The following is a 121,896-nucleotide window of genomic DNA, read 5'->3' as shown; positions in this document are numbered from 1 at the left end:
GGCAGCTGGAGGGTCGCCAGGCAGCAGCTGGAGGGTCGCCACCCTCTGGGCCGGAGGCAGTTCGAAAGGCTCGGTGGCAGGCGGCCACGGGCAGCCTGGCTGGCCAGGACGAGGGCCTGCCTGCCCCACCCGAGGGGGCCTGCCGGCTGCGGGGCACCTGGCGCACCGGTTCAGCTCTTCATCACCCCAGCACTCCAGCAGAGCTGTGCCAGGCGTGGCCTCCGCCGGCTGCACCGCGAGTGACAGGCAGGGAGGGCTGCCCCAGTTTCACGCAGCCTTATGCCGGGGCGCCGCGGAGTCAGCACGGCGCTGGTGCTTAGTTAGGGCTGGAGCTCCTCGGGCACGCAAACGGCGTTCAGAAAAAGCCCTGCGGCGGCTGGGCGGCGGCTGGGCGGCGGCTGGGCGGCGGCTGGGGGGCAGGCTGGGGGGAGCCCGGGCACGGGCACAGGCACGGGCACCGCACCCCCGCCGGGCGAGCGCCTGAGCGCCTCAGCCCCGCGCTGCACGATGCCCCCGCGCCCGCGCGCGGCTGCCTGCCTGCCTGCCCGCCCGCCCACGCCCTGTTGTCAGGCAGTTTGCGCCCGCGCCGCGCCCCTCGGGGCGTGGCTCCGCGCGCCGGCCAATGGCGCGGCGCAGGGGTGAAGCCTCGGGCAGACGGCGGCCACCGGCGCGGCGCGGCGAACCGCGCCGCGGCGCACCGCGCCCCTCCCCTTCCCGCCCCGCCCCTCCTCCTCACGCCGCGGCCTCCCGCCGGGCCCGAGCGCGGGCTCCGGATTGGGCGGAAAGGATTTATTTTTAAAAGAAACCTGGCCTTCCCATTGGGCGAGGGAAACGCCTGTCAAGGGGACGTTCCCTTGTTGCTAAGTCGGGAAGGTGGGAAGCAAGATGTGCCCGCCCCATGCGCTGACTAGCCAGCAGAAAGCCGAGAGCCCGCCCCCATCCCCATGCCACCCTGTTGCAGTCGCTTTGTCGAGTGACTGACACTCGCCAGACTGCCAATGAGAGGCCGAGCTCCGCACAGCACCCAATAGAAAGGCGCGAGCCAAGGAGGAGGGCGGTGCCGGGATGGTATGATTGGCAGGCGGGGCGGGGGGAGAGGAGGGCTCGCAGGATCTGATATGTCCGCCATCTTGAAGCGTCGGTGATGGTGGCGAGCGGTGCCTTTCCTGCCTGAGCCGAGGCAGCCCAGGGCCTGTGGCGGGGCTGCGCGCTTCCCGAGGTACGGGCGAATAGAAGTGAGCCCTCCCTGCCGCCGCTTCGAGCGGGCCAGCGCTTTGGTGGCGGCTCCCGTCGGCGGAGCAGGCCTGGCGCCCACTTCCCTTCGCGCGGGGGGCTCTAGACGCTTCTTGGGTGCCGCGGGGCTGGGGTCCGGGGAGCGCTGCCGGGGACTGTCGTGTGCGGTGCCGCTCGCACGTGCGGCACGGAGCGCGGGCCGCCCGGGCCAGGCGCGGTAGGCCACGGCGCGGCCCCGGGGTGCCGCGGGCCTGGGCGCGGCGAGACAGGCCCGGGCCGTGCTGGAGGGAGCCTTTGCCCGCCTGTTGCCTCTTTCTTTCCGCCGCCGTGATGCTGGGTCCTCGCAGCTGCCTCCAGATTTGTTCTTGATGTTTGGGGCGCTTCGTGCCGGGCCGGGAGCCGGCCGGGAGCCGTGGAGGGGCGGAGGCGCCGTGGCCGTTCCGCGGCAGCTTTCGGGCGCGGAGTGCTGGCGGCCTGGTGGGGCGCGGAGCAGGTCGTGGCGCGGCGGGGGGCGGTGCGGGGCTCCTCGGTGCGCCGCAGGAGCTCTAAAGCGGGTGAAATGTTTTGTCGGAAGGGGGGCAGCAGTTTTCGCTGCTCCCTTCCCTAGCAGTCTCTGGTGTTGTTGCTGTAACTCGCAGAACTTTCCTCTGGCTTCGCTGCTCTCTCTCGGTCACACAAGTCTTGCTCTGCTCTCGGCAGAGGAGCCTTGCTGGATCGATGCTGCGTTCGCTTGGCTCTTCCAAAGTCTGCTCCTCAGTGTTCCTGTAGGGACAGTGCCTTTCTGCCGCCGTTGTTTGTGGGCTTTTCGGTCGGTTGGTTTTGTTTTCAATGAGGCAGGTTCTTTCACGAGCAATCCTTTTAGGAGCAGAGCGGCGTTTGGGTAAGCTTTAGCTGCTCTGAAATGCATGTGGCAGGTAGTTTGGCTTTAGTTGCTAGGAACTTCTGGAAGGGAGAATTAGTTTTCAAGCCTTGTATGACATAAAGGCTAAAGTTCATCTCTCTCAGGATGCTGTTTAATTTAGTGCAGTAAAACACTTTGAATAGGTGTGCGAGTGGGAGGCTACCCAAAACTTGTGGGGGGACAGCTTTAGGCAGTGTGCCTTGTGAGATGTTGACCAGGGGAGAGGTCTGTTACTGCTAGTGATATTACTTATGTCTGAAATCTCCAGTGGAAGGAGTCAAAGCGTGTTCTAACGGTGGAATGTGTGTTTGGCGTTGGTGGGCTGTGGTTTGGGGGGGGTGGGGGGGTTTGTTTGGGGTGTTTTGTTTGGAATTGACGAATATTAAGCTGGTCTAAAATTCCCAGGTGGTGCATACAAAGTAGTTTGTGAGCTGCACAAGCTCAAGTGTGGGGCTTTTTCTTTCTGGAATGATGAAGGATGGGAATCTGCCTGTGTGAGCGCTCCGGATGAGTGCAGCTCCTGGAGCTGCGATGTCTGCTCTCAGTGCACTCTCTGATTCTGTGTTAGTTATCTTTGTCAGTAGTGAGGCAGGGACTGACTGGAGCTTGAAAGAGTCCTTATTGTACACAAACACATAGAGAATTAGCTTTCAATATGTGACTTGCTAGCGAGAGTTCTCACAAATGTAGTTTCTTGACAGTTTGTAGTCCTCAGTACTTGTTTGAAGAACTTAGGGGTTTGTTCCCTCCGTCCCGGGAACCTGCTTGAAGGTAGCTGATCCCTAGTTCCTTTCTGTGTGAGAAGCAGAATGTGTTACACAGTATGGAGTCCTGCACTTAGAGTTGATACAGGAATTTATCTCCAGTACAATGCTTTGATTTGGCTGGAGGACCTGCTGGGGCCTCTCTGACAGTAGTGCCTTACAGCTTCTTTGCAAACAAGTTAGTTTTAGATGGAAACCCATGTGACTGATATCTTTGGGTTCTTCTGTAACCCATTAGCCATTACTGTTCCCTTATGGAAGTAAAGATACTAAGTATTTTATCTCATCCACTGCTTTCCTGCAAACTGTTCAGCCCACTTCTGTTCCTGGCTGAAGTGTGACAGTGCAAAGTTTGCTTGCGAGCCCCTCTCCCTCGCAGCGGACAGAGGGGATGTTTGGCCTGTACGCCAGGCAGAGAGTCAGATGATGTTCTGAGGGTGAAAGTCAAGTGAATTAATAGAGCAGGATCTGAATTAGCAGTGTTAAAGCAGAAAATTATAGATGTGGGTTTAGTATTAACAGATGGTTACAGAGTGAGCTGCTACTGTTACGGCTCAACAGCTTTGCCTCTCTCCTCAGCTTAAGCTCTAAATGCACTTACTGTGAAACCCTGGAGAACTGGCTAACCCCCAACCCCTGGGACTCAAACAGAAGAGAAATGCTTTGAAGGACTCATGGGTCCACTCTTCCTCTCTGTTGCCATCCTCCTTCATCCGAGTGCTTAAAGCACTTTGAATTCTTTACTTTGTATCAGTCTACTGCAATAAGATATTTTCTGCCTTCAGCCTTGCAGCCTACTGCACGGTGCCTGCGTAGGTGGCCGTCTGATGTATCCACTGCTCGTATGACTGGGTTGATTTATGACCTTTGAAGGTTAAGGTGGAAGCCATGGCTTGTCTGCTTGTGTGCAAGAGGCATTGAGTGTGGGCATAGTGATGGGCTTCTGTAGGGAGGTAGGATGCCTTAAGCCTGTTGTCTGCTGCCTAGATTTAGCTCCCTCCGTTTAGGAGCAGTGTGTTAGTTCAAAGCAGACACCACATCCAGACTCTAGAGCACCAGGTGTCTAGCTGGGTTGTCCTAAAAGCCAGGTATGGAGCCCTTGGTTTTGGCAAAGCTTTCTGCAATAGACCAAGTAGGGATGAATGAGAAGTATCTTGTCTCCTTCTGTCAGGCTGAAGGAAGGGAGCAAAGAACTTGAAAAACTCTTTAGTGATCACATTTGATCCGGGTGGTTTTGAAGTGGGAGACAAGCCTGAAAGATATCCAAAAATTCATAGGGAATGCGAGCATAACATCAGACTCTGCATAGCATGCTGAATTGTTGGTGTATCAGGGTGCCAGCATCTGTTTTAGAAACCATATGCAGCTAAGCAACTGAAGGAGAATGTTTTTCTGCCTTTGGACAGTACATGCAGTTGTATTGGTAGCTTGGGACCCTTCTCAGGAAATAGGATAGACTGATTGATAAGATTGGGAAGGCATTTGGTACAAGCTGTTAACAGTTTACTTGTTTATGGCATAGTTTCTCGCACAGTATTGGGGTGGGGGGAAATCTGTTGCTGTAAAGTAGAGGACTCCTCATGACCTCTACTGAATAACTTCCATAAAGTGCCAGGGAGCTCTTTCAGAGCGTGTGGTTTGGATTGGCTGGAAAAGCTCCCAGCTAACTCTGACTCTGCTTTCTTATTGCTGCTACTCTTGTGTGGTCATCCCATCATCCTGTTGAATGGATGTATCTGCTCTTCTTCCTTGGGACGTATAAACCTGGAGTGCTCAGTGACAGAATCTGTGCAGTGAATAAACCTTTATTAGAATAAACCTTTATTAAAATAAACCAAACCAGGTTGGAAGAGACCTGCAAGATCATCATGTCCAACCCATCAACCAATCCAACCCACCCAAACAGCTAACCAATGGCACCAAGCACCCCATCAAGTCTCCTTCTGAACACCTTCAATGACGGCGACTCCACCACCTCCCCGGGCAACCCATTCCAATGGGCAATCACTCTTTCTGTATAGAACTTCTTCCTAACATCCAACCTGAACCTCCCCTGGCGCAGCCTGAGACTGTGTCCTCTTGTTCTGGTACTGGGTGCCTGGGAGAAGAGACCATCATCAGCCTGTCTACAACCTCCCTTCAGGCAGTTGTAGAGAGTGATAAGGTCACCCCTGAGTCTCCTCTTCTCCAGGCTGAGCAACCCCAGCTCCCTCAGCCTCTCCTCATAGGGCTTGTGTTCCAAACCCCTCACCACTGTTGTGGGCCAGCAGTAGAAAAGGACCTCAGTGCCACTGTGCTGCAAAGCTGATACGTGTCACCGCTCCGGAGTCTTAGGCATGTTGGCAACATGGGTAAGAGCAGCATCTGAGAAGCTGGGAGTGAGGATTTGGTTGATGATGTGAAGGGAGGCAGAACTGCTTAAGAAATGTATGCACACACAAGCAGGAACTGCCCCACAGTGAGATTTGACGGCTGGTTAGTTTACTTGGAGGATGTTTTGGGTAGGTTCCTGCTTCCCTTCAAATGAAGTGATTCCAAGCGCTTATACAGCGTTGGGTTGTACGTGGCCTAGTGGTCTCCTTCCTGTGCTCTCTGGGTCTTCTGAGACATGAGCACTGTCAGACCATAGGCCAGCTCCTGTCAGTTGTGCCAAACAAGCCTTTTAAATGTGAGGAAAACTCCAAAGCCATTTTTTTTCTGATCAGGCAGGTCCTGAGTGAGCCTTGTGAAAGGCCACATGATTTCCAGTTTGGTAACAGCACCTGGTTGGATTGACAGTGGAAACTCCCTTACTTATTTAGTTTAAGAAAAGCTAGTGACTAGTTTCTGAGTTTATCCAGTACCTCCTAGAAAGTAGCAAGCAGTTCCAGTACTGAAAGCATTCTTCTTGTCACTGGGAATCAAGTGAACTGTTGGCCTACTTTCTTCCTCCGAAGCAGTGGCACAGTCCCCACCTTCAGTGTCCCTAGGCAGAATTTCTAACTGGATCTGGATATATGAAGTAAGATTCTATTGTCTTTGAATTTAACCCCTGCTAGAGGTTTTTGGAGTGGAACTCATTATTTCCTAAGCTACTAGTAGAAAGGAAGAGGCTCTCTGTAAATGTATGTTGTGAGCATAAGACTCCAGCCCTCAGCTGGGTGATGCTCAGCTCTCACTTGCAGTGGTGTCTGAATTGATAAATCAAAAGCAAGTGCAGTGTTTTGGCGTTTGCCTGCCTGTGAATGGCCAGAAGTTTGACTGGACTGTTAATGAAGCCGTGGGTATTGCTTTGGGCTGTGACAGCCAAGCATCGATCAAAGGATTCGGTTTTAACAAGTGGTGCTTCAGAGAAGGGAAGTGGAAGATTTCAAAGCAGTGCAGGTAAAAATCCAGTAGTTGGTGAATGGTGGTGGGAGACCTGCTGCACTACTTGTCAAGCTCTGCAGGTTGTAAGAAGAGAGCTCCTGTCATGCTGTGAGTTGATGATGGCCTTCAGTGCTTAGTTTGAACTGTTAGGTACTTGTAAAACTTTACAGTTCCTTTTGGCCTTACTGAGGCCTTCCTGCTGCTCCTCTGGAGTCGTGGGATGTCTTCTTCATTTAAAAAGGATTTACTTTGCTGCCAGGTGATGGAAGCTTTGTCCAGCGCTCTACCTTTACTGTGCTGTGGGGTTTTGGTTTGGTTTATGAGTGTTTGATTGCTTCTGTTTAGGAGAATTTAGTAGTTGTGCCAACTGCAGTTGTTGATATGATCTCAGTCATAGATGGGCACATGCTTTATTTTTGCTATGGCTCTCTGTCCCAGTCTGCTCTTCTGCTGGACTTAAGTAGTATTTGTTTATTGTGAAAGGTTGAAGGGAAAAAGGACCAGCCCCACCCAGCTTGCCTTACTTCAGAAGTGCAGTTTATAAATCCAATTCAATCCTTAACTTGCCTGTTGCTGAATAGGAGTTTAGTTGCCAGACTGGAATTGTAGCCATGGGATATCAAAGGTAGTCCAAAGAACAAAATACAAATGTGAATCTCTTCCATGTATGGCTGTCTGTGGAAAAGGCTTGGGAGTTGGAAAACCTCATAGGTTTTTGTAATGTGGGAAAGGCCTGGGGTGTCTGCTCTCTCTATCTAGGAAACTGGCTTCCTTTTAGGATGTAGCAGAAAGCCATGACTTCTGTGATGGATGTACAGGCAGATTTGTCCTGATATATACTGGTCCAATCTCCCCCTTCTCCAGACTGGGGAGGTCTGAAGATTTGCTTGCTCTCCTTGGAACAATGCTAGCTGTAAGGCTGAGGTCTGCAGTGCACAAGGACTGCTCTTTTCCACACCTGTGTGGAAGTTATGGCCCCCTGTGCAGCCAATAATGGAATTATTAATAGATAGAATAGAAAACTTGTAACTACAGGACTGATCTCATCCTCATGACAGGGAGGGGTTAGACATGTCAATGCCTATAGCTTTTAATTCATAGAAAGTGAAGATGAGTGTGAAGGTTTAAGGCCTTCTCTGGGGAGGTGAGGGTATGTAGTAGAACTACTGAGCAGCAGAATGCAAATGAAAATGGTAAATGTGTTTTGCTATTGAATTGCCAGAAGGGGGGAAAAAAATCTCAATTTTTTTGTTCCTGTAGGGAAAGCTCTAAGCACCACTCAATGAATCTGTCCCTCTCAAAGCTAAAAGCAAACTGGTAGTTGAAAATAACAGAAAGTTGGAAAGGGAAAGGTGGGAAGTTGTTTGGCTTTTGGGTTCCTTTAATTGCAGCTAGGCCAGCTGTAAAGTTTTGCTTCTAGACTTTCAAGTGCTTCAGACCAAGTTAGTTTCTGTGCCACTTTCTGCACTGCTGACTTGACTTAGTTGAACTTAGTAATAAGACTGTGAAAAAAGGTTTTTGGAAGCCCCAGTGTTACTGAATAGGATGGAATACTGAAATTTGGGTTTTAAAGTAACTTGACTTCTAACTCTCTGTTCAACAGGGTATTGCTTTGTAGGGCTGTGTCTTGTAATGCTGTTGCTAATAGGGGACCATTTGAACTTCTGAGCTGGCTTGCTTTGGTTAACAAATCTCTGAGTAGGTATAAGGCAGTGTCAGTGGATGTTTGGGTAGCTATTTGTGTTGCATTTGGTTTAATTCTAACATTATTTCATTGCTTCCTAGCTAGTAACACTTCTTGGTGAGAGTTGAGACCTCTTGCAGTGAGGGAAGACTGTTGACAAGACAGCAGATCCAGTGTTGAGCCTGGAAAAGAGGAGACTCTGGGGAGACCTAATAGTACCTGAAGGGAGCATACAAGGAGGATGGAGAGAGACTGTTAGCAAAGGCCTGCAGTCACAGACCTGGGGCAATGGCTTCAAACTAGAGCAGAGCAGATTGAGTTTGGATGTGAGGAGCAAGTTCTGCACCATGAGGCTAGTGTAACACTGGAACAGGTTGCCCAGGGAGGTGGTTGAGGCCCCATTCCTGGGAATATTCCAGGTGAGGCTGGACAGTGCTCTGGGCAGCCTGCTCTAGTTGGGGATGTTTGTGCTGGCTGCAGAGGGGGTTGGACTGGATGAGCTTTGGAGGTCCCTTGCAAGCCAAACCATTCTACAATGTATTGGTAGCTAGAGAAAGGGCTTGTAGGAAAGAGTGGATGCTAGACATACTTTGTTGAATTACTGTGTAGCTGTCTTGAAGGGCATTAAGGAATGAGAGAAGAAAGAGGCAGTTGAAATAATGGTCATTCCAGACTACCATTTTATCCCTAAACCATGGCATCTTGCTTGGATGGTGCTCTTAAACTCTGTCTGCATCTAAGTATTAGTGCACTTATGGTGTTGCACTGCTGATGATCACTTTGCTGTGAAGATTTAGAATACAAAAGTAATCTCCCTTTGAAAACAGTTTTGGTTCTAGAAGTGTTACTGAATCTTTGAGGTAGACTTGCTTTGTAGTGTGCCACTTCTGCCTATGATAAGGACACCATAACAAATATACTCTCTCACTCCAGAGAAGCATTGAAATAGAGCTTGAAAAACATGAGTTTGAAGACTGCAGAGAAAAGAGAGGAGGTTTGGTGTGTCCCTATGAAACTAAGGCTTTTTCTGAAGTAGGCTGTGTTGCAGCTGAAGGTGGCTTGCTCTGCTAGGCACTCTGGATTTGACTTTAGTTAATGTATTTCCTATCCAAAGAAGAGTTCCATGGGGAAGGCATGCTCCAGTTTAGTGGAGGGGCCAGCAATGTCTGTGCCTGAAAAATGTGGTATAACTGCAATCTGCATGGTGTGCAAGAAGCACAGCATGGCAGAACTTGGATGGCTGGAGTGATTTGCTGCAACTTCCTGCTTTGGCTGGGCACTTGTGCTGGATGATCTCTCGAGGTCCCTTCCCAGCCCCTAACATTCTGTGATGCTGTACTATTGCTTGGGGCATGGAGGGAAGAGGAAGAAAGATGACATTGCCTCAGTAGCCACTTCAAAAACTCCTAGATGCAGAATACCTTCTCAGTGAGCTTCTGTTATTTTGCAGGGCTTCTAATTTCTCTTTATAACTTATTTTTGCCTATGCCAAGTAACAATCATAGTTCTTGTTTGGAGTTGTGTAGCTGAGACTTGGTGGAATCTTCTCCTTCAAAGCAATGTTTTCTTTTAGTTTTGTAAGCTGAATCTCTTGGAAGTGTAAAGCTCATGCCTGAGTCTGCAGTTTCTCTCTGTGGTGCTGAGTGCTCCTTGTTTAAGGTGGGACAAGGGGCTTTCCAGCACTTCACATTAGAATATTGTGGCAAAATGCTCATGGAGTACATGTAATCTGATAATGAAGATTAGCACGTAATCTTTGACTGAAAAGGTAGCCCAACTCTTTGGTTAGCATCCAGTCCTTAATTGACACTCCAAGTGTACCAAGGTATTTGTCTTTTCCAGCTCTTTTCCTGAATGTGTGCAGTATGCTCTGTGCAGGTGGGGACAGCGGTGTTCCTTGGTTAAAGACTCAGCTAAGGCCCCAGCTTAGGCACTAAACTGGGTGAGATTCCAGGTGGCAGTAAAGCATTTGTCTAAATGCAGATACGCAAGTGTGGTCCCTTCCCTTCTCCTTAGGTGCTGCAGCTGTATTTTGTCTCTCTTGCTTGACACAGAAGTAGCTTTTCCACTTTTGTCTACCTGAAGGGTGGTTGTAGCCAGGAGGGCGTTGGTCTCTTCTCTCAAGCAACCAGCACCAGAGCAAGAGGACACAGTCTCAAGCTGTGCCAGGGGAAGTTTAGGCTGGAGGTGAGGAGAAAGTTCTTCACTGAGAGAGTTGTTAGCCATTGGAACGTGCTGCCCAGGGAGGTGGTGGAGTCCCCATCCCTGGAGGTGTTCCAGAGGGGATTGGATGTGACACTTGGTGCCATGGTTCAGTCATGAGGTCTGTGGTGACAGCTTGGACTTGATGAGCTTTGAGGTCTCTTCCAACCCTGCTGATTCTGTCCTAGGGGTTGTATTGCTAAGCATGAAAATCCATTGATTTGGCTTCAGCTTTTTGGTGAGTGAAGCCAAATCAGTGATATTTCCCCAAGAGTAAGCCAGACCAAAAGATTTGTTGTAACCTGCTTACATTACAGAGGAAAATAAAAATGTAAGGTATTGACCCTGCACAGTCTGTGGGGAGTGTTAGGGATTGCAACTTTCTGTTTGAAAATGTTTGTGAGCCTGCCTGGTGTGGGGAGCACCAGCCAATGTATGAGTGCAGGCTGGCTTGGCTGGTCCTGACAGGCTTTGTAGGGAATCCTGCCACAGAGGTCATGGGGTTTATATTTAGTGGCTGAGTTCTGGATGTCCTAATTCAAAGGACAGTCCTGCCTGGCATTGTAAAAGTGTGTGGCTCTCTGATTTCAGTGTTTCTGTAAATGTCAATATCAAGAGGAGCAGGAAGATGATCTTACCCACAGGCTTTAACTAATAGAATGCTGGTAACCTGCAGTGGAAGTGCTGGTTAGCTGCAAACAGGCCCAAGGAACCTTTAAGAGAAAGGGAAAGGTCAAGCAAGAAGTGACAGACAGTTTTGGGTTTCATTTTCAGGTTGCTGTCTTAATGCAAAAGTCCACTCTGACTCTTGCAGCAGCTGTAGCTGATGAGCTATACATGAGGCACAGCACTGGCAGGCTCCTTGAGATTTCTGGCCTCTACTTCTGAACTGGGAACAACCCTGAGATCTCTTGTTTGCAAGACTAAGATTTTGCCTTAAAAAAACCAAAGGCAAGCTGCTACCAGATTTGAATGCACTGCCTGAAAGCTGCTGAGGTAAGCTTGCTTGCACCTTCTGTCTCTATACCTCAAAACTTGATTTGTGTTCAACTTTCAAGGTGTAATCACCAAGATGAGCTTGAAGCAGTTACCATTGCTGACTTCTACATTTCCAGAGTAGTAGAATGGGATTGCAGGACTGCTTTGCACTTGCAGGTAGTCAGATGGGTGAGGCAGTTGTAGGACTGGTGGCTAAGAGGTCCGTGAGGTATGCTGCTGGAACTTGTACTAATGAACAGAGAAGGTCTGGTTGGGGGTAGCCTTGGGTGTAGCCATCAGGATGTGGTGGAGTTCAGTCTACCGTGAGGAAGAAGCAGGACAGTAAGTATGATTGCAGCCCTGGACTTCAGGAGGACTGACTTTGTCCTCTTCAAAGACCTACTTGGAGGAATTCTGTGTGCTAGGACTCTAGAAAGTAGGAGGCCTAGGAGAGCTGGTGAGTATTCAAGCACCATGCCCTCTGAACTCAGGATAGGGTCATTCCTTCAATTAAAAAAGTCAGGTAGAGAAGGCAGGAGACCTGCATGGATAAGCAGGGAGCTGCTGGGTAAACTTGTATGGAAGACAGACATTCACAGTACGTGGGAAAAGGGGACAGGGCACTTGGGAGGACAGTAGGGAGGTCATCAGGGAATGTAGGGGTGCAGCAAGGTAGGCCAAAGCCCTCTGGCAATTAAATCTTCCCATCCATCAGTAGTGAAAGGAAGAGCAGGGAAAAGGTGGGTCCACTGCTGAATGAGGTAGGAGCCCTGGTGACAAAGGATGCAGAGGAGGTGAAGTTACTGAATGCCTTTCTGTGCTTTAGTCCCCAGGAATTGCAGACCCTGGAAGTAAGGGAGAAGGCCTGGAGGAAGGAAGGCTCTTACTGCTCAGTGATGACTGTGTCAGAGGTACTTGGGCAGACTGAGTGCACACAAATCTGTGGGCCCTGGTGGTCTGTGTTACAGGTGCTGAGGACCTGGCTGGTGGTGTTGCTGTACCACTGCCCATCATTTTTGAAAGATCATGGAGAACAAGGGAGGTGTCTGAGGACTGGAGGAAAGCCAATGTCACTGCAGTCTTCATAAAGGGCAAGAAGAAGGACCCAGGAAACTACAGGCCAGTGAGCCTCTCCTCCATCCCTGGAAAGGTGATGGAGCAGCTCTTTATGGAGGTTATCCCTAATATGTGGAGGAAAAGAAGGTTGTCAGGAGTAGCCACCATGGATTCACATGGATCATGTTTGGCTAATGTGATGGCCTTCTGTGATGGGGTGACTGAATGGGGAGATGCAGGGGGAGCAGTGGATGGTGTCTGCCTTGACTTCAACAGGACTTTGGACATGGTCTCCCATAACATCCTCCCAGGTGAGCTCAGGAAGTGCAGGTCAGGAGAGTGGCCAGTGAGGTGCCTTGAGAAGTGGCTGATCAAGAGAGCTCAGAGGGTTGTGATCAGTGGTGCAGAGTCCAGTTGGAGGCCTGTGGCTACTGGTGTTGCCCAGGGGTCAGGACTGGCTCCAGGCTTGTTCAACATCATCTTACTGACTGGATGAGGGGACAGAGTGGTCCCTCAGCCAGGTTGCTGATGATAGCAGACTGGGAGGAGTTGCAGACATCCCCTCAGGCTGTGATGCCATCCAGTGGGACCTGGCCATGGTGGAGAGTTGGGAAAGAGAGCATCATGAAGTTCACCAAGGGCAAGTGTAGACTCCTGCACCTGAGGAGGAACAAGTCCTGCAGCAGGACAGGGGAGGGATTGGCCTGCTGGAAAGCAGCTCTGAGGAGAAGGACCTCAGTATCCTTGTGGACCATAGGTTCTCCATGGGACAGCAATGTGCCCTTGTGGCCAAGAAGCCAGTGGTGCCTTGGGGTGCATCTAGAGGAGTGTGGTCAGCAGGTTCATGGAATTTCTCCTCCCCCTTTACCTCTGTGTAGTGAGGCCACATCTGGAGTACTGTGTCCAGTTCTGGGCTCATCTTTCAAGAGGTGCAGGGATATACTGGAGAGACTCCAGCAGAGAGTAATGAGGGTGATGAAGGCCCTGGAACATCTGTCTGATGAGGAAATACCTGGGGCTGTTTAGGCTGGAGAAGAGAAGGCTGAGAGGGGATCTGCTCAGTGTTTACAAACACATTATGGGTGGGTGTCAAGAAGGGGCCAGGCTCTTTACACTGGTGCCCTGTGATAGGTTGAGGGGCAGTGGATACAGACTGGAACTCGGGAAGTTCCACCTCAACATGAGGGAATAATTTTGTGTTGTGAGGCTGCTGGAGGCCTGGAGCAGGCTGCTCAGAGAGGCTGTGGATTCTCCTTCTCTGGAGACTTTCCAGCCCCACCTGGATGTGTCCCTGCATGACCTGCCCTAGGTGACTGCTCTGGCAGAGGGGTTGGACTCCATCTCCACAGATCTCTCCCAACCTCTACTAGTCAGTGAGGTGACACTGCATTTTCCAAATGAAGCCTTGCATGTCTTGTTCTTATTTCTCACCAGATTCAGGAGAGCTGTGCTGTGCAGCAGGCCTAAGGTGCTATAATTTGGGGCAAAGCTGAAAGCAACAACAATCCTGGTTGCCCTGTCACTAATGCTGTGTTCCCTCACCATGAAGGCATTGGTGACTGACAGACCCTTTTAGCTGTTTCAGCCTGTCAGCTTGCAAGAAAAGCTCCTTCCCTTCACCCACTGCCTTTGTCTCCTCTGAAAGCATGCTTTTCAGTCAGACAGGGCTTGGCCGAAGCATGCCCAGCGCTGGGCAGCCAGCAGGGAGGCTGCACGGCGAGGGGCAGTGCAGGGCTTCTCTGCATGGCTGGGTTAGAGTCCTGTAGCGCTTCTGTCAGACTGGATGGGTTGCAGTCCTGGGCCTCACTGTGAGTGCCCTTGAAGCTAGGCACTGGGAGCTGATAGTGAAGGATTCAAAGTTGTCAAGTTGGTGTTGCCCAAAGCACAGGCAGTGGGAGTCACTCTGAAGCCCACTGTCCATATCTGGTTAAACTTTTTCAAGGTAAAGCAAAGTCACTCTCAAGAGTTAAACTATCAAAACCAGAGGTTATCTTCATGACCAGCTTCAGGTGACTGACTTAAAACAGCTGATTGCTGTTTACCTCTCTGTGTGGACTGTTAAACAGGTCTCAGATTGGAAGTGTCTGCTGTGTTTATACAGACTCAGGCTGCAACAGCAGCTGTTCTTAGTGCTTCTGCCTTTATTTCTGGGGAAGGCTTTTCATAAATGAGGTGCTAATATGACAAGAATAGTTAGGAGCACAGACAAGGCTGCACTGAGAGCTCTGAGGGGTGTTTTGGATCTGAAGCTGTTGGGGCACATGAAATTGCTGACAGTTTATAGAACAAGCAAAGCCACTTTGGAGCCAAACATGACCCCAGCCAAGTGCAGGCAGGTTTACCTCAACGAGGCAATGAGGTTTCTCCCTTTGTCTGCCAAAAGTAAAGGGGAATGTGTAAGTTAAAATTGGTTTAAAAATGAAGTCTTTCAGGTGGTGCTTTGGAGCTTATTCTTGGAGGATGCTGTGTGGGACACACACTCTTTCCTCCCGAGCAAGTTGTTCCTTCTTGAGTTCTCATGTCTTACTCCCTGCAAAGCAATGCCTGGTGCTGCTGCAGGTGTTGAGCTATTGCAGTGAGCCTGTTAACCATAGGAAATGACAAAGTATGGGGTTTTGTCATTGTAGGAAGAAATCTTCATCTAATTCAGCCCTGTTTATCTGCTAATACTGTAGATTGAAAGATCTTGTTGTTGTTGTTGCCAGGACACCCTGTAATGGGCAAGGAGCCTGAGAGAATGCAAAGTGTTCTCTTTTGTTAACTTTTGGTTTTAGCAGGTAAGAAACTCTTCAACTTCACCCACAGCAGTACATTCAGCTTCTGCAGCTGTAAAACCTTACCTTGAATTTGAAGTGTTTCTTGGATTCCTCTAAGCATTCTGTGTCCCTCATGGCCACTAAAGGCTTATTCTCTGATTTCTGTAGTTCTAAGGTCCACCTTGTAAGCTGCTCTTCCTCCTGCAGTCCAGACTTTGTGGCCACCCTTTCCCTTTCCTTGCAGCTTTTCCTGGCTACTTTCTGGCTGGCTGTTACTAGCTCTGTGGGGTTTTGGTTTTTTCCAGCCTGTGCTGGTGCTGTTGCACTGTCTCCTCTTTCTGCCCTGGTGTATCCTTATGGTGGGAATCAAGGGTCATCCAGACACACTGTTGTAGTTACTCTATTTGTTTTACCTGGAACATGTTTTAAAGTGCTTTGGTTTTGTCAGGAGGTCTATCTGCTGCCCAGCCTCCAAGTCTTTGCAAGGCTTTCCAAGCAAATGTGTTGAACTGGCACATTAGGTATGAATGATCAGCACGATGGGTTAGCATCCTCAAGCACGGTCATACTGATGCCTGCAGTGAAGTTGTGGTGTCAGATTGTCTTCTGGGGGGCTCTGCATGGTTCAGCTTGCTTTTCAGGTCTGCTTTTCTCACTATGCAGACCTTTAATTTCCATTTCCATTCAGAACATGAAGAATGTAACTGAATTCTGTGACCAGTGAGCATTTTAAATGTGTAAATCTTGGCTGTTGAGGTGGAGTTACTAGAAAACAATCTTTTCTACTGGGGCAGTGCCTTGTTTGTAGCTATTACAGGCAGTTAAGATCTATATTTATTAACACTTATTAACTTGTGGTTTGAGATAGTGCAGGAGTTGACAAGCATGCACTTGCTGGTATAAAACTGCTCTCATAACTTCATTGCAAGCTGTAGATTTCATCTGACTTTTGTACTGCTGGAGGGATTGGTTGTCTCTGAGTAAACATTAACTACTTTGGCCTCGTTTGTGTACTTCAGCATGTCAAAGTAATTGATTATTAGGGCATTCAGCCACGATGGGGACTGTGTGTCTGTGCATATGGTGGATATATGTGATACAAAGATTACATATTTATAGGCCTGACCTAGATGGAGGTGCAGCTGGTGTGCATAAATAAGGAGAGTCAACAAAATACTCGTGCTGCAAGATGCAGGGGGTGAGCCTGCAGGATAGCCAGGGTTGGAGGCAGGGCCTCTCAGCTGATGCTGGATGTGGAGGCTGGGCTGATGGTAAGGTGCTGGCCAGATGCTCCTGTGATGCTTCATTGATGGTGCCATGAAGTGGAGCACTGGCACAGTGCAGTGCAGCTGGACCCACATCTATTGTTTTCTCTTGATCTTTGGATGGAGCCACCTGCAAGGGCTCCATACCATCCACCCCAGGAAGCCATGGCCATTGCAGCCATGTGGCTGATGGTGTTCCCCTGCCTCCCTGCACCCCGGCTTCTGTAACTTGAAGCTCAGTGAATTGTGGGCCAGCTGCCTGGGTCCCTGTACTTATAAGGTCCAGAACAAAAGGCACTGCCACCTCATGACATCAGAAGGCCCCCAGGATATCAACGCATGTGGCCAGGTGTGGTTATGGGAGTTGAAGGAGGCTGTAGACTGCAAGAGGCCCTGTGGGAAAAGGATGGTTGGGGAAGCTGAGAGACCTTTCTTGGGGATTGCTCCCCTGTGCCCTTTGGCAGTGGCTGAGAGGGACAGCATCCAGACATCCTGAGGGTGGGAAGGGGAGGTGCAGCTGGTCTGTGTGAGGTCTCCCAGCACTCACACAGGAACTGTGTGTTGGTTTGTTTCCCTTTCAGCACCTTCCCCAGCTTGCTGTGTCCTTTGGAAACGTGAGGAGTGACCCTGGAAGTAGGGGTGCAGTATGTATTGAACTGCTGGGGCAAAAGCATTGGTATCTTCAGTTCTGTTGAATTCCTTTCCATTTCAAACCCTCTATTGCTGCTCTCCTCCACAAAGCTGCTTTGAAACTTCACTAGCTTCTAATAAAGTCTGATTGTTAGTGTCAGTAATGGAATGTTTCTCAAGCTCATTTCCACGAGGGCAGAAGACTCTTCAGGCACTGAAGAGACTGCTGCAGTTTACTCTGTTCACATCAGATTTTGTTCTGTGTGAAAGTGATAGTTTTGTTAAAGAGATGTAGAAACTGCCCTGAAAACTCTGCTGACTGGCTACTTTCATTGTTTCTTTAAGTCTAAGTTGTGATTGCTGGATGTAATGTCAAGTAATGCAGTGAAGTCTAGGGGCTTGGGACCGTAACCCTTCCTGGCTATTGACACAGCAAACCTCACTGCTTTCATTTAAACCCAAATTAATCTCAAACAGGCTTGTGGGGTAAGTGTGGTCTGTGGAAGTGTTCAGAAACCAAGCCAAAGCACAGCTGACAGCAGAGTGTTATACTACTTAAAAACTGCCACTTTAATGGGACAGAAGACAATTTGTTGTTTCCCCCCCTGCACTCTCAATGCAGAAGCAGCAATGTGTGTTTGTGGTATGAGATTTGTGCTTGCATTCATCCAGTGGAAGAAGCAGGGAGTTCAGTTAAAGCATAGCTGGGTATCGCAGTTGCCAAGATTCAGGGCTGAGCCAGCCACAACAAATGTTGACAAGTGCTCTTCATGAGCCCCTCTCCTTTAAAAGGGGGAAAGGGAGTGAGCCTGACAGGCTGGGATGGAAATAAGAAGCAGTCCAATGAAATGGAGACAGAGGCACAAATCATCATGGAACCCAGCCTCTGGTGGCAGTCACAGCACCATTGGCACTGCTGCTGGGGACAGGCACTGGGCAAGTCCAGGACTTGACTTGGCAGACAGAAACTGGATTCAGAATCATAAGGGACAGAGTCCTGCTGGGACACTGCCCTGGGAAGAAGAGGCTTGGCCCTAGGGATCCTTTAGCTTGCTGCTGAAGATGCCCTCCATGGGCTGCAATCCCATGGGGGGCAGTTGAGGGTCCCCTGTCCTGTCTGCTCCTCTCCACACACAGCTGCTGCCACTGCTTTCCTGCACCCCAAGGTGAGGCATAAGCTGTGGCAGTGCCCTTGGTGTGCCCAGGAGCAAGTCTCAGGCAGAGGCTTTCTGCAGCCCAGCCCTTGGCAGGAACTGTCCCCAGCACCTTCTGCCTGCTAGGAGCAGCCCCTGGCTGTGCCAAGCTGCCCTGAGCTGCAGAAAGTCTTAGTGAGCTGGGCAGGGCCAGCACTGGGCAGAGCTGGTTACAGAACAGCTATAAATTACTATAACTGTATGGAAATGAACTGTTTTGGTTCAGATCTTCATGCCAGAATGCAGATGTCTTCCTCTTCTTGCAATTTCCAGCCTGCCTTTGATTGAAGACTGAATGTATAAGTGCTTGATTCCCCTGTTGATGGCCCTTGGAATCTTTAATACTCTGAGGAGTTGTGCCCCAGCTTGCAAAAGACAGGCAGCTTGAGCCCTGGCTGAGTGAAACAGGCAGTTGAAAGAGCAGCCACTGGAGTGCCTTCCCTTCCAGTTTGGGTGACTGGTGATTCTGCTTTTTTCAGCTGTGCCTCTGGGGTTTCCTTTCCATGGTGGTCTGGGTAGCTGTCAGTACTCAGGTGTATCGGGTACCTAGCTGGGAGTGTGTGGTGAGTTGAAATTTCCTCCCCAGCACTGCCAGACCAGCTCAGGTGGAAGCAAAACTGCAATCTGCAGTGGAATCCAATGCACTGCATCATTGTTCACATGACCAGCTTAAGTCAATTAGCTCTCCAGTGGGATTGTTTAGAACTACCATCACTTTCCTCCTTACACCCAGTAGTGATTTATTTACATTCTACTACTTCAAGATGTGTGTAAAACTTTTAAAGGCATAGCCTAAACCCAGCAGAGTGGCTCCTTGCCAGGCCTGCCTCTGCTGAGAGGAGCAGCTGGCTGTGGGGTGTGGCAGGGACTCCGGCGTGCTCGCAGCTAACAGCTTGCTGTGGGAAAGCTTCACTGTAGGAGATACTGCCCCAAATTAAACTCCATGCTTGTCTGGCTGGGACTGCCTGTATTCAGGAAGGGATTTTGACAGGTAGGATGACTCCAAGCTGCAGAGACCCTTACTGAGTGACTGGCAGTAGCATTTTCTGGTGGAGATGCCAGTTGGGCACTTGACCTCTGTAGAGAACCACAGACTGGTTACTGCTGAACAAAATGCACCTCATGTAGCTTAGCTGGAGCAGGCAGAAGGCTTTGGTTTTTGACTGGTCTGAAAGGATCGCTTCTGATGCTTTATTTCTTCCTTTCAGCAGAAAACCCAAGTCAGAATTCCCAGTTGCCCTGCCTCGGAGCAGCTGGCAGGCGTTCTGCCTTTTGGTGGCCTGCTTGCTCTCCTGGCAAGTTCAACTCAGCTCTTCACTGTGTGCAGTGTTATTTGAGCATTTGTTCAGAGGAGGAACTGCTGCTACTGACCAAGACAACAAAGCAATGTTTCTGCATGCTAGGTGTTCCTTAGGATCTTGAGTCATCCTGAGTTTCACATCAGCAAGCTGGTGCAAGGTTGGAGCGGTGCCTTTGGTGTGAGTCTGTCACTATTGCTTGCTGGGAGCTGTCAAAGGCTACAGAAAGCAAACTCAAGTTACAAGGCAGTCATGTATCTGCAGAAGCCCCACCATCTTTAAAGCCATTTTTCTTTCCCCAGCTGGGAGTTTCCAGTATCATCCTGGGTGATTTTGCTTCTTGCAACAAGTGATCCTGGGCATGTCTTGAATTTGCACTCTTTGGCATCTCGCATTGAGTCCAAGTGTTGCAACTCTTCTGCTCCTATGGGCGGTGAAGTTGAACGTTGGGAGCATGACTGACTCACACCATCCAGGCAGGAACATTTCAGGAGCAGCATTGCTGATTTGTGGATGTAAGGCCCAACTCTGAGTGGGTTGATTGGGATTGAAACTGGAAAAAAATCATAAAGCTAATTCAACATTTGAGAACTGCTGGGGTCTAGGAGTGGGGCAGAGCAGAACAATGGCTCTTGGGTTTAAAGCTTCCATTCAGGGCTGTGGAAGGCTGAATCTAGGTTATCACCAGTGATCACAGCTCAGAAAATTCTCGTTGGTGTTCCTGGACTTCCTGTTTGGCACCTTTATGTTGTTTATTTTTCCTTATTTCGAAGGACCTGGGCTCCTGTTGCACAGTGATGGAATAATCTCTGCCGGCCCCTGGGATGCTGAAGGGAGCAGCCCCTGAGAGAGCTTTCTCGGGAGAGCCCTTGTGAAATAACCCAGTGCCATGTTTGCAGTAGTATGCCTCTTTTTGTTGTTGCTCTTTCCTTCTCGAGTTTCTCTTGAATTAAGTAACTGAGAAATGCATCAAAGCTGCTGAAATGAGCTGCAATCACTTCTGCCCTGAGCGTTGATAGTGGCTGCTTGCACAGATGCCACTGCCACTAACTGGGGCAAGGGGAGGGATTTGATCTACTTTCTAGGGGCTTAAAACAACCCTCAAACAAAAACCATCCTGTGCCTTTGATAATGCACTGGTTTCACTTGCTTACAATAGGGCTGTGTGTAGCCTGAATGCACACAAGCTGGTGTTTCTAATTACTTGCTATGATTGATTTAAGCTCATTGGTGAGATCAGGTGTTCAGAACCCTGCTTGCAAATTCACTAATACTTTGGGGGGAAAAAGTCTTTTTTAACCACTTACAATCCTTGATGGGATCTCAAGTGATTAAGTACTAATACTGCAACTGAAATTACCTGCACCTTCTTCTGATTGGTTTTGACTCCCATACCCCTAAGCAGAGGCTCTGTAATCTAGAAGCAGTTATGGATGTTACAGCTTCTGAGAGAAGTGAGGTGGTGTGCAGTGGTCAGTGTGTGATAGCAAGTGAAAGCTCTTCTCCACAGTGGGCATCCCAGGCTTTCTGATCTCTGGGCCAAACCCTGGAAGTCTTGCTAATGAAGGCAGTCCAAAGGGTTGAGCTGGATCCTTGGGCTTGACATCTGTTTCCTAAACTGCTCAAGTACTGGATGTGTTTTTGTAAGTGTTTGACAAAAGCATAGTCAGATTCTTCTAAGATTGTTTCTGGTTACAACTTGCAGCTCAGGGAGAGTTCTCTCTAAATAGCACTCTTTACCTACAGGCTCTGCAGTAAGGATGTGTCCTCACAGCAGGAATTCAGTGAATGAATCCTTCACACTTGGCAGTTAAAGGAGCAGGAGGAGTGTTTCCTTTTGAATGAGAGCTGCTCAAAAGCATGCTGGTCCCATTTGTAAGGAAAGCAAAGTTTCTCTTACTGTTACCCAGTATCTCTTCAATCCACTGCAGTTCAGCATTCACATAAGAGCAGCTGATGCCGTGCCAGAGGTGATGTCTGTCCTGGAAAAGCCCTGTGTTAGAGAAGGAGGGAGGAGCAAATGCTTGTATTGATCTTAGTGACAGCTGAGAGCCCGAACTGATTTGCTGTGTTGTAGGCCAACACATTCCAGGTGTCTTAGATCAGCAGACTTAGCATGGATGTGCCAAAGCATTTTATAAAGGCAGGTGAAGTTGCTCATCCTTACACACTACTGCTGTGGCCTGTCGCAGTGTAGCAGTGGTTGAGGCCCCTGCACTGCCACATGTGTGCACCATACTGTCCCTTGCTCTTTCTCCTGTGTCAGGTTTGTGGAGGAAGGGCCAGTGAGAGAATAGGTCCTGAGTGGAAATGAGCTCCAGGACTTAGTTCACTACCTGCAAGTTGTTAATTTTATTCCTGGAGAAATAATGATTTGTTTTAATTACCAATGGTCATCTTCCAGAGTAGGGCTGGTACTCCAGTGCACCTCCAGTGCCCATTTTATCCTCTCCCAATTCTTCTAATCGCTGAGCAGCTTTTTTCTGAATCTCAGACTTGGTGTGTAGATGAAAAACAGAAGTTGGGAAGAGCAACTTCAGTAAGTTGCCATTTTATTTCTAATGCAGGTTAGCATGTTCCTTTCATGTGCACCCCCCAGAGCCTACCCTTTCCTTTGGGTGTTAGAATATTGCCTGTTGCTAAAGGTGCACAAAGGCCTATGGAGTCCTCTTTAATCAAACCTGATTGTGGAGCTTTTGATCATCAGCATCTACTATTGCTGCCTTTCAGTTCTAGAAGGTTTCTGTGCATGCAGGTCCCTGTGGGGTTGGAAGCTGTGAAGTGCTGCTCTGAGGTGTTGCTGCAGTGGATGTGTAACCCTGGTGTTCTGTGCTTGTTCTCCTTCTGCAGACCAGCATGTTTTGGAAATTTGATCTCCATTCGTCATCCCACATAGATACACTTCTGGAGAGGGAAGATGTGACCCTGAAGGAGCTGATGGATGAGGAGGATGTGCTGCAGGAGTGCAAGGCTCAGAATCGCAAGCTGATCGAGTTCCTGCTGAAGTCAGAATGCTTGGAGGATTTGGTTTCCTTTATCATCGAAGAGCCACCGCAAGACATGGATGAAAAGATCAGATATAAGTAGGAAAAGCTCCTGGGGGTGAGGGAGACTTGGGAAGGTAGAAGGAGGGGTAACTTACCACAGTTTATAGCGTGTTTTGAATCTCTGCTTGTGGTGTGTCATAGAGTGCATCATAAACTGAACCATTCTAATCCTTCTGAATCACAGACTCACAGCATGGGTTGGGTTGGAAAGGACCTTAAAGCTCATCCAGTTCCACCCCCTGCCATGGACAGGGACTCCTCCCACCAGCACGGGCTGCTCAAGGCTTCATCCAGCCTGGCTTTTGACACCTCCAGGCAGGAGGCAGCCACAGCCTTCCTGGGCAGCCTGTGCCAGAGTCTCCCCAGCCTCACTGCCTAGAATTTCTTCCTCATCTCCCCTCTCCCAGCTGAAAGCCATTGTTCTGCATCCTGGCTCTGCCAGCCCTTGTCCAAAGTCCCTCCACAGCCCTCCTGCAGCGTACTGGAGGTACTGCAAGGCTGCTCTGAGGTCTCCCTGGAGCCTTCTCTTCTCCAGGCTGAGCAGCTTCAACTCTCACAGCCTGTGCCCGTAGAAGAGATGGAAGAGGCAGTGGAAGCCTTATTGACAAATGCCTCTAGAAGCAGTTGCTGTCCAGAGGGGGCTTACAAGGAATAAAAATGTCAGAACTCTCATCTGACCTTTGCAGTTATTTTAAAACACCTGCAAAGTTCATGTCAGCTCTGCATACTTTTTGTTCTTTAAAGGGAATAGTTGGCTGAATCCCTGCTTGGGTAGTGTGGATAAATGCTGAGCTTGGCTTTACTGACCTCTGGGAAGATGTTTTGAAAGTGCTGATTGGAATGCCTGTGCCACTCCTGGGAAGAGCACAGACTTAACACCTAGTGCCTGGTGTTTGCCTTTGCAGATTAGGAACTGTAGGAGTTGAGTATGGCCATGACTTCAGCTGGCTTGCTGAAGAGGTTCAGACTCCATGGTCAGCCTAGCAAATGGTTGCAGAGCCCTTCTGCTTTGGCCTGTTTTAGAGTTGGCTGTGCAGAAAGCAGGACGTAAATGTATGATGTGAAATAAGCTGCATTTCACCATTTGTGGTAAGTCAAACCTCCTGTGGAGGATAGTGGAGTTTGAAATTGAGGCATCTTCCACTTAAACCTCAAGCTGCTGATGCTGTCAGAGTGCCTCAGTGTGAGTGGGTGACAGTACTGTCACTGGCAGCCAGTTACTGCTCTTGATGGCCTCTTAGTTCAATGACTGTTCTGAACTGTGCTTCTGGCTGTGCCATGAAGCAGTACTAGCTAGTTTGGGAGGTCTTTGGCAGGCTTAGACTAGTTTCTGCCTAATTTATGTGCCTATCCTGAGGCTATTCCTTTTGACCTCTCCAAACCAATCCCTGGTGGGGTTAGAAAGGGGCAAAGCCACTGTTCCCTGCCCACTATCAGGCCAGTGCTGTCAGTCTGCTGAACTTCTGTCTCTTTTCACCTTCAAAGGAGGTGGCTTCTGGAATGAGAGATCATTCCTTGATCAGATGGCTTTCACAAGAGCTGTTAAATCAGAAGCTTGCCCTTTCCTCTCCATGTTGGCCCAGTGCCTGCCCTGCTGCTGCTGAAGAGCAGAGCAGTGCATTTCTCGCATGGATGAGCAGAGCTCGCAGCCGGACTGTGCAGCTCTGTTCCTTTGCAGGAGTTTGATGCTTTAACCTACTTGAAAAGCTGATCAGAAGGCTTAGCAGGTTGTGAAGTCAGAGCTGGGAGTGTGACAGCTTTGAAGTGTGAGGGAGGGATGTTTTTTCAATGGCTGTGTTTTTCTTTCTCCCCAGATACCCAAACATCTCCTGTGAGCTGCTGACATCAGATGTCTCTCAGATCAATGACAGGCTGGGAGAAGAAGAATCCTTACTCATGAAACTGTACAGCTTCCTTTTGAATGAATCTCCTCTCAACCCTTTATTGGCCAGTTTCTTCAGCAAGGTGCTAAGTATTCTTATAAGCAGAAAACCGGAACAGGTAAATAGTTGCATGCTCCCTCACTTGAGTGCTCTCATAAGGCTGTAGTACTCAGCAGTACTGCTCACACTTGAGGAGCAGCAGCAGAGTCACAAAAGGCACCCAGCTTCCATACAACAAGACACTAAGGTGGCTGCGTTTTCCATGCTGTGTATGGGAGTAAAAGCTGCCGGGGGGAGCGAGGGAGGCGCGCCGGAGCTGGCATTGCTGGGGGGAGCGAGGGAGGCGCGCCGGAGCTGGCATTGCTGGGGGGGAGCGAGGGAGGCGCGCCGGAGCTGGCATTGCTGGGGGGGAGCGAGGGAGGCGCGCCGGAGCTGGCATTGCTGGGGGGGAGCGAGGGAGGCGCGCCGGAGCTGGCATTGCTGGGGGGAGCGAGGGAGGCGCGCCGGAGCTGGCATTGCTGGGGGGAGCGAGGGAGGCGCACCGGAGCTGGCTGTGCCCGGGGGAGCGAGGGAGGCGCGCCGGAGCTGGCTGTGCCCGGGGGGGAGCGAGGGAGGCGCGCCGGAGCTGTCGGTGCCCGGGGGGGAGCGAGGGAGGCGCGCCGGAGCTGGCTCTGGCGGGGGAAGCGAGGGAGGCGCGCTGGAGCTGGCTGTGCCCGGGGGGAGCGAGGGAGGCGCGCCGGAGCTGGCTGTGCCCGGGGGGAGCGAGGGAGGCGCGCCGGAGCTGTCGGTGCCCGGGGGGGGAGCGAGGGAGGCGCGCCGGAGCTGGCTGTACCCGGGGGAGCGAGGGAGGCGCGCCGGAGCTGTCGGTGCCCGGGGGAGCGAGGGAGGCGCGCCGGAGCTGTCGGTGCCCGGGGGGAGCGAGGGAGGCGCGCCGGAGCTGTCGGTGCCCGGGGGGGGAGCGAGGGAGGCGCGCCGGAGCTGGCTCTGGCGGGGGAAGCGAGGGAGGCGCGCCGGAGCTGGCTGTGCCCGGGGGAGCGAGGGAGGCGCGCCGGAGCTGGCTGTGCCCGGGGGGGAGCGAGGGAGGCGCGCCGGAGCTGTCGGTGCCCGGGGGGAGCGAGGGAGGCGCGCCGGAGCTGTCGGTGCCCGGGAGGGAGCGAGGGAGGCGCGCCGGAGCTGGCTGTACCCGGGGGGAGCGAGGGAGGCGCGCCGGAGCTGGCTGTGCCCGGGGGGGGAGCGAGGGAGGCGCGCCGGAGCTGGCGGTGCCGGGGGGAGCGGGGCAGGCGCGCCGGAGCTGGCTGTGCTGGGGGGGGAGCGAGGGAGGCGCGCCGGAGCTGGCTGTGTGGGGGGGGGGAGCGAGGGAGGCGCGCCGGAGCTGGCTGTGCGGGGGGGGGGAGCGAGGGAGGCGCGCCGGAGCTGGCTGTGCCCTGGGGGAGCGGGGCAGGCCCGCCAGAGCTGGCGTTGCCGGGGTCTTTTTGCTCAGTGTGTGCGTTAATATGGGTTGGAAGGGACCTTCCAATGCCCCTGCCATGGGCAGGGACCCCTTCCACTACACCAGGGTGCTTCAGTCCCTACACCTCAAGCCCTCATCCAGCCTGGCCCTGAACCCCTCCAGGCAGGAGGCAGCCACCGCCTCCCTGGGCAGCCTGTGCCAGAGTCTCCCCAGCCTCACTCTCAACAATTTCTTCCTCATCTCCTGTCTCAGTTTTCCCCTCTCCTAGCTCAAAGCCATTGTCTCTCATCCTGGCACTCCCAGCCCTTGTCAAAAGCTCCAGCTCTCCTCTAGCCCTCTTCAGGTACTGGAGGGCTGCTCTGAGGACTACTTGAAGTTTTCTCTAGGCTGCACAGCCCCCAACTCTCCCAGCCTGGCCCCACAGGGGAGGTTCTGCAGCCTCTGATCATCTTGGTGGCCTCCTCTGGAGCCTCTCCAGCAGCTCCAGGTCCTCCTTGTGCTGGGGACCCTGAGCTGGAGGCAGTGCTGCAGGTGGGGGCTGAGCAGAGCAGAGGGGCAGAATCCCCTCCCTGTGCTGCTGCTCTCCCTGCTCTGGCTGCAGCTCAGCACTCAGCTGGCTCTGGGCTGCCAGGGACCACTGCTGGCTCCTGGGGAGTTTGTCACCAACTGACAGCCCCAAGGCCTCCTGCAGGCTGCTCTTGAGCTGCTCCTCACCTAGCCTGGATTTGTGCTTGTTGTACTCTGCTGGTATGGCCCAGTACTGCAGACAGCTGCAGTGAGTGGTACTCCTACCTGAACAGATGTAGTCTGTGACTGTAGTGTCTAACTGTCCAAGCTCTCTGTGTGTTGGTATTATGCCAAGGCTTTGCTGTGTGGAGCTTTGCTTACTGAGCAGGGGTGAGAGCAGTTCATAGCAACAAGGAAAGTTTGGCTGTGCATTGAGTTAGGAGTAGTTTAGGGTCAGCAAGTTGGGTTTGAGAGGAAGCCCATGACAGTGCATGTGATCTGGGCCTGTCCTGTGGCTCTCTTGCTGTGCACTGTGTGTTATGTTATCCTGCCTTCGCTAAGTCTTTCAGAAGGTCTCCTTTATTCTCTGTGTTTGGTAGAGAGACATTGAAGCTGTCTGGTGTGCTTTGCAGAGTGCAGTGCAGCTCAGCACACTAATCTTGTCTTTTCCTTCTAGATTGTGGAGTTTTTAAAGAGGAAACATGACTTTGTAGACCTCATCATCAAGCACATAGGGACCTCTGCTATCATGGACTTGTTGCTCAGGCTACTGACTTGCATAGAACCTCCCCAGCCCCGGCAAGAAGTGTTAAATGTAAGTGTCTGGAGGGGGTTGGCTAAGCATGTGAGCAGGCTGCTGCTTCCCCAGGGCCAGCCTGGGGGGGGGCGGGTTGCAGATTTCCCTCCTGGAGCCTGCCCATGGCACTGCTGAGGACAGCTTAGAGCCTGAGTGGCAGCTCTCCTCACCTGCTCTTCAGCACTGACCTTACAATTGCCAGATGCAGTTTCCAAAAAGTTTTGGACCTTGCTGACCCTTTCTGGCATCAGGATGTTGTGGTGGGTTGAGGGTTCCCCAGCGCTAGCTCAGCCAGAGCAGCTCAGTTAGAAGCAAATGAAGCTGTGTTTGCAAGCAAGGGCTGCCCTGTCCCACGGGATGCACTGAATGTGTGCAGAACACACAGCAGTTACAGCATTATTCAGGGATTTACAATCAGCAAACAACACAGAAGCCCCCTAGGTCCAGAAGCCCAGGGAAGCCTCTCCACTGCCCCCCTCAAAAGCTCCCCCTCCCCCTTGTACCAGAGGAAGAAGGGGAGTTGAGAGACAGGAGTGTCAGTTCTTATCTGAAGGTCAGCCAGCAGCATTGTGCTCTCCGGGTGAAGCGGAGAAAAGAGAAGGAATGGAAGTGACATGTGAAGAGTTATGATACAGCTGCTCTTATCCCAGACTTTTTGTCCAAGGAATTGTGTAGAATAATCTTTTGTTTTCCTTTTCACACCCAATAGTGATTAATTTGCATTTTTCTACTTTTCTGCTCAAAACCTGCCGCTAAGTTTTAGAGGCAGAGCCTAAGGCTGCCACAGGCCTCTACTGGAAGGCTGTACCTGAGGCTCTCTTCTACAGCTGCTCAGAAACAATCACTTCACTTTTTTGCTGAAGTTAGTCCTGGTTAGCAGTCCCCACAGTGTGGCTCCTGGCAGTTGTCACAGAACTGCTTTGGATGTTGAGTTCCCTGAGTTGCTTCCCCTGGATGAGGTCTCTCAACTCTCTTGCAGTGGTTGAACGAGGAGAGGATTATCCAGCGGCTGGTGGAGATTGTCCATCCCTCCCAAGATGAGGATGTAAGTACTGCTCTGGCTCTTCAGCAAGCTGCTGAAGTTCTGTGTGCTGCTGTGGTCACTGGGAGGAGGCTGTGTGCTCCTCTCCAGCTGAAGGGCTGCAGCCCAGCATGTCCCTGCTCTCCATTGAAGAGCTGTTTGTGTTCCAGAGGCATTCAAACGCGTCCCAGTCGCTCTGCGAGATCATTCGCCTGAGTAGAGACCAGATGCTACAAGTCCAGAACAGTTCAGAGCCAGACCCTCTGCTGGCAAGTCTGGAGAAGTAAGTGTGAGACATTCAGTTCAGAGGAAGCATTTTTCTTTTGAGATTGAGACCCTTTTGAAATGCCAAGCTCTGCATTTCAGGTGAATTCTCTTGGCTGCCTCTCTGTCATCTTCCATAAGTGCAAGAGAGCAGAGCTACCTGGAGGGCTTCTGTGGGGCAGGGTTGTCTCAGGAAGGTGCTTCCTCTACTGCCACAGGTAGTGGGATCAGGCATGTGGAGGTCACAGCACATATGAGAGGCTCTGGCTCATACCTTTTCTTTAGGCAGATCTAAGCCTGTGTTGCTGCCAGAGAATATTCTTCTGCCCTTCCTCCTTGCTTTTACTGCTGTAGGTTTGGGTTTGCTTAGCTGTTAGGGCAGCTGAGTCACCCTTACCTGCCTGAGAGCTCTGAAGTGTGCAGTACAAATCCTTGCTTAAATGCAGACTGTGGTTGCCAGAAAGCTGCTCTTGAGGCCATGGTCTTAAAAGAAGAATACAGTTCTTTTTTGTAGTGGGTGAAGGATGTTGGAAAGGGTCAGGATGAGGAGTACCTGGAAAGAAAGAGAGCCTGCAGTTACATTTGTTTTGTTTGTTTCTGTGATGGGTTGGGTGGGTTGGGGCAGACCCCCTCCCCACCACAGGGCAGAAACAATGACTCAAGACAAAGGGATTGCAAAAGTGATGGAAAGTTTAAGTAGAAAAACAATTTAGAAACAAACCCCAATGAAAGCTTTACAGAGAACCACAAGCACCGTGACAGAGAGAGAAATCCCAGAACATGCCCAAGAACATCCCATCCCCACCTGGGAGTACACCCAAACCCCCCCAGGGCTCTTCCCTCCCCCCCAACCCAGCCTTGGGCCTGGGCAGGCCCAAGGGAGGCGGCTCAGCCATTTTACCTAGGCTGCAGCTGGGGACGAAAGAGAGAGTGAAGACCCTGCATGGGCATTTTATAGGGGAGCAGGGCATTATGGGAATGGAATATGTGCCTGTGACCACCCCCTGGGCTGGGCCCACCCCTTGGGACCTCCCAGGTATGTTCTGTGCAGTGGCATCTGGGCCAGCACCCAGCCTAAACCACCACAGTTTCCTTTCCCTGAGAGAAGAATGAGGACTTCAAATTTGGCTCCCCTGTGGATGTCAGGCACTCAAACAGCAAGCTTTTAGTTTTAACCACGTGGTCAAAATGCTACAATGAGACAGCAAAAATGAAGAGCATTTTGCTCCTGCACTTAAAATGAAGTCTACAGAAAACTTACCCTGGCTGTGACAGGAGCCTGCAGTTGTGGTCTCTGAAGTCCATGTTGGTTGTCACCTCAAAAAGCTGGCTCAGTGGAAGGGACAGGAAAATGGGGCAGTGAGGGCGGGAGTGGCTGTCCCGGGGTACCTGCTGGCTTGCAGAGGTTACCAGAGCTGTTCATCTTATCCCCTCGCTAATTCTACCCAGGCAGGTGAGAGCTGCTTCTGCCAGCAGCTGGATCCTGGAGCGTTGCATTTGGTGCCACTGCTTTTCTTTCAGGCAGGAAATCATCGAGCAGCTGCTGTCCAACATCTTCCATAAAGAGAAGAATGAATCTGCGATAGTCAGTGCGATCCAGATCCTGCTGACCCTGCTGGAGACGCGGCGGCAGACGTAAGCGCTCTCTGCACGCAGATCCTGCCTGCAGGACCTGCCTGAACTGCTCAGCAAGGGCAGGCATCCCCTGTGTGCTCAGACTGAACCACTTCCATGGCCTGTGTAGCTGGGAGAGTGAAGGAACCAGTGACTGTGGTTGGGCTCTCTGCAGTGCTTGCTGGAAGCAGTTTGAATGCAGGGTGACAGCTCAGACTCCTCACATTTCATCACTTGCTTTGTGATACAAGGAGGGGAGGGAATCTGTGTGGTGTAGTGTTGTGGGGATTGCCTTGAAAAAGTCACTTGGGACTGTACTGCTACTTCACTTTGAGAAACTGCTGAGCTCTGCTACATTCAACTTGTTTGTGTTGCTCAGGATAGCTGAGTAAAGGGCTCATGGAACCATGTTTGTTGGCAGAGCCCTTTAAGGTCACTGAGTCCGACCATTCTCTAACTCCAGCTGGGGTTGAACCACGTTTCTCAGAACCACATCTCTGTGTCTTTTAACCATCTCCCTGGGCAGCCTGCTCCAGTGCTTGAGAACCCTTCCAGTGAAAAAAATTCCTTCTAATATTCAACCTAAACTTGCCCTGGGACAGCATGAGGCCATTTCCTCTCATCCTGCTCATTACTTGGAGAAGAGACCAACCCTCATCTGGTTCCAGCCTCTGTTCAGGGAGCTGTAGAAAGTGAGGTTTCCCTTCAGCTTCCTCTTCTCCAGACTAACTTACCCCAGGTCCCTCAGTTGCTCCTCCCCAACCCTGTTCTCCAGACCCTTCCCCAGCTTTGTTGCCCATCTCTGGACACAATCCAGCTACTCAGTGCCCTTGTTGGAGTGAGGGGCCAAAACTGAACCCAGTATTGAGATCTGGCCTCACCAGCACTGAGTACAGGGGGACAATTGCTTTCCTGGCCCTGCTGGTGACACTGCCCAGGATGCTGTTGGTCATCTTGGCCACCTGGGCGAGAGTCTGCTCTTGTATCAAATGGTGAGGCTGAAGTTTTCCTCTGGGCTAAGTGGCACATTTGTTTAGCACACATGTAATGGTAGCTGGGCAGGGTGAGGGATGGCAGGAAGGAATGTGAGCATGTTAGGGAAGCAAACCAGGAGGAAGTCAATCATCATAAACACTTGCTGAAGAACACCTATTACATTCTGGCATGGCAAAAGACATACTGGAGATTCCAAGCACCATAAACCTGAAAGTACTAGGAGTAGTGACTGAAAAAGTCATGTTCAGCCATTAGTTCACAATTAGTCTTTGCAGCCTTGGTTTTCCTTGCCCTTTTCTTTTCACAAGCCTTCAGAACCATGCCACTCAGAACCATACCTTAAAGACGTTTTGGAATTAGTTTGGCTACTTACTTTGGCTGTTGCTTGTGTGTTGTAGGTTTGAAGGCCACATAGAGGTCTGTCCTCCAGGCATGAGCAATTCAACCTACTCAGTCAACAAAAGTGTTTTAGAAGCCATAAAGTCAAGACTCTCATCCTTCCATGAGCTCCTGCTTGAGCCTCCAAAAGTGAGTGAAACCTTCTGTTACCAACTCCTTGAAACGAGCCTGTTGCAGTGTGACTGTTGAGGCAGGTTACAATAGCAGAACCCAGGCTGACACCTTCTGGGCAAACTCCCAGCCTGTTGGGAGCTTTGCTGCTCATTGTTGCTGTCCCTGAGCCAGAGAGATGTGCTGAACTGTGTTTAATTGGCCTTGAAGGGATTCTTTCTTTCCCAAAGCAATGCAAGGAGAGTTACTGTGTTCTCAAAGTGGGTCCTGATGGCTGCTTGGAAATCTTGCCTCGACTGGCAGTGTGGACTGTGGATGCCTCAGTTGTTCAGAGCTTCAGCATGGCCCACATGAGGCCTGCTCAGTGCCTCTACACATGCCCAGGACCCAAGCAGACCAACTGCATGGCATGTACCCTCTACCCTTGGCATGTTAAATTCTTAGGGCTTTTGAACTGATTGAAGCAGCTTCCCTCTGTCCTGCTGTTGCAGCAGGTAAATAGCAGCTGAATGAGCAGGGGGTTGCCTGTGACCCATTGCCAAGACCTGCCACTGAAATTTTCCCTGACAGAATGTCAGCCAGAGCACTGCACCCCAAACTGGGTGCCATGGCCTGCTGGAGAGGAGGACCCATGGGCCAAGATGAAAGACCAGAGGTGTAGAAAACATCAGCCTGGGGGAGGGCCAGGGCGGAGTTAATGCTCAGAAACATGAGGGCTCAAGACTTCCAAATGCAGGCTGTGCATGTACTCATCAGCTGGTCTTTTAAGGATGTTTTAATGGTTTATCTGCCTGCCTTTCTCTCTTCCAGAAGAGTGTCATGAAGACCACCTGGGGTGTGCTGGACCCCCCTGTGGGGAACACCCGTTTGAACGTGATCAGGTTGATCTCCAGCCTCCTGCAGACCAACACAGGCAGTGTCAATCAGGAGCTCATAGAGCTGAACAGCATAGGAGTCATATTGGTGAGAACTTCATGCTTTACTCCTCTGGATGGCTGGCTGTTGCTGCAGGTCATGTCTAGTATATTCTCCAGCCTGGCTTCTGAGTTTAAGAACTCTTTATACCAGATGTTGCTGTCAGGACTCCAACTCAAGTCAGCCTTTTCCTCTGATCACTGGAGTGCTTCCTACTCTCTGCACCTGATTTTCCTGGGTTTTTCAGCTCTGTGCTGTCAGCCCTAGCCAAGGCTTCCCTGCTCTTCTCATTCTTGTTCCTTCAACTGCCTTTTTCCTCTCTTACACCAGAGGCTGCTCAGCACTGTCCTCCAAATAGACAGTTATTCTTGGCAGCTCAGAAGCCTTCAACCTCTGAAAGCAGGCCCTTGCACAACAAATTGGCAGTGGGCTCACTTGCTGCTCTGCTGATGTGGAACCTGTACTTCGAGGGCTTCCTACCTCATCCTTCAACCACAGCAGTGTTGAGGTTGACCAGAAAATGCAAGTGTTGGCATCAGTTCAGAACAGCTAGCAAAGCATGCTAGAGCTTACAATGCAATGTGTGAGCTTCTGCTTCAGAGGAGGCAGCTGTCAACTTTGAAGTGTGTAGATGTTCTCTGCCTCATTGTCTTAGTCTAAACCACCTTTATCTCTCAACTCATTGATACAGTTCTGGCCATGATGTCTTCATCTCCCTTTCTCTGCACAGCTTGGGCCTGCAGACAGGGGCTGGCCTGTGCACAAATAGCTAACCTCACTGTCACTGCAGCTGTGCTCTGAGGGAGCATGCATACCATGAGCACAGGCATCCTCTGAGCAGCTTTGTATATGAAATTCAGTGAGGACTGAACATGCTTGGCATGTTTTGTGTAAGGAAGGAAAGGGGTTGCAGCCAGAGAAGCTTTTCAGTGTTTCCTGCTGAACCAGCCTGTGCCTTACTGTGAGACTTGCCTGGTAGGGAAAGGACCTCTCTAGTTTCACTGCTGTGTCTTTGTGGGAGGCTGTCATGAGTTTGGGAGGACTGAAGGGAAATGTTGAGCTGTATTTTGAATGAGACCTCTATGGTCTGATGCACGTATTTCCAAAGCTCCTTTGCTGTTGCCAGTGATAGCTGGAGGCTTTGCAGGAAGAAGTAGTCAGGGTTGGAAGGGAACTCAAGAATCATCTAGTTCTAAGCCCCCTGCCATGGGCAGGGACACTTTCCACTAGATCAGGTTGCCCAGAGCCACATCCAGCCTGGCCTTAGAAATACTAACCCTAAACTGCATCTAGGTTATCTGAGGTAGCCTTCTGTGAGAGAAGAACAAAACTGTTAGGTGATGGAACCCCTGCAGGTGGTTGTGACTTAGGAGGACTCTCACTGAGGTAAGGACCATATTGCAAACAGTGGTTTGGATGCTAGAGGTTAAGTGAACTCAAGATACCTGTCAAGGGCTACTGAAAGTCATAAATAACCCTTCTGGCACTGGGCCTCTGGGCTGCAGCTAGCAGAGAGAGCACAAGTGGAGAGTGTCCTCTGGAAGGGCATTATTGGTTATGCCTGGGAGAATTCAGTTACAGCTGAGTTTGTGTTTGACCTGGTATTAGAGGTCTCATGTTCAGACAGTAACAGACCTGGTTAGTAGGTCACAGATTTCCTCTTGCACCACAGTACTGTAAAAGTTAAACTGTTGCAGTTGTAGTCACTGAGGTCATAGAATCACCTGGGTTAGAAGGCACCTCCAAAGCAGTCCAGTCCTCTCTGCACTCAGCAGGGACATCCTCCACTGGAGCAGGCTGCCCAGAGCCCTCTCCAGCCTCCCCTGGAACAGCTCCAGGGATGGAGCCTCAGCCACCTCCCTGGGCAGCCTGCTGCAGGGTTCCAGCAGCCTCCTGGGGCACAACTTGTTCCTCACATCCAATCTCCATCTGCTCTGCTCTGCTCTGAAGCCATTGCCCCTGGGCCTGTCCCTGCAGGCCTTTGGGCACAGTCTCTCTGCAGCCTTCTTGTAGCCCCTTCAGGAAGGCAGCTCTGAGGTCTGCCTGGAGCCTTCTCTAGGCTGAACACCCCCAGCTCCCTTAGCCTCTCCCCCCAACAGATGTTCTCCAGTCCTCTGGTCATCTTTGTGGCCTCCTCTGGACCCTCTCCATCAGGTCAATGCCCTTTGTGTGCTGAGTGCCCTGCAGCTGGACACAGTACTGCGGGTGAGGTCAGAGCAGAGGGGCAGGATCCTCTCTCCAGCTCTGGCCACACTGCTTTGGCTGCAGCCCAGGCTGCCCTTGGCCTTCTGTGCTGCCAGTGCCCATTGCTGGCTCCTGGCCAGCTTCTCCCCCCCAGCACCCCCAAGGCCTTTTCCTCAGGGCTGCTTTCTATCATGTCCTCCCCCAGCCTGCACTGATAGTGAGGATTGCTCTGGCCCAGGGGCAGGACCCTGCCCTTGCTCTTGTTGAGCCCCATGAGGTTCACCTGGACCAGCTCTGCAGCCTGTCCAGGTCCCTCTGGATGCCATCCTGTCCCTCTGGCATATCACCAGCACCACTCAGCTTGGTGCCATGTCTTGCTGGGGTGGGTTCATTGTTTATGTTGTGTGTGTAAACCTTGTGGGCTTTGTGTTTCAGGACATGTTCTTCAAGTACACATGGAACAACTTTTTGCATACCCAAGTGGAAATCTGTATTGCATTGATTCTTGCCAGTCCTCTTGAGAGCACTGAGAACAGCACAATCACGGACCAGGAGCCCGCTGGGGACAATCTCCTGCTGAAACATGTAAGCTGTGGTGTTCTGGCACTGACTTCAGCCTTCCTGGCTCTGCTCTCATGGCAGTGCATGTAGCACACAGCCCAGCTGCACTGTGTGGTGAATGGACAGGAGCCTTCTTCTCTCCTGTGGTGCTTTTGTTTGAGGTTTTGTTGGTTTGGTTTGAGTTCTCTTTCTTAAGATGCCAGTTCAGGATGTTAAACCTCTGTGTGCCACAGAGTGAAGCTTTCTTGCCCCAGTGTGTGCAGTGCTGCAGATACTTTCATTCCCTTAAGGAAGATCTTGTCTTCAAGCATTCAGATTGCTCTTTGTGTCTTTATGCTCCTGCAGCTCTAAAGAGAAGTAGAAGGGAAGCTTCTTTTTTAGCTTGCTCTGGGCTCTGATTGCTGCTTCTGAATTTTAAAGCCCTTCATGAAAGTATTTATCCTGAGCCTGTCTTGTAAGGCTTTGGTATTTGGTAAAACCAACTGCAGTGTGCCCTGGGGTTCCACTTCCCTGTGACTCAGCCTCTGCTCTTCCTTCCTAGCTCTTCCTTAAGTGCCAGTTAATAGAACGGATACTTGAAGCGTGGGAGATGAACGAGAAGAAGCAGTGAGTACCTCCCTCCTGCAGGCTGTGTGGCTAGGATTTGTCTTGTGCAGTGAATGTGTGACCAGCTCTGAGAGCACCACCTGGGATCAAAGTTTTCTCCTCTCCTTCTGGCAGCAGCTTTTCCCTGTGACCATCGGGGAGCACGAGCCCCTCTCGCTCCTGCTGTGGCCTCGAAAGTCCAGAGCAGGGAACTGTGCTCTGAGAGGCTGGGCACTGCTGCTCTCCAGTAGGCAATGTAGTGGTTGGTGTAACACACTGGGCAGCCACAGACTCTGAAGCAGTGAAGGCTAAGTCCTCAGCAGTGGGACACCTTCTAAAAGGATGTTTGTGAAAGGACAGCAGTTCCAAGTAGCTGACAGTGTCTGCAACTGTTCATAGCAGGAGAAAAATCCTTTAGAGCCATCAAGAATGGAAAAGACCTTTAAGACCATTGAGTCCAACCATAACCCAACTATCATGGCCACTAAACTTTATCCTGATGTGCTGCAGCTTCTTGAACACCTCCAGGGATGGGGACTCCATCACCTCCTCGGGCAGACTGTTCCAAACCCTGACTAATCTGGCAGCAAAGAAATCTTTCTCCTCTCCAACCTAACCCTCCCCTGACACAGTGTTAGGTCATTTCCTCTCCTCCTGTCACCTGAAACTAGGGAGAAGAGCCCAACCCCCCCCTCACTGCAGCCTCCTCCTCTCATAGAGCTGTAGAGCAATGAGGTCTCCCCTCAGCTTCCTCTGCTCCACACTGAACACTCCCAGGTCCCTCAGCTGCTCCTTGCCAGCCCTGTTCACCAAACCCCTCACCAGCATTGTTGCTCTTCTTTGGACCTGTGGTGGTGAAACAGCTCTGGGAAGGTTCTGGAGTTTGGAGATGCTGAACAGTAAAGTTTGCTGTAACTTATGAAAACACTGAGGTGGCTGGCTGGGATGCTGCTGCTCACTTGCTGTTGTGTTACTTGAGGCAGTTCTGCTCCCCAGAATGGTCCTGGTTCGTTCCTGTCCTGCTGCCCTTCTTGGCAGCTCTCATGCTTGCCAGGCCTCCTAAACCAGCTCACCATAGCCAAACCAGCTGCTAGCTTAAGTCCCTGAGTGCTTCTGTGAACCTCTGTGATCAGGCTGCAGCACTTCTGCCTAAGACCCCTTGTCCTTTGTCTTGTGTAACCTCCTGACCCGGGCAGAGTGCTGTGCAGGAAGGCAGAGCAGCAGCGCTGCCGCGGGCCTGGCCGCTGAGCTCCCTTCTCTTGCAGGGCCGAGGGAGGCAGGCGGCACGGCTACATGGGGCACCTGACCAGGATAGCCAACTGCATTGTGCACAGCACAGACAAGGGGCCCAACAGCTCACTGGTCCAGCAGCTCATCAAAGGTAGTGTGGGAGGGGCTTCAGTTTGGCTGGGTGGCTTTTATTGGCATGTTCTGAAGAAATGAGTCCAAAAGCAGCTTTTGGGTCAAAGCAAATGTTCAGTTCTGCCCCATTCCCTTCAAACCCAACCATCCTCAACACATGCTCAGATCTGGTTTCAAGCAGTGTCAGAGCTCCCTGCAATAGAAGTGGAGAAATGCTGACCTGCTGAATGTGGGCTAGGTGGAGTCATCCTGAGGGATTGAAAAGCATCTGTCTGGGTTTGGGAAGAGCTGGGAGAGCACAAGAGAGCAATTAATGGAAGTGATGCTTCAGTGTCAGTAGCAGCACCTCTGAGGTTCTTCTCTTGTTTCCTACACTAGAGCTTCCAGAGGAGGTCAGGGAGCGTTGGGAGACATTCTGCACAAGCTCCTTAGGAGAAACTAACAAGAGGAACACGGTGGACCTGGTAAGTAGGGATGGGTAAAGTATCAAAACTGCTGCTCTTCACTAGGCCCCAGGTAGAGAGTGCCCACCACACACCTGCATCAACTCAGCAGGTCCCTTGGTCATAGCAGATGTCCAGGTTTGCCCTTGGTGCATCAGTGCTGGTTTTGCCCAGCCCTGTGCTTCCCAGGAGCATTCCTTCCTTACCTTCCCAGGGACTGATGGGCCTGTAATTTCCTGGGGCCTCCTTTAAGCACTTCCTGTAAATGGAGGGTACTATGAGCTTTCTTCTGGGACATCTCCTGATCTCCATGACTTCTCAAAGACTGGAAGGTGGTTTGGCAGCAGCTTCAGCCAGCTCTCAATAGCCTCAAGTGGTTAACCTCTGGGCCCATCAGTGTACAGGGGTTAGGCTCCTCTGATAATTTCCATACCACCTCTTCCTTCCCCAGGTGGGTCTGTGTTTGCATCCACCTGCATTTTTCTTCCCAGGGCTTGGGGCCCAGAGTGCTGCTAAGGGTGGAGGTGGAAAAAGTGGTGAGAACCTCTGCCTTTCAGCCCAGTTGGTGACAAACTGACCTCTGCTGTTCAACAGCAGCCCAGTTTTCCTTCTGGTTCTGCCTGTTGTGAAAGCATGGAATCCGAGATAGAACTTTTGTCTTTTCACCTGGGGAAACCCTGTCTATTTGAGCTGAGCTTTTGCTGCATCTCTGCACATCCTGGCAGTGCTCTTGGAGTTCTTAACTTTTCCATCTCTTTGGTTCTGAGCAGATTCAGCAGCTCACCGTGAAGCCAGGGAGTTTCCTGCTTCACCTCCCTCCTTTACTTTGTAAAGGCAGTGAACTGATTTTGTGCTTCCAGGAGATGTTCTTGAAGAGCTCCCAGTGCTTACTAGCTCCTTTGTCCTGCCTGGAAGCTTTCCTAAGTGTCTCTCCCAACTGAGCTCAAAGGGAGCTGAAGTCTGAGGTCTAATCCCTTTGTCTTAGTACTGGCAGTCAGTACTAACCTTCTGCCTGCTCAGCAGCATTGCAGGCTCCACGTGGTGGTAGCTGCAGCCAGAGCAGTCACTGAGGTTACCAAGCAGCTTCTCTTGCTCTGAGGAGCAGGTCCAGCAGTGCCTCATTCCTGGTTGGAATGCAGCCCTCTGTGCATTCCAGGAACTCGATGGCATGGCATGGGTTGCTGGATAGCTCTTTCAACAAAGGTCTGAGGAGTCAAAGTCACCCAAAAGAACTAGGTTCTGTTGACCCCAAGCTTGCTTAACTGGCCCAAACCTTGCATCTTGGCCCTTAGGGGGCATTGGAGGTCATTAGCAGATCTCTGCTGGAAGGTCACCTTTGTAGATGACTCCTCTGATCCTGACCCATAGACATTCAGTAGGATGTCCACAGTCATGCAGTTGACCTGCATTCAGATTCCTCCTCCTTCTTCAGTGGAGGATGTTGCTTTGGCACAAGACTTTGCATAGCTTCAGCTGTGTCACTTCATGGCATCTTTGCAGTGTCACTCATGTTGAATGCTCCTGAGATACACTTATAGACTAGGTGAGGGGAATCACAGAATGGGTTGGGTTGGAAGGGACCTTAAAGATCATCTAGTTCCAACCCCCCAGCCTTGGGCAGGGATCCCTCCCACTAGCCCTGGTTGCTCAAGGCCTCATCCAGCCTGGCTTTGAACACCTCCAGGCAGGTAAAAGTTTGTCTGTAACAAATGGTGTGAAAGCCTGCAGAGTTCCTCTTCCAGTGCTCTCTCCAGTCTTAATGAACTCTGAAAATATGAAGGGTTCTTGGAACAGGACACCTGAGCCTGTGCTGTGGAGTTGTGCAGAAACTGAGTTGCCACATCTGGCCTGCTGGAGAATCCTCTGGAACTGTCTTCATCAGCCCAGCAGCTCCTTGTTCAGCCAGAGCAGACTGCAGAGGGAGGCCAAGCTCTGACCTGTCAAAAGCAGCAGCAGTAATGACTCTGGTCATGGAGGAGAGCTCCACACATTTTGTTACCCTGGAGATGAGAAACTGCAAAGCTGGTGTGCAGGGCTGGCTCAGGGCACCTTGGCAGATTGGGCTGCCCTTTGTCTTGGCAATTTAGAATGAGGACATAACAATTTAAGAGAGTCACAAAATTGCCTGGATTAGAGAAGGCCTCTGAGATTACTGAGTCCAGTCAGCAGCCTTACACTGACAGCTCCTCAGCTAAACCATGTCCTGCAGCGCTGCATCTACACAGCTCTGCCTGGGCAGCCTGTGCTAAAGCCTGGGAACCCTTGAGTAAAGAATCCTTCTTGCTCATGGAATCACAGAATGGCTTTGGTTGGAATATACCTACTAAAACCAGACTTCAGGACCAGTTGTTCCTGGTCACCTTAAAGAGGCATCATGGAGTTACCTCCCCTCCAGGAGAGTCCTATTTTGGTGACCAATTCCCTTGCTGTTAAAGGTTTTTCCTGCAGTACAAAGTTTTGTCTCATTTTGGTTTAATAGGCAGCCCTAGGACTGAGGTTTCCAGGTTCAGTAGCTCATTTTGAAGCTCAGCAAGAGCCCAAGCTTTTGAGTGCTGCCTAATGCTCCTGTGTGTGTCTGGTGGTATTGAAATGCTGCAGGGGCTGGGTTTGGTGGTCTGGCAGTTAGCAGAACTTAAAATAGTAGTTTCTTGCTTTGCTCTGAAACTGCAGATGCTGTGAGCTTGCTGTGGCTGTCACACTCTGCAATGACTGTATTCCTCTGTCTAGGTTACTACCTGCCACATTCATTCTTCCAGTGATGATGAAATTGACTTCAAAGAAACTGGCTTCTCCCAGGATTCCTCTTTGCAGCAGGTGAGCTGAGCTCTTGCACCAGCTGCAGTTGCTCTGTGTGAAAGGAGCCATGCTGTACAAAGCAGTGCAACTTGAGTTTCTCTCAGGAGCACATCCAGGCCTGGAGCTGGCAGTGTCTTAGCCACATGCACACAACTGCCCTAGCAGACCCAGGGCTGTAGCCTGTAACACAGGGCAAGTATCTTGTGTGCCTTCCGGTCCTCAGTCTTTGGTCCTGCTGTATCTGCAGCTCTCTACTCTGCCAGAGCCGTTTCACATGACCCTGGCTGAGCTGAACAGTTCCTGTGTTAACATTAGCTCTTGCTGGATGGAGGAGCTTGAAATGGTGCATTCTGCTGGTGTGCTCTGACAGGGGCTGGCTGCTGTGGAGCAAACCCAAATCTCTCTTTAGTTTTACTAATGATATTTTGTTTTCATGTTGCACCTTCTTGTGCTGAGGAACCAAGGAGGGTTGGCTCTTTGCTGTTACCTGCTCTTACCTTTTGGCAAGCTGTCCCCCTCCCAGCTGTCACAGCCAGGACAATGAAGAGCTAAGGATGCCCCTGTGACAAGTCTGGTCTGGCACCTTCCTGACCCCTTGATGCCTGGCAAGTTTCTGTAGCCAGATCTTCTGAACTAAAATTTCTATCAACTTGATGACTTTGAAACTCCCTGTGTGCCTTTGCCAGCTCATTTGTAAGTGCTTCAGAGAGTTCTTTAGCATTTGGTTTAATGCAAACAAACAAAGGGATTTCTGAGAGCACCTGAGGGATTTTCAGCTCAGCCAGGCTGAAAGGCAAAGTCAAAGCTGTGTCCAGCCATGACAGCTTAATGCATCCCTAGCTGCCTCAGGGGTTAACATGATTATGGCATTGGAGTGATTGAGGAGGAATGCAGCACTCACCTCCTTCAGCCCTGTTCTGGGGGTGAAAGAGTGCTGCTTAGATCTGTTCTGTGGAGGATGTTTATCTTTCAGCTCATGCTAACACCTGTGCTGTAACTGCCTGGTCTGAGACTGACCTCGGTGCTTTGTGCATCCTCTCCAGTTATGTCAGTAATTGCCTGGCAGAGGCTGGGTTGTGGGTGGGGGAGCAGGTCTGAACAATCTGTTGCCTTTCTGTCTGGTTCAGTGGCTTGGTGCCCCTGAACACCAGCATGCCACTTGGGTGCCAGCTGCAGCAGCTCTAGTGAGAGAGTGACATCTTCCAAGCTCTGTGCTTTCCATGAAGCCCCTTGGTGCCCTGCTGTGCTCAGGCAATCCCAGCACTTTTCAGCTGGTTAATCTGGAGCAGGGCACCTGGCCCAGAGCTCCTTCTTCCTTTGTAACCATTTTCTTAGATCTTCACTCATTTTTATTCCCTAAGCAGAGTTAGGGAAATGCACTTCCTGAAGTGGTCTTGTGAGGAAAGCCTTATACCAAGCCAAATCTCTGATGGGGAATGCATTGACATTGCTTAAAGCACTCTCCAGCTCTGCACATTCATTTGTGACTGCAGGTGGAGTACTGTTATAGAGCAGTAGCTAAAGGGGGCAGCAGGAGGGAGATGTGTAAAATGGCCCTTTGGGGATTGGATAAGGGAGGCAAACAAGGAACCAGCTAACCTTTGGCTTGCTTCTGTCAAATGGAACTGCCTGCACAGATCACATCTGCAAGAACTTCTTTCTTTTGGCCTTCAAATCTCATTCAGGGCTGTTCCAGAAGGGAAAGCTTGCTCCCCACCTTGTTCTCAGAAACACTTTGAGTTTCTGAATGACACTTCAAAACTGCCACCTGATGAAGTGTTCTGTCCCCTCTTGCTGGGTTGGAAGGGTTCTTGTGCCAGCACTGGCTGCTGGGGCTCTGTGGACTTTTGCTCCAGGCAGGCATTGTTCTGTTCTCCACCAGCTTAGCACCACCTTTTGTCTCTTGAAAGGTACTGAAGCTGTAGGGAGGGAGGAGGGCAGAGCTGTCCATGGTTTGAGTTGTGCTTCAGCTTGTAAGTGCAGTTTATATCCTCAGTGCAGCCAATGGTGAGGCAGTGATATTGTTCAGCATGAGTTTCAGAGCTTGCTGATGTCCCAAACCCCATGTCTTCACTTTCACTATGCCTTGGTGAGTGCTGGTCTGGATGGCTGCACTGTCTAGTTCCCATGGGGCTAGTTCACTAATGTCTCAGACACATGAGCTTTTTAGTACCCCTAATAGTGCAAATGCTTCCCAGGAGCAGAGAGCTCAGTGAGCAGAGCCAAACAGGGCAGTTCTTTCACAGGGGGACAGTCAGTAATGGATTGTCTACCTGTGTGACCCCAGTGCATGAGCTGTGCTGGTATCATGTCCTACAGCTGCCAGAACTGATTGCCAGGTGCTACAATTCAGGATGGAAATGGAGACTTTCCAGTACCTGAAGGGTGGAGAGAGGCTGTTCACTAAAGCCTGCAATGATAGGATGAGGTGCAGTAGTCTCAAACTAGAGCAGAGCAGGTTTAGATTGGATGTTAGCCTCATGGTGCAGAACTTGTTCCTGTTGGAACACTGCAACAGGTTGCCCAGGCAGGTAGTTGGGGCCCCATCCCTGGAGGCATTCAAGGTGAGTCTGCACAGGGCTCTGGGCAGCCTGATCCAGTGGAGGATGTCCCTGCTGAGTGCAGGGTGGGTTGGACTGGATGAGCTTTGGAGGTCCCTTCCAACCCAAACCAATCTGTGATTCTAAGAGTTCCTTTGGCCTGGCTCAGCAGGCCTTAGGGACCCAGCCAGTCAGGAGTGTTGTTTTCAGACCCACTTCTAGCCTCAGTAGTTCTTGCTCCCTATCTTATCCTTCTGTCTTTCATTTCTTTTGCCTTCAGCTTTCATAATGCCTTCATTCATACTTGCTTTGGTGACCCTTCTCTTTTCCTTCCATATTGACTTTTTCAGCTTTACCACCCTCAAATATGTTTGTGTGTGTGGCTGGCTTTGCACTTGGGAACAACACAACTGAAGTCCCTAGACAGTGCCTCATAATGTACTGTTAGTCTGGGGAAAGAGGGGACAAAACCTGTTGTGATGCTTGGGAGGAGATCCCCAGGTGTACCTTTAGTCTCTGTGTGGCCATCTGCCAGCAGCTCAGAGTGGGTGCTGAGCAGACACTGCTGCTGCACCTGCCTGAGGCTGAGCTGCAGACACAACCCCCCTTAGCTGAGTCAGCAGCATGGAGATGTGAAGCCTCTGGCAGGCTCTGGGTGTTGAGCAGACACTGCTGCTGCACCTGCCTGAGGCTGAGCTGCAGACACGACCCCCCTTAGCTGAGTCAGCAGCATGGAGATGTGAAGCCTCTGGCAGGCTCTGGGTGTTGAGTAGACACTGCTGCTGCACCTGCCTGAGGCTGAGCTGCAGTGAGCAGCAGCAGCTAAGTGCCCTGCTCTGCTGCAGTGTGCCTGTGTGGGGCTCCCCCTTCACAGCTTTGTGCTTGCCTGAGCAAAGGCAGCTCTTGGTGTTGTCTGGGGGCTGGAGGGGGTGATGAGCATGGCTCAGCCAGAGGTGGAACTTCCTCACTGAGAGCTGCTGTAGGCTGCCTGTCAGCTCGTGGCCTGTCAGCAGTGCTGTAGCCCGTGCTGGCAGGCTATCAATCCTTTTCCTGTCTTTCTGTGCTTAGACTAGAGAGAGTTGTGGTTTGGAGCAGAAGGGGCAATTAGGGTTTAGAGTATTGCTAGAATCATTATATCACTGTCGTTGGTCCTGGGGTTGCCAGGCCTTTTCTGATTATCAGATGCAACAAATGACGTCCAATTTTATTGACCAGTTTGGCTTCAACGATGAGAAGTTTGCTGACCAAGATGACATTGGCAAGTGAGTATGACCTTCAACTGCCTTTGGCTACGGTCTGGGGTGCTCTCTCTTTGGTTTGCTGTTTGGCTGTGGGTTTGCTGATGAATAAAAGTCTTCACTGACGTGAGGCGGTTGCTGTCCTTGGTATCGTCTGTGTGCATTGGTAGAAGGCTCCCTGCAGAGTCTACAGAGGAAAGGGAGAGCTTCTCTTCTGTTGGGTGATGGACATCATCTAACTGCTGATGTCCTCAGGAGTTCAGTTAAGCTGTAGATAAAAATGAATGCAGTGCTGTGCCTTTTGTGCAAAAATTGGAGCTCCAATCCCCTGCTTACTGTTGTCAGTAATGGGGATGTGGCTTGCCCAGGAGTGTAGTCACTTAAACCCCCCCTTCCTTTAGACCCCTCTCCTGCTTTGCAATGCAGTGAGGGGAAGAGGAGCAGCAGTACCTGTTCTGTTAAACATGGCTAGAGAAGGAATCTCCTGACTCCTCTCAAAGTCTGAGAGCATTCCCACTCTTCCTCTTGGTTCCAGTTTTGCTTCCCTTTGTGATTTAGTTTGCCCAATGCTATTTTTAATCCAAGACATGTTTGTGCTTACACTTATGAAACTACTTGGTGTGTGAAGCTGTGTAAAGTCCCAGCAGAGTGTTCTGTTTGCAAAAACCCTAGTGACTGCCTTAAAAAAGAGATTCCAGATACTTTCCTTTAGGAAGCAGGAGCTGGTACTGCATTTCCCCTTGCTCTCTTGCTGTTGGGAAGCTCTCTGTAGAGCAGTGAAATCAGTGAGGTGTCAGAACTGCTAACAGAGACCTTTGCAGGAGTTGAAGCAGACTGTAGTCAGATGAGACATTCTTTGGCCTCTTTTTTTCCCCAGTACAGGATTTGAGATTTGCTCATACAATTTCAGTCATGCTTGCTGAGGTTTGCTGTGTCCTCACAGCTAAGCACAGGGGAGACCATGCTGGCTTGTGTTCTCGTTCCAGGCATTGGGGTTAGCAAGCTCACCTGAGTGCCAGGCCTCCTCAGCCTGTGTTCTGTGTGGGAACCTGCTTTGTCTTTAATCTTAATTTCTTAGATGACTGGAGAATGAGAAAGCTAAGAGCAATGAAGTGCAACACTTTGTTTTACTGCATGCATCTACTTCTTTTGTAGTGTTTCTTTTGATCGGGTCTCAGACATCAACTTTACTCTCAATACCAATGAAAGTGTAAGTATGTCTCTTAAACTTGGGTGGCCTCAGTTTTGGGGGTGGTTCTTCTCCTTACTTTTTGGGGTAGTCTTTGGGAGATAGCTCCCCTCTCTTGTAGCCTGATGCTTTCTCACTGGAAGCCACTGTTGGTGTGATCAGAGTTCAACAGAACTGCTCTGGTTTAAAATGCTGGGTCCGAGAGGCAGCCTGTGTTGGTTTCTGCGTGCTGCACCCTGTGTTCGTGAGCAGAAGCTGTTTCAGTCTTCCACTGAGGTTGTGGTGACAGGAAAGCAAGGACTGACACTTCAACCCTGGATGTCAGCTGCCACTTGAGCTGAAATGAGCCCCCTACAGACAATAAGGCTGCAGTACTTGGACTCTTTGGCTGAAAAGCTCTTCCAAGCCCTTCGTACGTGATGGGCACTGCTGGCTGTGCTGGGGTGCTGCGCTCACCTTGGCGGTAGCTGAGTAAAACAGATACTGCTGAGTATTTTCCTGCCAAGCTGGCTGTTGTGCAGGCACTCTGGTGTTCTGCTGCTTTTAGAGAAGAGGGCTTTCCCCACTGATCAGAGCTTGGCCTCCAGAAGAGGCTGGTGCTTGCGAGATGCCTGCTGCTGGGAGCAGTCAGCCCTAAGCCCGGCTGTGCCCTTCGTCCGCAGGGCAACATCGCCTTGTTCGAGGCCTGCTGCAAGGAGCGGATCCAGCAGTTCGATGACGGGGGCTCTGATGAAGAGGACATCTGGGAGGAGAAACACATTGCATTCACACCAGAGTCCCAGAGGCGCTCCAGGTGAGGCTTGCTAGCTGCACCCTGAGCCCTCGGCGCTGAGCCTGCCTCTTAGCTCAGGCTGGCTGTCAGTGCGGGCTGTGCAGGGTGGTCAGAGATGGCTGCAGGCTGCCAGCCGTTGTGTGCAGAGCACAGCAGCAGCCCTGCATGCTCAGCTCTTCCTGCACTTAAGCTCTTGTAGCTTGTTCTTCCCCTCTGCTTTTAAACCTGCTCAGCCATTCTTGCCTTGGAGGAGGCAATCTGGCTGCATCCCTCTGCAGGCCTGGCTGTCCTCCCTGCACCACTAGTGTGCTTGTGGACAGAGCTGCCTGGGAAACTGCACTGTGCTCAGGGTCACCAGAATTCTCAGGGCTTTGCAGCTTTCCCTGATACTTACTGGAGTTCTTCCCCCAGAGTAGCTTTGGCTTCTTTTTACCTTCTTGTGCTTGAGCCACATGCCTGATGTCTTTCTCCCTTGCAGCCTTCAAAATGCATCCTGCTAACACATGCTGGCAAAATCAGCTCTTTTGTCTTAAAGCACTCTTGCTTGCTTAACATGAGGTGTTTCAGGGACACCCTTACCTCCTCATTGCTTTTTGTCAGTTGTGCTCACCAGGAAGGGAGAGATGCCCATAGGGCTGAAAGTTTGCATGCAGTTAAAGAAGATGGACTGGAAGAGTTGAGGTCTTAAAACCTGGTCTAGTTGAGAGGTGTCCCTGCCCATGGCAGGGAGGTTGCATTAGATGATCTCTAAGGCCTCCTCCAGCCTAGGCTGTTCTGTGATTTTATGATGAAAACACATTTGCTAGGTTTAGTGTTGGATTTTAAAGTAAACCAAATTGTCTTGCTGGATTGGTGCTGAAGAGAGCTCTGTTCTAGCAGGAAGAGCCCAAACAGACCAATATCAGTACCCAGATCTGATTCCTGGCCTTTTTCTGTGCCCTTTCCCATGGTAGGAACAGAATCAGTCTTTTGCAGATTGGGGGGGGGAAGGTAGCCTCTTTACATGATCAGGTGAAAGACCTTGAACCTTGGGGTTTGGTTTTTGGCTGCTTTTGCGGAAGAAAGGAGTGGGATAGGAACTGCTAACAAATGATACCTTGAGCTGTCAGCAGTTCTGGCTCTTCAGCCTCCTGAGCATTTGGCTGTGCCCAGGTTCTGCTGCTAACCCCAGGAGGTAAACTGTCTCTTTGTGTTCAAGCTCGGGCAGTACGGACAGTGAAGAAAGCACAGATTCTGAAGAGGAGGATGGAGCCAAGCAAGACCTCTTTGAGTCACACACCAGCACAGAGGACAAGATGGAAGTAGACTTAAGTGAACGTATGTAGCTCTCCTGCCAGCTGCTTGGGTTGCAGAAAAGTCTTTGTGGGAGCTTTCCTCCTTCACACTTCTCCTTCCAACTACCTCCAAGTAACCTTTCCCACTCTAAAGACTTGCTTGCAGCAGAGCATGTGAATGGTGGGAAGCTTGAGTTCCTCACAGCTCTTGAGTCAAGTTACTTAGTCTCTAACATTAATGTTTCTACTCTTCAAGAGAAAAAAAGGAGGAGGAATCAGAAAAGGAAGGATGAAATGTAATCATTAAACATCCTGAATGCCTGCAGGACCTGTAGGTGGTTAATGTCCAAACCTAAAGTCTTACTTTTACTGGGAGCCCTTCAGGCCAAGTATTTAGTCTAACAGTGCTCCCTTACCTACAGGAGCCAGGTGAGTCTGCACTGGTCTGGTTTCATGTGTGAATGAAAGACACCCGGAAACCTGGCTGATGCCACGGGCTTAGAAATGTTCAGGTGCAAGTCAAAGCAGAGTAAAGTGGCTTCAGTTAAGCTGGCAGTAGCTGTGGGCAAAAGCCCTGTGTTTGCCTAGGCTGTAAGGAGCTGCACTGAAAGAGAAGGGGAAGGTGAAGGGGGGTTGCTTTCCTTTTGTCAGATGGGTGTCACTGGCATCTCTGTGTTGAGCAGGTGTTGATCCCTGTGGGTCTCCTCCCACGTCTACCTGGGTTGGAATTTCTAACTGCTAGTCAGAGCTTCCTTTTCACCCTGTCCTTTGTATGTAAGTGTTAATGAATTGCATTTCCCCTGGGGAGGTGAAGTCTCCAGCGTTGCCCTGTCCTAACCTAGGTGCTGCTAAGTCACAGATGCTCCCAGAGTGAGAATTCCAATGAGTATTTGAAGCTGTAAAAAGCCTTAAGCTTTCTGAAAACTAGACATGGTGTTCATGCATGAGTGCCCAGGGCTGAGCTGAGATGCTCACTTTCTGTGTGTGCAGGAAAATGCACAGGAAACTAAAAAGAGGGTGGAAACCCCTCAGAGTTGGGGGTGGTGGTGGTTGGGTTTTGCTGCAGAAATCAGTTTTGACAAGTAATAACAAATGTTGCTGTTTGAAGCCAGCTGATGCTTGTGGTGCACTATGGTCTCTTGGGGTTACTCTGCAGATAAGCTGCATTGATTTTTTTACTTGCTCTTTTATTCAGTGGAATCCTCTGGGTGCCTGTCTTTACAACTCTGCTGTGCTGGCAGAGCTTGGTGTTGAGGGGAGGCTCCTCTGGGGCACTGCATGGAGGATTCTCCTGCATCTGCTGGGAGGCCTCCTTATGGGCTGTGCTGCTCCTCTGTATGGATGTAGAGAGTCAGTGTTAGGCAGGTGTGCACTCATGCTCCTCACATGCATGTTCCTAATGACCCTGTTGATGGCTTTTCAGCACCAAACTGGTCAGCTAATTTTGATGTACCCATGGAGACCGCCCACGGTGCCAATCTGGATTCTGTTGGGTCTGATGTGTGGAGTACAGAAGAACCTATGCCAGCAAAAGAAACTGGCTGGGCCTCCTTTTCTGAGTTCACATCCTCCTTGAGGTAAGAATGCCAGTGACTCAGGGCATGTTCTTTGCTGCTAAAGGCAGTGGCACCAGCAAGGGCTTCCTTGGGCTGCCTGTCTCTTCCCAAGCTGTGTTGATGTTCTGGTGGTGTCTGTTCATGTGGTGTCCAAAGAGCCTCCTGTATGCCTTTGTGAGAGCCTCAGAGGCTGTGCTGGCATAACTGCATCTTTGTGTCATTGTTTGAGAAGGTTTTTAAAGAATATTTGGCTCCTTCAGGAGTGATCTCTGCCCAGAAGTTGGACTGGGATTGTCTTTATTTATCTATTGTAGCCTGAGCCCAGTGCAAGGCTGAACATGGGCTGGTGCATGTAAAGGTCATCACATGTCTGGGGTGATGCTGTTTCGTGGACATTAGAAAACAAAAGAGGTTTGGGACTGTGTTTTGTGCTGGGTTTGTTTTCACTGGTTCTTGCAGAGCCATGTGCAGTCCAGGTCAGGCTGCTAGGCACTGTTCTGAGACTGCCTGGGATCCTTTGCTTTCCACATGGAAAGTAAATACTCTGTGCAAGAACCTAATCAGAATTAGAGGGCTTGAGTTGCCAAACACCAGCAGTCAGGAACTGATCCCTTCTCCAGGAAGATTTGTCCTGGCTCTCCACTGTCTGAGCATTGAGCAGCTTGGGTCTGAAAGCAGGCTCTTCCCAGCAGCAAGCAGAGCATTGCTTCATGCTTCAGGCAGGGAAGTTGGTAACAGAATTATGGGCTTGGGAAATGAAGACTTGGAGTTGCCACATTAGTGAATGTAGAAGGTGTTCTGTCAGTGCTGAGCAGTGTTCCCCATGGCCAGGTCTTGCCTTTTCTGTTCCCTCAGAATGAAGAACTTGTGGCTCTGCTGTCTTGTGTGTGGTTCAGTAGGGGAGGATGCAGTGGTGGTGTCAGCAGCTGACAACCACCTTTCAAGTGGCAAGGAGTGCATTTAGGAACCCAGTTCCAAGTGCTGGAAGCATTTTGAGGAGCTGGTGGTACTTGTGTGCCCTATTTAGCAGGGCTATGTCCATTACTGCTTGGCATCAGACCCAGGCAAGGGCAGAGAGCCCCCAGCCCCACATCTCCCCCTCCTCAGTTCTGGGGAAGTTTGCATTCCCAAACTCCTTTTGCCTGTGTTCCCAAGACTGCTACACACAAGCTTGCTGCCATTCAGCTTCCATAGAGCTCTGGTACAGGACAATGCCCTTGGGAGAACTTTGCATCCTGCTTTGAAACCTTTCTAAAGTTTGGGGTCTTTCACTTTATTTGCAGCTCAAAAGATTCCTTAAGAAGTAATTCTCCTGTGGAAATGGAAACAAACACAGACCCAATTGATCCCTTGAGTGCAAATGCACCTGCTCTTGCAGCACAGCTAGACAGTAAGTACACTGCAGCTAGGAATGCAGACAGAGGGAGCTGGAAAAGCTGCAGCCAAGAAAGATCTCGCTGAGGTTTTAAACTGCAGGATCCCAGAGGCCTCTCACCTGGCTCTGCTGCTGTTCTGCTGGGTCATGGCAATTCCCTGTCACAGAATTTGTGAGCCATTGAGAAGTTTCCCTTTAACAACAGGAGCCACTGTTGCTGCCACCTCTTGAAAGCATGCATGTCATGAGCAGGGCAGCATTGCAAAGCAGCCAAGTGCCCTCTCTGAGGGTCCTCATTTATAGCAGCACTGAGCCTCTAGCCTCTTCCTATGTGGCAGCAGCCCAGCAACCTCAGTGTGTCCAGACTTAACTCTCCTGCACATGTGCTAATGAGCTCTTGGTCTGTGGCTAATAGACCAAGGAGTGCAGGTGAGGAGTCCAGGGAGACCACTTCCTGAAGGCTTGTCTGTACAGGAAACTTGCAGCCAGATTGGCACTCTGAGGGCTTGTCAGGAATTCGACTGCTCTGCTCTAGCCCTACTGAAGCCTTCCCCAGGCAGACCTCTCACAGTAGTATTTTCCAACTGAAGTCACTGTGTGGCATGGAGAGGAAAACCCAGAACCATTGCACACTGACTTCTGAAGCCAGCTGCCGCTCCCTTCCCCGCCCCGGGCGCTGTGCCCCCGCCGGGCGCCGTGCCGCTCCCCCTCCCCGCCCTGGGCGCTGTGCCCCCGCAGGGTGCGGTGCCGCTCCCCTGCCCCGCCCCAGGCGCTGTGTCCCCCCCCGGGCGCAGTGCCGCTCCCCCGCCCCGGGCGCTGTGCCCCCGCCGGGCACGGTGCTGCTCCCCCGCCCCGGGCGCTGTGCCCCCGCCGGGCGCGGTGCCGCTCCCCCTCCCCGCCCCGGGCGCGGTGCCCCTCGCTTGTTGCAGGGAGTTGCTTCCTCTCTCCGGGAGCACCCCAGGGGCCTACTGGAGTGCAGCTTTCCTTCGCTGCGGCCGCCTGACAGCGTAGCTGCAGGGGCGGCGGTGCCTAACCGGCTGTGTGTGCCTAGCCCCAGGGAGCGTCGCCATGGAGGCCAGCTCTGACGAGGATGACACGGAGAGCGCGGACAAGGTAACGGAGACGGTGATGAACGGCAGCATGAAGGAAACCCTGAGCCTTACCGTAGATGCTAAAACTGAAACGGCTGTCTTCAAAAGGTGAGTGCCTGCCCTGGGAGCACTGCCTCACCGCAGCCAGCTCTGCAGCGCTGCTTCCTCAGGCTCCAGTTAGAAAGCTTCTAGAGGAGTTGTTGGGTGAAGTTACCTCCGGCTGGTTGTTACAGCGGGTGCCTGTCCTTACCAGGCCTCTGTCTGAGTGGAAGCCTGACTTGGCTTCTTCCCCTGATGCACCTTCCTGTTTCTGTACAGTGTCTGATGAATGTCAAAGCTTAGCCTTTGAAATGTTGTTGGGAACTTGGATTGGACTTGTGTTCTCCTCATCCAGCTGAAGTCCAGCCAGGCACCATGTCCCAGAGTAACGCATCAGGCATTCTGGGTGATCAGTCTTGGTGTATGGATGGCATCAGATGGGTGGCACACTGAGTTCTGGGACAACTGGCAGAGGAAATTCCTGAGCTGTGGCATCCTCTGTGTCAGGGGCTTGGTTCAGGAGTAAGTCTGACCATGTTTGATTCCCCAGGATTCTGTGTGTCAACCCTGATCCTTTTATGGGAGTGAAGCACCCTCTCTGTTTGTCTGTTGGAGCTCACCTGCTCTTGTGACCATCAGCTCACTAATCCAGCTGTGCCTTTGAGTATTAAAGCTTTGTGTAGGGAAACAGGCTGCAAACAGCCTGACCTGCAGAAATGGTTTTGCCTTTGTTGAAGCTGATGTGTTCTTCCCCTTCTCCCCAGCCTTAACAAATGCTGTTAGCAGTGTGGCATGCAACCTTCTGCTCATTCTTCCAGAATCATTCCCTAGTGCAGAAAGAGATTGTCCCTGTGCCTTGGAAGCTGCTTAAAAAACTTCCAGTCTTCCTGGTAGGAAAAGGCTTCTCCTGTTACCTTGCCCTTCCTGGGGTAGTAGGTGAGTGACTGCAGGAGACAAAACACAACAGCTGTCAGCTGCTCTTGCTGCCGTCCTGCTGATTACTGAAGCAGTAAATGATAACTCTGCTCCCCTTTGGCACCTGACTCAAGTTCTGCTCTTCTCAGGAGGGAGATCAAATGGCTGCTGTTAGCAAATGGAAGCAGAGGAGCTGGAGGGGGGGATTGTAAGTCAGTGCAGCCTGCTGTGGCATGGAGCCATAGTGCCTTGCTGACCCAATAAATGATTCTGAGTCTTGGAGAACAGTTTTATGTGGTCTACATTCCTACTGTGTTAGATGATTACAGCCAGATTTAGTGACCCACCTGTGGTCAGGCCTGATGGCTTTTACCTTCCTCCTGAAACTGCTCTACTTCACACATGCTTTAAAGTTCTGTAGCTACTGACACTGCTGCAAAAGCTAACAGCAGGAGGCATCACCTGGAGGCAGTTGAGTTCTTGTACTTACAATGACACAGCAAGAGAATGTAGACTTGCTCAGGTCAGAAGGGATGGCAAAAGATCATCTGGCCCAACTTCTGATGGGGAAGGAAGCCCAGGTGAGATCATCTAGCACTGCCCAATTGCCTCTTAAGCCTCTGGCAATGGGGACTCTGGCATCTTGATTTAGAAAGGGGAGATAAGGAAGGTGTAGGAGGCTGAAAGGTGAGTGCTTGACTACAGGGAGTGTTCCACTCTGCTGGAGGGATGTGGCATTGCACTGAGCCAGTGCTCACATGGTTTCCTTTAAACTGACTTCTAAATATGGTGAAATAAGAAATGGGATTGAAAAGTAGCATTTCCTGGGAATAACTGCCTAAGATGATGCTGGGGAAAGAAAGTCTAGACTAAGGGACAGCCAGAAGAGTGGCAGGAGGTCCTGCCCCGGCCTCTGCACCTGGGGGAGGGGATGCTGCCAGGCCTGAGCTCTGTACAGTGCCTGCCAGAGGAAATGGATACTGCTGACAATACCCAGTGAGGGGAGGAGGAGCACAGTGAGCACAGCTGATGGGTGGAAAGCTGCAAAGCACCAGGCTGCCCCTTTGCCAAGGGTGAAGAGAGGAGGAGGCCAGGTCTGGTGGTGGTGGTGGTGACAACTGCTTTGTCTTCAACAAACAGAGAGCAGCAAAGCAGAGGAGATGAGGAGGTCAGAGGGGGAAAACTGGCCCTCGATGAGAGAGTGCCATGCAAAAGACAGTATTTTTACAGGCTCTGCAGGCAGGAGGAGAATGGGAGAGAGAGTCCTTGACATTTAAAGGATCCATTGAAAGGAGAACTATAGGAAGACAAATCGGCAGAGGAGAGTGCCCTTAAAATGTTCCTGACTTGCTGCAGAACTAGCTTTGTTGCCACAGAGGTGTAAGATTGGTGGTGGTGTCTGCTTCAGAGCTCCCTTGTAACCCTTTCTTGCAGGTATATGGTCACATTTGTATTTCAGTACCTTCAGAAGGGTGTGGCTGGGGTGGCAGAGGGTGAAAGAGGCAGAAAAGCTTTGGTTTTGAGGCAAACCAGGAGGGTTTGCTGCCGCTCTCTGAGGCTGCCTGCTCGCGTCAGGACACCTGGCTGTGAGCCTGCTGCCTTCTCCCTGAACTCCTGGGCTTGGCCTCCCAGAGGAAGCTCAGTAAATGGGTTGGGCTGCACTTGTTGCACCATGTAACCCACAGCTGACATCTCCCTGTGCACTTAGCAGGGGCTCAGTAAAGATGCTGCTGAGTTGGTGACCCTGCTGCTGTGTTTGGTGGACAGACTTTGTTAAGCCAGTTTCTGAGGGAATCTTGAATTTCTCTTATACTTTCTTCCATTTTTGCATACTTCTGGCTTCAGAGTGTTGAAATCCTATCGGTATGTACAGCCCAGGGTCCTGGCTGGCCCTGTCACTGCCCCTGGCATCACACATTCCTCACTGCCCTTCTCATCTCCCCTGTGAGCGCTGTGTCTGCTGCCCTGGGGCTCGGTCTGGGGGGATTGAGCACCATCGGTCTCAGCTGCTTGTAAAGTCTGAAACCCTCTGCTTGGTCTTCATGTTGCAGTCATCATTTCAAACCCATCTGCATGTGAAATCCAGCCCTGGCTCCACTTGCCTGACACTGCCCTGCAAGGAAACTCAACTGAAATAACCCCTTTGCTCTTTTGTCTTTCCAAGTGAGGAAGGAAAACTGACTACCTCGCAAGATCCTGCTTGTAAATATGTAGTAGAAGAGAACACAGAGGTTGCAGAAGAGACCCCTTCAGCTCTGCAGCCTGCTAGCAACAGTCCAGATCAGAGGTAACTGTACTCCCTTGTGGTGGTGGCTTGCATGTTTTGCTGATAGGATTGATCTGAAGGGAGTTGCTGGGAGCTCAGCCCAGGCTGAACCTGTGCTTGCCTGTTGCTGAGAGCGTTTCTGCTGTCCTCGGCTTCCAGACTCAAGTTGCTAACACCTGAGCTGCCTTATACTGTTGTCTTCCCTGTTCTGGTTTGTGGGGTGTTACAGTAGGGAGTTAGATGCTTATAAAAAAGCAGGGGGAATAAGTTTGTTATCCTGAGCAGTGCCACAGGTTAGGGGTTGCCAGCTTCTCACCCTGTGCTCTGGAGGCAGTCCTCTAATGCAGCTGGGTGGGATGGGAATGGTGCCTTGAGTCCTGCTGGTTTGATTGTGAATCAGGTCCTGTTTGCAGCCTTGTCCTCATCAGGTGGCACTGAAGACTTCTGGTGGGTTTGGAGAAGACTTTACCAAGTACATCAATGCAGCCTGGAGCAGCCTGCATTGCTCAGCATGGAGGGAGGAAAAGCTGAGCTTGCTTTAGGCAGCTTGGCTGCTAGTGCAGCCCTGGAGGAATTCAGGAGAGAGTTCTGAGGGGACCCCCACAGACAGCTGATCTTGCATTGGTGTTTCTCCTGCATTTTGCTTTCTCCACAAAGACACTAGGCAGTTCTTTCCTTGCCTGCTGAAGTGCCCATCTGGGGCTTTCTTGCCTCCTGGTTACAGTAGTGTGGGGACTTAATCATCTCCAGGTCTGCTCTTCAAAACATGGAGTGCCATGAATCACCAAGTGTCAGACATGCTTCATGCAGACTTGTGTCTGAGCTAGCTTGTAGACTGCTCTCAGACCTGGATTCATCTTGGTCTTGAAAGCCTAAAACAACAGAGAGCTTGAAGCAGGTGAGGAGACTTCACCTTTGAAGGCAGTAGCCAGTGAGGAGCTTGCCCTGCAGCTTGGGTATTCATAAGTACTCAAATCTAGCAGGAGCTGGCTGCTTCCCTAGCAGAGCTCATGGCTTGTTGGGCATCAGGTACAGTCCCACAGGTCTGTTTCCTGGTGGTAAGGCAAAGGGTGGTGTGCTGCCATTTCCTTCTGGCTGTCATTCAGGGGTGCCCAGAGCAGCTGTGCTGTCTTGGAGAAGACTCATGTGAGTGGAACACCTAAGTGTGTGCTGACTGAAGCCCGAGTAATCCATGGGGGCTGCTCCTCTTGCTGCAGGGCATGCCAGGGACGTGCATGCTGCCTTCTTGCTGGGGAGTGGGAGCAGATTCTGAAGGCAGACAGCAGTTTGCTTGGTTATAAAGCAGTTCCAGGAGGCACTTTTGCCTTGCAGGGTAAGGATGATCTAGAAAATCAGAGGTCAGAGTACACCAAGGCACACAGATTGCTCTGGATCTGCGTTGTCCTGACAGCTTGAAGCTGTCTCTTGACTTCAGTAGGTTCTAAATGATTGTCAGAGAGTTGGGGGATTTCTCAGGCAGCAGCAATGGTTTTAAGGCTTCTTGGCTGCTGTGCTGTAGGTCTGGCTTGGCAGGGAAGACCAAAAAAAATCACAAAGAGTTGGAGTCTAGCTCTGCAGACAGCCCAGGACTCTGCTGCCCGTGCTGCTTGCACTGTGTGCAGCCCAAGCAAGGTGCAGTCACCTTTGACAAGTTCAGGTCTGGTTTGTCATCCCATTTCAGCTGCTCTCTTACCTCTGGTCCTGGCTGTTACACAAACACTGCTGCCTTTTCCTGTGACCCAGAGGGTGTGAACCCCATCCATTTAAGGAGGAGGTGGGTTCTGGTCAGACAAACCCAACCCTGTGTGCTGGGAAAGCCATAGATCAGTTCACAGCCTCTGCCCTCTGGAGGCACCATCCCCTCAGTGCTGCTGAGCCCTCTAGGGCAGGGAGGAGGCTGCAGACACGGCTGGGAGGCAGCAGAGGGCTCCTGGTGCTCCTGCTTGGCTGGGGTGCTTTGGAGATGCAGGAACTGCTTCCACCCCCAGCTGGCTGCAGCAGGTGAGGGGCAGATCCCCTCCCAGGTGTGAGGTGTGGCTGCAGCAGGCTCAGGGCAGATCCCCTGCCAGGTGTGAGGTGTGGCTGCAGCAGGTGAGGGGCAGATCCCCTGCCAGGTGTGAGGTGTGGCTGCAGCAGGCTCAGGGCAGATCCCCTGCCAGGTGTGAGGTGTGGCTGCAGCAGGTGAGGGCAGATCCCCTCCCAGGTGTGAGGTGTGGCTGCAGCAGGCTCAGGGCAGATCCCCTCCCAGGTGTGAGGTGTGGCTGCAGCAGGCTCAGGGCAGATCCCCTCCAGGTGTGAGGTGTGGCTGCAGCAGGCTCAGGGCAGATCCTCTCCCAGGTGTGAGGTGTGGGTGCAGCAGGCTCAGGGCAGATCTCCTCTCAGATGGTTGTTACAGCTCCCCACCCCTCGTGCCCCTGGGGCCAGTGAGCAGTTTCCCGAGTGGGTCTGTGGCTGGGGGCCAGCAGCTGTGGTCTCTTTGGGTCCCTGCTCTGCTGTGGACTGTGTCCAGGCAGTGCCCTGTTGCTGGGTGCCTGTCAGCCCTGCTGTCCCTGCAGCCCTCATTGCTTACCTTCCAGGTTTCTCTGCGGTGTTCCCTGTGCCTAGTTCTGCCTCTGCCTTGTCTCTGTCCTGTCCTTTTCAAAGAGCTCAACTGGGGCAGTCCTGCTGGCCATGTGCATGCAGAGCTGCTCTGATGTACTCTTCAGAGGAGAGCAGGCACAGCTCACTCCTCTCACATGCAGTTACAAATGCTCTGTGTCTTGGATGGTGACCTTCAGGTGCATCCAGCAGGCCTGCACTGAGTGGACCTTGAGGCCCTGCAGTGTTCTCCTGCACTGCTGGTTGATGTCCTGATGTGTGTGCAGAGCAGCTGAGCCCACCCTGCCCCTCACCTCCTTAGCCAGCAGTGTGTCTGCTGCTGCTGGCTTCCCTTGGCAGCACTGCTCCTTGCTGTCCTCCAGGCTCCTCAGGCGAGAGGCTGCCCCTAAAAGCCTTTGAGAGAGCCCTCTGGAGATGGGGCAGGGCTGGGCTGGGTGGCTTGGGGCAGGGCTTTGCTCGGGTTGGGTTGGTTTTGTTGGCTGTTCTGGGGTGGGTTGTGGGTTGTTGGCTGGCTGGCTGGGTTGTTTGTTGGGGGGGGTCACTGGTTGGTCTGGGGAGTGGTTGTGGGGGGGGTCACTGGTTGGTCTGGGGGGTTGTTGTTTGGGGGGGTCACTGGTTGGTCTGGGGGGCTGTTGTTTGTGGGGGGGTCACTGGTTGGTCTGGGGGGTTGGTGTTTGGGGGGGGTCACTGGTTGGTCTGGGGGGTTGGTGTTTGGGGGGGGTCACTGGTTGGTCTGGGGGGTTGCTGTTTGTGGGGGGGTCACTGGTTGGTCTGGGGGGTTGCTGTTTGTGGGGGGGTCACTGGTTGGTCTGGGGGGTTGCTGTTTGTGGGGGGGTCACTGGTTGGTCTGGGGGGTTGGTGTTTGGGGGGGTCACTGGTTGGTCTGGGGGGTGGTTGGTTGGGGGGGTCACTGGTCGGTCTGGGGGGTTGGTGTTTGGGGGGGGTCACTGGTTGGTCTGGGGGGTTGCTGTTTGTGGGGGGGGTCACTGGTTGGTCTGGGGGGGGTGTTGTTTGTGGGGGGTCACTGGTTGGTCTGGGGGGCTGTTGTTGTTTGGGAGGGGGTCACTGGTTGGTCTGGGGGGCTGTTGTTGTTTGGGTTTCCCTGGGGGTTTGGGTTGGGCTTTCTTTAAACTCTCAGAGAATGGCAGAGGCTGAAAGGGACCTCAGAAGAGAGTCCAACTCCCCTGCCAGAGCAGGATCACCTAGGACAGGAACACATCCAGATGGGTCTTGAAAGTCTCCAGAGAAGGAGACTCCCTGAGCTCTCTGGGCAGCCTGCCCCAGGGCTCTGTCACTCCTACAGCAGAGAAGATTCTCCTCTTTACAACGAGGGCAGTGCAGCACAGGAGCCCTGGAGGCCCTGCTGCAGATGTTCAGACAGATCTTGCCTGTGGGTTGTGGTCTGTTTGTTTGGGTGGGGGTCATGTGTGGGGTTTTCCTGTTGTCTCAGCTGCTTGTTTGGAAGTGCAACCTTAAGTACTGCTGGCACAACTGCTGCCTTGCAGGGTAAGATTTGGAGCAGCATCTGCAGTGCTTTCTATTAGTGATGCTCCTGAGGAGATGTGGCATCTCCAGGGACCACTCAGTAGCTCAGTTAATGGAGAGGAGACACTCTTCAGGGTGTGCCCAGGCCAAGGGCTGTGCTTAATAAGGCCTCAGCAGTGCTGGACTGGGGAAATAACGGGACAGCCACGTTATCAGAGGAGCTGTAGCTGGGGTCAGGGGTTGTTGGGCTGGGGCTGAGGGTTGTACCTGACCAGAAGGGTCCAAAATGGGAATCACAGAACCACAGAGCTGGCAGGGCTGGAAGGGAGCTCAAGGCTCAGCCAGCTCCAACCCCCTGCCATGGGCAGGGACACCTCACACCACAGCAGGTTGCTCACAGCCACCTCCAGCCTGGCTGCAAACACCTCCAGGCAGGAGGCTTCCACCACCTCCCTGGGCAGCCTGTGCCAGGCTCTCACCACCCTCCTGGGCAACAACTTCTTCCTCACAGCCAATCTCAATTTCCCCACTTCTAGTGCTGCTCCATCCCCCCCAGTCCTATCCCTCCCTGACAGCCTCCAAAGTCCCTCCCCAGCTTGCTTGGAGCCCCCTGCAGCTCCTGGAAGGCCACCAGAAGGTCTCCCGGGAGCCTTCTCCTCTCCAGCCTGCACAACCCCAACTCTCTCAGGCTGTCTGCAGAGCAGAGCAGCTCCAGCCCTCTGCTCCTCCTCCTGGCCCTGCTCTGGACACCTTCCAGCCCCTCCAGAGCCTTCCTGGCACAGAGGCTGCAGAACTGGCCCCAGAGCTGCAGCTGTGGTCTCAGCAGAGTGGAGCAGAGGGGCAGAATCCCCTCCCTGCCCTGCTGGCCACACTTCTGCTGCTGCAGCCCAGGCTCTGCTTGGCTCTCTGGGCTGCAAGTGCTCACTGCTGGCTCCTGCTGAGCTTCTCCTCCCCCAGCACCCCCAAGGCCTTTCCTTCAGGGCTGCTCTCCAGCCAGTCCTCTGCTCCACTCTGCTGAGTCCACAGCTGGAGCTCTGGGGCCCGGAGGATCTGCTGGAGATAGGCAGGCAGTGTGAGCTTGCAGCACAGAAGGCCAAGGGCAGCCTGGGCTGCAGCCTATAGCAGTGTGGCCAAAGCTGGAGAGAGGATCCTGCCCCTCTGCTCTGGGGAGACCTCAGCTGCAGGGCTGGGGCCAGATATGGAGCCCTCAACACAGGAAGGGCCTGGAGCTGATGGAGAGGGTCCAGAGGAGACAACAGAAGTGATCAGGGGGTTGGAGCAGCTCTGCTGCAAGGGCAGGCTGAGGCAGCTGGGGGTGTTCAGCCTGGAGAAATGAAAGCTCTGGGGAGGCCTAATAGAGACCTTCCAGGTCCTGAAGGGGCTACAAGAAGGCTGCAGAGAGACTGTTCCCAAAGGCCTGCAAGGACAGGCCCAGGGGCAATGGCTTCAGAGCAGATTGAGATTGGATGTGAGGAACAAGTTCTGCCCCAGGAGGCTGCTGGAACCCTGCAGCAGGCTGCCCAGGGAGGTGGCTGAGGCTCCATCCCTGGAGCTGTTCCAGGGGAGGCTGCAGAGGGCTCTGGGCAGCCTGCTCCAGGGGAGGATGTCCCTGCTGGGTGCAGGGCTTGGGCTGGCTGAGCTCTGGAGCTCTCTTCAGCCCATGCTGTGCGTCTGCACTCTGGTTACAGCTCTTTCCATGTCTCTGCTCTGCAGGCCTGACCAGCACAGCCCCCTGGAGGCGTCTGCCAACGGCCCTGTATGATGGCGCTGCCCCTGCCCGGGCTGAGCAACACGAACTGATTCTCCAGGGCTCGGTTGGATTTCATCTAGACCCTGCTGAAGCCAGCCACTGCTGCACTAATTTCACAAGGGATCAGGACCAGCAACCTTTCTATTCTAGATTTTAAGATATTGTACAGAAATTCCTAAGTGTAAAGATGCTGCGAGGAGCCCCGGGGCCCGCCCCGCCCCCGCCCCGCCCGCCGGCGCGGCCCCGCAGCAGGGCCCCGGCCCGGCCCCCGGCGCCCCGGCTGTACTGTTACTAGAGCTCAAGCGGCTGTAAGAATAGTTTTATAAGAAAAAAAGAATGAATACAGAAGTGTAATGTATTTGAGACATAACTCTCTGCTGATTAGTGTGACCAAAGCATTTAGCAGTTTTCATACCTTTTTCACCTTGTCCAAAGGAAAGAAGCAAACAAGAGGCAGTTCATCCTCTGAGCTGCCCTCCAGCTGTTCTTTTTGGTCCTTCTAGCTGACAAAAGTGATCTCCAGGAGGGTTTTTTTCCCCTGTTGTTTTCCTTTTTTTGGTGTTCAGCATTTTACAAGAGGTTTTTTAATCGGTAATTGTTTTCTCCTGTATTGTTTGAAAGCCAGATCAAAGATGTTAAGTCTATGGGTAGAGGTTTTAAGTATTTATTGCTACGACTTAGTTGACAAATCGATGTTCCTGTAAAGCCATAACGTTCTGTTAAGTCTCCTTCGCTTGGGCAGCCCCTGCCGGTGCCACACCGGAGCCTCGGGGGCCGCAGGGCTGCTGGCTGAAGCGGTTCGTCTGCCTTTAAGCCCAGCCCCGCCGGCGCCCAGCCCCGCCGGCACAGCCTTGCAGAGCCACCGGCGGCCTCCCAGCGCCGCGGAGAGGAGGCAGAGCGATGCCCGTGCCGCTGCCGGGCTGCCGTTGGAAGGGAGAGAGTGGGTTTGGAGCCGGGTCTTGGCAGCAGAGCATGTTACTATTCCTTTCACTGTACTGATCCGTGTGAGGCTTTCATTTGTATGTCCTCTGAGCCAGCCCTTCCCCGGCTGGTTTGTGTATATATATAATGATGATGGAAACGAAGTCTGTGTAATTTATAACTCTCTGCCAGTGGAGAATTCCAGCAGCCTTTTCCAGCACACAGCAGCAATATGCTGGGTATTGCCACACTGTCAGGTGAAAGGGTTAAAGCACTTCACCTCCTCCACTTTTAGATGCAAAGCCTTTCTCCTCTGTGTGATAGTTCCCTTCCTTTCTTTTTCTATCCTTTGTTTTGAAAGCCAAAAGGACACTCTGAGCACTGGCCAACGATTCCTTCCAGGAGGCAGCCCCAGGGAGATGCCTGAAGGTGACACTGCATACTGAAAGAAACAAATCCCACCTCCAGGCCCCACTCCTGCGACAGCATCGCCCTGCTGCTTCCTCCTTTGCATTTCCCATTGGTGCCACTGGGCAGTGCAAGCTGTCAGGAGCTGCTCTGTTGTGTGAGAGGCGAGGGGGGGAAGCTGCTCTAGGTGGAACTGGTAGCTGTGGTTGCCCTTTTCGTTATACTTTATAAATGATGGAATCCAGAGAGTTTGGACCTTGTTTCTTCTTCAGTTCAGCGTTCCTGCCAGCTCAGCTTGAGTGTTTTGGTATGAGCGTTAACCCTGGCAGCTGTCCCTGCACCTCCTCTGCTCTGCCTTTGGACAAGCAGCTGTGGAGACCAAGCCCTTCCTCTCACCAGGAGAATTGCCAGCCAGGTAGGAGTTCCAGCTGCGGGAGAGCAGCCTGCTGCTGCCTGACATCTGCTTAACATTTGTAAGGAATGAACCTTCTGTCTTCTCCCTGGTGGAGCCTGCTGCCCTTTGGGAGCAGGCTGCATTGCCTGGCTCCATAGCCATGAAGAGTGCAGCAGCTCCTGGAGGGAAATGAGGTAGAGCTGCAGCCGGGCCCCGCACCCGCAGCCGGGCCCCGCGCCCGCAGCTCGGCCCTGCCTTCACCTGTGGATGAGTTGGCTTCCCAGTCCACTCTCCAGTGCACTTGGAGCTCAAACTACAAAAGCAGGATTTAGTCTTTCCTGCCTCCATTTCTGGTATGAGAGGTGTGAGGAAGGGCAGTGAGTGGAATTCACCCCTCAGGGTGCTGCCTTTTGCCTCAGGGCTGCAATAGAGGTCACCAAGGGGGCTTGGCTTGCCTGCTGCTGGCTGCAGTGGTCTCCAGGAGTCTGCCTTGCCATGGCATTTGCTGTTAGCTTGAACAGCTTATCACAGAATCACCAAGGTTGGAAGAGACCTCAAAGATCATCAAGTCCAACCTGTCACCACAGACCTCGTGACTAGACCATGGCACCAAGTGCCACATCCAATCCCCTCTGGAACACCTCCAGGGAGGGTGACTCCACCACCTCTGTGGGCAGCACATCCCAATGGCTAACAACTCTCTCTGGGAAGAACTTTCTCCTCATCTCCAGCCTAAACTTCCCCTGGCACAGCTTGAGATTGTGTCCTCTTGTTCTGGTGCTGGCTGCCTGGGAGAAGAGACCAACTCCTTCCTGGCTACAGTCCCTCTTCTGGTAGTTGTAGAGAGCAATGAGGTCACCCCTGAGCCTCCTCTTCTCCAGGCTAAGCAACCCCAGCTCCCTCAGCCTCTCCTCACAGGGCTGTGCTCCAGACCCCTCCCCAGCTTTGTTGCCCTTCTCTGGACACCTTCAAGTCTCTCAATGTCCTTCCTAACCTGAGGAGCCTAGAACTGGACACAGGACTCAAGGTGTGGCCTAACCAGTGCTGAGCACAGGGCACAATGACCTCCCTGCTCCTGCTGGCCACACTCTTCCTGATGCAGGCCAGGATGCCCTTGGCCTTCTTGGCCCCCTGGGCACACTGCTGGCTCCTGTTTAGGCAGCTGTCAATCAGCACCCCCAGGTCCCTCTCTCTTTGGCAGCTCTCAGCCACTCTGCCCCCAGCCTGTAGCTCTGCCTGGGGTTGCTGTGGCCAAAGTGCAGCCCCTGGCACTTGGATTTGTTGAATGCCATCTGTTGGACTCTACCCATCTGTCCAGCCTGTCCAGGTCCCTCTGCAGAGCCCTTCTGCCCTCTAACTGACCAACATCTGCCCCCAGCTTGGTGTCATCTGCACATTTGTTGATGACTGACTCAATGTCCTCATCCAGATCATCAATGAAGATGTTAAAGAGCACAGGGCCCAGCACTGCTCCCTGGGGCACACCACTGGTGCCTGGCTGCCAGCTGGCTGTGGCACCATTCACCACCACTCTCTGGGCTCAGCCTCCAGCCAGTTCCTAACCCAGCTCAGAGAGCTGCTGTCCAAGCCAGGGGCTGACAGCTTGGCCTGGGGTGTGCTGTGGGGGATGGTGTCAAAGGCCTTGCTGAAGTGCAGGCAGACCACATCCACAGCCTGCCCCACATCCACCAGGCAGTCACCTGATCATAGAAGGAGATCAGGTTGGAGAGGCAGGATCTGCCCTTCCTAAATCCATCTTGGCTGGACCTGAGCCCTTGGCCATCCTTCAGGTGTGCAGTGATTGCCGCCAGGATAATCTGCTCCATCACTTTCCCTGGCACTGAGGTCAGGCTGCCAGGCCTGGAGTTTCCAGGTTCCTCCATCCGACCCTTCTTGTGGATGGGGACCACATTGGCCATTTCCAGTCACCTGGGACCTCATCTGTGAGCCAGGACTGGAGGAAAATGATGGAGAGCGGCTTGGCAGCTCATCTGCCAGCTCTCTCAGCACCCTAGGATGGATCCCATCCGGTCCCATGTACTTGTGAGTGTCCAAGTGGCTCAGCAGGTCCCCAACTAATTCCTCATGGATTTCTGGGGCACTACACTGCTCCCCGACCCCATGGCCCAGCTCAGGAGGCCACTCCTCCTGAACTCCTGCCTTGCTGTTAAACATTGAGGCAAAGAAGGTGTTCAGGACCTCAGCCTTTTCCTCCTCTGCAGTCACCCTGTTCCCCTCCAGGTCCAGTAAGGAGTGCAGGTTCTTCCTGCCCTTCTTTTTAGTGTTGATGTATTTGTAACAGTGCTGTTTGCTGTCTCTCACAGAGGTGTTCAGCTTCAGTCCCAGCTGGGCCTTGGCCTCTCTAATTTTATTCCTACATAATCTAACAGCTTCCTTGCACATACCTGGAGAAGCCTTCCCCTCCTTCCAAAGGTGATACAGCCTCTTTTTTCCCCTTACATCCTCCAGGAGCTGCTTGCTCATCCAGGCCCAGAGCCTTCCCCTGGGCTCATCTTTGGGCATGTGGGAACCGCCAGTTCCTGTGCCTTCAAGAGCTCCTCTTTGAAGCAGCTCCAACCCTCCTGGACCCCTTGGCTCATGAGGGCTGCTACCCAGGGGACTTTACAGACAAGTTTCTTAAACAGGCTGCAGTTTGCCCTCCTGCAGTCCAAGGTGAAGGTTCTGTTGGTGCTCCTCCCTATCTCCCTGCATATTGAAACCTTCACTATCTCGTGGTCACTGCACCCTGGGCAGCCTCCCACCATCACCTCTCCCACCAGCCCTTCCCTACTGGAGAGCAGCAGGTCAAGCAGAGCCTGGCCCCTGGTAGGCTCACTAAACAGCTGTGTCAGGAAGCAGTCCTCCATTCGCTCCAGGAACCTTCTGGACTGCCTCCTCCCTGCTGAATTAAGTTCCCAGCAGATATCTGGCAGGTTGCAGTCACCCACAAGGACAAGATCTGATGGTCTTGAGACAGCCTCCAGTTGTTTGTAGAACACTTCATCAGCCTCCTCATCCTGGCTGGGTGGTCTGTAACAGACTCCAACCAGGATGTCAGATGTGTTAGGCCTCCCTCTGATTTTAACCCACAGGCTCTCAATCCCTCATCCTCCACCTCAAGTTGTGTGGCAGAGAGTGACTCCCTAATATACAGAGCCACCCCTCCCCCTCTTCTCCCTCTCCTGTCTCTCCTGCAGAGCCTGTAGCCCCCCAGTGCAGCACTCCAATCGTGTCTGTTGTCCCACCATGTTTCTGAGATGGTGACTACATCACAGTCACCCTGATGGATCAGGACCTCCAACTCCTCTTGCTTGTTGCCCAGGCTGTGTGCATTGGTGTACCTGCACTGCAGCTGGGTTCCTGACTTCTCAACTGACCCTACCTTGTGCCCTACTCTTTCCTCTGCAGAGGGACCGATTGCCTCACCCACCCCCTTCAGACCTAGTTTAAAGCCCTCCTGATGAGCCCTGCCAACTCCAGTGCCAGGACTCTCTTACCCCTTCTAGATAACTGCACCCCATCAGGACCCAGCAGGTCAGGTGCAGTAAAAGTTGCCCCATGACCAAAGAACCCAAAGTTCTGCCTCTGGCACCATCCCCTGAGCCAATTGTTGATGGTGTGGGTTCTGTTCCTCTCAGTGTACTCCCCTGCCACTGAGGGAACTGAGCAGAACACCACTTGAGCTCCTGCCCCATCAATCAATTGTCCAAGGGCCCTGAACTCCTTTTCCATTGCCCTGGTGCCCTTCTTGTCAGTTTCCTCCCTCCCAGCTTGTGTTACCAGCAGAGGCTAATGGTCAGAGGCTGGATCAGCTTTGGGAGTCTCCTTGCAGTGTCCCTAACCCCTGCCCGGGTAGGGAGCAGAGCTCCCTGTGGGATGGGTCGGGACGACATATGGGTCCCTCAGTACCCCCCAGGAGAGAGTCCCCAACAACTATAACTCTTCTCCTCTTTGTGGAGCTGGTCCTTATAGCTGGTGGGGACTGCTTGGCCTCAGGCTCCCCTCAGGATGGCTGCTTCTCAGCCCTCTCATCCCCACTGCCCTCAGCCTGCAGGCCCTCATACTTACTATGCAAGGGCAGCGGAGGAGGAGGAGGAGAGGGCCGGGGTGGATTCCTCTTGCCAGCCCTGGCAGGGACCTGTATCCATGCCTCCCTGTTTCCAGGGACCCTTCCCTCAGCAGGGGAGATCTGCAGAGCCTGCTCCCACAAATCTAACTCCCTTTTGCTTTCCCTTATTGACCTCAGCCTAGACACCTCCTCCTTCAGCTCTGCCACCTCCTCCTTCAGCTCTGCCACCTCCTCCTTCAGCTCTGCCACCTCCTCCTTCAGCTCTGCCACCTCCTCCTTCAGCTCTGCCACCTCCTCCTTCAGCTCTGCCACCTCCTCCTTCAGCTCTGCCACCTCCTCCTTCAGCTCTGCCACCTCCTCCTTCAGCTCTGCCACCAGGCTGAGGAGGAAGTTCACCTGCTGACACCTGGCACAGCTGTTCTCTCCTTCCCCCTCTCTTCCAAGTGCCAGGCTGAAGCACTCTCTGCAGGTGGCAGCCTGGACTCCAGCATGCTGATGCAGCAGCTGTCTGGGCAGACGCTGGTTTTCTGCCCTTTGTTGAGTGACGACCATAGTTCAGAGTGTGGTTGGGTTTTGGTTGTGGTTGGTTTGTGTGGCTCCCGAACCTCCCTGGGCAGGCTGCGAGAGCAGGATCCTGCCGGCCCCCCCTGCCGACCAGGAGTCCTCCCGACCCGCAGAGCCCTGCAAGGAGAGCCAAAGGCCAGGCAGAAAGCTCTCGGCTCAAGCGGAGCGGTGTCGAGTGCCGGTCCCGCTTGGCACTCAAGCCAACCACCTCCCATGCCCATGGTAACGAGGCTGCTATGATCCAGTTTGGGTTTTCTTTCCCTAAAGCCTTTTTCCCTCCCAACAGCCTGGAGATGGTTGGCTTCGTGTCTCTGTTGGGGAAGGCAGGAGCAGGGCCAGCTCAACCCTCATGCATGTTGTGCACACCTGTCAGGAGAATATTCAGTACAAATCAGAGCATCACAGAGCTGGCAGGGCTGGGAGGGAGCTCAAGGCTCAGCCAGCTCCAACCCCCTGCCATGGGCAGGGACACCTCACACCACAGCAGGTTGCTCACAGCCACCTCCAGCCTGGCTGCAAACACCTCCAGCCAGGAGGCTTCCACCACCTCCCTGGGCAGCCTGGGCCAGGCTCTCACCACCCTCCTGGGGAACGACTTCTTCCTCACAGCCAATCTGAATCCACCCACTTCTAGTTCTGCTCCATCCCCCCCAGTCCTATCCCTCCCTGACAGCCTCCAAAGTCCCTCCCCAGCTTGCTTGGAGCCCCCTGCAGCTCCTGGAAGGCCACCAGAAGGTCTCCTGGGAGCCTTCTCCTCTCCAGCCTGCACAACCGCAACTCTCTCAGGCTGTTCTCAGAGCAGCTCCAGCCCTCTGCTCCTCCTCCTGGCCCTGCTCTGGACACCTTCCAACACTTCCAGATCCTTCCTGGCACAGAGGCTCCAGAGCTGGCCCCAGAGCTGCAGCTGTGGTCTCAGCAGAGTGGAGCAGAGGGGCAGAATCCCCTCCCTGGCCCTGCTGGCCACACTTCTGCTGCTGCAGCCCAGGCTCTGCTTGGCTCTCTGGGCTGCAAGTGCTCCCTGCTGGCTCCTGCTGAGCTTCTCCTCCCCCAGCACCCCCAAGGCTTTTTCTCCAGGGCTGCTCTGCAGCCAGTCCCTGCCCAGCCTACAGCAGTGCCTGGGATTGCCCTGACCCAGCTGCAGGACCTTGCCCTTGGCCTTGTTGAAGCTCCTGAGGTTGTCCTGGGCCCAGCTCTGCAGCCTGCCCAGGTCCCTCTGGATGGATCCTTCCCTCCAGCTGTCAGCAGCACCACACAGCTTGGTGCTGAGGGAGCCTCAGAGCCACTGCCCAGGGCACCAAAGATGTTCAACAAGCCTGGTCCCAGCACTGATCCCTGAGGGACTCCACTTGTCCCTGGCCTCCACTTGGCCATGGCCCATTGCCAGCCACCCTTTGGCTGCAGCCTTCAAGCCAGTTCTGTGTCCACTGAATGCTCCTTCCCTGGAACCCTCCTGCCCCAGCCTGGAGCCCAGGATGTGCTGTGGGGCAGTGGTGAAGGCTGTGCTCAGCTCCAGGGCTGTTGGAGTATGATGGAGTGTGGTTCAGCAACCTGCTCCCCAGCTCCCCTGGGTGCATCCCATCAGGTCCCGTGGACTTGAACACTTTCAGGTTCCTCAGATGGTCACAACCTGATCTTCACTCACCAGGGGTAGTTCCTTCTTCCCATCCCTGCCATTTCTTTCTGTGACTCTGGGAGTGCAGCTGGAGCCCTTGCCAGTGAAGAGGTAAAGAAGTCATTGAGAGCCTCAGCCTTCTCCATCTCCCTTGGCACCAGCTCACCTCTACCCTTTCTGAGGGGGCCCACACCTTCCCCAGGCTGCTTTTTGCCATCAGTGTAGCTGTAGCCACTGTTGCTGTTAGCATAGCACAAACCAGCTGCATGGCTTCTCCACACAATTAGTCCATGAGGTCCCAGTGTGATTTGTTTTGTGGTTGCATCATCTTTCATCATAGCCTCTCCCTTCATCTCCTTCCTGGGAGGCTGCTGGCAGGTAGTGGTCCAAGTGCTGCTGGCTGCCCTGACCATGCAGTGACAGCAGCCCTCTGTCACTGGCCTTGGGGCCTGGGCTCCTCAGCTGTACACTCACAGAGTCACAGACAGGGCTTGGAAGGGACCTCTGGAGATCAGTCCAAGCCCCCTGCCAGGGCAGGGCACACAGGACACAGCCAGGGGGGGTTGGAAAGGCTCCAGAGCAGGAGACTCCACAACCTCTCTGGGCAGCCTGCCCCAGGCCTCCAGCAGCCTCTCAGCAAAAGAGTTTCTTCTCATCTTGAGGTGGAACTTCCTGGATTGCAGTTTGTGCCCCTTGCCCTGTCCCTGGGTACCACTGAGCAGAGCCTGGCCCCTACCTGCCCCCCACCCCTCAGGGATTTACAGACATTGCTCAGATCCCTCTCAGCCTTCTCCTCTGCAGGCTCTCAGCCCCAGGGCTCAGCCTTCCCTCCTCACACAGCTGCTCCAGGCCCTTCAGCATCCTTCCCTGTTCCTCTTGAACTGGGGAGCCTGGAACTGGACACAGTGCTCCAGAGGTGGCCTCAGCAGGGTGGAGTAGGGGGGAGGAGAAGCTCTCTTGCTGGCCTCACTTTTCTTGCTTCACCCCCAGATGTGCTCAGACCTCCCCAAGAGTGGAGTCCAACCATGCTCCAGGGGCAGATGTGATGAAGTGGAGCTCAGTGTCTGAGTTCAGCACCTTGGCCTGGAGGGGTGAGGTGGTTTTCATTGCCAGTGGTGACCTCTGCAAAGAGCAGGAAGCAGGGTGTCAGGCTGCTGCCATGACAGAGCAGCTGGGCACCTGTCAGGTTGGCCAACACCTCTGGAGCCTGCTTGGACCACTTGGGTTTCTCAGAAAGGGGAAGTTTGCCAACCAACTCATCTCCAAGAATGCTTCCTGCAGTCTAGAAGCACAGGTACAAGGGAGCCAAGGTGCTCAGTGCCCTTTCAGCTCCCAAGCAACTCTTTCAGAAGGAGATGCCACGAAGCTGCTGCCTCCATGTCCATCCCTGCAGTTCCAGCTGTGAGCTCAGCTTGGTGTCACTGATTCCTGCCACATCTCAACAAAACCAAACCATCTGTGCTCTGTACAGGCACAGCTGAACCAAGCAATGGACTCTGGTGAAGGATGTCTTGCTCTGCTGTGTAAGATTCAGGCTCTTTGAGTCCTTACAATGAGGTTGTGCAAATGTAGGAGTCTGCTGTGACTGAGGGTGGCATTGATGTCACTGACCAGAGGCAGCTCCTGGTGCTGTGCTGCTGTGTGAGTAATGCCAAGCTCCCAGAGGGTCAGGATCTTTCTGGGTAGCTCACAAGCAGAGGTGTGACTGTTAGAAACAAAGTGCTGCCAGCTGACCACACATCCAGTGGAGCAACACCAACCAAGCAGTGCAGCAGTGCCACAGGCAGGAGTGGCTGCCTCCAGCACAGGCAGAAAGCCTCAGCTGGAGCATTTGAGAGCATCTTCCTGTTCTGAGATCACAGAATCAGAGAGGGGCTTGAGTTGGATGTGAGCTCAAAGCTCAGCCAGCTCCAGCCCTCTGCCAGGGGCAGGGACACCTCCCACCAGCACAGGCTGCTCAGGGCCTCATCCAGCCTGGTCCTGAACACCTCCAGGCAGGAGGCAGCCACAGCCTCCCTGGGCAGCCTGTGCCAGAGTCTCCCCAGCCTCACTCTCAACAATTTCTTCCTCCTCTCCACTCTCAATCTCCTCTCTCCCAGCTCAAAGCCATTTTCCCTTGTCCAGAGTCCCTCCCCAGCTCTCCTGGAGCCCTTCAGGCACTGCAAGGCTGCTCTGAGGTCTCCCTGCAGTCTCCTCCAGGCTGCCCAGCCCCAGCTCTCCCAGCCTGGCCCCACAGGGGAGGTTCTCCTGCCCTATGTTCATCTCTGTGGCCTCCTCTGGAGCCTCTCCAGCAGCTCCAGGTCCTCCTTGTGCTGGGGGCCCAGAGCTGGAGGCAGTGCTGCAGGTGGGGGCTGAGCAGAGCAGAGCAGAGGGGCAGAATCCCCTCCCTGTGCTGCTGCTCTCCCTGCTCTGGCTGCAGCTCAGCACTCAGCTGGCTCTGGGCTGCCAGGGACCAGTGCTGGCTCCTGGGGAGTTTGTCACCAGCTGACACCCCCAAGGCTGCTGCAGGCAGCTCTCAGCCACTCCTCTCCCAGCCTGGATTTGTGCTGGGGATTGCCCTGCCCCAGCTGCAGGACCTTGCCCTTGGCCTTGTTGAAGCTCCTGAGGCTGTCCTGGGCCCAGCTCTGCAGCCTGCCCAGGTCCCTCTGGATGGATCCTTCCCTCCAGAGTGTCAGCCAAGCCACACAGCAGAAGGCACCCACAAGCCTGCTGAGGCTGCCTCCATCCCCCTGCCCATGTCACTGATGTCACACAGCACTGCTCTCCTTTTGGACACTGCTCTGTTGACCTCAGCTCTGAGTGTGGCCATCCAGCCAGTGGCCATCCCTCAAATCCATGTCCTTGCAGTGTGGTGACCAGGATGTTGTGCAGGACAGTGTCAGAGGCTTGGCAGAAGCCCAGGAAGATGATGTCAGCTTCTCTTCCCTTCCCCAGCCATGCTGCACCCATCTTGAGAGAAGACAAAGCTGGGAGCTGCAATCAGTGCAAAATAGCTGCAGAAAGGGTTAGCATCATAGCACCATAGTGTCACAGTATCAGTCAGGGTTGGAAGGGACCACAAGGATCATCCAGTTCCAACCCCCCTGCCATGGGCAGGGACACCCCACACTAGATCAGCCTGGCCACAGCCTCAGCCAGCCTGGGCTTAAACACCCCCAGGGACGGGGCCCCAACCACCTCCCTGCACAACCCATTCCAGGGCTTCACCACTCTCATGGGGAAGAACTTCCACCTCCCCTCCAGCCTCAATCTCCCCACCTCCAGCTTCATTCCATTCCCCCTAGTCCTATCACTCCCTGAGATCCTGAGCAGTCCCTCCCCAGCCTTCCTGGAGCCCCCTGCAGATCCTGGAAGGCCACAATGAGGTCACCTGGGAGCCTTCTCTTCTCCAGACTGAACAGCCCCAACTCCTTCAGTCTGTCCTCACAGCAGAGGTGCTCCAGCCCTCTGCTCATCCTCCTGGCCCTGCTCTGGACACCTTCCAGCCCCTCCACATCCCTCTTGTCATAGGGGCTCCAGACCTGGAGGCAGGACTCCAGGTGGGGTCTCCCCAGAGCTGAGCAGAGGGGGAGAATCACCTCCCTTGCCCTGCTGGCCACACTTCTCCTGCTGCAGCCCAGGCTCTGCTTGGCTTTCTGGGCTGCAAGTGCACACTGAGAGCTCCTGGTGAGCTTCTCCTCCCCCAGCACCCCCAAGGCTCTCTCCTCAGGGCTGCTTTCCAGCCAGTCCCTGCCCAGCCTGGATTTGTGCCTGGGGTTGCCTCCACCCAGCTGCAGGACCCTGCCCTTGCTCTGGTTGAACCTCCTGAGGTTGGCTTGTGCCCAGCTCTGCAGCCTGCCCAGCTCCCTCTGGATGGATCCCTTCCCTCCAGCTGTCTGCTGCACCACACAGCTTGGTGTCATCAGCAACCCTGCTGAGGCTGCACTCAGTGCCACTGTCCATGGCACCCACAGAGATGTTGAACAAGCCTGGGCCCAGGACTGATCCCTGAGGGACTCTGCTTGTCCCTGGCCTCCCCTGGGCCATGGAGCCATGGACAGCCACTCTCTGGGTGCAGCCCTCAAGCCAGTTCCTTATCCATCCAGTGGTCACCCATCACACCCATGTGTCACCAGCCTGGAGACCAGGATGTGGTGCAGGACAGTGTGGAAGGCTGTGCTCAGCTCCAGGCAAACGACATCAGCTGCTCTCCCCTCAGCTGTTGATGTTGTCACCTGCTCATAGAAGGCCACCAGGTTGGTCAGGCAGGATTTGCCCTTGGGGAAGCCATGCTGACTGTTCCCAATCACCTCTTCACTATTCTTCTGAGCCAGCAGTGCCTCCAGGAGGATCTGCTCCATGATCTTTCCAGGCACAGAGGTGAGACTGCCTGGCCTGGAGTTCCCTGGTTCCTCCTTCTTACCCTGTTTGACAATGGGGTAATGTTTCCCCTTTCCCAGTCTGTGGGGACTGCCCCAGACTGCCATGACCTTTGGAATAGACTAGAGAGGGGCTTAGCAACCTCCTCTGCCAGTTCTCTCAGTGCCCCTGGGTGTACCCCGTGGGGTCCCATGGACTTGAACACTTTCAGGTTCCTCAGGAGATCACCAACCTGATCTTCACTTACCAGGGGCAGTTCTTCCTCCTCATCCCTGCCATTGCCTTCCATGACCCCAGGAGTGTGGCTGGAGGCCCTTGCAGTGAAGCCTGAGGTAAAGAAGTCATTGAGTACCTCAGCCTTTTCCTCATCACTTGTGACCATGTCACCATTTTCCCTTCTGAGGGGGCCCACACCTTCCCTAGGCTTCTTCTCCCCATTCATATACCTGTAGAAGTTCTTAGTGTTCCCTTTAACCTCCCTGGCTAGATTCAATTCAAACTCTGCTGTGGCTTTCCTAACCAGGACTCTTGCTGCCTGGGCAGCTTCCTTATCTCCCCCCTGTTCCAGCTGTCCTTCCCTCCACTGCCTGTAGAGTTTCCTTTTAAGTGCCAGTGTGCCCAGCAGCTCCTTGCTCACCCAGGCAGGCCTGCTAGCATTCTTACCTGCTTGTCTCTTTGTTGGTGTACAGAGCTCCTGGACACAGAGGAGGTGGTCCTTGAATACTGACCAGCTGTCCTGGGTCCCTCTTCCCTCCAGGGCTTTGTCCCAGGACACTTTGGCTGTCAGATCCCTGAAGCCATCAAAGTCTGCACACCTAAAGTCTAGGGTTGTAAGCTTGGAATACTTCCTCCTGATTGCCCTGAGGAGATTCAATGCAATTGCTTCATGGTCACTGCAGCCAAGGCTGTCTCTGAGCCTCACATTGCTTACCAGCCCTTCCCTGTTGGTGAGAACAAGGCCCAGCACAGCACCTTTTCTTGTTGGTTCCTCTACCATCTGGAGGAGGAAGTTGTCTTCTATGCAGTCCAGGAGCATCCTGGATTGCTGGTGCCTTGCTGTGTTGTCCCTCCAGCAGATGTCAGGGTGGTTGAAATCCCCCAGGAGGACCAGGGCCTGTGACCTGGAAGCCTGTGGAGAGCCTCATCTGCTTGGCTCTGCTGGTCAGGTGGCCTGTAGGAGACCCCCACAGGAATATCTCCTTCCCCTGTCCTGCCTTTAATTTTAACCCACACACTCTCAACCAGCTCATCATCCCTCCCCAGGTGGAGCTCCACTGATTCCAGCTGGTTATTGACATAGAGGGCAACACCTCCTCCTCTCCTTCCCTGCCTGTGCTTCCTAAAGAGCTTATGCCCATCTAGCCCTACATTCCAGTCATGGGAATCATCCCACCAAGTGTCAGTGACAGCCACTGTGTCATGGCATCCCAGCAGCACAGTGGCCCTTAACTCATCCTGTTTGCTGCCCAGGCTGTGTGCATTGGCACAGAGGTCCTTCAGCTGGGCTGGCCCTGTCCTCCCCTGCTGCCAATTCCCCTCGGTTTCCACAGAGTGTCCTGGTGGATCATTCCTGGCTTGCCTGAGGGCAGCAAGTTGAGAGCCCTCACCAGCTCTCCTTCTCTCTGCCTCTGGTGAGCTGCCCCTCTGTTTGTCACCGGCCAGCAGGAGACTATTAACCCTTTCCCCCCTCGAATCTAGTTTAAAGCCCTGTCAATGAGCCCTGCCAATTGGGTTGGGAGCTGGGAGAGAACTGAGGGAAGAAGGAAACCTTTGAAAGCTTCTGCAGAGCAGTAAATGTTGGTCTCTAAAGCTCCTTTTCAGTCTCCTGCTACTTGCTAATGAATGGTCTGCCCCTCTGCATTCACACAGCAAATCATTGCTGTGCCTACAGGTTGTCTGTAAGCAGTGGTGTGAGGCCAGCAGAGCTCCCTGCCTGAGAAAGACTCCCTGCAGCTTTCCCAAGCAGAGTGGAGCTTCTGCCTGCTCTGATCTCCTGTGTGCTAAAGTGATTAGGTGGATGTTCTGTTGCAGACAGCCTCCAGCCTGAACAGGGGCTGGCAGCCCATGTGCCAGAGGATGGATTCATTCAGCCTGGCTTCAGGAGGGGCACTGGGCAGTGCTTCCTGCCTGGGGGTCTGCAGTGCAGTGACAGTCACAGGGCGGCTCACAATCACAGACTCACACAATCAGCCGGGTTGGAAGAGACCTCAGAGCTCAGCAACTCCAACTACTACCTACTCCCTAAACCTCCTGGCACCTAAACCATGGCTCCAAGTGCCACATCCAAGCCTTTTAGAGCACCTCCAGGGACAGGGACTCCAGCACCTCCCTGGACAGCACATCCCAATGGCCAATTACTGTCTGTGAGGAACTTTCTCCTCACCTCCAGCCTAAACCTCCCCTGGCACAGCCTGAGACTGTGTCCTCTTGTTCTGGTGCTGCTTGCCTGGGAGAAGGCCTGGAAGAGATCTCAGAGATCATCTTCTCCAACTCCCTGCCATGGGCAGGGACACCTCCCACCAGCACAGGCTGCTCAGGGCCTCATCCAGCCTGGCCTTCAACCCCTCCAGGCAGGAGGCAGCCACAGCCTCCCTGGGCAGCCTGGGCCAGAGTCTCCCCAGCCTCACTCTGCAGAACTTCTTCCTCAGCTCCACTCTAACCCTGCTCTGCCTCAGCTCCAAACCATTCCCCCTTGGCCTGGCTCCAGACACCCTCAGCAGAAGTCTCTCTGCAGCCTTCCTGCAGGATCCCTTCAGCTCCTGGCAGCAGCTCTGAGGTGCCCCTGGAGCCTTCTCCTCTGCAGGCTGCACAGCCCCAGCTCCCTCAGCCTGTGCTCCCAGCAGAGCTGCTCCAGCCCTGGCAGCATCTTTGTGGCCTCCTCTGGGCTTGTTCCAACAACTCTGTCCCCCCCTTGCTGTGGGGACGTCAGAACTTGATCTGGAAAAGGAAACTTCTCTGTTGTAGTAAAAGAATCTTTGCAGCATCATCTAGGGAAGGCCACTGCTGCAGACAACAGTGATAGAAACCAGATGTGAAATCCCCTCTGTGTAGGAAATTATAGTCACTGGTGATGACATTAGGTGCCTCTGACTAATCACAGCTAATGCTGGCTGCTGCCAATTAGCTTTATTAGCACAACCAATTTGAGCACAGGATGACATTACTTTAATTACTCTAAGCAGCTTGTTCATTTATTGAGCAGTGTGCATTTAGAGAAGGGTTATTCTGGCTGCAAATTAATCACAACCCTCTTTAGCATCAGGAATTCAGGAGGGAAAAAAGCCTGAGCCTTGCAAACAGGGGGAAAAAGGTGATGAAAGTCTGGCAGTAATTGGAGTATTTTGCTACCATTTTACCCTTTTTTTGGGATAAAAAGACAAAAGCTATTGTATGATTCCTGTCTGAAAGCCCTGCCTGAGGCAGACAAATTGCTGCCATTAAAGCCAAGACATTGTGACCATTGGGGGGTAGCAGTGCAGGAAAAATCTCGTTGAAGGTGCAGAGCAAAAATAAGGCTGAGGAGATGTAGAGAAAGCCACCCAGCCCCGCTCCAAGGAGCACAGAACTCCTTCCTTCCCTCACAGAGAGTGATGAGTGTGGAGCTGTGGCCCAGGGACCAACTCTTCATGCAAACCACGACCTGCAAGGGCTGCAGCAGGCACAGCCTGGGCACCGAGACGCAGCCAGGGTCACCATGGCAGGATGCTGCTTCAGAACTGCTGTGGCAGATGAAGCAGAGCTGCAGCCATCAGCTGCCCCCACCTGCAGCACCCCTCTGGCTCACAGACTTCTTGCTGCAGGAACATCAACACCCAGGCATCAAACCCACAGATTGCTCTTTTCCTCTGTAGATTCCTCCCAACCCTTTCTTGTGTACCAGAAATGCTGAACTCCAAAGCTGGTGAAACCAGGAGACCCAACCAGCCTTGCCTGTGCTTTGAGCCTGCACAGAGCTTGAGCTGGACCCAGTGCTCAGCCTCTCTGTCTTTTACAGCTGCTATCTGCAGATTTTCTTGTTCTGGACAAGTCTCCACTGTCCAGAGATGGATTTTGAGGGTCATTAAAGAAACACAGAATCACAGAATGGTCCAAAGCTCAGCCAGCCCAAGCCCTGCACTCAGCAGGGACATCCTCCACTGGATCAGGTTGCCAGAGCCCTGTGCAGCCTCACCTGGAATAGCTGCAGGGATAGGGCCCCAGGATTCAGCAGGTGGTGGCTTCTGCACTGTTCTCCTTTGCTCACCCACAGTTCCTCTAGCAGTGGTACTGCTCAAGCAGCAAACTTTCCTGACACCCTTCAGACCTCCTTCCCTTGGCACCTGAATTTTACATTTCATCTGTGACTTGGCCCAAATAGAAGAGCTCAGCATGAGTGACCTCCTCTGAAGTGTCTCCCTTCATTCTCCTCTAGCTTTATGTCCACTTTCATAGAAACACAGAATGACTCTGGTTGGAAAGGACCCCAGAGATCCTCTCCTCCCACCAGCACAGGCTGCTCAAGGCCTCATCCAGCCTGGCCTTGAGCACCCCCAGACAGGAGGCAGCCACAGCCTCCCTGGGCAGCCTGTGCCAGAGCCTCCCCAGCCTCTCACTGCAGAACTTCTTCCTCAGTTCCACTCTGACCCTGCTCTGCCTCAGCTCCAAACCATTCCCCCTTGGCCTGGCTCCAGACCCCCTCAGCAGAAGTCTCTCTGCAGCCTTCCTGCAGGATCCCTTCAGCTCCTGGCAGCAGCTCTGAGGTGCCCCTGGAGCCTTCTCCTCTGCAGGCTGCACAGCCCCAGCTCCCTCAGCCTGTGCTCCCAGCAGAGCTGCTCCAGCCCTGGCAGCATCTTTGTGGCCTCCTCTGGACTCCCTCCAGCAGCTCTGAGTCCTTCTTGCTGCTGGGGACAGCAGAGCTGGAGGCAGGACTGGGGGTGGGGTCTCAGCAGAGCAGAGCCCAGGGGCAGAATCAATCACAGCTCTTGAAAGCTTTGACATTTTAGAGTTGCAGCCTGGACATCAGGCTCTGCTCCAGCGTCTCAGGACTTGGACCTGCTGAAAACACAGAGTTCAGCAGGGTTGAAGGGCAGAGACTTCATAGGAAGCAACATAAAGAACCCCTGAGAATTAATCAAGAGGAGAAGACACTGCAGGCATCACTCAGAAATGCTGTCAGAGAGTAAGCAGCAGAGAAGCACTGAAATGACTAAATGGCTGCAGGAATGGTCAGAGCTGTGACGCGCTGCAGCTCGCAGCACACTGAGTTACTCATCTGCCCGTGCTCCAGATTCCCCTTGGTACATAATGAACTTTTCCTTTTTGGAGCAGCAGCAGCTTGTGGCAGGCTGTCACAGCATGATGAGTCCAGAATGGAGGCTCTCTTCTTGTTTCTGTGCTGAGGATCACAGAATCCCCCAGCCCAAGCCCTGACCAGCTGAGGAGCACCTGCAGCAATGCACTCCAGGTGGGCAGCAAGCAGGAGGGGACCTGTGGTGAAGCAGAACCATCACACAACTGCCATGGAGCTGCCAGTGTGGCACTGCTGCAGTTTGTTGGCATCAGTGCTGCATAGACAGGGGGACTGAGGGCACCCTCAGCAGTGTGCAGATGGCACCAAGCTGAGTGGTGCTGGTGATATGCCAGAGGGACAGGATGGCATCCAGAGGGACCTGGACAGGCTGCAGAGCTGGCCCAGGTGAACCTCATGGGGCTCAACGAGAGCAAGGGCAGGGTCCTGCCCCTGGGCCAGAGCAATCCTCACTATCAGTACAGGCTGGGGGAGGACATGATAGAAAGCAGCCCTGAGGAAAAGGCCTTGGGGGTGCTGGGGGGGGAGAAGCTGGCCAGGAGGCAGCAATGGGCACTGGCAGCACAGAAGGCCAAGGGCAGCCTGGGCTGCAGCCAAAGCAGTGTGGCCAGAGCTGGAGAGAGGATCCTGCCCCTCTGCTCTGCTCTGGGGAGACCTCAGCTGCAGGGCTGGGCACAGATATGGAGCCGTCAACACAGGGACCTCCTGAGGTCAGGGACTTGATGGCGATGGTCCAGGGGAGGCCAGGAAAATTACCAGGAGGTTAGAGCAGCTCTTCTACAATGACAGGCTGGGAAAGTTGGGGCTGTTCAGCCTGGAGAGGAGAAGGCTCCAGGCAGATCTCAGAGCAGCCTTGCAGTGCCTGAAGGGGCTACAAAAGGCTGCAGAGAGACTGTGCCCAAAGGCCTGCAGGGACAGGCCCAGTGGCAATGGCTTCAAACCAGAGCAGAGCAGATGGAGATTGGATGTGAGGAACAAGTTCTGCCCCAGGAGGCTGCTGGAACACTGCAGCAGGCTGCCCAGGGAGGTGGTTGAGGCTCCATCCCTGGAGCTGTTCCAGGGGAGGCTGGAGAGGGCTCTGGGTAACTGAAGGTGCTGCAGGCAGTGGAACCTCTCCTGTGAGGCCAGGCTGAGGCAGCTGGGGCTGGGAGCTGGGAGCAGAGCAGCCTGAGGGCTGCCCTCAGTGCTGGGGATAAAGCTGTGCAGGGCTGGAGCCAGGCTCTGCTCAGGGATGGCCAAGGACAGCACAAGGGGCACTGGGGGCAAGCTGGAGCAGGGGAGCTGCCAGGGGAACAGAAGGGAAACCTTTGTCCCTGTGAGGCTGCCAGAGCCTGGAGCAGGCTGCCCAGAGAGGTTGTGGAGTCTCCTGCTCTGGAGCCTTTCCAACCCCCCCCCGGATGTGCTCTGGGTGCCCTGCCCTGGGTGCTCTGCTCTGGCAGGGGCTGGGCTGGGTGATCTTCCAACCCCTGATGTTCTGTGGTTCTGTGATTCTGAGCCAGACTGAGCAAACAGCATCCAGGAAGCAGAGTGATGAGGCTATGTGGAAGGGCACACAAACAAATGTCCAGGGCTGCTGAGAGGACTGGGGGACTCTGGAATGGTTTCTGCATAGTCTGTGATTAGAACTTTGCTTTAAAAATGATGTCTGGAGAAAAGATGAGGATGAGGATGTGAGAGACTAAAAGTTTGTCTCTCTTGGTGTGACTCAACAAAGACAAAATCACTTGCTGCTTGCCCAGACAATTGCTGATATGTGTCGGGCAGAGCCACTGGAATGACTCTTGGAAGGTGCAAAGATAACCTTGCTTGCTGGGCCACAGCTGGCCTACAACCTGAGCACAGCCTTCCACACTGTCCTGCACCACATCCTGGTCTCCAGGCTGGTGACACATGGGTTTGATGGGTGACCACTGGATAGATAAGGAACTGGCTTGATGTCTGCACCCAAAGAGTGGCTGTCCATGGCTCCATGGCCCAGGGGAGGCCAGGGACAAGCAGAGTCCCTCAGGGATCAGTCCTGGGCCCAGGCTTGTTCAACATCTCTGTGGGTGCCATGGACAGTGGCACTGAGTGCACCCTCAGCAGGGTTGCTGATGACACCAAGCTGTGTGGTGCAGCAGACAGCTGGAGGGAAGGGATCCATCCAGAGGGAGCTGGACAGGCTGGAGAGGTGGGCACAAGCCAACCTCAGGAGGTTCAACCAGAGCAAGGGCAGGGTCCTGCATCTGGGTCGAGGTAATCCCAGGCACAAATCCAGGCTGGGCAGGGGCTGGCTGGAAAGTAGCCCTGAGGAGAGAGACTTGGGGGTGCTGGTGGACAAAAAGCTCAACATGAGCTCTCAGTGTGCACTTGCAGCCCGCAAAGCCAATCAGATCCTGGGCTGCAGCAGGAGAAGTGTGGCCAGCAGGTCGAGGGAGGTGATCCTCCCCCTCTGCTCAGCCCTGGTGAGACCCCACCTGGAGTACTGCCTCCAGTTCTGGAGCCCCTATGACAAGAGGGATCTGGAGGGGCTGGAAGGTGTCCAGAGCAGGGCCAGGAGGATGATCAGAGGGCTGGAGCACCTCTCCTGTGAGGACAGACTGAAGGAGTTGGGGCTGTTCAGTCTGGAGAAGAGAAGGCTCCCAGGTGACCTCATTGTGGCCTTCCAGGATCTGAAGGGGGCTACAGGAAGGCTGGGGAAGGACTTCTCAGGATCTCAGGTAGTGATAGGACTAGGGGGAATGGAATGAAGCTGGAGGTGGGGAGATTGAGGCTGGATGTGAGGAGGAGGTTCTTCACCATGAGAGTGGTGAAGCCCTGGAATGGGTTGTCCAGGGAGGTGGTCGAGGCCCCGTCCCTGGGGGTGTTTAAGACCAGGCTGGCTGAGGCTGTGTCCAGCCTGATCTAGTGTGGGGTGTCCCTGCCCGTGGCAGGGGGGGTTGGAACTAGATGATCCTTGTGGTCCCTTCCAACCCTGAATGAAACTATGAAACTATGAAACAATGAAACAATGAAACAATGGACCCAGGCCACCTTCGGGAGTATGCATAAAACAAGATAGTCTCCACCCATCAAGTACCCTGGGGAGGGTGACACAATGGATCCACCGCCTGCTTCCTGATGTGTAAGGAGTGTGGGGGCTTGTCTGGATGGAGACAGAGGAGTGGGGGCTCCCCCTCCTCCATCCAGACCCTTGCCCAAGCACACAGGAATGCACAGAAAGGTTTCCGGGGGACGATACCTGGACGTTTACCTAAGGATGATTTCCTGCCCCTGAATTCCTGAGGGACAGTACTTGGACACATACCTGAGGACTAAAAACTGTATAAAAGACTGGAGCCACTACTGGCTACTTGGAAGGAAAACGCAGAAGAAAAATGTGGGGGACTGTGTCCCCTGGACTGGATATTAACAGAGGAAAAGTGCAGGAGAAAAACAGAGATGAAGGAAAACACAGGAGACAGAGCATGCCGCCGGGAAGGGAAAGCCGGGACAGTGCTGCTCCAGAGAAAAGAGGCTGCCCAGAGGGCCACAGCTCTTCTCCAGCCAGAGCCTCAGCACCCTTTTCTCTACAGACCCAGGCTGCCCAGAGGACCACAGCTCTTCTCCAGCCAGAGCCTCAGCACCTTTCTCTACAGACCCAGGCTGCCCAGAGGACCACAGCTCTTCTCCAGCCAGAGCCTCAGCACCTTTCTCTACAGACCCAGGCTGCCCAGAGGACCACAGCTCTTCTCCAGCCAGAGCCTCAGCACCCTTTCTCTACAGACCCAGGCTGCCCAGAGGACCACAGCTCTTCTCCAGCCAGAGCCTCAGCACCCTTTCTCTACAGACCCAGGCTGCCCAGAGGACCACAGCTCTTCTCCAGCCAGAGCCTCAGCACCCTTTCTCTACAGACCCAGGCTGCCCAGAGGACCACAGCTCCAGCCAGAGCCTCAGCAGCCTTTCTCTACAGACCCAGGCTGCCCAGAGTGCCACAGCTCCAGCCAAAGCCTCAGCACCTTTCTCTACAGACCCAGGCTGCCCAGAGGACCACAGCTCTTCTCCAGCCAAAGCCTCAGCACCCTTTCTCTACAGACCCAGGCTGCCCAGAGGACCACAGCTCTTCTCCAGCCAGAGCCTCAGCACCTTTCTCTACAGACCCAGGCTGCCCAGAGGACCACAGCTCTTCTCCAGCCAAAGCCTCAGCACCTTTCTCTACAGACCCAGGCTGCCCAGAGGACCACAGCTCTTCTCCAGCCAGAGCCTCAGCACCCTTTCTCTACAGACCCAGGCTGCCCAGAGGACCAGAGCTCTTCTCCAGCCAGAGCCTCAGCACCTTTCTCTACAGACCCAGGCTGCCCAGAGGACCAGAGCTCTTCTCCAGCCAAAGCCTCAGCACCTTTCTCTACAGACCCAGGCTGCCCAGAGGGCCACAGCTCTTCTCCATCCAAAGCCTCAGCACCTTTCTCTACAGACCCAGGCTGCCCAGGGGACCACAGCTCTTCTCCAGCCAAAGCCTCAGCACCTTTCTCTACAGACCCAGGCTGCCCAGGGGACCACAGCTCTTCTCCAGCCAAAGCCTCAGCACCTTTCTCTACAGACCCAGGCTGCCCAGAGGACCACAGTTCTTCTCCATCCAAAGCCTCAGCACCTTTCTCTACAGACCCAGGCTGCCCAGAGGACCACAGCTCTTCTCCAGCCAGAGCCTCAGCACCCTTTCTCTACTAGACCCAGGCTGCCCAGAGGACCACAGCTCTTCTCCAGCCAAAGCCTCAGCACCCTTTCTCCACAGACCCAGGCTGCCCAGAGGGCCACAGCTCTTCTCCAGCCAGAGCCTCAGCACCGTTCCTGTACCAACCCCACATCTCCTGCAGCACCTTTCCTCCGCAGACTCAAACTGTCTGGGGGGGATGAGGGGTGTGGTAATATAATTCCTTTCCTCTTCTCTCTCTCTTTTCTCTCTCCCTCTCTATTTTCTCCCTCTCCCCTTCTTATTTCCACTTTGTTTATGTAATCAATAGTCTAGCTGTTGATACTTTGGCCTCGTTTGTGCCTCTAATTTCACAACACGGGAATGTTCATAAGAACTGTGTCTCCGGACCGAGACAGAGGATGATGAAGGGACTGGAGCAGCTCTCCTATGAAGAAAGGCTGAGAGCCCTGGGGCTGAGAGCCTGGAGAGGAGAAGGCTGAGAGGGATCTGAGCAATGTCTGTAAATATCTGAGGGGTGGGGGGCAGGAAGGGGCCAGGGGGCAGAAAGGGGCCAGGGGCCAGGCTCTGTGCTGTAATAGGACAAGGAATAATGGATAGAAGTGAGAACCCAGGAGGTTCCACCTCAGCATCAGGAGAAACTCCTTTGGTGTGAGGCTGCTGGAGCCTGGAGCAGGCTGCCCAGAGAGGTTGTGGAGTCTCCTGCTCTGGAGCCTTTCCAGCCCCACCTGGATGCATTCCTCTGTGCCCTGCCCTGAGTGACCCTGCTCTGGCAGGGGGTTGGATCCAATGATCTCTGGAGGTCCCTTCCAACCCTGAACATTCTGTGACTGTGATTCTGTGACTCTGCTTCCTAACAGCCCAGAGTGACTCAGGGGACTGGTGACACCAATTGCATTTTAAAGCCTTCATTTACAGAAGTCTAATCAACAATATTTTAGACACCTTTAAATATGGAAATGGCTTCCAGAGCGTGGAAATTTCCCTAAATACCACATCCATTCTTGAAATAGGAGTTAATGCAGGAATAAAATGTGCATCAAATAAGCAAGCCCACCATAAATACAGCCAGGATGAGTAAATTTCATTTCTATAAGCTCTGAATGTCATCTTCTAACTCCAGGCCATGTGCTGATAACTGACAGAGCAATGGGCTGCTGCTTAAAGATATGATAACAATTTCTGGAACCAAGAGCAGGATCTCTGTGGTAACAGAAATCACTGAAGAGAAAATGATCCAGCTGCTCTAAAGCTGAGGGTCAGAGCAGGGGGGAAAGCCAGAACTGCCCCTTCAGAGGGGAAGTTTTCTCTTAGCCTTCAAAGAGAGCAACAATTGCAGCACTGGGGAGGCCACAGCTGGAGTGCTGTGCTCAGCTCTGGGCCCTCTCTGCAGGAATAGAATAGAATAGAATAGAATAGAATAGAATAGAATAGAATAGAACAGGACAGAACAGAATTAACCAGGTTGGAAGAGGCCTCAGAGATCATTGAGTCCAACCTATCACCCAGCACCATCTGCTCAACTAAACCATGGCACCAAGGGCCTCAGCCAGGCTCTTCCTAAACACCTCCAGGGATGGTGACTCCACCACCTCCCTGGGCAGCACATTCCAATGGCCAATATCTTTCTATGAAGAACTTCTTCCTGACATTGAGGGGCTGGAGCCTGGCCAGAGCAGGGCAGCCAGGCTGGAGAAGGGCCTGAAGCCCCTGGGCTAGAGGAGGGCTGAGGGAGCTGGGGGGGTTGAGGCTGGAGCAGAGGAGGCTGAGGGAGAGCTCCTTGCTCTCTGCAGCTCCCTGCAGGGAGGTTGGAGTGAGGAGGGGGCAGCCTCTGCTCCTTGGTGCCAAGGCACAGGAGCAGAGGAGATGGTTGCAAGCTGCCCCAGGGGAGGCTGAGGCTGGAGAGGAGGAAATCTTTCTGCCCTGGCAGGGATCTGAGCCCTTGGCAGAGGCTGCCCAGGGCAGTGCTGGAGTCCCCATGCCTGGAGGTGTTCCAGCAGCTGTGGGCCTGGTGCTGAGGGCCATGGTTTGGTGCTGAGCCTGCAGGGCTGGGTCAAGGGCTGGACTGGATGAGCTTGGAGGCCTCTTCCAGTTGGGTGTTTTCTGTGGTTCTGTTACTCAGCACACAGTCCCTGGAGCAGCATTGCAATCAAATAACCTCTCTGTAAGACAGGGCAGGTTGTGCTGTGGTTTGTTTCTGTGCTCGTTTGTTGCTGTTTTCTTTCGCTGACCTTTCTCACACCTGGGTTTCAAACACAGGAAGGAAAGCATCACATTGTGCTGGGCCCACTTTGAAAGCTGAAACCCTGATTGAATGGCAACAATTTAATGAATCCTGAGGACCACACAATGCAGGTTTTGCAGCTTCAGGGCCAGGCTCTTTGGTTAACAGGAGAGCCTTCCTCCTTTTGAATCTGTAACAGAAATAGGATTTAATCAACAGCAACATTTCCCAGCACTGCTCTGCAGGGCATCACTTACTGTTGCAGCTTCAGGTGATTTGCATATTGAATAAATAAAATAAAGGGGGAAAATGATTACTCCTAGTGTTGAATCACAGCCATCCCTGACACTTAACAGCCATCCCTCTTCCATTCTGTTCCTCTTCTGCAAGAGTTAATCATTCCCAGTGAATGCCTGGAGTGACCTAACACAAAACTGAGGCATCTCAGGTGGTCTTAAGGGGAGCAAATGGAAAGATACCTCCCTTGGAGTGAGGTGGAAGAAAGAGTTCCAACACACTTAGGTGATGTCTGCTGCTGCACCAGGGAGCAAACCATTTGCATGGTGTCCCTACACTGCACAGCGAAATCTTCCGTGCGCTTAGGCCCCAGGTCTGACTCTCAGAATTCCAAGGTCCTTACCACCCCCCTGCTAGTGGAGTCCTGGATGTTTTAATGTTGATACTCAAACCTTGCAAGATTGGGAGCTACTTTGTGAAAACAGCCTTTTCAGGTTCCTTATTTCATCATCCTTTCTCCCTCAGCTTTCTCCAGGTGAAGGCCAACTTGACCTCGGTCCGGAGCTGCTCGAGTGAATGCCTGCTTACACAGCAGATAGGTGTGCTTCCTGCAGCAGCAGACTGCTGGACTAATTCTACTGGCAAGGATGAGGATCTCACCAACAGGGTAGTGCACAGCACCAGAGCACCGATTGCCAGCAGAAACTGGGTCTGTGCCCGGTGGGGTTTTGGTAGTGGAAGAGGGGGCTGCTGTCATGGCTCCTCCAAGGAGCTTCATGAAGCTCCCCTGGCTCCAAGTCTGACTTGCCTCTGGCCAAGGCTGAGGCAGTCATCATGTCTGCATAACACTGAAGAGGAGAATAGCTGTTGGCAACTTGTGTTTTGGGAGCTCCTTGTGTTGGAGTGGGGCAGGAGAGAGACAACCGCAGAGGTGCTGCGGGCAGTGAGGAAGGCAGGGGTGGGTGGGCAGGCATGCCAGGGCACTGCCCTGCAGCCTGTGGCGAGAGCGCAGCACAAACGCTCGCAAGCCTAGGAAGTGAATCTGGAGCAGAATGTGGAGGAGCCCACGTCAGGACAGGACACTGATCCTGGAGGAGGCCATGAGTCTGAGGGAGACCTGTGCTGGAGCAATCTGTCACTGGGAGGACTGCAGCCACAGAGGGGACCCACGCTGGCTGGAGAGGCTGGTGGAGGACAGTCTCCCATGGGATGGATGTCACATTGCAGCAGGAGGGAACTGCAAGCAGTTTCCCTCCTGAGGAGGAAGGAAGAGCAGAAACAACATGGAACAGAGTGGGACAGACCTCAACCTCCATTCCCTGCCCCCTGTGTCACTGGAGGGGAGGAGGTAGCAGAGCTGCAGCTACCTGTATAAATTCTTTCCACAAAGACATAGTAAAGATACTCAGGACAGAGAAAGAGAAATAAACTGGAAGCACAATAATCATAATTATTCCTATTTAGCAAGGTCTACCTTGACAAGAGCTGAGTACAGAAACAGTCATGAAATTGCTTTTCTTCTTGAAGTGCTAAGGCAGGACAGGAGCCATCTAATGAAAACCAGGCATCAGTATTCTCACAGTCTATAATGCTCCTTGTTTTTGCAGTATATACAAAGCTGATTTGATAAATATTATTCAATTATCCAGGGAAACTAGCAAGCTAGCTGTCTGCTAGGAATATTTCTGCTTTTTTCTGGTTTATTTAATTTGCTTTATTTGATTATTTAGGGAAGAGGGAGCCTGTAAATTTTCAGTAATAATTGAGCTGCTGTGCCGAAAGAAGGAAAGAACAAATGAAACAAATCACAAAGAAAACTATCTAAGCCTGGAAGAAAAGCTACCCAGGGCTGTGACCTCAGCTTCTGCACCCTTAAAGAGCTGAAATTTCCATCTGCTACGTGAAAAGATAAAAGTACAATCTGACTGGCTTCTAGAATTGGAGATTTCTGGCTGAAGTTCTGAAAACCAAGCCCACACCTCTGGGAAACAGCTCAGCTGGTTCTAAAGGCTCCCTGCCCCACAGCTCTGTGAAAGAGCTCAGCTGGCTCATAGAGGCTCCTAGGCTACAGCTCTGTGAAAGAGCTCAGCTGGCTCATAGAGGCTCCTAGGCTACAGCTCTGTGGAAGAGCTCAGCTGGCTCATAGAGGCTCCTAGGCTACAGCTCTGTGGAAGAGCTCAGCTGGCTCATAGAGGCTCCTAGGCTACAGCTCTGTGAAAGAGCTCAACTGGCTCATAGAGGCTCCTAGGCTACAGCTCTGTGAAAGAGCTCAACTGGCTCATAGAGGCTCCTAGGCTACAGCTCTGTGGAAGAGCTCAGCTGGCTCATAGAGGCTCCTAGGCTACAGCTCTGTGGAAGAGCTCAGCTGGCTCATAGAGGCTCCTAGGCTACAGCTCTGTGGAAGAGCTCAACTGGCTCATAGAGGCTCCTAGGCTACAGCTCTGTGGAAGAGCTCAGCTGGCTCATAGAGGCTCCTAGGCTACAGCTCTGTGGAAGAGCTCAGCTGGCTCATAGAGGCTCCTAGGCTACAGCTCTGTGAAAGAGCTCAACTGGCTCATAGAGGCTCCTAGGCTACAGCTCTGTGAAAGAGCTCAACTGGCTCATAGAGGCTCCTAGGCTACAGCTCTGTGGAAGAGCTCAGCTGGCTCATAGAGGCTCCTAGGCTACAGCTCTGTGGAAGAGCTCAGCTGGCTCATAGAGGCTCCTAGGCTACAGCTCTGTGGAAGAGCTCAGCTGGCTCATAGAGGCTCCTAGGCTACAGCTCTGTGGAAGAGCTCAGCTGGCTCATAGAGGCTCCTAGGCTACAGCTCTGTGGAAGAGCTCAGCTGGCTCATAGAGGCTCCTAGGCTACAGCTCTGTGGAAGAGCTCAGCTGGCTCATAGAGGCTCCTAGGCTACAGCTCTGTGGAAGAGCTCAGCTGGCTCATAGAGGCTCCTAGGCTACAGCTCTGTGGAAGAGCTCAGCTGGCTCATAGAGGCTCCTAGGCTACAGCTCTGTGAAAGAGCTCAGCTGGCTCATAGAGGCTCCTAGGCTACAGCTCTGTGGAAGAGCTCAGCTGGCTCATAGAGGCTCCTAGGCTACAGCTCTGTGAAAGAGCTCAGCTGGCTCATAGAGGCTCCTGGGCTACAGCTCTGTGGAAGAGCTCAGCTGGCTCATAGAGGCTCTTAGGCTACAGCTCTGTGAAAGAGCTCAGCTGGCTCATAGAGGCTCCTAGGCTACAGCTCTGTGGAAGAGCTCAGCTGGCTCATAGAGGCTCCTAGGCTACAGCTCTATGAAAGGGCTCAGCTGGCTCATAGAGGCTCCTAGGCTACAGCTCTGTGGAAGATTCCAACTGGCTCATAGAGGCTCCTAGGCTACAGCTCTGTGGAAGAGCTCAGCTGGCTCATAGAGGCTCCTAGGCTACAACTCTGTGGAAGAGCTCAGCTGGCTCATAGAGGCTCCTAGGCTACAGCTCTGTGGAAGAGCTCAGCTGGCTCATAGAGGCTCCTAGGCTACAGCTCTGTGGAAGAGCTCAGCTGGCTCATAGAGGCTCCTAGGCTACAGCTCTGTGAAAGAGCTCAGCTGGCTCATAGAGGCTCCTAGGCTACAGCTCTGTGGAAGAGCTCAGCTGGCTCATAGAGGCTCCTGGGCTACAGCTCTGTGAAGAGCTCAGCTGGCTCATAGAGGCTCCTAGGCTACAGCTCTGTGAAAGCTCAGCTGGCTCATAGAGGCTCCTAGGCTACAGCTCTGTGGAAGATTCCAACTGGCTCATAGAGGCTCCTAGGCTACAGCTCTGTGGAAGAGCTCAGCTGGCTCATAGAGGCTCCTAGGCTACAGCTCTGTGGAAGATTCCAACTGGCTCATAGAGGCTCCTAGGCTACAGCTCTGTGAAGAGCTCAGCTGGCTCATAGAGGCTCCTAGGCTACAGCTCTGTGAAAGCTCAGCTGGCTCATAGAGGCTCCTAGGCTACAGCTCTGTGGAAGATTCCAACTGGCTCATAGAGGCTCCTAGGCTACAGCTCTGTGAAAGAGCTCAGCTGGCTCATAGAGGCTCCTAGGCTACAGCTCTGTGAAAGAGCTCAGCTGGCTCATAGAGGCTCCTAGGCTACAGCTCTGTGGAAGAGCTCAGCTGGCTCATAGAGGCTCCTGGGCTACAGCTCTGTGGAAGATTCCAACTGGCTCATAGAGGCTCCTAGGCTACAGCTCTGTGGAAGAGCTCAGCTGGCTCATAGAGGCTCCTGGGCTACAGCTCTGTGGAAGATTCCAACTGGCTCATAGAGGCTCCTAGGCTACAGCTCTGTGGAAGAGCTCAGCTGGCTCATAGAGGCTCCTAGGCTACAGCTCTGTGGAAGAGCTCAGCTGGCTCATAGAGGCTCCTAGGCTACAGCTCTGTGGAAGAGCTCAGCTGGCTCATAGAGGCTCCTAGGCTACAGCTCTATGAAAGGGCTCAGCTGGCTCATAGAGGCTCCTAGGCTACAGCTCTGTGGAAGAGCTCAGCTGGCTCATAGAGGCTCCTAGGCTACAGCTCTGTGGAAGAGCTCAGCTGGCTCATAGAGGCTCCTAGGCTACAGCTCTGTGGAAGAGCTCAGCTGGCTCATAGAGGCTCCTAGGCTACAGCTCTGTGGAAGAGCTCAGCTGGCTCATAGAGGCTCCTAGGCTACAGCTCTGTGAAAGAGCTTAGCTGGCTCATAGAGGCTCCTAGGCTACAGCTCTATGAAAGGGCTCAGCTGGCTCATAGAGGCTCCTAGGCTACAGCTCTGTGGAAGATTCCAACTGGCTCATAGAGGCTCCTAGGCTACAGCTCTGTAAAAGAGCTCAGCTGGCTCATAGTAGCTCCTAGGCTACAGCTCTGTGAAAGAGCTCAGCTGGCTCATAGAGGCTCCTAGGCTACAGCTCTGTGGAAGAGCTCAGCTGGCTCACAGAGGCTCCTAGGCTACAGCTCTGTAAAAGAGCTCAGCTGGCTCATAGTAACTCCTAGGCTACAGCTCTGTGAAAGAGCTCAGCTGGCTCATAGAGGCTCCTAGGCTACAGCTCTGTGGAAGAGCTCAGCTGGCTCATAGAGGCTCCTAGGCTACAGCTCTGTGAAAGAGCTCAACTGGCTCATAGAGGCTCCTAGGCTACAGCTCTGTGGAAGAGCTCAGCTGGCTCATAGAGGCTCCTAGGCTACAGCTCTGTGGAAGAGCTCAGCTGGCTCATAGAGGCTCCTAGGCTACAGCTCTGTGGAAGAGCTCAGCTGGCTCATAGAGGCTCCTAGGCTACAGCTCTGTGGAAGAGCTCAGCTGGCTCATAGAGGCTCCTAGGCTACAGCTCTGTGGAAGAGCTCAGCTGGCTCATAGAGGCTCCTAGGCTACAGCTCTGTGGAAGAGCTCAGCTGGCTCATAGAGGCTCCTAGGCTACAGCTCTGTGGAAGAGCTCAGCTGGCTCATAGAGGCTCCTAGGCTACAGCTCTGTGGAAGAGCTCAGCTGGCTCATAGAGGCTCCTAGGCTACAGCTCTGTGGAAGAGCTCAGCTGGCTCATAGAGGCTCCTAGGCTACAGCTCTGTGGAAGAGCTCAGCTGGCTCATAGAGGCTCCTAGGCTACAGCTCTGTGAAAGAGCTTAGCTGGCTCATAGAGGCTCCTAGGCTACAGCTCTGTGGAAGAGCTCAGCTGGCTCATAGAGGCTCCTAGGCTACAGCTCTGTGAAAGAGCTTAGCTGGCTCATAGAGGCTCCTAGGCTACAGCTCTGTGGAAGAGCTCAGCTGGCTCATAGAGGCTCCTAGGCTACAGCTCTGTTTAAGAGCTCAGCTGGCTCATAGAGGCTCCTAGGCTACAGCTCTGTGGAAGAGCTTAGCTGGCTCATAGAGGCTCCTAGGGTACAGCTCTGTGAAAGAGCTCAGCTGGCTCATAGAGGCTCCTAGGCTACAGCTCTGTGGAAGAGCTCAGCTGGCTCATAGAGGCTCCTAGGCTACAGCTCTGTGAAAGAGCTCAGCTGGCTCATAGAGGCTCCTAGGCTACAGCTCTGTGAAAGAGCTCAACTGGCTCATAGAGGCTCCTAGGCTACAGCTCTGTGGAAGAGCTCAGCTGGCTCATAGAGGCTCCTAGGCTACAGCTCTGTGGAAGAGCTCAGCTGGCTCATAGAGGCTCCTAGGCTACAGCTCTGTGGAAGATTCCAACTGGCTCATAGAGGCTCCTAGGCTACAGCTCTGTGGAAGAGCTCAGCTGGCTCATAGAGGCTCCTAGGCTACAGCTCTGTAAAAGAGCTCAGCTGGCTCATAGTAGCTCCTAGGCTACAGCTCTGTGAAAGAGCTCAGCTGGCTCATAGAGGCTCCTAGGCTACAGCTCTGTGAAAGAGCTCAGCTGGCTCATAGAGGCTCCTAGGCTACAGCTCTATGAAAGGGCTCAGCTGGCTCATAGAGGCTCCTAGGCTACAGCTCTGTGAAAGAGCTCAGCTGGCTCATAGAGGCTCCTAGGCTACAGCTCTGTGGAAGAGCTCAGCTGGCTCATAGAGGCTCCTAGGCTACAGCTCTGTGGAAGAGCTCAGCTGGCTCATAGAGGCTCCTAGGCTACAGCTCTGTGAAAGAGCTCAGCTGGCTCATAGAGGCTCCTAGGCTACAGCTCTGTGAAAGAGTTCAGCTGGCTCATAGAGGCTCCTAGGCTACAGCTCTGTGGAAGAGCTCAGCTGGCTCATAGAGGCTCCTAGGCTACAGCTCTGTGGAAGAGCTCAGCTGGCTCATAGAGGCTCCTAGGCTACAGCTCTGTGGAAGAGCTCAGCTGGCTCATAGAGGCTCCTAGGCTACAGCTCTGTGGAAGAGCTCAGCTGGCTCATAGAGGCTCCTAGGCTACAGCTCTGTGAAAGAGCTCAGCTGGCTCATAGAGGCTCCTAGGCTACAGCTCTGTGGAAGAGCTCAGCTGGCTCATAGAGGCTCCTAGGCTACAGCTCTGTGGAAGAGCTCAGCTGGCTCATAGAGGCTCCTAGGCTACAGCTCTGTAAAAGGGCTCAACTGGCTCATAGAGGCTCCTAGGCTATAGCTCTGTGGAAGAGCTCAGCTGGCTCATAGAGGCTCCTAGGCTACAGCTCTGTGGAAGAGCTCAGCTGGCTCATAGAGGCTCCTAGGCTACAGCTCTGTAAAAGGGCTCAACTGGCTCATAGAGGCTCCTAGGCTACAGCTCTGTGAAAGAGCTCAACTGGCTCATAGAGGCTCCTAGGCTATAGCTCTGTGAAAGGGCTCAACTGCCTCATAGAGGCTCCTAGGGAAGTTCAATTTCAATTATTTTTTCCAGAAGCATGCACACCATCTACATTTAACATCTGAGTGGGACTTTTAGGAGAGGGGTGTTAACTGCTCCTGTTTTCAGCAGACAGGGAGAAATTCTTGACAAATACTCAGAGCCACTTTCTTGAGATGTCACTAAGTCCCAGTTCAGGAACTTCTGCTCCTGAGACTGGATGGTGGGAATCCACCTCCCGAGAAACAATGTGTCATAGGTCTGATTGCAGCCATCACAGCCTGCAACGATGCCTTCTTGAACCTGGAAATAGCTTGAAATAATAGATTGAGAAGATATGTGATAGGCTTTTCTGGCTTAGTTTTCTTGCCAAATAAATATAATAACCTAGAGTAAGGTGGTAATCGTTTTCCTCTGAGGTGCAACCTATGTAAAGGTGCAAGGGTGGCATGGCAAGTACTAAATGTCTTTCTCCTGTTACATGTGTGGTAGTGAGAAAAGTTCCATTCTCCCCACACACACAAACCACAGCTAACTCAGTTGGAGAAGCAAATGGAAAGGCTGCGTTTACAAGCAGGATGAAATGCAATCAATCTCACAGTATCACAGTCTCACAGTATCACTTAGGTTGGAAAGGACCTCGAGGATCATCGAGTCCAACCTATCAACACAGACCCCATGACTAGACCATGGCACCAAGTGCCACGTCCAATCTCCCCTTGAACGCCTCCAGGGTCGATGACTCCACCACCTCCCTGGGCATCCCGTTCCAATGCCGAATGACTCGCTCAGTGAAGAACTTCCTCCTCACCTCGAGTCTAAACCTCCCCTGGCACAGCTTGAGACTGTGTCCTCTTGTTCTGGTGCTGGTTGCCTGGGAGAAGAGGCCAACCCCTTCCTGGCTACAACCACCTTTCAGGTAGTTGTAGAGGGCAATGAGGTCACCCCTGAGCCTCCTCTTCTCCAGGCTAAACAATCCCAGCTCCCTCAGCTTCTCCTCACAGGGCTGTGTTCAAGGCCTCTCCCCAGCCTTGTTGCCCTTCTCTGGACACGCTCAAGTGTTTCGATGTCCTTCTTAAACTGAGGGGCCCAGAACTGGACACAGGACTCAAGGTGTGGCCTAACCAAAGCAGAGTACAGGGGCACTATGACCTCCCTGCTCCTGTTGGCCACACTATTCCTAATGCAGGCCAGGATGCTATTGGCCCTCCTGGCCACCTGGGCACACTGCTGGCTCATATTCAGGTGGCTGTCGATCAGCACCCCCAGGTCCCTCTCTGTTTGGGAGCTCTCAGCCACTCCGACCCCAGCCTATAGCTCTGCATGGGATTGCCGTAGCCAAAGTGCAGCACTCGGCACTTGGACTTGTTGAATGCAACACAATATACAGCAGTTACTGTATATACAGAAATGTACAGGAAAGAAGGTAACACAGAAAACTCCCTCCCCATGGAGGAGGGTTCCCCCCAAACTTCCCTTTTGCCCCTTCCTCCTTTTTTCCCCAAAAGGATGAAAGAGAGAAAATGGACATTGAGGGAAATTCTGTTAGCTCAAAGCTGTTGTTAAGGGAGAAACAAAAAGTTAGTTTCTTATCTCATTAGTCCAAGGTCAGTACCACCAAGAACAGAACAGAAAGAAGGAGCTGCGCCGCCTGAACTCCAACTCAAACACTTGAAGTTCCATTTCTACTGATCTACCAATGAAATTCCTTTAGAATGAGCTTTGTTTTCCGTTTGACACCAAAACATTCAGCTCGAGAATTCTGTAGCTGTCTTTTCTTACAGGCACAGCCTAAAACTGTCACAACATGTCCAAGCAAGACATGTTCAGAATGGAACTGAGGCTTCAAACCGCAAAAGCATGAATCCCCAGACCTTATGGTGACATTCTAACATAGGTGAGAGAGGGATGAAATCTGATTAAAACAGGACAGGATGAAAGCAAAGTCCCCAAATAACTCCTAGGAAACACAGAGTGAAGGTAGTGAACAGGAAGGTGGCAACGCATTGCCCTGCTGCGTCTGGATTTGGTAACATTGCCTGCCCAAAGATCAGACAACATTAAACAGGTATTGTTGAGGGAAACAGGAGTCCAATGCAGCAGGGCAGAAGACAGAGGACTATGAGAAGTTCATTTGTGCATTAGCCTCCCTTTTCAAGCATCCCCATTCTTTCCTCCTTTCAGGAGTACAAAGCTAGGAGAAGCAGCAGAGCCATTATCAAAACAAGAAACTAATCAGAAGCACAATTTGCAGCATTTTCTGTGCTGCTTGCCTTGATGAGCTTTCTGAGATTGTGGGATAGAAGTGTGTGGTAATTCCAAAGCTGGAGAGCCAAAAGACCTCCTGAGATCTTGCATCTGATTCCTTTTGTTAGAGTTTGAAAACACCTGCTGGTAATTGATAGAAATTGCTAGCTGACTTCCATTCAGAGCAAATTAGGCACCTTGCTCTTCTTCAAGTATAGTCCTTTGAAATAGCATCTGGTAAGATTGTCCACATCAACATAACTTCTCCTGAAATAAAGTGGGAAGAAACAATTCTTTGGAAGTCTGCAAATCCCTGTATGGCTATCAGTAATAACAGAGAGGGTTCAAGGTGGCACAACAGCCCCATGCAGCTGTGGGTCCGGTGCTCAGGGACAGGGTTTGGTGCTGATCCTGCGGTGCTGGCTGGATGAGCTTGGAGGCCTCTTCCAACCCAGTGGATTCTGTGAGCCTGTGACTCAGGAGGCTCACGTAACGTGGCAGCTCTGATTCACGAGGGTAAAGATCTAACATTGTTCCAAGCTCTGAGAAACCTTCCTTTCCCTAAATGCTGCCCGGTGCAGAGCAGCCAGCTGCTGTGCACAGAAGGCCAGGTAGCTGCAAGCAGACAGCTTAAGCCCCTCCTTGATCAGAGTTTACATCAGGTTCCAGAACAAGCACAGGGTAGCCTATGCTCTGCCTTTTGGAGGCTAGGCGGAACACAGTCACCGCCCTCCTTTGTCTTGCAAACCAGGGCCTGGCACTGGAAAGACAAAGCTGCTTCTAGTTTTGCATCCTCTGCTCTTTTTTTGGCTACTGAGGAGCCTCCACTTCTCTTTTTAAATTAGTTTTTCCTTCCAGTACATTCCCAAGTCTGACTGATGTGTCTGCCATGAAATAAGAGCCTCTCAGCCTTTGTTGGTCTGTGTAGCTTCTGAGAGGCTCCTGGTGGAGGTAAGATTGCTCAATGCTGAATGCTTGCAGCAGCTCCTTTCCTTTTCATGCTTTTTGAAAGACAACAGAAGGTGTCTTCAGTTTCTGCTACCATTCCAAAGAGGGTGAACAGAAGAGCCTGAAGACAAATGGCTGTGTGAAAGCCACCCTCACTTAGAATATGTAAATCCTCCCTCTGTGTGGATAACAATATTACTAAATGTGATCATCTTCCCAGCAGTGCTGTTAATGCCTATATGAATAAGTATCAAGCCTGAGGTCTGAAGGAGCTCTGGCAACTTTTCTGCAGTGTCTCAGATCGCTCCCTGCAAGCAGCACAACCTTCTGAAGTGGAGGTCAGCTCGTTAGAGACATGCATCTCCTTCAGGAGGGTTTGACAACCAGTTCATTTCTGAGCTGCAGCTCAGTGCCACTGGAAAGCAAGCCCTCAAGACCATCCTATCTCTTTGATCATTTCGAGTCACACAAATGTGCTCATGGTTTTCATTCCTCCTCCCCAGACATCAAGGGTGCAGTACTGCTGCCCACACCATTTGTGCTTCATAAGTGACAGAATCTCTTTACCAAGTCTGACAAGAGCTGTGCCAAATATTACAGATGACCTGCAGAAATCACACACTGTTGGATCTGAAGGCAAAGCACCCACTGCACTGCACCCAGTGCACCCTCTGCACTGCTCTTACATCACAGATGAGTTTGGAAGACACAGTTTACTAGATTCCCATTGTATTTTGTCCCATTTTCTGTGTTAGAACTACAGAATCCACCTGGTTGGCAGAGGCCTCCAAGCTCACCCAGCCCAGCCCTGCAGGCTCAGCACCAAACCATGGCCCTGAGCACCAGGCCCACAGCTGATGGAACACCCCCAGGCATGGGGACTCCAGCACTGCCCTGGGCAGCCTCTGCCAAGGGCTCAGATCCCTTCCAGGGCAGAAAGATTTCCTCCTCTCCAGCCTCAGCCTCCCCTGGGGCAGCTTGCAACCATCTCCTCTGCTCCTGTCCCTTGGCACCAAGGAGCAGAGGCTGCCCCCTCCTCACTCCAACCTCCCTGCAGGGAGCTGCAGAGAGCAAGGAGCTCTCCCTCAGCCTCCTCTGCTCCAGCCTCAACCCCCCCAGCTCCCTCAGCCCTCCTCTAGCCCAGGGGCTCCAGGCCCTTCTCCAGCCTTAAAAACATCAACAAAATTAGCTCCTACAGACTTCATTTGCTGGATGTATTGTGGATGATTTGAGAGGTCACTACACATTTATCTTTCACACTTGTATCTAAGCTATTTACCCATATTAATAGACTTCCATTAAAAAGCCACAATGCATCATGCACTTCCCTTCAGCAACAGCAAAGGTTTCTGCTCCATTAATGAATTTTGGGCCAGCATTGCTTGGCTTCTGACAGCTGACCCAGGTAAAAATACTCCATTCCACCCAGGTACTCCTAACACTCCTAGATTCAATAGATTGGTCTGGGCTCCAAGGGGCCTTAAAGCTCATCCATCCCAAACCCTGCACTCAGCAGGGACATCCTCCACTGGAGCAGGCTGCCCAGAGCCCTCTGCAGCCTCCCCTGGAACAGCTCCAGGGATGGAGCCTCAGCCACCTCGCTGGACAGCCTGCTGCAGTGTTCCAGCAGCCTCCTGCTGCAGAACTTGTTCCTAACATCCTGCAGGGAGGTTCTTCTCCCGCTCTGCTCTGCCCTGGTGAGACCACAGCTGGAGTAGTGTGTGCAGTTTTGGGCCCCCAGTTCAAGAGAGACAGGGATGTGCTGGAGATAATCCAGCAGAGAAACAGGAGGATGCTTAGGGGACTTGAGCATCTCCCCTAGGAAGAGAGACTGAGAGCCCTGGGGCTCTTTGGTCTGGAGAGGAGAAGGCTGAGAGGATCAATATCTATCAATATCTCAGGGATTGCTGTCAAGTGGAGGAGGCCAATCTCTTTTGTGTGGTGCACAGTTATTAGACAAGGATCAATGGACATAAACTGGAACACAGAAGTTTCACCTCAAAATATGGAGAAAATTCTTTGGTGTGAGGCTGCTGGAGGCCTGGAGCAGGCTGCCAGAGAGGTTGTAGAGTCTCCTGCTGTGGAGACTTTCAATACCCTGCTTTTGGACTTGATGATCCCTGAAGGTTCCTTCCAACCTCTACCATTCTGTGATTCTGTGGCTCTAAATCTACTCTTCTCTAGTTTGAAACCATTGCCCCTTGTCCTGTCATTGCAGTAGCTGCCTGCTGCCTGAAAACAGAAGCCAAGACAAAGGAAACCCAAAGCAGCATCTTCAGTCTTTTCAGATCTATAATTTGTTGGCTCATCAAGGCATGGGTTTGGGTTTTTAAAGTGTTGCTCAGTACCCAGGGGTTCTTTGAAATCTAATCATTAAGTTCCTGGAAGTGTTTTTCAGGTGAACCAGAAGAAAATTGCATTGCATATCAGCAGATGATTGCACCCTCTACAGAGCAAAGAACTGCTGAGGCAGGGAGCTAGCTTCTGCAATCACTGTCTGGAGATATTAAAGCTGCTTCAGGAACCAGGAACAGCTGATTTGTTATAATACACTCAGCCTAGTAAGGAATCATTTGCTCTACCAAACCCTTCTTGGCCTGGAAGCTCACAAGTTTTTGGTCATAACTTCCTATACACCAGACACTGCTCACACTTGTGAGCACTGAGCTCTAAAGGAAGAGTTTGAAATTACCTTGCACCTGACTAAATTAAATGATAAATAGATTTGTTTAATCTAAAAAGCAGAGATCAAGATTGAGAAAGCTGTGAACATAGGAACATAGCAAGGAATCAGATTGCTTCTCCCTCCAATTTCCTTCTGATAAAAGAAGAGCCATTGCAGATCTAAGACTGGCAGCAAATGTCTCATCTCTTTCACACTAGGAAGTAGGAAGAAGGAGGTTCCTGGAAAGCTTTTCTTACTCAAATCTGGTGTCTAGAAGTCAAATGAATTGAGGGCACCCTCGGTAAGTTTGCAGATGACATCAAATTGGGTGGCTATGCTGATCTGCTGGAGGGCAGGAAGGCTCTGCAGAGGGCCCTGGCCAGGCTGGATCCATGGCTGAGGGCAATGGGATGAGGATCAACAAGGCCAAAGGCTGGGTCCTGCCCATGGGTCACAACCACCCCAGGCAGGCTCCAGGCTGGGGCAGAGTAGCTGCACACTGCCCAGCAGGAAAGGCCCTGGGGGTGCTGGGTGCCAACAGCTGAAGATGAGCCAGCAGTGCCCAGGGGGGCAAGAAGGGCAGCAGCAGCCTGGCCTGGAGCAGCAATGCTGTGGGCAGCAGGAGCAGGGCAGGGATGGTGCCCCTGGGCTGGGCACCGGGGAGGGCACAGCTTGAGGGCTGGATTCAGTTTTGGGCTCCTCACTCCCAGAAGGTCATTGAGGGCTGAGCAGGGCCAGAGAAGGGCAACAGAGCTGGGGAAGGGTCTGGAGAGCAGGGCTGGGGAGGAGGAGCTGAGGGAGCTGGGGGTGTTCAGCCTGGAGCAGAGGAGGCTGAGGCAGACCTCATTGCTCTCTGCAGCTCCCTAAGAGGAGGCTGCAGGGAGCTGGGGGCTGGGCTCTGCTCCCCAGTCTCAGGGGAGAGAAGGAGAGGAACTGGCCTGGAATTGTGCCAGGGGAGGCTTGGGTTGGAGAGGAGGAAAAATGTCTTTGGTGTCAGAGTGGTGAGGGCCTGGCAGAGGCTGCCCAGGGAGGTGGTGGAGTCCCCATGGCTGGAGGGGTTCCTGTGGCCATGGCTCCTGGGGCCAGGGTTTGGTGGCAGCTCAGCAGACAGCTCTAGCAGACAGCTCAGCAGACAGCTCCACCAGACAGCTCCAGCAGACAGCTCAGCAGACAGCTCCATGAGACAGCCCCAGCAGACAGCTCCAGCAGGCAGCTCAGCAGACAGCCCCAGCAGACAGCTCCAGCAGACAGCTCCAGCAGACAGCTCCAGCAGACAGCTCAGCAGACAGCTCCAGCAGACAGCCCCAGCAGGCAGCTCAGCAGAGAGCTCCAGCAGACAGCTCAGCAGACAGCTCCAGCAGACAGCTCCACCAGACAGCTCCAGCAGGCAGCTCAGCAGGCAGCTCCAGCAGGCAGCTCAGCAGACAGCTCCAGCAGACAGCTCCAGCAGGCAGCTCTGCAGGCAGCTCAGCAGACAGCTCCAGCAGGCAGCTCAGGAGGCAGCTCAGCAGGCAGCTCCAGCAGACAGCTCCAGCAAACAGCTCAGCAGGCAGCTCAGCAGGCAGCTCCAGCAGGCAGCTCCAGCAGGCAGCTCAGCAGGCAGCTCCAGCAGACAGCTCAGCAGGCAGCTCAGCAGGCAGCTCCAGCAGACAGCTCCAGCAGACAGCTCCAGCAGGCAGCTCAGCAGGCAGCTCCAGCAGACAGCTCCAGCAGACAGCTCCAGCAGGCAGCTCAGCAGGCAGCTCCAGCAGGCAGCTCCAGCAGGCAGCTCAGCAGGCAGCTCCAGCAGACAGCTCAGCAGACAGCTCCAGCAGACAGCTCAGCAGGCAGCTCAGCAGACAGCTCCAGCAGACAGTTCCAGCAGACAGCCCCAGCAGGCAGCTCAGCAGAGAGCTCCAGCAGGCAGCTCAGCAGGCAGCTCAGCAGACAGCTCCAGCAGACAGCTCCAGCAGGCAGCTCCAGCAGGCAGCTCCAGCAGGCAGCTCAACAGACAGCTCCAGCAGGCAGCTCCAGCAGGCAGCTCAGCAGGCAGCTCCAGCAGGCAGCTCCAGCAGACAGCTCCAGCAGACAGCTCCACCAGACAGCTCCAGCAGGCAGCTCAGCAGGCAGCTCCAGCAGGCAGCTCAGCAGACAGCTCCAGCAGACAGCTCCAGCAGGCAGCTCTGCAGGCAGCTCAGCAGACAGCTCCAGCAGGCAGCTCAGGAGGCAGCTCCAGCAGACAGCTCCAGCAGACAGCTCCAGCAGGCAGCTCAGCAGGCAGCTCCAGCAGACAGCTCAGCAGGCAGATCAGCAAACAGCTCAGCAGGCAGCTCAGCAGGCAGCTCCAGCAGGCAGCTCCAGCAGGCAGCTCAGCAGGCAGCTCCAGCAGACAGCTCAGCAGACAGCTCCAGCAGACAGCTCAGCAGGCAGCTCAGCAGACAGCTCCAGCAGACAGCCCCAGCAGGCAGCTCAGCAGAGAGCTCCAGCAGGCAGCTCAGCAGGCAGCTCAGCAGACAGCTCCAGCAGACAGCTCAGCAGGCAGCTCCAGCAGGCAGCTCCAGCAGGCAGCTCAACAGACAGCTCCAGCAGGCAGCTCCAGCAGGCAGCTCAGCAGGCAGCTCCAGCAGGCAGCTCCAGCAGGCAGCTCCAGCAGGCAGCTCCAGCAGACAGCTCAGCAGGCAGCTCAGCAGACAGCTCCAGCAGACAGCTCCAGCAGGCAGCTCCAGCAGGCAGCTCCAGCAGACAGCTCAGCAGACAGCTCCAGCAGACAGCTCAGCAGGCAGCTCAGCAGACAGCTCCAGCAGACAGCTCCAGCAGACAGCCCCAGCAGGCAGCTCAGCAGAGAGCTCCAGCAGGCAGCTCAGCAGGCAGCTCAGCAGACAGCTCCAGCAGACAGCTCCAGCAGGCAGCTCCAGCAGACAGCTCCAGCAGGCAGCTCAGCAGACAGCTCCAGCAGGCAGCTCCAGCAGACAGCTCCAGCAGACAGCTCAGCAGACAGCTCCAGCAGACAGCCCCAGCAGGCAGCTCAGCAGAGAGCTCCAGCAGACAGCTCCAGCAGACAGCTCCAGCAGACAGCTCCACCAGAAAGCTCCAGCAGGCAGCTCAGCAGGCAGCTCCAGCAGGCAGCTCAGCAGACAGCTCCAGCAGACAGCTCCAGCAGGCAGCTCTGCAGGCAGCTCAGCAGACAGCTCCAGCAGGCAGCTCCAGCAGGCAGCTCAGCAGGCAGCTCCAGAAGACAGCTCAGCAGGCAGATCAGCAAACAGCTCAGCAGGCAGCTCAGCAGGCAGCTCCAGCAGACAGCTCCAGCAGACAGCTCCAGCAGGCAGCTCAGCAGGCAGCTCCAGCAGACAGCTCCAGCAGGCAGCTCAGCAGGCAGCTCCAGCAGACAGCTCCAGCAGACAGCTCCAGCAGGCAGCTCAGCAGGCAGCTCCAGCAGACAGCTCCAGCAGGCAGCTCAGCAGGCAGCTCCAGCAGGCAGCTCCAGCAGACAGCTCCAGCAGGCAGCTCAGCAGGCAGCTCAGCAGACAGCTCAGCAGACAGCTCCAGCAGACAGCTCCAGCAGGCAGCTCAGCAGGCAGCTCAGCAGACAGCTCAGCAGACAGCTCCAGCAGGCAGCTCCAGCAGGCAGCTCAGCAGAGAGCTCCAGCAGGCAGCTCAGCAGGCAGCTCAGCAGACAGCTCCAGCAGACAGCTCCAGCAGGCAGCTCCAGCAGGCAGCTCAGCAGGCAGCTCCAGCAGGCAGCTCCAGCAGACAGCTCCAGCAGGCATCTCCAGCAGACAGCTCAGCAGACAGCTCCAGCAGACAGCTCCAGCAGACAGCTCAGCAGACAGCTCCAGCAGACAGCTCAGCAGGCAGCTCAGCAGACAGCTCCAGCAGACAGCTCCAGCAGACAGCCCCAGCAGGCAGCTCAGCAGAGAGCTCCAGCAGGCAGCTCAGCAGGCAGCTCAGCAGACAGCTCCAGCAGACAGCTCCAGCAGGCAGCTCCAGCAGGCAGCTCCAGCAGATAGCTCCAGCAGGCAGCTCCAGCAGGCAGCTCCAGTAGGCAGCTCCACCAGACAGCTCAACAGACAGCTCCAGCAGGCAGCTCCAGCAGACAGCTCCAGCACGCAGCTCCAGCCGGCATCTCCAGCAGGCAGCTCCAGCAGATAGCTCCAGCCGGCATCTCCAGCAGGCAGCTCCAGCAGATAGCTCCAGCAGGCAGCTCCGGCAGGCAGCTCCAGTAGGCAGCTCCACCAGACAGCTCAACAGAGAGCTCCAGCAGACAGCTCCAGCAGGCAGCTCCAGCAGGCAGCTCCAGCAGACAGCTCCAGCAGGCAGCTCCAGCAGACAGCTCTAGTAGGCAGCTCCAGTAGGCAGCTCCACCAGACAGCTCAACAGACAGCTCCAGTAGGCAGCTCCAGCAGGCAGCTCAACAGACAGCTCCAGCAGGCAGCTCCAGCAGGCAGCTCCAGCAGATAGCTCCAGCAGACAGCTCCAGCAGGCAGCTCAGCAGACAGCTCAGCAGGCAGCTCCATCAGAGAGCTCCAGCAGGAAGCTCCAGCAGATAGCTCCAGCAGTCAGCTCCAGCAGGCAGCTCCAGCAGGCAGCTCAGCAGTCAGCTCCAGCAGGCAGCTCCAGCAGACAGCTCAGCAGACAGCTCCAGCAGACAGCTCCAGCAGACAGCTCCAGCAGGCAGCTCCAGCAGACAGCTCAGCAGACAGCTCCAGCAGACAGCACTAGCAGGCAGCTCCAGCAGACAGCTCCAGCAGACAGCTCCAGCAGGCAGCTCCAGCAGATAGCTCCAGCAGATAGCTCCAGCAGACAGCTCCAGCAGGCAGCTCAGCAGACAGCTCAGCAGGCAGCTCCAGCAGACCGCTCCAGCAGGCAGCTCCAGCAGACAGCTCAGCAGACAGCTCCAGCAGACAGCTCCAGCAGGCAGCTCCAGCAGGCAGCTCCAGCAGATAGCTCCAGCAGACAGCTCCAGCAGGCAGCTCAGCAGACAGCTCAGCAGGCAGCTCCAGCAGAGAGCTCCAGCAGGAAGCTCCAGCAGACAGCTCCAGCAGTCAGCTCCAGCAGGCAGCTCCAGCAGGCAGCTCAGCAGTCAGCTCCAGCAGACAGCTCCAGCAGTCAGCTCCAGCAGGCAGCTCCAGCAGGCAGCTCAGCAGACAGCTCCAGTAGGCAACTCCATCAGGCATCTTAGTAGACAGCTCAGGCAGACAGCTCCAGCAGGCAGCTCTGCAGGCAGCTCAGCAGACAGCTCCAGCAGACAGCTCCAGCAGGCAGCTCAGCAGACAGCTCCAGCAGGCAGCTCAGCAGACAGCTCCAGCAGGCAGCTCCAGCAGACAGCTCAGGCAGACAGCTCCAGCAGGCAGCTCCAGCAGGCAGCTCAGCAGACAGCTCCAGCAGACAGCTCCAGCAGACAGCTCCAGCAGACAGCTCCAGCAGACAGCTCAGCAGACAGCTCCAGCAGACAGCTCCAGCAGGCAGCTCAGCAGACAGCTCCAGCAGACAGCTCCAGCAGGCAGCTCCAGCAGAGAGCTCCAGCAGACAGCAGACAGCAGGCAGCTCCAGCAGGCAGCTCCAGCAGACTGCAGAGAGCAGGCAGCTCCAGCAGGCAGCTCCAGCAGACTGCAGACAGCAGGCAGCTCCAGCAGGCCTATCCAGCAAACAGCTCCAGCAAACAGCTCCAGCAGGCAGCTCCAGCAGACTGCAGACAGCAGGCAGCTCCAGCAGGCCTATCCAGCAAACAGCTCCAGCAAACAGCTCCAGCAGGCAGCTCCAGCAGACTGCAGACAGCAGGCAGCTCCAGCAGGCCTATCCAGCAAACAGCTCCAGCAAACAGCTCCAGCAGGCAGCTCCAGCAGACTGCAGACAGCAGGCAGCTCCAGCAGGCCTATCCAGCAAACAGCTCCAGCAGACTGCCCCAGCAAACAGCTCCAGCAGACAGCTCCAGCAGACTGCCCCAGCAAACAGCTCCAGCAGACAGCCGACAGCAGGCAGCTCCAGCAGGCAGCTCCAGCAGACTGCCCCAGCAAACAGCTCCAGCAGACAGCTCCAGCAGACAGCTCCAGCAGACTGCCCCAGCAAACAGCTCCAGCAGACAGCTCCAGCAGACAGCAGACAGCTCCAGCAGACAGTTCCAGCAGACTGCCCCAGCAAACAGCTCCAGCAGGCAGTTCCAGCAGGCAGCTCCAGCAGAAAGCTCAGCAGGCAGCTCCAGCAGGCAGCTCCAGTAGGCAGCTCAGCAGACAGCTCCAGCAGACAGCTCAGCAGGCAGCTCTACAGACAGCTCCTGCAGGCAGCTCAGCAGACAGCTCCCGCAGGCAGCTCAGCAGGCAGCTCTACAGACAGCTCCTGCAGGCAGCTCCAGCAGACAGCTCCAGCAGACAGCTCCAGCAGGCAGCTCAGCAGGCAGCTCTACAGACAGCTCCTGCAGGCAGCTCAGCAGGCAGCTCCAGCAGGCAGCTCAGCAGGCAGCTCTACAGACAGCTCCTGCAGGCAGCTCCAGCAGACAGCTCCAGCAGACAGCTCCAGCAGGCAGCTCCAGCAGACAGCTCCAGCAGGCAGCTCAGCAGGCAGCTCAGCAGGCAGCTCTACAGACAGCTCCTGCAGGCAGCTCCAGCAGACAGCTCCAGCAGACAGCTCCAGCAGGCAGCTCTACAGACAGCTCCTGCAGGCAGCTCCAGCAGACAGCTCCAGCAGACAGCTCCAGCAGGCAGCTCAGCAGGCAGCTCCAGCAGGCAGCTCAGCAGGCAGCTCTACAGACAGCTCCTGCAGGCAGCTCCAGCAGACAGCTCCAGCAGACAGCTCCTGCAGGCAGCTCCAGCAGACAGCTCCAGCAGGCAGCTCAGCAGGCAGCTCCAGCAGGCAGCTCAGCAGGCAGCTCTACAGACAGCTCCAGCAGACAGCTCAGCAGACAGCTCCAGCAGACAGCTCCAGCAGACAGCTCCAGCAGGCAGCTCCAGCAGACAGCTCAGCAGACAGCTCCAGCAGACAGCACTAGCAGGCAGCTCCAGCAGACAGCTCCAGCAGACAGCTCCAGCAGGCAGCTCCAGCAGATAGCTCCAGCAGGCAGCTCCAGCAGGCAGCTCCAGCAGACAGCTCCAGCAGGCAGCTCAGCAGGCAGCTCCAGCAGACAGCTCAGCAGACAGCTCCAGCAGACAGCTCAGCAGGCAGCTCAGCAGACAGCTCCAGCAGACAGCTCCAGCAGACAGCCCCAGCAGGCAGCTCAGCAGAGAGCTCCAGCAGGCAGCTCAGCAGGCAGCTCAGCAGACAGCTCCAGCAGACAGCTCCAGCAGGCAGCTCCAGCAGGCAGCTCCAGCAGGCAGCTCAACAGACAGCTCCAGCAGGCAGCTCCAGCAGGCATCTCCAGCAGGCAGCTCAGCAGACAGCTCCAGCAGGAAGCTCAACAGACAGCTCCAGCAGGCAGCTCCAGCAGGCAGCTCAGCAGGCAGCTCCAGCAGGCAGCTCCAGCAGGCAGCTCCAGCAGACAGCTCCAGCAGGCAGCTCCAGCAGGCAGCTCCAGCAGACAGCTCCAGCACGCAGCTCCAGCAGACAGCTCAACAGATAGCTCCAGTAGGCAGCTCCAGCAGACAGCTCCAGCAGGAAGCTCAACAGACAGCTCCAGCAGGCAGCTCCAGCCGGCAGCTCCAGCAGACAGCTCCAGCAGGCAGCTCCAGCAGACAGCTCAACAGACAGCTCCAGCAGGCAGCTCCAGCAGGCAGCTCAACAGACAGCTCCAGCAGGCAGCTCCAGCAGGCAGCTCCAGCAGATAGCTCCAGCAGACAGCTCCAGCAGGCAGCTCAGCAGACAGCTCAGCAGGCAGCTCCAGCAGAGAGCTCCAGCAGGCAGCTCCAGCAGAACGCTCCAGCAGGCAGCTCCAGCAGGCAGCTCCAGCAGACAGCTCCACCAGACAGCTCTAGTAGGCAGCTCCAGTAGGCAGCTCCACCAGACAGCTCAACAGACAGCTCCAGTAGGCAGCTCCAGCAGGCAGCTCAACAGACAGCTCCAGCAGGCAGCTCCAGCAGGCAGCTCCAGCAGATAGCTCCAGCAGACAGCTCCAGCAGGCAGCTCAGCAGACAGCTCAGCAGGCAGCTCCATCAGAGAGCTCCAGCAGGAAGCTCCAGCAGATAGCTCCAGCAGTCAGCTCCAGCAGGCAGCTCCAGCAGGCAGCTCCAGCAGTCAGCTCCAGCAGACAGCTCAGCAGACAGCTCCAGCAGACAGCTCCAGCAGACAGCTCCAGCAGGCAGCTCCAGCAGACAGCTCAGCAGACAGCTCCAGCAGACAGCACCAGCAGGCAGCTCCAGCAGACAGCTCCAGCAGACAGCTCCAGCAGGCAGCTCCAGCAGATAGCTCCAGCAGATAGCTCCAGCAGACAGCTCCAGCAGGCAGCTCAGCAGACAGCTCAGCAGGCAGCTCCAGCAGACCGCTCCAGCAGGCAGCTCCAGCAGACAGCTCAGCAGACAGCTCCAGCAGACAGCTCCAGCAGACAGCTCCAGCAGGCAGCTCCAGCAGGCAGCTCCAGCAGATAGCTCCAGCAGACAGCTCCAGCAGGCAGCTCAGCAGACAGCTCAGCAGGCAGCTCCAGCAGAGAGCTCCAGCAGGAAGCTCCAGCAGACAGCTCCAGCAGTCAGCTCCAGCAGGCAGCTCCAGCAGGCAGCTCAGCAGTCAGCTCCAGCAGACAGCTCCAGCAGTCAGCTCCAGCAGGCAGCTCCAGCAGGCAGCTCAGCAGACAGCTCCAGTAGGCAACTCCATCAGGCAGCTTAGCAGACAGCTCAGGCAGACAGCTCCAGCAGGCAGCTCTGCAGGCAGCTCAGCAGACAGCTCCAGCAGACAGCTCCAGCAGGCAGCTCAGCAGACAGCTCCAGCAGGCAGCTCTGCAGGCAGCTCAGCAGACAGCTCCAGCAGACAGCTCCAGCAGGCAGCTCAGCAGACAGCTCCAGCAGGCAGCTCAGCAGACAGCTCCAGCAGGCAGCTCCAGCAGACAGCTCAGGCAGACAGCTCCAGCAGGCAGCTCCAGCAGGCAGCTCAGCAGACAGCTCCAGCAGGCAGCTCAGCAGACAGCTCCAGCAGACAGCTCCAGCAGGCAGCTCAGCAGACAGCTCCAGCAGACAGCTCAGCAGGCAGCTCAGCAGACTGCAGAGAGCAGGCAGCTCCAGCAGGCATATCCAGCAAACAGCTCCAGCAGACAGCTCCAGCAGACAGCTCCAGCAGACTGCAGACAGCAGGCAGCTCCAGCAGGCCTATCCAGCAAACAGCTCCAGCAGACAGCTCCAGCAGGCAGCTCCAGCAGACTGCCCCAGCAAACAGCTCCAGCAGACAGCTCCAGCAGACTGCCCCAGCAAACAGCTCCAGCAGACAGCCGACAGCAGGCAGCTCCAGCAGGCAGCTCCAGCAGACTGCCCCAGCAAACAGCTCCAGCAGACAGCTCCAGCAGACAGCTCCAGCAGACTGCCCCAGCAAACAGCTCCAGCAGACAGCTCCAGCAGACAGCAGACAGCTCCAGCAGACAGTTCCAGCAGACTGCCCCAGCAAACAGCTCCAGCAGGCAGTTCCAGCAGGCAGCTCCAGCAGAAAGCTCAGCAGGCAGCTCCAGCAGGCAGCTCCAGTAGGCAGCTCAGCAGGCAGCTCAGCAGACAGCTCCCGCAGGCAGCTCAGCAGGCAGCTCTACAGACAGCTCAGAAGGCAGTTGCAGCAGGCAGCTCCAGCAGGCAGCTCAGCAGGCAGCTCAGAAGGCAGTTGCAGCAGGCAGCTCCAGCAGACAGCTCCAGCAGACAGGTCCAGCAGGCAGCTCTGCAGACAGCTCCAGCAGACAGCTCATCAGGCAGCTCAGAAGGCAGCTCCAGTAGGCAGCTCCAGCAGAGAGCTCCAGCAGGCAGCTCTGCAGACAGCTCCAGCAGGCAGCTCCAGCAGACAGCTCCAGCAGGCAGCTCAGCAGACAGCTCAGAAGGCAGTCCCAGCAGGCAGCTCCAGCAGGCAGCTCCAGCAGACTGCCCCAGCAAACAGCTCCAGCAGACAGCTCCAGCAGACTGCCCCAGCAAACAGCTCTAGCAGACAGCTCCAGCAGACAGCTCCAGCAGGCAGCTCCAGCAGACAGCTCCAGCAGGCAGCTCCAGCAGACAGCTCCAGCAGGCAGCTCCAGCAGACAGCTCCAGCAGGCAGCTCCAGCAGACAGCTCCAGCAGGCAGCTCCAGCAGAGAGCTCCAGTAGGCAGCTCCAGCAGACAGCTCCAGCAGGCAGCTCCAGCAGAGAGCTCCAGTAGGCAGCTCCAGCAGGCAGCTTAGCAGACAGCTCAGGCAGACAGCTCCAGCAGACAGCTCCAGCAGACAGCTCAGCAGAGAGCTCCAGTAGGCAGCTCCAGCAGGCAGCTTAGCAGACAGCTCAGGCAGACAGCTCCAGCAGACAGCTCCAGCAGGCAGCTCAGCAGGGAGCTCCAGCAGGCAGCTCAGCAGAGAGCTCCAGCAGACAGCTGCAGCAGGCAGCTCATCAGGCAGCTCAGAAGGCAGTCCCAGCAGGCAGCTCCAGCAGGCAGCTCCAGCAGACAGCCCCAGCAGGCAGCTCCAGCAGGCAGCTCCAGCAGACAGCTTAGCAGACAGCTCAGGCAGACATCTCCAGCAGGCAACTCAGAAGTCAGTCCCAGCAGGCAGCTCCAGCAGACAGCTCAGCAGACAGCCCCAGCAGGCAGCTCAGCAGACAGCTCAGGCAGACAGCCCCAGCAGGCACCTCTAGCAGACAGCTCAGCAGACAGCTCCAGCAGGCAGCTCCAGCAGACAGCTCCAGCAGGCAGCTCCAGCAGGCAGCTCCAGCAGACAGCTCCAGCAGACAGCTCAGGCAGGCAGCTCAACAGGCAGCTCGGCAGGCAGGCACTGGCTCCCCACAGCAGGTACTCCCTGTCCCCTCTGCCAGCAGATAGTTCTCAAGCAGTTTCCCCATCAGTTCTCCACGTAGCCTTTTATAGTCTGGGTTTGTCTGCTCCTGAGCTGCTGAGGCTGTGGGGTGGAGGGTTTTTGCCAGGCTTTGGCCTGGTAGTGCCAGGTGAAGAGCTGAGGCTGAGCTGTGCACCTCTGCCTTTTACCTGAGCACCTTTTGTGTGTATTTGTGAGTAGAACTTCCATTTAAACTTACAACCCAGTGTGCAGCATTTTGATTTCCCTCCTTGGGAAGGGGCAAAATATCTTTTCTGCTCCTTTTCCTTGGGCACCTGATGGCTCCGAACTGGGACAGATGCCACAGTGGTTTCTTTCTGTTTTCTGTGTGCCTTACTCTGAGCAGAGAGAGCTTTGAAGCTGTTTCTAGCTTTGCACAGTCTTTGAACCCTCTGCCTTGCTTTCTATCAGAGCTGCTGAAAGCTGGGCCCCTGAGAGGTTTTCTCAGCCTGGGATCAAATTGTTTGGATTTTAGAAGGGATTCTTTCTTCTTCTGTTCTTTCTTTAAGATGCTTTGCTGGGGAGAACAACTCTTGCCTCAGTTGCTGCTAATGTGCTCTTATCACCACGGGAAAAGAGCTCTGGAGGAGAACTGAAGGAAGGTTTTCATTTGCTTTTCTGGTGGGAAAATGTGGGAGCAGAGCCTGTTCAGCCACCACTTGCAGTCTTCTTTGCAAGAGATTAAATGTGCCCAAGCCTTTCCACTTCTGGAGACAAGATCAGAGTTCCCTAACTTGTTTTCAGATGACACAGTGGGCCTGGAAGATGGAATGAGCTCTTTCTTATCAAAGCAGAAAAAGACTAATTGGGTGCATGTACAGCAGGGTAATGGAGGCTGTGTAGCATCATCCTGCTAATCCATTTTTGCTTTAACAACATAAAAACCACTGGCAACAAAGGCACTAAATGGTATTCTGTAACTGAATAGCTACCTTATAACAGCCTTGGCTCTGCTGAGACCCCTCCTCCCACACCACATCCAGCTCTGGTGTCCCCAGAAGGACTCAGAGCTGCTGGAGAGAGGCCAGAGGAGGCCACAAAGATGCTGCCAGGGCTGGAGCAGCTCTGCTGGGAGCACAGGCTGAGGGAGCTGGGGCTGTGCAGCCTGCAGAGGAGAAGGCTCCAGGGGCACCTCAGAGCTGCCTGCCAGGAGCTGAAGGGATCCTGCAGGAAGGCTGCAGAGAGACTTCTGCTGAGGGGGTCTGGAGCCAGGCCAAGGGGGAATGGTTTGGAGCTGAGGTAGAGCAGGGTTAGAGTGGAGCTGAGGAAGAAGTTCTGCAGTGTGAGGCTGGGGAGACTCTGGCACAGGCTGCCCAGGGAGGCTGTGGCTGCCTCCTGTCTGGGGGTGTTCAAGGCCAGCTTGGATGAGGCCTTGGTTGAGGTTGGATGAGAGGTGTCCCTATTTATGGCAGGGGGGTTGGAGTGGGTGAGCTCTGAGGTCCCTTCCATCCTAAGCCATTCTGGGATTCTATGATTCTGCCAGTGCAGCTTGTACCCTCTGACCCTTGTCCTCTCCGTGTGGCTCCTTGTGCAGGCAGAGCCTCCATCCCCTTGGCAGATGCCCGCTAGGTACTGGAAAGACACAATGAGATCCCTCTGAGCCTCCTGTTCTCCAAGGTGAAAAGACCTAACGCCTTCAATCTTGGGTCACCAAGCAGCTTCTCCAGCCCTGTGGTCACCCTCATGACCTTTCTCTGGACTCTCTGCAGCCTGTCTGTGTCATTTTTGAATAGTGCAGCTCAGGACACTGCTCCAGGTGTGGTCTGAGCCACACCTCCAGGTCCCTTTCATCATGGCTGCTCTTCAGCTACACAGAACCTAGCCTGTCCTGGGCTCTCCCCACAGTCAGGGGTAGGATCATAGAATCATAGAATCATAGAATCAGCAAGGTTGGAAAAGATCTCAGAGATCATGAAATCCAACCTGTCACCCGACACCTCATGACTAACTAAACCAAGGCTTCAAGTGCCACAGCCAATCCTTTTTTGAACACCTCCAGGGACAGTGACTTCACTACTTCCCTGGGCAGCATATTCCAATGGCAAATAACTCTTTCCTAGGTGTGTCTGTCAAGCTTGCTGTAAAAGACAGAGCCAGATGATATCAAGTGAGATACCAGCTGTTGGGGATACCAGTTGAATCGTCAATGGAAAGTAATTTCCTACAACATTGCTGAAGAGCCCTGTCTAGACACTTTCAGGCAACTGAAGGACTGAGGTTTCCACTGTTTTTCTGCTGACATTTTACAGTCTCACAGTATCACCAAGGTTGGAAGAGACCTCAAAGATCATCAAGTCCAAGCTGTCACCACAGACCTCATGACTAGACCATGGCACCAAGTGCCACGTCCAATCCCCTCTTGAACACCTCCAGGGAGGGTGACTCCACCACCTCCCTGGGCAGCACATCCCAAAGATGAATGACTCTCTCGGTGAAGAACTTTCTCCTCACCTCCAGCCTAAACTTCCCCTGGCACAGCTTGAGACTGTGTCCTCTTGTTCTGGTACTGGTTGCTAGAGAGAAGAGACCAACCCTTTCCTGGCTACAACCTCCCTTCAGGTAGTTGTAGAGAGCAATGAGGTCACCCCTAAGCCTCCTCTTCTCCAGGCTAAGCAACCCCAGCTCCCTCAGCCTCTCCTCACAGGGCTGTGCTCAAGGCCTCTCCCCAGCTTTGTTGCCCTTCTCTGGACACATTCAGGTCTCTCAATGTCCTTCTTAAACTGAGAGGCCCAGAATAGGACACAGGACTCAAGGGCACAATGACTTCCCTGCTCCTGCTGGCCACACTGCTCCTGATGCAGGCCAGGATGCCCTTGGCCTTCTTGGCCACCTGGGCACACTGCTGGCTCATGTTTAGGCAGCTATCAATCAGCACCCCCAGGTCCCTCTCTCTTTGGCAGCTCTCAGCCGCTCTGATCCCAGCCTGTAGCTCTGCATGGGGTTGCTGTGACCAAAGTGCAGCACCTGGCACTTGGATTTGTTGAATGCCATCCTGTTGGACTCTGCCCATCTGTCCAGTCGGTCGAGGTCCCTCTGCAGAGCTCTTCTGCCCTCTAACTGACTGTGGTGGTTTAGGTTGGGTGCTGGCCCGGATGCCACTGCACAGACCACACCTGGGAGGTCCCAAGGGGTGGGCCCAGCCCAGGGGGTGGTCACAGGAAGCCAGGTATTCCATTCCCATAATTCCTGCACCACTACAAAGTCCAGTGTGGGGTCTGGCACTTCCTCTTTTCCTTCCTCTCTGACACCTGGTAGCTGGGGGAGATATCTCCCGTCCATGGGCCTGGCTAGGCACAAGGCCGTGGCGGGATGGGCAGTCTCAGATCTGGCCAGCTGAGACTAGCCTAGCATGGGGGGAGAGGGGGGGGGGTGTGTGAAGGAGGAGCCCTGGGGGTCTTGGGTGCACCCTCAAGTGGGGATGGGATCTTTCTGGGTCTATTTCAGTCTCTCTCTTGTCACTGTGCTGCTGGGTTTTTGTACACACTCTCTGTTCTCTATTTAAACTTTCCATCACTTTTGCAATCTGTTTGTCTGAGTTGTTGTTTCTGCCCGTGGTGGGGAGGGGATCTGCCCCAACCCATTACACTGACCAACATCTGCTCCTAACTTGGTGTCATCTGCACATTTGCTGATGGCTGACTCAATGCCCTCATCCAGATCATCAATGAAGATGTTAAAGAGCACAGGGCCCAGCACTGATCCCTGGAGGACACCACTGGTGCCTGGCTGCCAGCTGGCTGTGGCACCATTCACCACCACTCTCTGGGCTCAGCCTCCAGCCAGTTCTTAACCCAGCTCAGAGAGCTGCTGTCCAAGCCAGGGGCTGACAGCTTGGCCAGCAGTTTGCTGTGGGGGACGGTGTCAGAGGCCTTGCACTTCACTTGTTAAGCTTCACACAGTTCTTCCTGTCCCACTCTTCCAGTCTGTCCAGGTCTCTGTGTCTGGTGGCTCATCCTTCTGACACAGTCACCCTGCCAAACACTTTGGTACCAGCCCCAGGCGTGGAGAAGGAGCTTCCAGTGTCCACCTCCAGACCACTGAGGAAGCTGTTAAATAGAGCAGGGCCCAACACTGATCCTCAGACAGGCTGCCAGCCTGAGTGAACAACACTGAAGGCCTCTTAGTCATTTCCTACCCATCTTGCAGACCACCCATCCCACCTACATCATACCAGTTTGTCCAGGAGGAGGCTGTGATTGATCTCAGTTTAGGAAAGATGTTGAGATGCTGGAAGGTGGCCAGAGAAGGGCAACAAAGCTGGGGAGGGGTCTGGAGCACAGCCTTGTGAGGAGAGGCTGAGGGAGCTGGGGGGGTTGAGGCTGGAGCAGAGGAGGCTGAGGGAGAGCTCCTTGCTCTCTGCAGCTCCCTGCAGGGAAGTTGGAGTGAGGAGGGGGCAGCCTCTGCTCCTTGGTGCCAAGGGACAGGAGCAGAGGAGATGGTTGCAAGCTGCCCCAGGGGAGGCTGAGGCCGGAGATGAGGAAATCTTTCTGCCCTGGAAGGGGTCTGAGCCCTTGGCAGAGGCTACCCAGGGCAGTGCTGGAGTCCCCATCCCTGGGGGTGTCCCAGCAGCTGTGGGGCCTGGTGCTCAGGGCCATGGTTTGGTGCTGAGCCTGCAGGGCTGGGTCAAGGGCTGGGCTGGAAGAGCTTGGAGGCCTTTATGACTCTCTGATTTGTCACTTGGTTAACTGTAAAGGCTTCATGCAATCTGCAGCAGCTAGTCCTCACCAGAGGAACAGCCCAGGGTGAAGCTCATCTTGAATTCACTCAGGTCAGTAGAACAATAAGCACTGCTCACAAAACTGTCCCTAATCCCTCTAAATTGAGACCTGAGAGGCAGAGTCACCACTGGCTGTCTCAGCACAGCACCATGCAGTCTGTTCTGTGTCTGTAACTGCATTTCATACCAATTAGGTGAAAGCACAGGGGAGAGCACTGTTGGCAGCCAAAGGAAACAGCTTGGCCTTCTTGAGGACATGGTAATTTGGATTACATGAATTAAAGTGTTGAAACATTGAGCTTGGGGCAAAATGAATTGCATTTTTGGCACTAGTGGTTTAATTTTGAGAGCAAGTGATAAATCCTAAGGCTTCCACTGTGTTTAATGGTAAACCTTTTCCTTCTGTGCAGTGGCTGAGATGGGATGAGCTTTTTTATTCAACAAAAGCCAGGAACTGCTACTTTGCAAACAGGTAAGGGAAAGCACTGCATGAAGGTGGATTTTGCAGTGTGCTTTGGAAGGGTCTGAAGTTGCACTGGCTGACTGCTGTGCCCAGCTTACTAAGCCATAATGAATTAGGCAGAGAAAGGGCTGCCTGCTTTCTGTGGTGACGTTTGGTGCCCAGATTTGGTTTCAGCAACTCATCAGTGAATTCAAAGCAAATATTAACGCCCACTGGACTCACACAGTCCATCTGCATGAAAAATGAGTGAGGGCTTTTCCTGTTTCCCAGAAGCAGATTGTTTGAGGCCATGCTCAAGCATGGCCTAAAAATCTCTGATGTTGCATGAGCAATGGCAATGGATTCTAGGCTTGGGAGATAAGCCACCAGAAATAATTGTCTCTGTTAGACTGGAGTGAAACCCTGATGTGACAGATACTAAATGCATCACTGGTGAAGTGCCACCAGCCAGCTAACTTCTAGTGATTATTGGCAAAAGTTAGAAGATGTCCAAATTTTCACAGACTCACAGAATCCATCCATTTGGAAGAGTCCTCAGAAGTCATCCAACCCAGCCCCCACCCAGCCCTGCAGGCTCAGCACCAAACCATGGCCCTCAGCACCAGGCCCACAGCTGCTGGAACACCCCCAGGCATGGGGACTCCAGCACTGCCCTGGGCAGCCTCTGCCAAGGGCTCAGATCCCTTCCAGGGCAGAAAGATTTCCTCCTCTCCAGCCTCAGCCTCCCCTGGGGCAGCTTGCAACCATCTGCTCTGTTCCTGTCCCTTGGCACCAAGGAGCAGAGGCTGCCCCCTCCTCACTCCAACCTCCCTGCAGGGAGCTGCAGAGAGCAAGGAGCTCTCCCTCAGCCTCCTCTGCTCCAGCCTCAACCCCCCCAGCTCCCTCAGCCCTCCTCTAGCCCAGGAGCTCCAGGCCCTTCTCCAGCCTGGCTGCCCTGCTCTGGACAGGCTCCAGCCCCTCAATGGCCTTCCTGCAGGAGGGCCCAGAGCTGAGCACAGCACTGCAGCTGTGGCCTCAAATCCCAGTGCTGAGCACAGGGGGATGATCCCCTCCTGGCCCTGCTGCCCACCCTGCTTCTGACCCAAGCCAGGCTGCCTTTGGCTTTCTTGGCCCCCTGGGCACTGCTGGCTCCTGCTCAGTGACTGCCAACCAACACCCCCAGGTTCCTTACCCAGCTGCAGCTTTCCAACCACCCCTCCCTAGCTCTGGAGCTCCCCATGGGGTGGTTGGGAGTCAGGGGCAGGCCCTGGCCCTTGGCCTTGTTGAAGGAGCCTTGGCCCATGGCTCTCACCTGCCCAGACCCTGCTGTGATTTAAGTGCCCAATCATAAACATTCTGTAAAGGTAGTTCCACTAACCGAATATCAATACCTGTGAAGGATGACTGTCAATACCCCGTTGCAGAGTGTGTACATATAGAGAGAAATAAACTACTCATTGATATATCTGCCACTCATTTCTGAGGGCATATTCACAATTTTAATGGCGCAGCAAGCAGGGTTATCCGATAAGTGACTATCTCTGCAGAATGGGATACATGATGCAATGATCCGATATACAATGGGCTATAGCAAATCTGACAAATCCGGACCAAACCACTGTGAAATTAAGTGAGTACCTGATCGAGCTATGCACTGACCCAACCACAGTAGCCGAGGAGAGGGCTATTGCGAGCGGCCCTTACATAATGCGAACACAAGACGAATTTACAGCATGAGAGGAAAAGATTAAAAATCTTGGGGAAAAAAATAATTTCCTGGAAAGAGAGTTAGGAAAGTCTGAGGCACAAAATCATAATCTTCATGACTTATTAACACTGCAAATTAAAGAAAGCAACGCTGCTATCAAGGCACTGGCGGGATCAGAAACAGCCTCTGTTTCAAACCTCCCTGGGATCTCCCAACCATCTAGCCCCGAGAAGCCTGGGGACACGACGTCGCACCTGGAGCCAGATCTCCCATATTGTCCTTTTATGAATTACCCCCACCGCAGTCTCGTGGAAAGGACTTAAAGGTAGCGAATCCCACTGCAGTGCAAGACTTCAGACCCACGGTCTCCTTGGAGCTGCCGAGGCTCCAAACACTGCAAACAGCGAGTCCCGTTCTGCCCAGCACGTCAGCAGCAGTGCGCGGATTAAATCCGCCTGCCAGTAGTGCTCCGAAAAGCGAAGCCCGGAAAACATCCCAGAGCTACCAAACAGAGAGAAACCCATCTGACTGGGACGATACCGATTACAGTTCGGAAGATGAACCCATATGGAGCAAAGCCATGCGTTTATGTCCTGTTCTTAAAGAGCAATACACAGATAGCCGCCGTGGCTGAGGGACAACAACTACCTCTGTTTGCCCGTACAGCGGAGCAAAGCTTCGGGACCTGCAGGAGACGTTTGCACGAGAACCGGATGAGTCGGTAGCAGACTTTTTTGTATCACGTTATGGAATTGGGGGGGGGAATACAATCATTTTGGACCATAATGAAGCAAAAGGCTGTTCATGGGGCCATGAAGTTTTTTTGGGCATGGGTCCAGAGGGATACCACTCGTTAACTTCCCTTATTGCTCACTGGGCTGGAAGTTTAGATGTTATAGATAGAGGCAAACCAACAGAAGTGAGGGTTACAAGTTTGGCTGAACTCACTGCCACGATTAAAAAGTTGGCGTGCGTTCCAGCAATGTATGATCGCGAGGCATATTCTTCCCCACTAGATGCCCCAATCAACCCAGTGCGACTCAAAATTCTAATCCATGGTCTGCTGCCAGGTCTCAAAAATGTATGTGCTGCCAAAAAGGAGGACACTGAATGAGTAGTCGAGAGGAATAATACCTCTACTAATTCCCAGGAATACCACTTAACTTGGGAAGAGCTTCTGATGGCCTTATCCCAGAAGGGCCGAGACCTGGGCTACTCTGATCATATGCTCACAGCCAAGACTCCCAGCGACAGATGCCATACTGGATTCAAAGGCAACCACGCGGTGACACCACAGGGGAAAAAGCAGGAAGTGTGCCACACTCAGGTATCCCCTACTGTGACTTCTGCAAGTTCAACCACAGTCTGGAGTCAGATCGCAGTCACTCGGGAAGTCCCAGAGGGAGAAATTCTGACCGCCGGAGAGATAAACGGTGTACTTCTCACCCAGCGCGTGGCTGAACAGAGGAGGCAGCTTGAGGAGCACAGCTGTGGGAGTTTGCTTTTGGCTTTGCTTCCCTTGCTTTTCAGGTGGTAAGGGGCTGGTGGCTCAGGACCTCCTGAAGGGGAGGAGGGGCAGCGGGCTCAGGTTGCCTATGTGCCTGAGGGCAGTGACGTAGTTGGGGGAGGGGTTGCCACAGAAACTACGCGCCAACCAAACAGACCCAGAGCATGGCTGAAGAGAGGAGGCAGCTTGAGGAGCACAGCTCAGCTCAGCTCAGCTCATCTCAGCTCAGCTCAGCTCATCTCAGGTCAGCTCAGCCTGCTCACTGACAGGGAGGAAAAAAAAAACAAACACCGGGTGGAGAGGGAGGTTACTGCACGATGGTCACTACTAGAGCAAAGGCTAACAGAAGAACAGTGGGCACCCAAACAGAGACCACTCACAAGCATGCAGATGTTCAGGTAGGTGGCTGCAGTGAGTGCTGGAGCCTGGCACTCGATATGGAGGATGGAAGGAACAACTCCTGTGTCAGTTGTGAGCAGATCAGGGATCTGATGAGCATGGTGGTTGAACTAAAAGAAGAGGTGGAAAGGCTGAGAGCTATAAGAGATGGCGAACAGAAAATTGACTATTCCCATAATCTAACCTCTTCAAAACCAGAAGAGGGGGTAACTCTTAGTGGAACAGGGAGTTTGATACCTTCCCAGCAGCAAGCCTCTCAACCTCCCTGTAGTAACCCACAAGAGCAGGGCCAATGGGAACAGGTCTCTGCCCGACGGAAGAAATGCAAACAGAGAAAGTCTGCTACTTTGAGCAGCACGCTGCCTCCAGTGCAGTTACAGAACAGGTATGAGGCTCTGCAGGAGGAACAGGTCATTAGTGAGGATGAGGACTCAAGAAGGTCAGAAGCTGCACCAATGACAGGTTGCCTCAAGCCAGCCATAAAAACTTATCCGGAAAAGAAACCTCGCAGGGTCATCGTCATAGGAGACTCCCTACTGAAGGGAACAGAGGGCCCAATATGCAGACCAGACCCATTTCATAGAGCGGTCAGCTGCCTCCCTGGTGCCCAAGTAAAAGACATTGTAGATAAAATACCCAACCTCATGAGTCCTTCAGACTACTACCCACATCTGGTCTTTCAGGTGGGTAGTGATGATGCAACAATGAGAGGCTCACAATCAATTAAAAAAGACTTCAGAACCTTAGGGCAACTGCTAAAGGGATCAGGGGCTCAAGTTGTGTTCTCTGCTATCCCACTAATGTCAGCAATGGATGAGGGAACACAGAGGAAGGGCCAACAGGTCAATTCATGGCTCAGGGGCTGGTGCCATCAACAGGGCTTTGGGTTCCATAATCATGGATTGGTTTTCAAGGCACCAGAGCTGAAAACAACTTATGGGAAACACTTGTCCCAGAGGGGGAAAAGGATCCTGGGGCAGAAATTGGCAGGGCTCATTGATAGGGCTTTAAACCAGATTTGAAGGGGGAAGGGGTTAATAGTCTCCTGCTGGCCGGTGACAAACAGAGGGGCAGCTCACCAGAGGCAGAGAGAAGGAGAGCTGGTGAGGGCTCTCAACTTGCTGCCCTCAGGCAAGCCAGGAATGATCCACCAGGACATTCTGTGGAAACCGAGGGGAATTGGCAGCAGGGGAGGACAGGGCCAGCCCAGCTGAAGGACCTCTGTGCCAATGCACACAGCCTGGGCAGCAAACAGGATGAGTTAAGGGCCACTGTGCTGCTGGGATGCCATGACACAGTGGCTGTCACTGACACTTGGTGGGATGATTCCCATGACTGGAATGTAGGGCTAGATGGGCATAAGCTCTTTAGGAAGGACAGGCAGGGAAGGAGAGGAGGAGGTGCTGCCCTCTATGTCAATAACCAGCTGGAATCAGTGGAGCTCCACCTGGGGAGGGATGATGAGCTGGTTGAGAGTGTATGGGTTACAATTAAAGGCAGGACAGGGGAAGGAGATATTCCTGTGGGGGTCTCCTACAGGCCACCTGACCAGCAGAGCCAAGCAGATGAGGCTCTCCACAGGAAAATAGAAGCAGCTTCCAGGTCGCAAGCCCTGGTCCTCATGGGGGATTTCAACCACCCTGACATCTGCTGGAGGGACAACACAGCAAGGCACCAGCAATCCAGGATGCTCCTGGACTGCATAGAAGACAACTTCCTCCTCCAGATGGTAGAGGAACCAACAAGAAAAGGTGCTGTGCTGGGCCTTGTTCTCACCAACAGGGAAGGGCTGGTAAGCAATGTGAGGCTCAGAGACAGCCTTGGCTGCAGTGACCATGAAGCAGTTGCATTGAATCTCCTCAGGGCAATCAGGAGGAAGTATTCCAAGCTTATGACCCTAAACTTTAGGTGTGCAGACTTTGATGGCTTCAGGGATCTGACAGCCAAAGTGTCCTGGGACAAAGCCCTGGAGGGAAGAGGGACCCAGGACAGCTGGTCAGTATTCAAGGACCACCTCCCCTGTGTCCAGGAGCTCTGTACACCAACAAAGAGACAAGCAGGAAAGAATGCTAGCAGGCCTGCCTGGGTGAGCAAGGAGCTGCTGGGCACACTGGCACTTAAAAGGAAACTCTACAGGCAGTGGAGGGAAGGACAGCTAGAACAGGGGGGAGATAAGGAAGCTGCCCAGGCAGCAAGAGTCCTGGTTAGGAAAGCCACAGCAGAGTTTGAATTGAATCTAGCCAGGGAGGTTAAAGGGAACACTAAGAACTTCTGCAGGTATATGAATGGGAAGAAGAAGCCTAGGGAAGGTGTGGGCCCCCTCAGAAAGGAAACTGGGGACATGGTCACAAGTGATGAGGAAAAGGCTGAGGTACTCAATAACTTCTTTACCTCAGGCTTCACTGCAAGGGCCTCCAGCCACATTCCTGGGGTCATGGAAGGCAATGGCAGGGATGGAGAGGAAGAACTGCCCCTGGTAAGTGAAGATCAGGTTGGTGATCACCTGAGGAACCTGAAAGTGTTCAAGCCCATGGGACCCCACGGGGTACACCCAGGGGCACTGAGAGAACTGGCAGAGGAGGTTGCTAAGCCCCTCTCTAGTCTATTCCAAAGGTCATGGCAGTCTGGGGCAGTCCCCACAGACTGGGAAAGGGGAAACATTGCCCCATTGTCAAAAAGGGTAAGAAGGAGGAAGCAGGGAACTCCAGGCCAGGCAGTCTCACCTCTGTGCCCAGAAAGATCATGGAGCAGATCCTCCTGGAGGCACTGCTGGCTCAGAAGAATAGTGAAGAGGTGACTGGGAACAGTCAGCATGGCTTCAGCAAGGGCAAATCCTGCCTGACCAACCTGGTGGCCTTCCCTGAGCAGGTGACAACATCAATAGCTGAGGGGAGAGCAGCTGATGTCATTTACCTGGAGCTGAGCACAGCCTTCCACACTGTCCTGCACCACATCCTGGTCTCCAGGCTGGTGACACCTGGGTGTGATGGGTGACCACTGGATGGATAAGGAACTGGCTTGAGGGCTGCACCCAAAGAGTGGCTGTCCATGGCTCCATGTCCCAGGGGAGGCCAGGGACAAGCAGAGTCCCTCAGGGATCAGTCCTGGGCCCAGGCTTGTTCAACATCTCTGTGGGTGCCAGGGACAGTGGCACTGAGTGCAGCCTCAGCAGGGCTGCTGATGACACCAAGCTGTGTGGTGCAGCAGACAGCTGGAGGGAAGGGATCCATCCAGAGGGAGCTGGACAGGCTGCAGAGGTGGGCACAAGCCAACCTCAGGAGGTTCAACCAGAGCAAGGGCAGGGTCCTGCAGCTGGGTGGAGGCAACCCCAGGCACAAATGCAGGCTGGGCAGGGACTGGCTGGAAAGCAGCCCTGAGGAGAGAGCCTTGGGGGTGCTGGGGGAGGAGAAGCTCAGCAGGAGCTCTCAGTGTGCACTTGCAGCCCAGAAAGCCAAGCAGAGCCTGGGCTGCATCAGGAGAAGTGTGGCCAGCAGGGCAAGGGAGGTGATTCTCCCCCTCTGCTCAGCTCTGGGGAGACCCCACCTGGAGTCCTGCCTCCAGTTCTGGAGCCCCTATGACAAGAGGGATCTGGAGGGGCTGGAAGGTGTCCAGAGAAGGGCCAGGAGGATGAGCTGGTTCTTGGGCTGCTGTCTGATCTGCACACTCCAGCCAGGTGGAGGCTGTGCAAGCCTCTCCCCAGCAGCTTGAAGCCTTGAGGGAATCAAAAGGGTATATTAGGCAGTGCTTTGAGCTTGCCAAAAGCAAAGTAGTCAAGACCAGGCAAGGACTGGGCTCTGCAGCAAACAGGAATCAGCTACCAGGCCAGAGAAGCATGGGACCACTGGTGGCAGCCACCCAGACACAGGGAAGCTGCAGTCCAAGGGAAGGGCTGCAAAGGCTGCACCACTCTCCTCAAGAGGAGGGTGGAAGCAGCCCTCAGCTTGGTGTCATCTGCTGCACCATGCCAGAGGGATGGGATGTCATTCAGAGGGACCTAAATATGCTGGAGCAGTGGGTCCAAGTGAGCCTGATGAAGTACAACAAGGCCAAGTAGAAGGTCCTGCAACTTAGCCAGGATAACTGTCATTATCAGTCATGGAATCATAGAGTTGGTTTGGTTG

At 53.7% G+C, this 121,896-nt stretch overlaps 1 protein-coding gene across 10 annotated transcripts; it reads left to right on the top strand.

Moving 5' to 3' along the window:
* The first annotated feature begins 1,049 nt into the window (after positions 1–1,049).
* PPP6R3 (protein phosphatase 6 regulatory subunit 3) lies at positions 1,050–61,903 on the top strand. Of its 10 annotated transcripts, none has more exons than XM_068166654.1 (24): positions 1,050–1,068; positions 22,159–22,391; positions 24,170–24,356; positions 26,872–27,009; positions 27,971–28,036; positions 28,183–28,295; positions 29,798–29,911; positions 31,285–31,414; positions 32,207–32,359; positions 34,931–35,080; positions 35,598–35,662; positions 36,907–37,022; positions 37,382–37,467; positions 40,174–40,260; positions 43,947–44,044; positions 45,176–45,230; positions 45,872–46,002; positions 47,180–47,298; positions 48,679–48,832; positions 50,095–50,201; positions 51,238–51,385; positions 54,077–54,094; positions 54,396–54,518; positions 60,294–61,903. In XM_068166654.1, the coding sequence occupies exons 1-24, from the start codon at positions 1,066–1,068 to the stop codon at positions 60,340–60,342; spliced, it is 2,643 nt and encodes an 880-aa protein (XP_068022755.1). In that variant the 5' UTR covers positions 1,050–1,065; the 3' UTR covers positions 60,343–61,903. The 10 variants fall into 10 exon arrangements, 8 of the variants coding, with proteins under 8 accessions (XP_068022755.1, XP_068022756.1, XP_068022757.1 ...); XM_068166655.1 differs by lacking the exon at positions 1,050–1,068 and adding an exon at positions 1,092–1,219; XR_010990864.1 differs by lacking the exons at positions 1,050–1,068; positions 60,294–61,903 and adding an exon at positions 53,462–53,665 and having other exon boundaries at positions 54,396–54,453.
* Positions 61,904–121,896: the final 59,993 nt, after the last annotated feature.

The sequence above is a fragment of the Melanerpes formicivorus genome, unplaced genomic scaffold (genome assembly GCF_026170545.1).
Source record: "Melanerpes formicivorus ecotype bairdi unplaced genomic scaffold, bMelFor1.0.p_v2 SCAF_103, whole genome shotgun sequence".
Classification (NCBI taxonomy): domain Eukaryota; kingdom Metazoa; phylum Chordata; class Aves; order Piciformes; family Picidae; genus Melanerpes; species Melanerpes formicivorus.
The sequence above is the reverse complement of the archived record's forward strand: the minus strand, read 5'-3'. Positions and strand labels throughout refer to the sequence as shown.

What these genes read in the sequence shown, in the direction of transcription:
- PPP6R3 (XM_068166654.1), top strand. An exon ending in GACCAAGATGACATTGGCAA is followed by an intron (nt 44,045 to 45,175) that starts GTGAGTATGACC and finishes CTTCTTTTGTAG; the next exon opens with TGTTTCTTTTGATCGGGTCT. An exon ending in AGCAACAGTCCAGATCAGAG is followed by an intron (nt 54,519 to 60,293) that starts GTAACTGTACTC and finishes TCTGCTCTGCAG; the next exon opens with GCCTGACCAGCACAGCCCCC.